This window comes from Pogona vitticeps, chromosome 5 (genome assembly GCF_051106095.1).
Source record: "Pogona vitticeps strain Pit_001003342236 chromosome 5, PviZW2.1, whole genome shotgun sequence".
NCBI classification, from domain to species: Eukaryota; Metazoa; Chordata; class Lepidosauria; order Squamata; family Agamidae; genus Pogona; species Pogona vitticeps.
This window is the reverse complement of record NC_135787.1, coordinates 124,496,383-124,640,561: the sequence shown is the minus strand read 5'-3', so window position 1 is coordinate 124,640,561 and position 144,179 is coordinate 124,496,383. Positions and strand designations below refer to the sequence as shown.

The window sequence follows — 144,179 nt, the reverse complement described above, 5'->3', positions numbered from 1 at the left end:
TAATTCCTCCTCACTTTCTGCCATCAGAGTGGTATCATCTGCATATCGGAGGTTGTTGATATTTCTTCCGGCAATCTTAATTCCGGCTTGGGTTTCTTCCAGTCCAGCCTTCCGCATGATGTATTCTGCATATAAGTTAAATAAGCTGGGGGACAATATACAGCCTTGCCGTACTCCTTTCCCAATTTTGAACCACTCAGTTGTTCCATGACCAGTTCTAACTGTTGCTTCCTGTCCCACATATAGGTTTCTCAGGAGACAGATAAAGTGGTCAGGCACTCCCATTTCTTTAAGAACTTGCCATAGTTTGCTGTGGTCCACACAGTCAAAGGCTTTCGCATAGTCAATGAAGCAGAAGTAGATATTTTTCTGGAACTCTCTGGCTTTCTCCATAATCCAGCGCAAGTTAGCAATTTGGTCTCGAGTTCCTCTGCCTCTTCGGAATCCAGCTTGTACTTCTGGGAGTTCTCGGTCCACATGCTGCTGAAGCCTACCTTGGAGGATTTTGAGCATAACCTTGCTAGCGTGCGAAATGAGTGCAATTGTACGGTAGTTGGAGCATTCTTTGGCACTGCCTTTCTTTGGGATTGGGATGTAGACTGATCTTTTCCAATCCTCTGGCCACTGTTGAGTTTTCCAAACTTGCTGGCATATTGAATGTAGCACCTTAACAGCATCATCTTTCAAGATTTTAAATAGTTCAACTGGAATGCCATCACCTCCACTGGCCTTGTTGTTAGCCAGGCTTTCTAAGGCCCACTTGACTTCGCTCTCCAGGATGTCTGGCTCAAGGTCAGCAACTACATTGTCTGGGTTGTCCAGGATATCCAAATCTTTCTGATATAATTCCTCTGTGTATTCTTGCCACCTCTTCTTGACGTCTTCTGCTTCTGTTAGGTCCCTCCCATTTTTGTCTTTTATCATGTTCATCTTTGCGCAAAATGTTCCTCTAATATGTCCAATTTTCCTGAACAGATCTCTGGTCTTTCCTTTTCTGTTATCTTCCTCTATTTCTTTGCATTGTTCATTTAAGAAGGCCCTCTTGTCTCTCCTTGCTATTCTTTGGAAGTCTGAATTCAAGTTTCTGTAACTTTCCCTATCTCCCTTGCATTTTGCTTCCCTTCTCCTCTCTGCTATTTCTAAGGCCTCGTTGGACAGCCACTTGGCTTTCTTGCATTTCCTTTTCTTTGGGATGGTTTTCGTTGCTGCCTCCTGGACAATGTTACGAGCCTCTATCCAAAGTTCTTCAGGCACTCTGTCCACCAAATCTAGTTCCTTAAATCTGTTCTTTACTTCCACTGTGTATTCATAAGGGATTTGGTTTAGATTATACCTGAGTGGCCCAGTGATTTTTCCTAATCTCTTCAGTCTAAGCTTGAATTTTGCTATGAGAAGCTGATGATCAGAACCGCAGTCAGCTCCAGGTCTTGTTTTTGCTGACTGTATAGAGCTTCTCCATCTTTGGCTGCAGAGAATATAATCAATCTGATTTCGATATTGCCCATCTGGTGATTTCCATGTATAGAGTCGCCTCTTGTGTTGTTGGAAAAGAGTGTTTGTGATGACCAGCTTATTCTCTTGACAAAACTCTATTAGCCTTTGTCCTGCTTCGTTCTGAACTCCAAGGCCAAACTTCCCTGTTGTTCCTTTTATCTCTTGGCTCCCTACTTTAGCATTCCAGTCCCCTAGAATGAGAAGAACATCTTTCTTTGGTGTCAGTTCTAGAAGGTGTTGTAAATCTTCATAGAATTGTTCAATTTCAGTCTCCTCAGCAATGCTGGTTGGTGCATAAACTTGGATTATTGTGATGTTGAATGGTCTGCCTTGGATTCGTATTGACATCATTCTATCATTTTTGAGATTGTATCCCATTACAGCTTTTCCCACTCTTTTGTTGACTATGAGGGCTACTCCATTCCTTCTACGGGATTCTTGCCCACAATAGTAGATATGATAATCATCTGAGCTGAATTCGCCCATTCCTGTCCATTTTAGTTCACTGATGCCCAGGATGTCGATGTTTATTCTTGCCATCTCCTGTTTGACCACCTCCAGCTTCCCAAGGTTCATAGATCTTACATTCCAGGTTCCTATGCAGTATTTTTCTTTGCAGCATTGGATTTTCCTTTCACTTCCAGGCACGTCCACAGCTGAGCGTCCTTTCGGCTTTGGCCCAACCACTTCATTAGCTCTGGAGCTACTTGTACTTGTCCTCCGCTCTTCCTCAGTAGCATGTTGGACGCCTTCCGACCTGAGGGGCCCATCTTCCAGCGTCATATCTTTTAGCCTTTTGTTTCTGATCATGGGGCGTTCTTGGCAAAGATACTGGAGTGGCTTGCCATTTCCTACTCCAGGTGGATTGCGTTTAGTCGGAACTCTCCACTATGTCCTGTCCGTCTTGGGTGTCCCTGCACGGCATAGCCCATAGTTTCTCTGAGTTACTCAAGCCCCTTCGCCACGACAAGGCAGCAATCCATGAAGGAGCAGCTTCCCACACTTCAGTAATAATCCAGGAAAAGACACCAAAATATAATTTCTTCCAGAGACTTTTTTAGATCAGGAAAAGTGGGCAGCTGGGTAAACTGCAGGGTGATGAAGATATATGTACTGTAATAAGAGGGGGTACAATGTACCCTCAGCCGCCTTGCAATAGTAAGCTCAAAAATATTGCTAACAGAAATTCTAAAGGGCCCTGAGAATGAGGGGAGAGGGAAGGAAGTCTTTTTCATTGGGGAAATAAAACACCTCAAGAAGTTTTGTCTGGTGATTGGCCATCAGGAGATATCCACAGGTGTAATATGTAAGTTGATTGTGTGGACATCAGAGCTTGGAAAGATTGTGCCCTCAGAAGGAAAATATGTTATCCCTTTCCAGTCACAAAGTTAACAGCTTGTCTAGTTCAGCCTACTGTGTTTATAAAGACTTTGGGTAGGAAAGGCTTCGATTCCAGGTTAAACTTACTTCTGTCCTCCAAATCTTTTGCAGGGAGTAGTCAGCAAATTTTTATGGAAGGTGTGACAAACCCAGACCTACTGGGATCTATCACACAGTTACTAAGCTGCCACCAACCATTCCCTATAATAAGTCACACAGACCAGGGATGGATTTTTAAACAACAAAAGAATAAGGTTTATTTTAAATACAAACAGGGTAAATAAAACAATCAGGTGAATAAAATAAAGTAACGTGGCTTATTCTCACACACACAAGCATACAGTTTGGTTCACCTAGAACCTTTAACTTAAAGCACAGACCCTGAACCCATCAGTTCTGGCTAACCAACAGACCCCTGAACCTTTCAGGCTGGTACTCTGACACACAGTAGTACCCTGTCAGACACCCAGACTCCCACAACAGCTTCTTCTTCCCCAGCTGCTGCTTCGTCCCAACCCAGTGTCTCACAGTCTGTCTCAGCATCTCCTCTTCACCACACAGGCATCACATATTTATACAGTACAGCCCCTCCTCCTGATGTCCCGCCTTCCACTCCCCATAGGATGGAACTTTCCCTCCAAACCCATGACAGACAGGTAACATCAGTGCTGTTATGTAACACCTCCCCTCTTTATAAGTTGTTTTGTAGGGGGAAAGCTAAGGTGCTTTTCACCAAAAAACAACCTGTATAAAACATACAACAACAGTTATACATACCCTATAATACTTACATATACTTACACTCCAAGTTAAACATAGCAAATAGGCATTTCAAACATTTACCATATGCATTACATCAATTTTACCTTTATTAATACAAACCAATTTAAAACCAGGTACATTTTAACTTTTTGTTTTCATTATATACATATAGTCCATGTTCTTTCGCCGTCTTCAGTCTTCAGGTCTTCTTGATAAGGCGTCAGCAACACAGTTCACTGACCCTCTGACCACCTTCACTTCAAAGTCATAGTCCTGTAAGTTCAAAGCCCACCTCATAAGTTTGCTATTGTGGGTTTTCATTGTCTTTAACCATTGCAATGGTGAATGGTCAGTACACAGAACAAAATGTCTTCCCCAGATGTAAGGCTTGGCCTTCTGGATCGCGTAGACTATGGCCAAACACTCCTTCTCCACGGTTGCCAAATGTCTCTCACCTTTTTGAAGTTTCCTACTCAGGTAGGACACCGGATGTTGGTCACCATTCTCATCCTCCTGGCACAGAACTGCTCCTACCCCGCTGTTAGACGCATCGGTGTAGATGATGAACTCCCGGTCGAAGTCTGGAGCACGCAGGACAGGATAGTTGATTAACGCCTTCTTCAACCTCTGGAACGCCGCCTCACAGTCGCTGGTCCACGGGATGCGGTCATCAGCCTTCTTCCTCGTCAGATCGGTCAGCGGAGCCGCAATCTCGCCAAACCTCGGGATGAACTTTCTGTAGTAGCCCACCAACCCAAGAAATGATTTGACTTTTTTCTTGGTGTTGGGTCTGGGCCAATCACGAACAGCTTCTATTTTGGCCTCCAGGGGTTTTATCACTCCTCCCCCTACCTTGTGACCCAAGTATTTTCTTTCTGGGATACCCAGCTGCAGTTTGCTCTCTCTGCAGAGCCTAGGCCAAAGCACTTCCTCCCCTGGGTTAAAGCGCCTCTCCCTGCCTTCCTGGTCATCCCAAGCTTTCTTTCTGACCTTTTGAGCTGGCAGGGTCTCTGCTGCTAGCTCTAGGTTTCTCCTTAGGTCATTCATCAAGGTGTCTATGTAAGTCACAACGTCTTGTGGGTCACCCTGGGCGATCTGCCCCCAACCCTGCTCGATCAAATCAAGGGGCCCCTTCACCCCTTTCCCAAATAAAAGTTCAAATGGACTGAACCCGGTACTGGCTTGTGGCACTGATCGATAAGCAACCAAAAGGGATTGCAGCTCCTGGTCCCAATTGTTTGGATTCTCTGCCAAGAAAGCCCTAATCATGCGCATTAGAGTCCCATTGAACTTCTCAGTTACCCCATCACTTTCAGGATGATAGGCAGTGGCTTCCCTGAGCTTAATTCCACAGATTTGCCATAAGCGTTTCATGAGCTTTGACGTGAACGATGTGCCCAAATCTGTGATTATCTCTGAGGCAAATCCCATCCTGGACATGTACCCCACCAAAGCATCGGCCACTGTGTTAGTTTCGATGTTTGTCAAGGGTATGGCTTCAGGATACCTTGTGGCATGGTCCACAATTGTTAGAATGAACCTATTCCCCCTCTTTGTGGCCTTGGGCAAAGGTCCCACAATATCCACCCCTATGCATTTGAACGGAGTGTCAACCACAGGCAAAGGGCACAACTTTGCTTTGGTCCTGTCGCGGTTATTCCCCTGCCTTTGACACACATCACATTGTTTACAGAACTCCCTGATCTGCTTCCCTATGTCAGGCCAGTAGAAATTCTGTGTGATTCTCTGCTGTGTTTTGTTCACTCCTAAGTGTGCAGCAAACATGTCAGAGTGACCTCTCTGTAAGATCATGGGGCGATACTTTTCAGGTACCACCAGCTGACTTCTGATCCCATCTCCCCCTTTTGAGGTATTCCTCAGGGTCTCTCTATATAAAATCCCCTTTTCCTCCAGAAATCTCACTGGGGTTTCAGGTGTTAGCTGGGCGTCAGTCACCTGTTCAAAACACTTTTGGAGAGTGGCGTCTGCCTTTTGCTCCTGTCCAAATCTGCTGTCTGTGGTTAAGGTTTCCACCACAGCTTCTGAACTTCCCCCACCTGCTTCCGTCTCTGGCTCATCATTACCCCCCTGAACTGTCCCTGTGGTGGCTTGTGAGCGTGTAATCACTAGCACCCGTTTCACATGTTCAGCCAGGTCATTTCCCACGAGCACGGCTGCTGGCAGAGTCGATGAAATCGCTATCCGCCAATCTCCCCTCCAGCCTTGAAAGTTGACAGGTACCTCTGCTACTGGCAGAGAGATTATCTGCCCCTCAATCCCTGCCACCTTCATGCTCTCATTTGGGATTATAAACTCCCTAGGAATAATATCTGGATGGCACAGGGTTACCTGGGAACAAGTGTCCCGCAGCCCCCTATACTGACGGTCAAGTATTCCTACGTCCACCCCTGCTGTCTCAAACAACTGAGAATCTGTTTTTATCAGCAAGCAGCGCTTTACCTCCAGAAGAGGACCATTTTCCTCAGCCTGATCAGCATAGGTAGCTGTTCCAGACTGAGTAGTCATGGCAACAGGCTCCCTCTGTGACAATGAGCTTTGCTCTTTCTGGACACAGAACACAGCTTTTGGCTTGGTCCCACTAGAATTCTGAGGCACCATTCCTTTTAGCTGCTTCAATTTCTCACACTCTGAGATCAGATGACCCTTTCCCTGACAGAAATAGCATTTTCTAGTGCATTTGGATTCCCTCTCCTCTTGTTTCGGTTTTCCCTCCAAATTCTGAGGGCTTGGTTTCATGCCTGAGGGCTTCCCTTCACCATGGGCCCCTCCCCCTTGCTGGCTTTTCCCTGGTCCCTGAGAGTACTTGCTGTAGGTTTCTTTGGGTTTACCTACAGATTTCCCCTCACCCAAGGGCTTTCTTATTTGGGAGATAAAATCTGCGATCTCTGCGGCTGCTGCCACAGATTTCGGTTTCCTTTCCCTCACCTGGAATTTCAATTCCCCCTGCAGGACTGAATAGAACTGTTCCAGGGCTAGGAGTATTTTTCTGAGTTCTGGGTCCTGCTCTCCTGTGCTGTCACCTTGCACTGAGCCAAATTCATCCTCAGAACCTTGGTCAATCTGGGGGTCTTTCACTTCACTCATGTCTGCCATCTGGCTTCGAGTCAAGGGCATAATCCCCCCTCAGAACAGGCTGCTTTAAAAAGTCAAGCCTCAAAATAAAACGACCACTTTTTTTCCTTCTTGCCTCAGAACCAGCTCTCCCTAGAGATTGCTGCTGTTCTTCAGCACTTAAATTGCAACAGTATCGAGTCAGAGCCTACCCCCCTCTGCTGGGCCTCTCAGCTGGCAAGCTAGCTCACTGTTGCTACGCAGTTTTGCCTCAGCGTTTTCCCGCCAAAATCAGGCTGCCTCAGAGCACCTTAATCTAAGTCTCCCCAGTTGGCACGTTCTTCTACTAGTGCACCTCCCCGTGAGGTACACCTAGAAGATTACCTACGCGCCTCAGACTGTCCCTGACTAGACCCCCCTTGCTCTGGGCACACTTGCCAAGGCTTTGCTGGACCGCTGGACAACTGGACCAGTCGTATCCCACACGCTGGACACCAATCAATGTGACAAACCCAGACCTACTGGGATCTATCACACAGTTACTAAGCTGCCACCAACCATTCCCTATAATAAGTCACACAGACCAGGGATGGATTTTTAAACAACAAAAGAATAAGGTTTATTTTAAATACAAACAGGGTAAATAAAACAATCAGGTGAATAAAATAAAGTAACGTGGCTTATTCTCACACACACAAGCATACAGTTTGGTTCACCTAGAACCTTTAACTTAAAGCACAGACCCTGAACCCATCAGTTCTGGCTAACCAACAGACCCCTGAACCTTTCAGGCTGGTACTCTGACACACAGTAGTACCCTGTCAGACACCCAGACTCCCACAACAGCTTCTTCTTCCCCAGCTGCTGCTTCGTCCCAACCCAGTGTCTCACAGTCTGTCTCAGCATCTCCTCTTCACCACACAGGCATCACATATTTATACAGTACAGCCCCTCCTCCTGATGTCCCGCCTTCCACTCCCCATAGGATGGAACTTTCCCTCCAAACCCATGACAGACAGGTAACATCAGTGCTGTTATGTAACAGAAGGAACGGAGACCAGACACTTCAGTGTGCACCCAAACATCAAAATGTTTCCACTATGAAGTTTTCCAGTGAATCTTGGATGAATATACTTTTGGTCAGCTATTATTTATCACAGCACCAACAACCATGTTGGTGAATCATTCCCTGTCTGAGTCACTCCTACTCCTCTGAAGCACTCTTTATGGGATCGAATGATAAGGATGCATATAAATACTGTCGTGTTGAATCAGACTAACAATTAAATGCTAACAAGCCATTGAACTAAATCTGCTTTTTATCCTACCTAGAATACACCCATTGAAATCAACAGTATTTTCAAGAACACTACAGACCACAAAAGGCCTGGAAATCAATCAGTCAATCCTTCCTTCCTTCCTATTTGAGAAGATACATCACAATCAGATAATGATTAGTTTTGATTGTCTAGACCTGGCAGTCTTCTTTTCCATTTAAGCCAAAAATTGCAGGGGAAACCATTTTTTAAATCCAAAAGGCTACCTTTTGGTACTGAGAGAGGACCATTGGTGTAACACCGAAGCCTGGGAGTGCAAAAGTAGTCTTGGGCCACTGTCATCTCTGAGAGGATAAAACTGTAGTGTTCACCCTTATTAAGTTAAGTAGTTATGAATATTCATGTTGTAGGCTAATATTGCTGAGAGGCAGAGCCGAGAGATATGTAATAAAGAGGCGGAGTCAGAGAGTGAGTCAGTTAGTAAGAGACGGTCAGAGTCAGAGTGAGAGAGTGGAGAAGGAGACAGGAGTGTGATATTTAGGAGATCTGAGGTGTGATTAGAGTGAAAAGTGAATAAGAACTGTAATAACAAATAGAAGATTGAGATTGATGATAATAGAAGTTACCTATGATTGATAATAACATCTGTAATCAATAAACAAGTTTTATTTAAAAGACAGTGAAGTTTGGACCTGCATCTTCATCCTTCCATAATTAATGTTGATTTAGTGATCAACTGGTGGCAGCGGGATAAAAAGGAGTATTGGTTTGCCTTCGTGTGCTCTGTGTTCGGAGGGTCAGGCAAGGGGCACGAGGGGCAAACGCCCAAAGACCCTATTTAAAATAGCTGAGGTGACACAGAATGAAAACAGCTGCATACAACAAATATATTATGCTGTATGTAGCGCAGGGCAAATGGGTTGATGTCTGGGTATTCTTTCATAATTCTGGTTATTGCAGATTAGGGGTACTTGCCTTCCTGCCACAGCCAAAGCACCTTATACAGACCTAGTGAGCAAGGGAGCCACGTAGCCAATCTGATGACTTTACACATGAGTAGGCACTAAATCCAATTGTGGTGTGACAGTCTGACCTTTGTAACATGCTCGGAGAGAACATATGATTGCCTTCTTTACTTCAGAGCCACTGGTCTATGCTAATGTGAAACCAACAAGCTCTTCTTCCCCCTCCAGCTTTCGTATCAAGTGCATAATTTCTAGCCTCTCAGAGGCAGTTTTACCATATGAACTGCTTATTCTCATGCCTGCTCACTAAGAGAAAATATGCAAGCTACTTGTTCAATGCACATTTTTACTCATTTTTTTCTGCCACTCACTTTTTAGAAAACCTTTTTCTCTTCCTTGATAGGGCAGCATTACTTTTGGGGAGAACGTTTTTTAGCAGCAGCCTCAGGCAAGGAGCTGGTTATTCAAAATTAAAGGAAGCCCATGATGTTGGTAAAACTATTAGACTTGGTCCTGTCAAACCCAATTTGCTATAATCTGTGATTCATTCCAGTGTCAGTCTTAAAGTAACAATGTTAGAAATAATGACTTCAATTACATTAGCCATATCCTTTTCAAATGTAACTGTACTTTCTTTCAAACTTTGACCTGGCAATGCAGTCTCTTCCTTTTGATTCTTATCATTAGTTCATTCAAGGATCTAAGAGCATTTTATGAAATAACTCAGGAAGAGTGTGAATGGAATAACCCATCTGAGAGCACCGGCCTGCTCTTTGGAGGCCCCACGCCACCCCAGAACATTTCTGAATGTTGTGCCATGATTCAAAAGGATGTGTCTTCTCCACAATGAATTATGGATTTTAAAGCTCATTAGCTGAATTACAACATTTTAGAATGCCATTAGAATAAGGCCTAAAACACGTGACCATTATTGATGCAGAGATCACTACAAAATGACTTGTACATACAGTTTTGTGAAATGAGGCAGTCATTTGAATGACCCCTCTAGAATCACTCTTGCCCCACTGATGTTTAATTCATTGCGGAAGATGTTTTGTTTAACGTTTTCCAAGATAAATTGCATCTTCATGCACTAATTGCACACAGACACACACAAACACATACGGAGAGATTTGTATTCCCAAACTGGATGCAAATGACAACCTCTGGTTCTTCTAAAAAGCCCCCCCCCCAAATTGTGTAAAGTGCAGGCCCAGCACTTTGAAACAACACAATGTTCAAATGTAGCTCTTATGGCTTGATACTCACACAATGGTATTTTTGTGGGATTTTTTTTCCTCCTGTTGATTAATTTTTATATAATAGTGGAATAAAAAGAACTCCAGAAGGAGTACAATCTGCCGACTAGGGAACATACTGCCGACTACTCTGTTCATTCATTTTTGTGTTCACATGCTGAATGAAGTATATAGCTCTGCCTTTCAATTTCCGAAATGAACAATAGGACTGGAAATAAAATATATTTTCTATCTTTCATCTATATATATAAATCAAAGGGCTTTATTTGTTTGGTTTAGTCTTCTGCCATAAATTGTAAGATTTGGCATGGATTTCAAATCTCCACTCTCATATTCCCTGAAAAAAAAAAAAAGGTGTTAAACATCACTTATCAGTTGTACAGAATAGCCTCCAGGAATGACCAGAAGGTCACCACCCCAAAATAGGGTTGCATCAGAAAAAAAGAATTTTTTTCAGAATATTGCCTATGTTGATTTATATATAGAAATGATCGTCATAATTTAAATAGAATGAGGTAACATTGTGCCCACATGAGAATGACTGTGTTCAGGTGACCTGTGTGCCTGCTGCATTGCCTCTCCAACTGTTAACTATAAATGGTAAAGTCTCTTCCAGACCCCAGATCTCCCTCCTTTTTGTTTCTGTTGCAGAGCTTTGAATTTTTGATTAAAATTCTCTTTTTGATACATAGCAGAAGTACAGAGACATACCAAGGAAAATAGCTTCAAATACCTCAGACAGTCCAACTCTTTTTTTTTTTTCATTAACTGGCACGTGCAGTCTCAATAACTCACTCTGAGACATTAGGAGAAAAAATAAAAACATTGTATTAATTACAATTGTGAACATATAAGAGCAAACTGACAACCGACTGCTTCCAACAGACAAAAGAGAGGGAAAGAAAACTCTCAGCAGAGAGTCAAGGCTCTCTTTGAGTTTTGAGGCAGGAGGGACTGATAGGTTAATTCTGGATAGACTGTCAGTCATCCTAATCCAGAAGAGTCTGTCCCAGTCAAACAAACTACAAGCAGCATGGAAGGTTGTAAAAACTCCATCGGTTTTTTTATCTTTAAACCAGATTGGCCTGGGTAGATTTTCTGCAAAAGGAGACGGATGGCTACCCTCTCCATGATCGTAACTTGACTGGCACTAAGTCTGTCTCTAGTCAGTATATAGATAGGCAACTGTGAGGATGTCTTGAGTTCCATCATAGAGAAAACTTTGAATATATATGAAATAAGTACACATAAAATTAGAATTATGCTATTGCTAAGCTTTACCTCTCTACCTCTCCTCTTCATTTTTTAAAAAAATACTCAGCATTCAGATGACACTGGAACAGTAATACTAGAAAACTTTCTCACAAAACCTGTAAACGTATCTGACCACCAGTTTCTCTGTGAAAGAACATTCTGTTTTGTCTGCTAGTGTCACTTTTCACACATCATATGCAACATTGCCTGGGAAGCATCCAGTCCCTGTATTTCCTGAAAATATGAGCCAATCTTTTCAAAGCCCTCTTTAAAACCAAAGCCAATGAATGACTTGAGTTGCATTGATGGTTTATTGGCAATTATCCTGCAGTAGAACACCTAAGTGATGGGCTTCTCATTGAATCTCACAAAAAGGAAGTAGTATAGTTCTGCATTTCATCATGAGAATTAGCCTTCAAAATTATCCCTTTCTTCATCAGCCCAAGAAGTTAAAACCCTAACAGGCAAACACACACCTCTTCCAAAGAACAACACTTCTTTGAAAAGAAAAGAACCTATAATAATGATGTCAAATACTTGAAAGGCTGTCAAATAGAGGAGGGGCAAGATCTGTTCTCAGTAATCCCAGACCACAGGACATGTAATAATAGGCTCAAGCTACAGGAAGCCGGATTTAGGATGAATATCATGAAAACTCTCTTAACTGTTAAAGCAGTACAATAATGGAACCAATTACCTTGGGAGGTGGTGAGCACTCCAGTGTTGGAATAAGGTCAAATGTATACAGGAAAATGCCAGATATGTGTTCTCAAAATTACCTGCCATGGGAGAACGGTGGGAAGAAATTCCAAATTCGTTGTGTGTTAAATATGTATCTGAATTTATAGCAGAAGCCCAGTATTCACCACTAATTTCACATCAGAACTAACAGCTTTGGTAAATTAGAAAATATTCCTTCCAAACAACTAGGGGCATATGTTTCTGTAGTATTCAACACTCTTGTTTATCCTGGTTGCTGCTGTTCTAGTTCTTGCACTATTATTGTCTTTGGCAGTTGATTCCTTCTCTTTTCCAGATCAGCCAAGTTCTTAATGATGAAGCCAACCTTATATGCAACGTACGACTTCCTTTTTGTCAAAGGTCACACGGTGAATGGGATACTATCACAACACTATATCTCATATGTTGGCATAACAAAGCTACTGCTCAAGCAGCAAGCAGCTGAAATTGAGGTATGTTGCCTTCCAACAGTAGAAGGGTAGCCATCATCACCAGTACTTTTGAGTCTTCTGTTTGTTGAAGTCATTCAGGCTGGTAGCCTTCACTATATCTTACGGTATTGATGGATTCTTTAAGAATGAGAGTTTAAATGTGCTTTGGGTGAAGGAATACTTTCTTCTGTCTATCCCAGATCTCCTGCCATCTCACAAGGCTCATAATAATTTTGACTGCCATTTTCCTGCCCCCTTTCCATTTCTATTATACTCTTTTTTTCAGGTGCACTGACCATAGCAATATACAGTAATTCCACTGCGGTTACATCATAGAGCTATATACAAAAGTCATTACAATATTGGCAGTTGCATTTTCAGTTTCTTTGTTAATGCTCTCAGGCATGGAATGTCTCTTTTCACCGCAGTAGAGCTCCAGGCCAACCTTTTCCTTGAACTATTCACCCAGTTCTCCCAGGTCTCTTCCATGGTCACTCACAAGTAGCTTAGACAGGTAGCTAGGATGTTTTGTCTTCATTACTTAACACTTCAGCGTCTACTCCCTCTGTTTCGATGTATCATTTTGAAGCTGTTCCATGTCCCTTTTTATTTTAAACATTGCAAATCATCTGGTATTATCCATGACCTTGGCTGACTCACTGGGTGTCCCCGCTCCTGGCCATATAGCAAATGTAAAAGCACCAGTCCCAACAAGAGCTATAACTACCTGTCCTTCACTGTCCTATTGGGTAGGTTTTGAACATCTGAGGCTGACATATCCTGGGAGCTGAGGGGAAATGGGAGGAATGTCTGGGTGGGAGTGCATGATGGCCATACTGGCTACATGCTGGTCCCATCTGCTTTCTGTTGTTCTTTTGCTCAGGGAGAAGCTACTGAAGGCAGTATAGACATTTGAGGCATGATCTTCTAGCACCAAATACCAACAGGTAGTTTCATCTCCTTCTGGAAGCACATTTTTGTGCCCTCTTGATTTTGGTCAAAATCCTAGTTGCCACCCTGCAGTTACAGAATTTCAGTGTCCCGCTGTTTATCTATGTCGCTGCATTGTGAGAAAAGTCCATTTATTTTTGCCTTTTGATTTCTGTTCCTAAGCCATAAGATGATCTCTCTTGTAATTCCAGTGCTGTTAATTTTACTCAGTAATCATGGCTTTGAGGATTTGTCATAGCCTTTTCAGAAGTTCAAGTTAGAAATGATTTACAAATCATCCCTTGTTAACAAAAAGTCTCTACTAACTTAACTGAGGCAAGCCAGAGTTATTTATTTTTCTTAGAAAACTTTCACTTCTAGATATGGGTTGGGAAACCTCTGTCTAGGAAAGGGCAAATATGTCATTGTTCCATGTTCAAATCTGTAGAATGCTGATAAAATCCAACCTCTACATGGGGCCCTCCAGATATTGCTTGGTTCCAACTTCTGTCAGCCCCGAACAATAAAGTAATTGGTCAGTTTTGAGCAAGCAATACTTGGAGGGTCACAGGTTCTCCATTCCTGTCATTTATGCTTAATAATTAACCTTTTCAACACTAGCTGTCATTTTAATAATGTTTTCCACCGATTTATCCAGAACACATGTGAATTTCACTCTCCTGAAAGATGTGACAATTTCGATTACTTTTTGTAACAAGTGTGCTGTGTCAGGAATGAGAAGATAACTTCTTAATGGATTGAGGCAAAGAAAGGGCAGAGTCAGGCAGTCCAATGTGCACACAAGCAATGTATGTTTTACAGAAATCACTTTCATTTTTACCCCCATTGGCACCTCACATTTTTGGAAAATTAGCTTATGATTATGTTCTTCAGCTTTATGGTGCTGGAGGAGACTCTTGAGAGTCCCCTGGACTGCAAATAGAACAAACCTATCCATTTTGAAGGAAATCAACCCTGAGTGCTCATTGGAAGGACAGATCCTGAAGCTGAGGCTCCAGTACTTTGGCCATCTCATGAGAAGAGAAGACTCCTTGGAAAAGCCCCTGATGTTGGGAAAGTGTGAAGGCAAGAGGAGAAGGGGCTGACAGAGGACGAGATGGTTGGACAGTGTCATTGAAGCTACCAACATGAATTTGACCAAACTCTGGGAGGCAGTGGAAGACAGGAGGGCCTGGCGTGCTCTTCTGGTCCATGGGGGTCATGAAGAGTCGGACACAACTTAATGACTAAACAACAAAAATGTTCTTCAACTTAGTGAACTTTAGTAAAAACTGTTAGCATCTTGTTAAAATAACCATCTTTCAAGCAGCTGTGGATAGGTCATGTTTTATGAGGAGTTTTCTGAGTAAAATGTTGTTGAATATGCAAAATTATAAATAACCACTGCCTTACAGCAGTACTTTGGCAATCTTAGAGGCTGAGGTCTGGCTGAGACACTAGCCCTATTCAGTTGTACTCTAACGCTTGCTCTTCAACACAGTTAGTGCCCTGCCTCCTCTGTTGTCACTTTGTTCACTCTTTCAGCATCCAGTCTGAAAAAGAGTAGTTCTTGTTCATGTAGACTCAGTATAGCCTTTACATTTGAGCAAGAAATCTGTAAAGTGACTTGTGTCTATATCCAATACATGAGCAGGAACATCTCCTCTTTAGAACAGTCCCCACTCCTGTGGAGAAAATGAGAAGGGCGAGAACCAAGACTAGTCATTCCTTGCTAACTGTGTTGATGACCCTTAATAAGGTAATGGCTAAATGTGGCTACTGATAGACCTGGAAACAGCTAAGGGGATTGGATGCATCTCCCAGCCTAAGGAATGTCTGTGTCTCTCATTGTGCTTAAGGTAAACATAGAACGAAATGTAAACAAAAATAGAGCTGTGCACCGGATTCACAGAAATGCTGAAACTCTAATTTAACTGGGGCTATTGTGGCAAGCCATGTTGGCTTCAGATAAAAGCAAAGAGCTTTGGGCTGTTCATGATACGGATCAGCACAGCAGCGTTCTGAATTGCTCAAGATAGGGTTTTTTTAAAATGGTGGTTTTTTTTTAATGTGACATGAAAAAGGGAGAAAGAGAAAGAAAAAAATAACAATACCTAATAATGAAGATCCAAAGTGGCTTGAGGTGACAACAATGGAGGAGACTGACAGCTTTGTCCCCAGTTATGCCCAAGGACCTCTCTTGCATACTCCAGTGAGGTCACTGGGCTGAATATTACCTTGCTTTTCATTGCCTTTGGCTTAGCTGCTAGGTGAGGGATGGCGCTGGTAGCATACTTCCTAGTTCCCTGTCTAATCTATTGCATTGTATAATTCTCTTTGTTTAGCTAGGATTGTATGCGCGCGTGTGCATGTGTGTCTATGGTGAGTGCATTCTTGTATGGGTTTTAAGGGGTTAATTTAAAATATCATTCTTAGCACATTTGGGTCTGTCTTTCTGCTTCTCTCAACCGTCAGTATCTTGCTGGTGCACTGATGCCACTATACCATTGCCAGACTTCCTGAAATATAACCAACTACGTCATATACTGATATACCTAGTGCAGTTATAATGGACAGAGTGACAGACTGGCACTCAGGAGGCCTGAGTTCAAATCCCTGCTCAGCCATGGAAATTCACTGGAGCAGCAGAACTGGTAAAACCACTCTTTAAATGTCCCACTTAGCTTGAAAGCCCTTTTAGAGTTGCTCTAAGTTGGTTCCAACTTGGAGGCATGGAACAACCACCACCTCATATACCACAGAACCTGACTATCATATTGGTATACAAGGAAGGAGATTTGTAGCTGAAGCAGCTGGATATAATATCATCCATCTTGCTCCTCAGTCTAACCTTCAGTACAAAGAACACCTGTTCCTGAACTAGCAGGATTGAGCTATCAGCAGTGAAGGAAGGAAGGGAGGGAAGGAAGGAGAAAGAGAGAGAGAGAGAGAGAGAGAATGTTGGTGGTAGCTAGTCCCTACAACTTGAAGAGATACAGGACTGCAATTTGGCATGTCGTATCTCTGCTTAAGCTCTACTGTAATTACAACTCATGTAAGGAATAAGGATGTGTTTCAGTTTGACGTACAGATTTTTCACAAGGACTGCAGTCCTAACTCACCATGATGGCTGAATACCAGCTGAGCTCTAGTGAAGCTAGCTGAAGCTAAGCTGAACCTAAACCCCTTCCCTGCCTCGGAATGTTGGATATTAGGACTGCCAAAATCTTGAACCTGAACTGGAGAAGGGTTGAATCTGGCATGGACTCAGCTCTAATCCCTCACTCTGCCTCTTCTCCCTGTCTTCTCTGGCTTCTTTGTCATCAGATCTTAGCCAGCAAAACAATTTTGCTAGCCGATCCATTTCCTGGCAGATCTTTGAGTCAGCAGGCAGATGGAACTTTTACTAAGATAAGGGTAATTTCTGCCACTGTATGAGATTCTGGCCCACACGAGAGGCTTCTGCCTATTCCAAAGCTCCTTCAGCCAGCACATCCTTGAATTATGATTGCACTGAAAAATTGATTTGCAGGTCAAGACACTTACAAGCAAACAAGCCACATGAAAATTGACTTACAGTTGCCACACCCCTGAGAAGACTGCACCGCCTCATTATAACATTTATTATGTACTTTCAAACATATACCTCCATCTCAAATTTAGATGTGTGGAAAGTATATTTCTAGTTTAATTGCAAATCTGAAGTTTTAAAAAAAAGCAAGAACAAAACAGGAAGAGGTTCTAATGGCTTCAAAGTTACTTTTAATTTGTTGCACATATTTATTTCCTCCCATTTTAAATGTTAAGCTACTAGCTGTGTGTCCTCATATGACTTTTGGCTCAGGCAAAATTAACTCCAGAAGTGAAGGGATATGCCTGCTGAGATCACTTCCTGCTCAAGTCTGTTTCTTGGCTGAGAAACTAGCTTCTCTTGTTCCTGCTGGAAAACATTTACAATGAAGAGGTTGTAGTGTACTGGCAATGTTACTCCAGGACATGTACACAAATATAAATAGCCATTTGAATAATGTTAGAGTTGTGGAATCAGATGTGCAATAGTATGGCCAAAGAAGAGGCCAAAGAAATCCAAATCACTTCATAATTTGTATATAGTTCCCCACTCCCTGCTTCCATGTTTATGTTAGGATTAATACAGTGCAACTCACAATAACTGGCAGCTGTCCATGTACCAAGAAGGGAAGACCACTATCTGAATCTTTTCTGTGAACCTTAGAAAAATGCTCACTTTGTTTTCTAAAGGCAGTGAATGGTCAGCTTTGTGAAGTATATAGGGACATCTTTATGAATCACAGCTGACCCTGAAGGAAACAGTTGTGTCTATACTTTTCCCCTTGATATATTTTAGATTCAGGTATTTTCTGGTTTGTCTGTTCATTGCCTGTCCACTGGAACATGGACACAGATTCAATCTACAACTGCCTTGGGAATTGAGAAAGTGGCTCGCAGCTTCCTTCAAGTCTATTGAAAATATTCAAGTCCTGTTGGAATTCTCTCTCTCTCTCTCTCTCTCTCTCTCTCTCTCTCTCTCTCTCTCACACACACACACACACACACACACACACACACACACACACACACACACACACACACACACACACACACACACACACACACACACACACACACACACACACACACACACACACACACACACACACACACACACACACACTGATGCAATGCAAACTGAAGGAGAATGTTTTGTGGGTGCACATTCAAAGCCTGAGGTCCAAAGGAAGAAACAAATCCGCACAGTAGGGAAAAAAAACAGTTCTTATGGTGGAGCACAGAGGACAGATGTTCAACTAACCTAGTTACTGGATAAAAAGTTAAGAAGATGCACAAGAATGATGTGGGTTCCCAAAATCAAGAAATAGGTCAAAAGACAGAGACTGACTATTTACTGTATCTCTCTGTATCTCTATCTCTCCAAATAACTATCTATCTAATCTCTTTTGGCCTGCTTTTTGATTTTGGGAATCCACTTCATTCTTGTGTGTTTTCTTAAATCCTTATCTAGAGGGCACAAAAATGAATGAAACAGATAAATGCCGTCAGCTATTTGTACACTAGAGAGTGGCCATTTGAGCCCAGTCTATACATCAGTTTCTCTTTTCCGGAACTCATGAGAACCACTCCATCAGAACCACTGTCCGTGTCCCCCATATCTGGTCCAATCAACTTCTTTAAAAATCTACGTATGTATGTATGTATGTATGTATGTATGTATGTATGTATGTATGTGTGCGTGCGTGCGTGCGTGCGTGCGTGCGTGTGTGTGTGTGTGTGTTTGTTTGTTTGTTTGTTTGTTTGTTTGTTTGATTGATTGATTGATTTAAAATATTTTACCCCATCTTTCTCCTTAAAAGAACCCAAGTCAGTTTACATTATTCAAAATGCATTCCTTGAACCATTGGTCTTTATATCTTGGCCAAACAGAAAACTTTGAATACAGTAATGGGTTGACTTAGCCTTCCTAACTGTTGAAGTAAAGTGACTGTGTGGATTTTTTTCCTTTACAAGGTGCTTCTGCTGTGATATCTTGTTAAGGCACAGAACTCTTGTGTGGGGGGGGGTAGTACCTGGCTTGGATATTTTTGTGTTCTTTTTATGTTACCTTTAAAGATAAAAATCCTTGTAAAATTCATCTTGTTAGCAATATCCATTCAGAATTATAGCCCCTTAGGAGTCTAGACAACACCTGAAATAAACTTTGCAGGCTTCTTTAATGATTCTTAATGGGTGAAATGTCTATTCTTTGCATGTTATGTTGTGTTGTGTTTCTGGACTGTCAAGTCAGAACAGAGTTACAGTGACTTTAATAGGGTTTTTCAACATGAGTGGAATATTTAAGAAATGGTTCTACCAGTGCCACCCCCTCTTATTTATTACCTCCATAAAAACGCCTACTGCGGCAAATTTCTGCCTATAGTACAACTCCTAAGCATTACGTATAAACACTACAGCATTTCTTCATCCTATAAGATTTCTACTGGGCTTAATTTATACACACCCCATGAGTACACAGATATATGGCAGGATACATAGACTTATGGAAAATACTAGAATTAGCTAATAAGCTCTCTGTTCTGTCCCATCAGCAGAATCATATCTCAACACCCCTCTTCAGGTGAGTTTCCATGGCCAAGCAAGGATGTGAGCCCAGATCTCCCAAGTTCCAGATGGTCACTCCACCCACTACACCACCAGGGTTATCCAGCATATTCTTTGTATACGGATGGATATATTCAATTAAGGAATGGACAACTCTATTTCACTTGTTACTTTTAAATTATTTTACTCATAATTCCATTCTGGAATTTGTATTATTTTATTCATAATTCCATTCTGTTCTGTTCTCCCCTTAATCTTTCTTTCTTAAAATATGAATCTTATATAAATGCTTATAGTATATGTGTATCTTCTTTCAAAATCAGACTTTTTTTAAGAGGGGAGATCTCTCTCTCTCTCTCTCTCTCTCTCTCTCTCTCTGTCTCTCTCTCTCTCTTCAACTCCCAGAATCCCCTAGCCTGGGCAAATCTTGTCATTGTAATCCAGAAAAGGACCTTTTTCCAAGTTGTGCATAAAACACATACCGTATTTTTCCATGTATAAGACTATACTTTTGTCTAAAAATTTTAGACTAAAATTGAGGGCCATCTTATACACGAAAGTAAGCTGAGGAGAGTACAAAAACAAGTGGAGGGGAAAGCAGGGATCAAATTGTTTCTGCAGAGCTTTGATCCCTGCTTTCCCCTCCACTTGATAATCCTTAGCAAAAGGTAAGCATGGGTCAAAGCGCTGCAGGATCACTTTGATCCCTGCTTTCCCCTCTGCTTGCTAAGTCGCATGGGGCTTAACAAAAGGAGGGGGGAAGAATCAAAGCAATCCTGTGGCTGTATAAGGGGGAAAGGGATCAAGATGATTGTGAAGTTGCAGGATTGCTAAGCCCCACGGGGCTTAGCACGAAGGAAGAAAACAGGGATCAAAGCGATGATCCCTTTCCCCCTACACTTGCAAAGCCCCACTTAGATTTCTTGATTTTGGGTTAGAAAAGTGGGCGGGGTCTTATAAATGGGAGCATCTCATACACGGAAAAATACAGTATTTGAGTCTGGTCTTTAGTACATTTCAGCAGCTGCATCAAGTTGTTTATATAAGAATTCACAAAGGTAACTGAATTCCTGAAATACCTGTAACTCATTTGGGAGATAAAAGCCAAACTCAACGGGAGATTTCCTTGACTCTCATCTACAATCTTCAGCCATAGAGGCATTGAGCTACATGCAACTGGAAGGTCATATTTACTTCAGGCAAAATGGCTGAAAATGTTAGTATCCAGAAGAACCCTGATTTGACCTGAGAAGCAGTGTGCAAGCTGATGTCAGGAGCGACATCATTCAAAAAAAAAAAGGGGGGCGGGGGATTATAGCCACAGGGCATGCTGAGTCCCTAACTCGGCTTGTCACATCTTATGAAGCTCTTGCTCTTAGTGTGATGTTGGACCACTTAATTTTTTTGTCAAGATAAAGAATAAGGCACACACACTGACCATTTCTCCCCATCTTTTAAAGGTATATATTAGTACTTTTGCCTTAGTGGCATAATTTTTCCCCTTCTTTTTTAATTCTCATATGAGTTTGCATGCTCAATATCGTGTTAACATTGGGAGCTCGTTTCAGTGCTGTCTTTGAATAAAGACAGGCATGCTTTTTACAGAAGAAAGAAAAAGAAAACATATTGCTAAATTTGCAGGAAAAGATCCTACCTATGGATTTTGCTTGCCCAATCCCAGAATAAAGTGGTGAGAAAGACGTGATGGGTTTAACTGGGCTGTACCTTTATTCAACAGTTCATTCAAACTTCCTTGCTTCCTGCAAAGGGGCCTAATGTAATGTAAAGGAAACTGAGACAGTAGTCAGTAGCCAATGTCCTCTCCTGACTCCAAAGGATGAGCCCTACCCCACCCCAGCCCTGTTATCTTAAGATAGCCTGACCCCGCCGGTAACAACTGGAAGACCTTCCAAAGAGCACCTCTTACCCAAGACTTGGGACCTTAGACAGAAGATGGGTGGACCTTTCCGTCCCACCACCACCCCATGCATCTTGTATGCTTATGTTGTAGTGGATGTGAACCTTATTGCTTGGAGTGAAAAACATACCTATCCCTTTTTTTAACAAGATAAAGAATATGCTGTGTTTTATGGAGCAAAGCAAAGACAACACCTGTTTTCCCCTTATTTTGCATTTGGCCTGGACAACCAGTAAACTTAAGAACATTACCTAAAATGATGGAGATGAAAGAAAAGAACAAGGAGACTTGTGGCATCTAAAGATTGATTTTTTTAAAAAAAAATTGGCATAAGCTTTTGTGGACTGTAGACTATGAAACAGGTAGTACAATATAACTGAAGAAGTGGGATACAGTCTAAAAAAGTTTGCCCAAAATCAAATTCATTAGTCTTTAAAGTGCAGTAGGTTTCTTTGCTGTTCTTGGGACAGAGTAACACAGTGGCTTCTGTGTATATTTAGAGATCCTTTGTTGGGGGGGGGATGCATGTAAAGAACAGGGGGGGAAATGACTGCATAGTACGATAAACAATGATTCATACAAATATTAAGTTGTAATTCTAAGCTGTGCTCTGCCAGAACCAGCTGTGCTGAATCCAAAGATTATTTTTAGTGAAGCAAACTGTGCAATCGCAACTCAAAGATCTGCTGGCTGTGTGTGTGTGTTCTCTGCCATCAAGTTGGAACTGACCTTAACAAGGTTTTCAGGGTAAGTAATATATTTAAGGAAGGGTTTTACCAGTTCCACTCCCCCAGTGAGCTTCCATGGCAGAATCTGGATTCAAACTCTGCCAGAGTCCTAGTCCATCACCCTGTTCACTACACCACAGTGGCTGTAGGGGACTAGAATATGCAAAAGCCCCTTCTGCCACCAGAAATGCCCTTGTGCTGGCCAACATTTTTGTGGTCAATTTCATAGATCAGCCAACAACTGCTTCCCTGGCTAAGATCTGGCATCAGAAAAGAGAGGCAGAGAAGGGGTAGAGAGAAGGAAGAGCTGAGCATACTAGATTCGAATTGCCTCCAGCCCAGGGACACTGCCGCAAATGCAAGCACAAAGGTAAGTGACATCCTAACTAATCTGCAGCTTACCTCATTAGGAGAGGTTTGGCTTCAGTCATCTTCAGCTGGCCTTGTGTCAGTTCAGTTGGCCTACATCCATTTTAACTAGTTAGGATTGTATTCTAAAAGCAGGTATTTGTCCCCAGCAAGAACAAACTTGCTGAATCAGTGGGGCTTCAATGCTGACTTCACAAGCCATATGTACCCATTCTGCTTGGAACTAGCAATTGGGATAAGTCTTGGGCTACAACTCCCAGGGAGCCCCAGCCAGCATAGCCACTGATCCTGGAAGTTGCTGTCCAAAAGGGTGACTTTTTCCAAGCCTTGGAACCTGGCCAAATATGCCTAGAGTGGGCTGTAATTATGACTTTGACCTCAGATAACTAACCACAACAATGGTAGTACAAGACATTTGTATTGGGTAAGTCTTAGGAAATTTAGCCTTCTTTTCTGACAACGGCCTATTAGGAAGCCATGAACAGGGTGTGACTACAAGAGCACCATCCCACTTGTGTTCCCCTGTGCTCTTCAAAGACATCCTGCCTCTGGTACTTGAGGCAATACATAACCATCAATCATTACCATAGGTATTAATATATTTTTTCCTTCCATGAAGTCTAGTCCTGTCCAATCTGGTAGAGCAGACATGTTGGTGATGGAGAATTCACTGAAGAGGATTTCAAGCTGTCTTTGTGTGGGGTAGTTAAGATACGATCAGCATATCATGGGTCAACTTGTCTTCAACAGATGTTGTTTTAAGATGAGAAAGTTCTATTTCTAACCACAAGTGTTCATACTTCCAGACAACCAAACAATCACATGAATTATGATAACTGAAAACAAGCAAATTTATCACCAGAACACCCAAACTCCAGGACGTTTTCCCCACCTCACATAAATATACTGTCTTGGCTTAGGTCAAGCTTACCTGAGTTCATACCCAATCCCCCCCCCCCGTTACTTCCACTAAATGCATCATTTCATCAATATTCTTTTTTGCACTGACTGTGACTTAACCAAGGTTCATGTCAGGTCAGCCACAGAGCAAGGTGGTCAGAACGACATTGGCTTCAGGCTGACTGGGAACCAACCCAAGCTTTCAGCACACAGCAAGCTGCTGTAGGGAGGACATTTTCATAGGAACAAACCCTAAGAAGTCAATATGTTAAACTTCAACCTAGGTCAACTTGACATGGATCATGATAGCATATTGGGAGGGGATCCTAAGCTGTATTTGCTTCAAGCATATGAATCACATTTTTCGTTAGAGGAGCTTCAGGTTACTATAATCACCTATTGTTTCTTTGGATTGGCCTTTCTGTAGACTTCAAAGAAAATGTGTGCCCACACTGACACTTGTGTGTGTGTGTATATGTGTGCCTGCATGTGTATAATGTCTTCCTGAACACTGTGCCAGCCAGAACGTTCTGTGATATTTTAACCTTTGAACCTCCTTAACTGGAACTATGTGCTAAATAATTTTAAACCCTATGTCCCCAAGTAATATATACTGTGCCAGAAAAAGCTTATTTCTTTTGCTGGCATAAATTATGAAAACTGAGCATACCTTTGTAACTGGGCACCATATTTTCTTGCTTAGTTTTATTTTCTTCCTTTTAGACTTTGAGAATTCCTAGCCACAAACATGCTCCAAGTGGATTACAATAAATCTGGTGTAATAATGCTATTTAAAGCCCTTAAGTTCCTCCCCTACTTCCAGACTCTAGGATATTATGGAACCACCAATTTGGTTTTTTATATTTCTATTGGAAAATTACAAGCCTGCATGCTTTTCTTTTAACACTGGGTCTCTGTGGGGAGCATGCTTGGTATCTGCTACTAAATTTTGAGGGTTTTTTCCTATCCCCCAGACTGCCCCTTCCTACTTGTCACTTTCTTTGTTGGCATCTTTCATTATTCCTCCCTTTTCTGCTGTTCAAAGATGGACAAATAGACTCAGATATAGCTACATACTACTGTATATATGTACATATGAAAGAACAAGCCCACAAACAGTGAACACACAAACATACACACACACCACACATACAGTATTTGTTTCCATTAGTAATGAAGTATCCAGACTCACAATTTTCCCTGTCTAGGCAAGGAGTAAGACTGGGCAGATTTCTCTACATTTTTCTCTGCATGTAAAACGGAATAACCAAATTTCAAGAGACAAATTATATTTGCAGAAGATATGGTCTTTGGGTCAAAGAGCAACGGGGGGGGGGGGGACAGAAGTGGTCCCAATCTAGATCAAGAACTTATTCCAGTTCAGTGCTGCATCTGCTTTTTCTTCAGAATAAATGTCACCGATTTAATGTTTAAAACAATGGCTGTAATTCCATTGCACCGCTCTGCATGCCAAATGATGATGGCAGCAGCAGCAGCAAATCACCCTCAATTAAAGGCTTCTTTGGGGGATTTTTAGGGTGCATGCAACCTCATTGTATTGTATACAAACTGCTTGCACCCCCAAATCAACTTTAATCAGTGATAATTTATCACTGGTCATGACATCATCCTTCCATGCCATTTTTCCTTTTCTTTCCTCCCTTTTATGTGTAATTGGACAGCATTTTAATATTGGATATCCCATATGGGTTATGGCAAACTGTTGTCCAAGTGTTGGGGGGGGACACTCATCCGTCCAGTGTGGGAGTGAGTGTGCCCCCTTGCTCTGATCACAAGCCATCAATACACATGTGTTGAAATATAATCCTAGGAAACTCTTTGATACCCTCTATATCTCAGAAAATTTCTTTCAGTATACTGAGTTATCTAAAACTAGAGATGTGAAGAATACTGGCTAATTCCCTTACTTTTGCCTTACATTGTTTTCCTTTTGAATATACAGTACTCCATAATTTCTAATAAAACATGATCCTAGTTACATTCCTTTGGTATGCCTTTGAAAAATGAAGTTATTTTTCTAACTTACTATCATATCAAATTTTCTTTTAATTGTTTTCAACCTAGTGGGAATATTTTCAAAGGTAAGCAATTTTTAATGGATTTTGTAACAGCATAGCAACAGCTCACCTGCATATCTTGCTGATTTCTCTGTTCTGTTGACAGAAACCTGCAAAAAGGTGGGGACTCTTTTATGAGCTCAGACACCAATTCATACATCAATTCCAAATAGAAATGTGAGTAATCTGATCCTTGAGACTTCTAGTATGGAATGACCTGTACCTCCTGGGCTGGTGTGTGGCCCATAATTTCGACACACACTGTCTTTTATACTTCCCAAAAGTTTTGGCACATTTCTCAGATTTAAAATAAAAATAAAAATGTATTTAAGAAACAAGAATTTTCAGAGGAAATATATAGAGAAACATGTAAATACGTATTCAAATTGCAATTTTCATGCAGATTTATGAAAAACAAAGATGAATTAAGGGTGATGTAGCAGATTTATGGCTGAACAAACACAAAAGGAGCACAGAGCAGAAACAGGCCAATTCACCCATATCTATTTTTTAAATATACATTGTAGAACCCTGGAGTCAGGTTAATGCAGAAGGCAGATGGTGTAATTATGCAAATAGGCTGGAGTTTTAAAAAAATTAAAAATAAAGTCCGCAATTCTAGGATGAGGAAAAGCACATGTCAAAGTGTGACAATTGGGACCAGGACAATGAGAGACAGAAGAAAAATTAAATGAGATGCAATAAGTGCTAGAGTTTCTAAAGCCAATGAATCGGATCCATATTAGCACTTCTCATAGCCCTGCTCATGCAAGAGGTAGAAGGAATAATTATGATCGCCTCACAGTGGCTTCCCTTTGTCTACCCTTAATGCAAGGAACAGCAGCAGTCTTCACAGTATTTCCTTCCTTCTGTTATCCAGGGTGAGATAACCAATACAGTTTAGTGGAAAGAGAGACAAAGAAGGACTCAGGAGACCTGGCTTCAAAATTTCCACATCACCTTCAAGAGTATCCCCATTCAAAATATACTACAAACACAGTTTTCACAGGAGAGGTTATAGTGGTTAAGCTATCTGTTCAGGGATGGATGAGAGCGGTATACCACCCATGCCACTGATGTCACCTGGGCTTCCATTACCAAAACTGAACCAAGGAGAACTCCTGGACAACATGTCTGTTCTTTCAGACAGCACCTTAGCCATCCAAGAACGGGCTGTCTAAACAGTTCTGAGACCCAAGAAGCATGCACTGAGATTACTTCTGTATTTTAAGGATTCAGGAATTTTTTTGGCTCTCTTCCACCCCATTATATATGCTCAGATCCCCCCAACTTGTTTTTTTCATTATGTGAAGACTAGAACTCTTAGGTTTTCTCCTTTCCTGTTTCCTCTGAGGTCACGTTCATTCCCCCCCCCCTTCTTCCTTTTCAAGATAGCAGCAGTAGCCCAAGTTGATACTCTCCATCATGTCTGCTTGAGCAGACTGACACAAATGGAGATGAGCTGTGAGGCCAAGCTTATACATTTTCTTGGTTTTAAAAAATTGTGTTCCATTCCTTGTTGTCTAATACCCTTTTCCGGAGTGGCAGTTCTTCTTCAAGTGCCACAAGCTCAGCATTGTGTCACCACCCTCTGCTAGTATAAATACCAAATAATTCTAATGGATGCAGCCTATGAAAGGTCCAGGGAGTTTAGTTCCCAGATACATAGAACTTGCCCAGCCTTGATAGAGAGGTTAAATAGCAAAATTATATAGAAGTTTAATAATAAGAAAAAATGGGGCCCTCCAGGATATCATAACACAGATAACACAGGGGCAAGGGGAAATTCTAGAGTGCCAGTTCATGGAACTAATCCTTTAGGTAAGAATAGAAATAAATAAATAATTGCTTATTCTCTGTACTTCCAGTTCCCAAGTTGTACATACAGTCTTGGCAACATACCATGTCCAGTGGCCTGCGTGCCTGCCGAGAGGTCTGGGAGAATTAAAAGCAACACACTCCCCCAAAGTACCTCGGCAGCAATACTCAAGGCCATCAAGATACCCAGGACCAGTTCAGCGTCAAATCCAGGCAGGAGGTCAGATTGAAATGGGCGCAGAGAAGGCATGCATACGGTTTCAGCTTAAACTCAGTACACCCTGGGTGCTAAAATCAGGATGCAAATGCATAAGTCTTTTTAGGCTATGGACAATTGTCTTAGCAATCCAGATGTCAGTGCTTATACAATCTAAAAGTTCCTAAAGAAGTTTAAGTGCTGGAGTATGTTTTTTTTTTTTAAATGAGGAATGAATACAAACCGTTTTAATGACCTTCCTTACAAAGAGAGAGAGAGAGATTGAGAGACAAAAGGATCTTGAAAATAAAGCTTATTTATGCCCCCCCCCCTTTCGTTGCACAATTTCTCAAACCACTAGACTGATGAGAAACTGCTAAGTAATCACAGGTGTATTGGTGTATTACTACATTTTTCCCAATGGCTTTTTCTCCAAGTAGTAATCTTTATTTAAGAAAAAGCTTTGAAGTTTCAAAATGCGGAATTGTTACACATAGTATATACATATCTACATTACAGTTATGGAGAGCAATGTGGGCTCGCTTTAAAGAATCCCAGATGACTGTTGGAAGAAAATTAGAGGAATGACAACTGCATGCGGTATGAAAGCATACTCGAAGGAGGAGGTCAGTCCTGCGTGCCTGAACTCTTTCCTTTCCATTTTTCTTTTTTAACTACATTTGTGCCCCCCCCTCTTGCACATGCTTTTACGCAGTGAATTAAAACATCTGCCTGGCCTTTCTGAAGGTCTGGAAAGCAAATGGAAATAAGATACAGTATTCCAGACTTTTGATCTTGTGTTTATTAATTGCAGATCAGAAAGCAAAGTAAAAACCCAGGTGGACAGACTTGCTGTGATTTTTTCCAGCAAAAATTTTTTTTGAGTTGCAGCATTGATACGCTATGGCGGGGAGCAGGGGCAGGTGGGAATCTGATATGAGAAACACATCTGTGCAGAAATGAGCGTGCAAGCCACATGTGGACTATTATGTCTGACAGCCGTTCCCAACTTGGTGTCCTTCAGCCACGCTGGACTGGTACAGCTTTCAACTTCCTCCAGCCACCTGGGGGATGAGATAATAGGTTAGGATGCTCAAGGCCTATGTTGTGAAGTTGTGCATATGTGTGCTGGAAAATTTTGGCTACAGCTTTATAGTTTAACATGGCTTTATGGTTGTTTTTTGATAATCTCACTTATTGTTTTGCTGTGCTCTGACTGGATGGCTTTGAGCAGAAATAAAATTTAATGGTAGAGAAATAATGAATGAATGTGTGCATATAAGGCCTGAGGACACGTGCAACATGGTGTGGTGTGGTAAATATGGAAGGATTGCCATGTTTGAAATTATCTTTAGGAGGAGTTCTAGCTGAAATCACTCCTATATTCTCCTGTAGGCTGGTTGATCTATTTGCAGTTGCCCAGACATTTATAAATAGATCTGTCGCTCTGGAGAGCATCTTAAGAACCTCTCTGTCCATGAAAAGCTTTTTGCTTAAAGCCAAAAGCTGGAGTTCTCACTAGTTATTTCAAGAACTTAGGAAAGTTGCTTTTTTTGGACTGTATCTTCCAGAATTCCCCCAGTCAATATGGTAATGGGTTGTGCTAGCTAAAGGATTTGTAGAGTTACAATTTTAAGAAGCATACTTTCACGATGTAATGTCTACACCTGGAGCAGATTCTTAACAGCCTGAGGGAAAGCTCAGAATGGTTGGCAATGTCTAAGGGAAATCTCAATTCCCTTTGCTCTGATAGACTGCTTTTGGTCAAAGATGGTTGCATAATACCACTTCCAGCAGTGTCACATGTCCCTGCCAGTAGCACTCAGTGGTTTAAGCTACTTAGCTATGCTATACTACATGCCCAGAGCCAATAAGAAATTGCACTGAAGACACTACCCTCCCCACCCCAGTTTGCTGTGTTCCTTAAGCCTTTCAGCACTACTACCATTTAACATGTGCTTTCCCATGAAATGTTTGGATTTTAATAATGCTATTAGTGGCTACACCTGTGTTAACCCAAGGACTTTTAAATGGCTTAAAGATTTCATTGTCTCAGTGTGTGGCAGATTTCCTATTTATTCTTTACCATTAGCCACCCCGAGTAGACGTCTAGAGGGGCGGGGTAAAAATCGAATAAATAAATAAATAAATAAAAATTACGTTTATTCTTTACCATTAAGCAGCATATGAAAATACAGTGGTACCTCGCAAGACGATTACCCCTCAAAACGACAAATCCGCATGATGACAATGTTTTGCGACCACCATTTTGCTTCGCAAAACAGTGATTTCTATGGGGGAATTTCGCTGAATGATAATTTGGTCCGTGCTTCGCGGACCATTTATTCGCAAGACAGCGATTTAAAACAGCTGATCAGCGCTCGCAAAATGGCTGCCCTATGGGTGATCTTCACAAAACGACGAGGTATTTCCCCCATTGGAACACATTAAATGGGTTTCAATGCATTCCAATGGGGAAGTGATTTTCGCATGACGATGATTTCGCTAAACAGCGATTTTCACGGAACGGATTATCATTGTCATGTGGGGCACCACTGTACACATTATAGCACCCTTCACCACCCCCACACCACCTGGTAAAGCTGCCTGGTGTGACCTGGTAAAGCTGCCTCTGGAAGCTTTCACTCTGAATGTTGTTGGGGTATCCAGTAGTACTGATGCTTGCCCCAAACTATGGATTTACCTGGTGGCAGCCATTTTAATATCTCACATTGTCTTCAATGAATTACCATTGCACCAAATCCTGGAAATTTTCCTTGTCCATCTACCAACTAAGTCTGTAACAGGGGGGCTAACTGATGAAGCAGGACATGTGTGTCATGGCACTTTTCCTAAGCTCCCCTTAAACCTGGAACCGGTTCTGCCTGACCCATTCCTGTTTAAGTCACAATTCTGTGTTGACTGAAATGCAGATAAATGGGAGATCAGGGTAGATTGAGCAGTACACAACCTCCATGACTTGAAAGGATTAAACTGACAGAAGGAATTTGTTTAGATCCTCAAAATCAGCACACAATGCTGTCTGTCACCTTTAGTACTGTTGCTTGATTAACGACAATACCACTGCAGTTACCCAAAATGCCATCTGTAGTCAATACTAGCTGTGGTTTCCTTAGTATTTAATATTATAGAAAGAAGAGGGAACAAATCGGATGTTACACCATGCGGTTCTGGGTCCACGACCTACTAAAGTCCACAGAGACATCACAGCAGGTAAGCGAAGAAGCTCAGAAGAACTGGTCTATCAGAAAGGATACAAGGCGAGGAAGCGATTGTAAAAAAGGAGATGTCAGGAAACAAGCAAAGAATTTTGTGGGAGAATGAAAATGCAGTCCATTGTACAGATGGGCACTTATCTGCTATTTCATAAAGCCCTTATTCATCTGGATTAAGGGAAGTTTTCACTGAAGGTTCCTCTGAATTTCTGCCAGGGCTCAGTGCAGCTGTATAAGGAGATCATTATCGGAGAAAACTCCACAAATTGGGTCACGCCATACCAAAGCTGAAGCTGGGATCTTAGGGGTCACATCAGGGCAATACATTCATGTCAGGAATTGATATGCTTGCCCTAAAGACGGGGGAGGGGTGCAGGATTTCAGCATGAAGCAACCTTGGCTTTGCCAACAAGCTTGCCACACCTCCAGATATTGGAGATAACCTTTCTTTGTCATAATAGCTGGTTGCCATACAGCACTGTGAACATTTGCAAACACCAGAAGCAATCTTAATCACCTGTGTCAACTTTTTGTTGTGCAGATCACACACCAGACTTATTTCAACACCTACAATTGATCTTTGATGAGACATCCCTATTTCCCTGCAAACAGGGAAACATTGATTTCATGAATCAGATATTGCAACGACCATAATTAGTGACTCTGGGATTAAGATTTCTTTGCCAAAGAGATTATGCCAAAAAGGACCCAAGGGAGGAGGGAAAGAAACAATAAATTGTAATTTAGGGGCCCTAAACTGCTCTTAGTACAGTAGCTAGCTCTCGGTAGCACTGGTATCTTAACAACTGGCAAAAATACTCAGTTTCACAAAGATTAAAAAGAAATGTCTTAATTCCCATCATGTTCCAGATCCATTTTGATTTCTCCCTTTTTGTTTTTTCCATTTGTACTCAACATCTCCTTCTCTTACCACATCTTCCCCACTCTTCACTTCGGTGCTCACTTAATCCCCTCCCCATCCCCACTGTTATGAATCAGGGCCTTACTTCCTTTCTTCTTATCTCTCTTCACTGTTGGGAAATGTGGTTGGGTGGAGGAAACCCCTGTGTGGAGATGCCTAGAGGCTCTGGAAACGTGAATATTCCAGGCCTAACTGCAGCGTTCTCCCTGCTGATTAGGGAAGTATATCATCTTGTAGCCAGTAGCAGAAGCCAACAAGGCACCATGGCAAGACCAGACAGGGCTCCACCTGGAAGCAAGTATTTGGGTTTAGTGAAGTCCAAAGCTCAGCTGAGGCCTTTTATTGCTCTTGCCCAATTCCACTTCTTTGAGGCTCCACTGCTTTCCACAGAGTGAAAAGCCTTAAGCAGATAGTTCTTTCATTCGATGACTCTGTTTAATAGCAGAATAGGACTTGAAGGTACCTAAAAGGAGTGTGCAACTTCACTCACCCTTTGTCTTTCCAAAACATCACTAGAGGTATGTAGCTGGCATTGGTGCACTAGTTGCAAGTATGATGACATTCTCAGACAACTGCCCATTTCTGGGGCTGGGCTCTGAGAAACCAATATTCGTCAGGTCTCAATGATTCTCAGATATGAAAATTTCAGGCTCAAGGGTTTCTGGTCTTTCAGAACCAGGGTCCTTAGTTCCTTAGTGATGTCTGTTCCTGTTGCCTCCTCTGTTGCCACTAGTGGTTCCTCAGCTTCTGAATCTTGCATCCAAGATTCAGAAGCTGGGACTCCTGGATCGTGACATAGTCACTAAAAATGATACTATAGGCTACAGATACATTTTAATTAATCTTCATACATTAGGAGTAAGCAAGCAAACAAACATTCAGTACTTCCTGATCTATTTTCTGATCCCATGGGAATTCCAGCGGATGGTTAGGGTTAGAGTTTCGGATGAACTGAGATTGCCTATATTTCCTGTACCTTTTGCAAACTCCAATACTTTCCAACCTCCTCAGTAGCTCAAAGAAAACCCAGCAATTTTCTTTGTATCCTTGCATATTCAGTCAGAAGATTTTGTCTGTTGTCCAGTGTCTACACAAGATGACATTTTGTTGGATTAGTTGCAGTTGCTGATCCAGAAGGGACTGGTAACATTTCATGAATATGGTTCCATTACCGACGAAAGTCTGCACAAAAGGTAAAGAACTGAGCAGAGCCAAAGAGGACCAACTTTTATTTTCAAATACAGTGGACCCTTGACTTACAGACGGCTTGACTTACAGACTTTTTGAGTTACAGACTTCTCTGGCCGCAAAATTTAGGTTTGACTTGCAGACTGAGATTTGAATTACAGACCAGAAAAAAACCAAAATGGAACAAAAACGGCCTGTTACGGGATTAATCGGTTTTCAATGCACTGTAGGTCAATGGAGACTTGACTTACAGACTTTTTGACTTGAGAACCGCCTTCCAATACGGATTAAGTTCTCAAGTCAAGACCCCACTGTAGACTGACCAGAGATTTCTTTCAAGTTTAGATGAGTGGCTGCTGGGAGAAGATATTCCAGTGTAGTGGCTGTCATTTTCTGGAATCTCTTTCCTAGGATATACTCAGTCATTGATCTAAGAATATAAAAAGCCACTTCTTAATGGTCAGACCATCTAAACCAGCATTGTTCTTTCTGGCAGCAGCTCTCTGTAGCTTCTGAGAGGCCTCTTTTCCAAAAACAAAAGAAACTGGAAACATCTGATAAAATCCAATGTAAACAAGAGACTTCAAAGCCACCAGATGTTAAAAGAAAATGGAAAGGGGAGAGAATGGAATTGTTGACTGAAGGAATCCCAGGTATTTGGGCCAATTATTCTGCAGCCTTCTTAGGAGCAAGAAACCATGCCTAGTATAGAGATATGTGACAGTCTTTTCCCAGATTTTACCAAATGACATTAAATAGCCAGGGTAGAAGAATTCTTTTTAGGTAAGTGATCACCAAATGTCCTGAAGCATGGGTGTTTCCTAGGGGAATAATGCTTATCTGAAGGTAACAACCAATCATGGAGAGGAAACAAAAGATAGATCTTATTAAAATTTGTTAGGCCTCCTAGGATATTCAGAAGAGACTGGAAGAATATAGCCTCTTGAGACACAGTTCTCAAAAAGATCTCTCTTTCCACATGAGAACAGCAGGGTTTTTTTGTGGGCTGCTTACCATACCAGTCAGACCATGTACCGGAAGATCTCCATGTTGGTGCAACCCATAGGCTCTACGCATGCTGTGCAAAATTATCAAGTCAGGTGAAGATCACATTTTCAGCCACTTTCTCCCAATCCCTGCAAAGCCTCTGCTATGCAGAAATGTTTTTTCAGTAACCTCTGTCATGCGCTTCATAGCATTTTAGAAAAATACTAAACAAAATAACCATCTTGTCTCATCCCACTGCTCGTTCTGGTTTGGATGGTTTCACAATAATAATATCATCTGAAAAAAATGCAACATGCATACAAAAAGTTGATGATTTCCCTTTGTCCCCTTTTCCTCGTGTAGAAACAAAAGGCCTGGCAGGAAAGCAAATGGCTCTTTGAAATCCAAAAAAGGATGGGGGCCAAAGAAAAACACAATGGCAACAAGCCATAGTAGCTTCCTTGTTTTGCATCTCCAGTACTCACAGAAAAGCTATCACATGCATACAAAAAAAATTTAATTTAGAATTGGCTCTAGGGTAATGGGTGAACTTGCAAATCATTCAGCTCGAACACACGATGCAATCGTGCAGCTCCGCACGCGCAAAGTTCAGCCTCACACTTTAATTAAAAGTTTCCTTCCCACTTAGGTTCCAAGGCTCCCTAAGGATTCCTTTTGACTTAAGCTTCCCCAAGACAAAATGAATCCCCAGGGTGCCTCAGAACTTGGAGGGTGGGGAGGAGAGCATGGGAAACTTTTAATGAAAGATTAAAATCTATGGCTGAGGACATAATCAGCCTTATGCACACTGAGCTCCATGAACAAGATTCCAGCCACTTCATTAATGATATTACATTAATTATATTCTATTACAAATTGTATTATATTTTATTGCTTCTACTATTTGTATCATGCTACATATATTATTGCATATAATAATTATATTACTTCTATATTAAATATGAATTATATTAATGAAAGAGAAGGGTAACACACAAGCTCAAGTTTTGCCATGACATATTTTCTAAACCATGTTTACTTATCAAATCTGAACTGGGCCATGATCTCGAAGCCAAACTATCTGCTATGCTTACTGTGCAGCATGTGCTGTGGTTGCATTTTCATAGACTCATAGAGTTGTAGAGCTGGAAGAGACCCTAAGAGCCATTGAGTCTGGCCCCTGGTGAAGCAGGGAACTGTAGGCCCAACAGGTAGTCATATGACCTCTGTTTAAAAACATCCAGTGAAGGAAAATGTGTGATCCTTTGAGGCAGTCCACTTCATTGTCAAACAGCTCTTGTTGTCATGACGTTCTTCCCAATATTTAGGCAAAATCTCCTGTCTGCTAATTTGAATCCACTACTTTGGGCCCTAGGCTAGCGCACTACATAGGAGCAGCTTTCTAACAATTTTATTAATTACATTTTCATTTTTTTGTTTATAAAATTATGCTTGCCTCTTCCTTCCCCAGACACGGTAAGAATGGAAATTGCCCCTCCTTCACGTCAAGTGCTATCACTGGCAAACCCCACCCTCAAAAACAAGTTAGCCATGCAGGAAGAATCATTTCTGTTCTGAGTGGGGCTGAGAAAGGAGGGGAACCAAATCTTCACTCCCTCCTCTCAACATTTGTGGCAGGAAGTGTATCCTCCCTCCCCAGCTCCAATTTAGTAAACAGGAATGACAGACATAGCTGGATGCTGCACAGTAAGCATAACACACTGTAGCACTGCTACTTGCATTTAGCGCTAGATCACCTTTGCGCAAACAAAACTGAAGAAGATTAAAATGGATATAAAATTCAAACAACAGCGATAAACGCAAGCAGACTACAATGTTTTCCATGGTATGTGTGTACATTTGTATGTTTGTATGTCTATGAAGAACTTTGGGAAACTGTCCCTTTTCCCCTACCACCATGCAACCTTTTAAACAGAACAAGCCGCTTGGCAGTAGACCATAAAAGGAAACCTGGGGGTCAGCAGGGAGATGGTATCAAAGGAATAAACTCAGTTGTAAAAGGGACTGTGAATCAAGCTGATGCAAAGTTGAATCCCTCTGATTCACCTTGCCAGTATAGTTGCCCCTTTAACAATTGGGTTTCTTCCAAACAGGTAAATAGCACAAAGTGCTGGGGAAAAAAATACAGCTTATTTTCAAAAGGATTCTATTCTATTTTCATACATAACAACTTTCAAGAGTAAGAACTACTCATCAGAGAAAACAGCTATTTTTTGCCTCATGAATGAAAAAATATCTTTGGAGAGAACATTCCTCATTGAAGAGACAAAAAAGTAACTAGCCTCTGAGAAAGTGCTTATACTTGAAAAGTGCTTGATATAACAATAGAAAACTAGAATGCTTTTAGAAAACAAAGCACACTGTTTTCTTCAGCATTGTGTAAAATTGACTTCCTGGTCTTTAATAAATAAATAAATAAATAAATAAATAGAATGGATTGGTTTCGATTTGGTAGTCATTCCTTTTTTCTGAGCAATATTATTGTCCTATTGAATGTGGGGCATAGTGTACTGGTGGCTTGCTTGTGATAATTTGGTGAAGTTCATGTTAGCTGGGAATAATGGGAGATATAATCTCCTATGTCTGGAGGTCACCAGACAATACTAGGGATTTTCAAGTAGGAACAGAAAAGAATCCTGCCAGAGACATTGGAGAGTCACTGCCAATGTGAGCTGGCAACACTGGAATTGAAGGATCAACAGGGTTCCTCAGTATAGGACATCATTTTCTCTCCTTTAATCTCTGTGTACACTCCTACTCCCTGCTAGCACAGACTGTCGTTTCCTCCTTTCAGCAAAGCCTCAGTGGCACCACTCAATCTGCTTGGCCCTTGACCCAAGGCCCACTATATCTGATACATGACCTTCAGTTCTTCCATGCTTCCAGTGTGCAGGAAACGGAGCAGTCACATTTTATGTGGGGATGAGCAAGTAAGATACTGCAGGCCAGGCCTTAGTGAACTTGCCATCTCTCTGGGATGAAGTTGTCAGAGAAACTGCATGTGGAACACAAAAGACAGGACATACTCCATACCTGAAGTAATTGTCATGGTAGTGGCTCTGAAGTAAATGGTGCTCTGATGGCTGCACCATAAGCTACAGTTAATGGAGAATGCCTGGCTTTTCCATAGAGGCTGGAAAACTCACTTTTCTGTGCCCACTGGGAGCTGCCATGTAAAATGGCGATTTTTTCCAACATTATCTCTCAGGGTGTGAAAGGAATTATTTTTTCTTGAACAAAAGTAAAGAAGATAGCACATTTAGTGAACTGCCCAAGCCAGAATGAAATGAATTGGGTCTCAAACGGTCACAGCCTGAACATCAGAGTCTTCTCTGTGCTTAAACCAAGACAGAGATGAAAAACTCTGTCTCAGCTTAAGCAGCCTTCAATTCAACAATGATGTTGTTGATGGCAAGTGAAGGAAAGGCAAACAAATGAATAGACATTTTGTGGGAAACCCCTGGAAAGCAACGAGTCCTGCTAGCTAGTTTCGAGGCTGTCAGACAAAGATGGTCTGTTGAGGGTGAGATGAAGCAAAAATATTGTGGTTGGTTTCTGTGTTGGATAATGACATGAATGGCACCAAGAAAGTTTTCAGAAGTAAAAAAAAACCCAAAAACTTGGACTGTGCGTTATAAAAGAAGTGCAAAAGTATTAGTTTTGCTCACATGGATCTTTCTGCAGTGGTCTTATATCAGCACAGGATCAGTTTTACACAGAGGAAGCCCTACTCTGGTTGCAATTATAAGCACTATACAGTATATACAAATTGCGCTGACAATCAAATGCTTATCTAGTAAGTATTGCAGTGTGATTAATTTAGTGTCCATTATCAAATGTGTAATTACAACAGGACTTTCTTGTCAGCCTTGTGTTCAGTCTCTGTAACACTTTATTTTTTTTCCTTTTCAGAAATACTATGTTTGTCTATTCCACTTAACTTTCAGCAATCCAATGAGAATATTCTTTGGCTTTTGATATATTATATGGAAAAAGGCGCTGATCTCCTGATGGATGTGCTCGAATTAATCAGTGAATTTTGCAAGATACATCAGTTCTATCAAGGACCTCCCTATCTCATTTTGAACTGCCTGGGCTGACAGAGGTAGTCTAGGACCTGGTGTTGAGGACTCCCAGGCTGTTGGTGCTGGGGGACCTCAACATCCTTGCCGAGGCTGCCTTGGCAGGGCGGCTCAGGACTTCATGGCCGCCATGACAACCATGGGGCTCTCTCAATGTGTCATCGGCCCGACACAGGAGAAGGGCCATACCTTGGACTTGCTTTTCTCAATGGGACTGGAAGATGGTGGTCTGGATGTGGAGGGGCTGGTTGTGACCCTATTGTCATGGTCAGACCACTTCCTAGTCAATTTTAGTCTATTAGCTTCTTCTTCCCTCTGCAAGGGTGGAGGATCTATTAAGATGATCTGCCCTCGGAGACTAATGGATCTGGATGGTTTCCTGAATGCTCTGGGGGATTATTTGTCTGATATGGTTGGCGCTCCTGTCAAAGCTCAGATCACCCTATGGAATAGGGAGATGACCTGGGTGGTTTACATGATCGTGCCTAAGTGCCCTCTCCCTACACACAGAGCCCAGATAGCTCCTTGGTATACTTCTAAACTGAGGGCGATGAAGCGAGAGGGGAGACGGCTGGAGCACAGGTGGAGGAAGTCCCACTGGGAGTCTGATCAAATATGACTTAGAGCCCATTGTCGGGCCTATATCATGGCAATACAGCTGGCGAAATGGCAATATTTCTCCAGCTGTATTGCTTCCTTAGAATGTCGTCCAACAGAACTGTTTCAGGTAGTCCAGGATCTTCTTCAACCGGGAAATCCAGTGGAGGTCCCCGACTGCTCATCAGCTCGCTGTGATGAATTTACCATTCATTTTGAGGGGGAAATTGATCAGATTCGCAGTGGGTTGGACTCCACCGTTACTGCAAAATCAGTATGTCCAGTGTGCCATGCTTAGATCAAATATTAATGGATGAGTTTCAATTGTTGAGACCTGAGGATGTGGACAGGGTGCTTGGATTTGTCCATTCTACCACCACTCTGCTCAACCCTTGCCCATCTTGCCTAATTGGAAGATCTGCCGGGGGGGTTACACTTGGGTCCAGGAGGCTGTGAGAGGGAGTGGTCGCTACCACTTTGAAAGAGGTAGTAATTCTACCACTCCTTAAAAAGCCTAACCTGGACCCAAGGCTGGTGGTTAACTACCGATCAGTGGCTAACCTCTCTTATTTGGGCAAAGTGTTGGAGTGGTTTGTGGCCAGGGAACTCCAGCCACTGCTGGATGAAATGGATTTTCTGGATCCATTTCAATCAGGTTTCAGGCCAGGTTTTCGTACTGAGACTGCCTTGGTCGCCTTGTACGATGACCTTTGCCGGGAAAGAGACAGAGGGAGTGTGACCCTGTTGATACTCCAGGACCTCTCACCGACTTTTGACACCATCGACCATGGTGTCCTTCTGGATAGGCTGGCTGGGTTGGGAGTTGGGGGCACTCCTTTACGGTGGTTCCACTCCTTCCTGGCTGACTGTGTCCAGAGGGTGGTGCTGGGGGACAGTTGCTCTGCCCCATGGCATTTATGTCATGGGGTTCCTCAGGGCTCATTACAGCCCCCCATGCTGTTTAACATCTACATGAAACTTCTGGTCATCAGGAGGTTTGGGCTGAGGAGTCGGCAATATGCTGACAATACTCAGCTCTACCTCTCATTTTCCACCAATCCAGGTGAGACGGTTTCTGTGCTGAACTCGTGTCTGAACCTGATAATGGACTGGATGAGGGTTAATAAATTGAAACTCAATCCAGACAAGACAGAAGTGCTGTTAGTGGGTGCTTTGTCGGACACGCTGTAGGGCCATTTTCCTGCCCTGAATGAGGTTACACTCCCCCTAAGGGACAGGGTCCGCAACCTGGGGGTGCTCCTGGACCCCAGTCTAGCTCTGGAAGCCCAGGTGGACTCGGTGGCCAGGGGCGCCTTCCTTCAGCTGCAGAAATTGTACCAGCTACAGCCCTACCTGGACAAGCATAATCTCATGACAGTTACACACACACTGGTAACATCTTGCATAGATTACTGCAATGCACTCTACATGGGGCTGCCTTTGAAGATGGTCCAGCGACTTGAACTGGTCCAGAATCAAGCTGCGTGGCTCGTGAGTGGTGGATCTGCTAGGGGACATTTTAAGCTGGTTCTGGTTAAATTACTTTGGTTACCAGTTGCTGCCTGGGCCCAATTTAAAGTGCTTGTTTTGACCTATAAAGCCCTAAACGGCTTGGGCCCTGGATACCTGAAGGAGCGCCTCCTTCCATATGAGATTACCCAGCAGTTAAGATCTAGCCAGGGGGCCCTTTTGAAAGAACCATCGCTCAAAGAGGTAAAAGGGATGGCTTGTAGACAAAGGGCATTTTCGGCAACTGCCCCCAGACTATGGAATGCTCTCCCAATTGAGATTCGTCTGGCGCCAACACTGATGACATTTAGGTGCCAGGTCAAAACCTTCCTGTTCCAGAAGGCTTTTAATTGAAAGAATATCAACTGTGGGTCCTGATGGCAATTTTAGAGTATCTATTTTAATTGTATTTTAATTGTTTTAACTTTTTATTTTATTTTAATTGTTGTAAGCCGCCCATAGACCTTTGGGTAGAGTGGGCGGCATATAAGTTAAATAAATAAATAAATAAATAAATAAATAAATAAATAAATAAATAAATAAATAAATAAATAAAAGATGATACCTGCTGCCTTTACAAATATATGGCCAGAATACTAGTGATTTACATTTCCTTAATAAAATGATGTAAGTTGCAATGGCAAACTGCCACTTATTAACAAGGTACTAGCTATGTTCCTCATCACACACAGGATTGTGTGATCGAGCACATGTCCAGGAACACAACTTACATCTCATTAATAAGCAACAATTTGCCACCAAAACCTACACTATTTCACTTATGTAAGCATAAATGTGGTCAGTGTTTCAGTTGTTAAAGGAAACATTTCGGGCTAAATGATTGTCATTCAGCCGTGGTTATCTTGTAGCATGTCCTCTCATGCATTGCCAAAGAAGAATTAATACATTCCAAAAATGCAAGACAAAAGATGACACAGATCTTCATGAGTAGTGCAAATATAGAAATAATTGCAGGCCAGAATCCAGTTGAATATTTATGCCTGCATAAGTGCAATGATGTGACTTGGAGCAGTGAATAGCTATTAATTAGTGAGTCCCTGACTGATTTGCTATTGGTATGCCAGTTGGGTGGCTAGACACACATCTAGCAATTTCTTAAGGAACTCATTTAGTAACAACTATGCACCACTCTGAGTTGTGTCATTGCATTTACACAGATACAACTATTCAGTATATTCTAGTGACAAAAAAATAAATAGAAATGTAAATATGTCACCATAATGCATAAATGGTGACCAAGTCAGCCCTGTACCTGCTCCGTTTGCTTCCCTGTGCTAGCTGTTGCTGGTTAACTCCAAGCCAGCCCTCAGCTCTATGTTTTTAAGATCTGTGAACTGGACACTCCTCTGAGGACTCCCTTGAGTGGATGCAAACTGAGTGTCATCCAAGTTAGCCCTATTTAGTTGCACAGAGGACCTGATGCATATATTGGTAGTTAGTACAACTGTGGGCTAACTTTAGAAAAGAGTTATAAAAGGAACGCATGTGGATTTATGTTGTTTAAACATCTGTCATTCAGTTTACATTACTCGCTTATTCCGATGACTTTACCTGAGCCAGTTACTTTGCTTGATTTCTTTTAAAGAGCCAAAGCATATCTATTATTAGACTGTATGTACTCTTAGGCAGCTAAAGAACTAACAAACTAAAGCTTTTAAAATGACTAGGGAAAAGGTGGCAAGATAGGTGACATTCTCCTGAGTGTCTTCATGCAACCATGACATGTAATCTGCAATTATCTATTGCCGGCAAATGGATGGTGCAATGATGCCTAAAAGTCTCATTGTAAAACAAAGGTTGCAACACACCTCTTCTACGTTGTTACATGTTGATACTTTGATTCGTTAAGGGTTCCCATCTTGGGATGAGCTTATAACAAGAAAGCCCTTTATCTTGGATCGAGGGTGTCCAGTCTTCATGCCTCTCTGATCTGCACACTAAGCTACAGGCAACAACAAAGCTAGGACTTGTAAATCTCAGAACAGTGGTCCCAAAACAATGTTTGTCCACATACCCACACACCCACAGCCCATTAAAAACACATACTAAGGACTGGCTACTTTTCGAAGAGGCTCATTTTTCTTGCATCAGGGATTCTCTTAGGCTAATTCTATAACAACAGTCAGAAGATATCTTCTCCAATGGATAGATATTATTTCTGGGAGGTCTGTCACCACGATGGCAAAGTGACATGCCTATAAATCTGATTGTACTTTTGCAAACAGCTTTTGAGAACCTTCCATATGAAAAGAGGTATACAGATAAACACATAAATGTATGGTGCCTAGTACCAATGCTACAAAAAGAATGATTAAAGGTTAAAAAGTGGTATATGGATAAACCTTTATGGTGCCCAGTATCAACGCTACAGAGAGATTAGTCACAGGTTAAAAGGCAGTCCTCTCATGCTTGACCTTCAAGAAGAGATGCAAGGATCATTTATTCAGATTTTCTTTTGCAACTGAGACAGATAAAGTATTCCAGTTTAATTGCATTCACCATTTTTCATACTGCTGTTGCCATCTTTAGTGATCTAATTTATTTTAATTTAATTTATTTTATTCTGAAGCTGATTGTTTATAGCCTTGAGTGTTATTTGCATTGCCCTTTTGTAAGCTGCCCTGTAGTGTTTTGGATTTTAAAAAAATCTAAGGAAAATATTTAAAATAAATAGGTAAATAAACAGATAAAAGGACTGGTAAACCACTTCTGAGTACTCTATAAGTAGAAAACCCTGAGAAGGTCACCATAAGATGGAGCTGGCTTAACAACACATCATTATTATTGAGACACTGTGAAAAGTTCCATTTGTAAGCAGACATTGTCCTTCTCTGTGGAATGTTTTATTTATGTATGAAATTGTCTACATACTTAACATGCCCATTTTAATATTGCCCTTCTTTTATAGTTTAACATTTGTGATCACAGCTATGCTGGAAGAGGTGGGGATGGAGGGATGGGATGTCATATTGAGAAGATGCATAGATAGATCCCTGAGATAACACTTAACTGAGCAGCAAGTGAATTGAGAGTGACAGCAGCAGCTCACTGGAGATAACAGGCCAAAAAAGGGAAAAGAAAAGAAAAAAGAAAAAAAAGGACAGGAAGCCAGTGAGACATGACAAAGAGCATAAATGAAATTAATCTTCTTCCTGCTGACAATAATTGTTTGGCCAGTCACAGTTATTCCTACTTCTGCACTGCACCAGCTACAATAATATTCTAAACATAATCTCCCAATTTACCAGGGCTGGCTGCAAGCTTCAGTACCCACAATTTATTATGACATATTGAACGGCAGCAGCAACAAGAGAAATGGGTAGGTGGCCCTGGTTAGGTAGTCTCTGCACTGTGTTTCTAATATCTACTACAGTTGAGTTGTATTAGATACAAGTGAAACCTGAAAAACACTGTACCTGCTTTCAGGATAGTTTATTGCCTTCCCATTGCCCTGTTGCTAGTGAGCATGTTCAGTTCTTTTTTAAAATGCATTTTATTAGTTTTTCACTCTATCTACATTCGATTTGTGCTTATCAAACAGTGTGTTACATGATTTGCTTACAATTATTTGTTTTTTACATCTCAGTGTCTTCCCAGTTGTCCCCCCCCAAATTCCACACATTTTCCAAACATTCAAATCCATGTAGTGCTTAAGGAAGAACCTGGGGCTAGTGGTAGGTCTGGTGCTGCTTGCATTTTTTCTTCTTCTTCTATAGCAGAGATGAGGAACATGCCACCTTCCAGATGTGGTTGGACTATGACTCCCTTCTGCCCCAACCAGTATAACTATTAGTGAGAGACAATGGGATTTATAATCCAAGAACATCTGGCCACATGTTTCCTAATCCTGGTTCCATTGAATATTCCAGCAAGCTTTATTTACTGATAATAATCTCTGCTTCAGCTAAGATTTGGATACTTCTCTGTTCTGTTTCATTGTCATTGCTTCTGCAGTCCAAATGAAACTACAGCAAAGGAACTGAAGCAGGAAACATAAACGGAGTTAGAAAGGCCTGGCTATAAACTGGGTTGACACTGATTGAATATAAGTTAGGAGGTGACTGGAAATGATATTGCTTGTTCTGATCAGAGTAATTGGATTATATCGGTGCTCTCTACTCCAGCCTTCTAATCACACTGCTAGAGTTGCAGGCCTATCAGACAAGTCTGACAGTCATAACAGAAATAGCCTAGAATGTGCCTAATATATTCTTGTATGTGTCATTTGTACCATCCAAAAGGTACACTAGCTCAAATGCTCTTGTGTAGTTACGCCAGCATAATGTTAGCAGTGCAACTTTTGGATAATTGCCTCAGTCACCATAGACATCACCTGTTGTGTATTGAGATGCAAAACAGATCTCTCTCTCTCCAGTCCAAACCTATGGAGATATTTTGTGTTGAGGCCATTTGCCTCCCAAAGTTACACTGTTCGCATTATGCTTGTCTAGCTATGCAAGATGACTTTTGTTGATTAAATAATTAGTGGCTTTGTCATGTTGATGACAGGGAGCTGGTGTGGTGCTGTGGTTAGAGTGCTGAACTAGATAGAGATCCAGGTCTAATCCCCACTCAAACATGACTTCACACTTAGATGATACCCTTATAGGCCAACCAGTTCTGGAGAACATTTTTGGGGGACGAATAAAGAAACCTCATGAGGAAGACTTGGGCTGCCTCCAGTTCCTCAGTCTAGCTCAGTGGTTCTTAACCTTGGGTAACCCAGGTGTTCTTGGACTGCAAGTCCCAGAAGCCCCAACCAGCATAGCTGGTGGTGAAGGCTTCTGGGAATTGCAATCCAAGAACACCTGGATTACCCAAGGTAAAGAACCACTGGTCTAGCTTACTTCACAGGGTCATTGTGAAGATAACCAGTGGAGGAAGACAGACATGTACATTGCCTTGACGTCACTGAAGGGAAAGCGAGTTAGATGTGCAAATAATAAACAAATGATAGGCCTTTCTAACAGGAGTCTCATCACAGAGAGATGGGTCACCTCCTCATGTGATTATCCAACCACTGGCTTTTCTAACATGCCGATGCACTCCCTACCAGTTTGCAATCATCATGTTCTTTGTTCATAATTTCTTGTGAAAACTAGCCATTGATTTTGTTGAAAGTGATGCCTTCTGACACACACACACACACACACACACACACACACACACACACACACACACACACACACACACACACACACACACACACACACACACACACACACACACACACACACACACACAGAGCTGTCTAGCACTGATCCCTGAACCTAGTAGCTGATTTGTTCATGTATGTGAATAAAAGCTTCTTCATTAAATGTCAGATTACGTCCAAAATTGGAGAGAAGGTAACCAGTTCTGACAGTTTTGTTCCTTCCTTTTTAGATAACAAGTCTAGAAAGCATAGTTGCTTTTTTAGTGGAAGGAAACCCTGATCTTACTTTCCCAAGCAAACCTACTTTGTCCAATATTTTTCATCCAGTTCTAACTGTTGCATGCAAGTACCAGAGGAGCAAAATCAATATTCATCATTAGTTTGGGAGGCTAGTAATAGCATCCAAGCAGTTGCATTTGTCTCACTAGACAAGGCAGGCATTATTCTGTATCAGATCACATCCCACTGCCTGACACAACACGTAATCGGAGAGCACAAAAACGTGCTGTCTCTTTTTCAAAATGCCATCCTTCAAAGGGAGGAGTGACTGGTGAATGGCAGGCTCTTCCTGCTTGTCTGTGAACAGAAAAGAAGAGAGCAAGAGAGAGAAGTGAAGCTTTCAGAAATGTAGCAAAGAAGTCAGCGGTTGTATAATCCTCTGCCTTTTTTTTGTTAAGGGTGGGTGAGGATTGGATTTGGTCTGCAAGCTTTTATAATACCTTGCCCGAATCTGCAAACTGCTTCACAAATATGACAGGAAGGACTTTACATTATTAAATAATCAAATGAGGAAAAAGCTAGGGAAACTGTCGGGTTCTGTGATTTAGACAGAGGGCTTTGAAGGCTGACTTTAGCTCTTAAAAGTCTGGAGGCAGACACAGATATTATAAGTAACCCATCATTAGAAGGTGAAAATCCTTAACAGCTGGGTTGTGTGTATCACAACAGGAGGTTCTTTTCATCTCCCAGAGTTTGATAATAAGCAGGGCCATGCCGCAATACTTTGCTGACCAAGGCAGAAAAGTAAATGCCAGCCCTGGCCAAATAAAGGTGCATAATAATATGGGGGCAAAAAAACCATTAACACCTTTTCCACTTATGGGCGGTACAACTACAGAAATAACAAATGTCCAAACATTTGCTGGTTTTCATGGCATCCGGGCTCTGCCTGACACAGCTGCCTCACTCTACCTCACGGTAGGGTCAGCCCTGCAAATTAACTTGCTTTGATCAGTCATTAAGGACAGGATTCCTCTAAACCTGATTTCCAAACAGAAAAGTCTGCTTCAGCAATGACAGTAGCAAAAACCAGTGTCGTGTCACCTTTACGATTAACACACTCATTTCTGAGACTAAATTGATCAGTCCCAAAGGTATCACAACAACTTTGTTCTTGTTTTCTTTTTGTTTCTGCCGGAATCATGTTCCTCTAATGTAGTAGCATTTATTTCAGAACATCCATGGAATTGCATGATAACCAAGGTGGACAACTGGTGGCCCTCCAGAGGTTATTGGTCCTCTAGAACAGTGGTTCTTAACCTTTGTTACTCGGATGTTTTTGAACTGCAACTCCCAGAAACCCCAGCCAGCACAGTTGGTGGTGAAGGCTTCTGGGAGTTGCAGTCCAAAACTCCTGAGTAACCCAAGGTTAAGAACCAGTGCTCTAGAAGCTGCCTTTGCCATTGAGGGATTATGGAGGTCTCTAGAGAGCCATTGCTTGCTCATTCTTGAGCTACAAAGAAAATTGGAGGTCCCTTCCCCCAGCAGGGTGACAGTATAAGGTTTAATTTCTTTTGAATAAGAGAACACTGAGGATTAGAGTGTCCTTGTACTGCATGTTTTGTTTACAAATATAAACACACAGAGCATACTGCAGGCAAATTGGCATTTTTATGATAATCTGCAGAACTGCTAACCTGGAATTAGGTCTCTAGCACTGGAATGCTTGAGAAAATAGATTTTTTTATGGTTTCTCATACAATCAGACCTGCAGGTAGGAAAAGTTAGTTTTGGGAGGCCACAGCTCCAAGTATCCCACAGCCAGTATGGCCATCAGACTGGAAGCTGGCAGATTTTTGAGAGCAGCAGTCCAAAAAAGTAGGTTTTTCAGACTCTGGATCTTTGCTTCTTGGACTAATTTTGTAGAGCAGAACATAATTGTGTACTGGCATTTTAATATTCCAAATATTGTGACAAGGCCATTGTCCCAGGAAAAGCATGGCATCACATTTTAAAATGTAATTCAAGAAAAAAATACTTTCAGAAATGGACATGTTGAAAGGAAGCCTATTTTAAGATAAGTATTTAAATGCAAAATTTCTTGCAGATTTTCAAAAATGTGTTTATTTAATATTAAATTATTTAAAATATTTTACCCCACCTTTCTCCTTAATAGATGCAGAAATTAAGTCCAAAAAGTGACATAGACCAAAACATCAGTCCATCCATTCATCTGTGCAAAGAAGAGTGAGGCAAACCAAAATATGTTGTGGCTTTCCTTAGTTTCTCTGTCACCTACCAGTAGCTAGAAACTGCCTTCTTACCGAACAGATTATTTCATTTCAAGTGAAAATTGTCCATCCACATTCCTTTGCAATACTCTGCTTCATCTTGTAGTCTCATTTGTATGCCATGAATACAAGTTGTTTCAAATAATGCAAATCAATGAAACATGAAAATACGCTTCTATTGCATAAGTGAGCTCAAATTGTATATGCTTTATTTATAACCTCAGCTGTGCCATTTCTTTCAGAAAGGAGTAGAAGTACAAATAGGCAAAGAGTGGGAAGTAGGGTTCCAATTCTCATGAATACATGCCCATTTATTTTGTAATGCACTTTATTATTTGCTTCCCAAGAGCCCTATGAGGGATGCTGCTACTACTCCTGTTTTAATAGGCCACCTAAGAGGTCCTGTTGTTATCCACGAATAATCCATGGAAGAGGTAGGTTTGGCTTGGCTGACCACACACAGGTAGAATAAGAAGCTTTATCTCCAAGGACAGAAGTTGATGAGTTCGCAAACATAACCTGCATTTTATGTACTGGTGGGAGAAAATAAGAGATGATTCACTTATGTAAGCACATCCTAAAGAAATCTGAAATATTCTCCTTTCATTAAAAAAAAGAAAAGGATATTAAACGTATCATTTTGTTGAATAGATTTCCATATGTATTAGGATGTTCCATGTATTCTTAGCATTCATTTAAGCAGCATGGACATGAGTAACACGATTTCCTTTATAACTGCGGGATAGTTCAGTGATATAGGCTTCTGGCTGCGGAGACAGAAGTTGAGAGTTTGATTCCCCACGGTGACTCCTTGACAGGAGTGGACTTGGTGATCCATAGGGTCCCTTCCAGCTCTGCAGTTCTGTAGTGGTGGTATTAGAAGTTTACATAACCATAGTATGCAATTTTTGGTTTTTTACTAAGCCCTGAACTGTAAGTTACCAAAAATCTGTTGTTGGAGTTGAAATTGTTTCAGTGTTCAGGAGCCATGATTGAGGCAGTCTGTGTCTGAGAAATCAGACATGCAAATGAAGAACATGCTAATGGTATGAAGACCAGTCACAAAACAAAGCAAGCAAATTTGAAAATTATGGGACATGAGAGAAGCTCCTGTAGCAACAACCACTCACAATCAGCCCTGAAGCACTCTCCCTTTTTTAAGGTTTAAGCTATAAAGATTACTCCAACATTGCAGCTGAAAAACTGCAGCTAAGAAAATGCTGTTAAGGCCTGAGAGACTTTGAGCAAAGGACTTCCTCCTTCAAGCTCATATCCTGTTTATTGTCATGTGTTGTCAAATTGCATCTGCCCCAGTAGAATTTTCATGGTTTGTGACATATTTATGGAGTAGTTTTTCCAGTGTCATCACCCTACTGGGGCTCAGCCAAGTGGGGATTTGAACCCAGGTCTCCTGATTTCTATTCTTTTGCTGTATCCTCTTCACCAAATTGGCTATCATGGCCCTAGCACCTAAATAAAATGCTCCTTCTGCCACCTTGTTTTCCTTTGTGTGTTGGTAATACATTACCAGACAGGAAAATACCAAAGAGGCACAAAAACTGTCAGACACGTTGGCTAATGATCAACCCTTCACATGGTTTACTTAACTGCTAATTAAAGAAGGTGTGTAGAGGCATGTCTACTACACACAATTACAGGGTGTCTCCAACCAAGGAGGGCATTAGCATTGCAAAAAAAAAAAAAAGAGAGAGAGAGAGAGAGACAGAGAGAGAGACAGAGATGAAGTTTTAGTTCAATTTCCAGGAGATGGGGGAGAATCTGGCTCTGGCAATGAGAGACTTAGTTGCGTGGGACAGTTGTGGGAATTTGAAAATGTAGCTTTTGAAACTATGCTGTGGGAATACTTATTATGCTGACAAGGAAAGACACAACATGATGCAATAGGATGTTCCCAACTTTAATGTAGCAGGGATTGTGATTAAGGAAAGAAGTTGGGAATTATTCAATAAGACAATTAACAGCCCTATCCTGGTTTCTAATGACAGAATATACTTAATCCAGATCTGTCAGAACTTCATGAATGAAACATGGCTCTTTCTTCACAGTATCAGTCATATGTATGAGTAGATGAAGGGTGTGTTGACACCTATACATTAATCCGTTTTCTTTCCTTGTTCTCTACACATAGAAAGTATAGAAGGAGGAGGAAGTGGGCCTAAACCACTGACCCCATCTCCATTGTTGTACATCCAGATGTGGGAAACATTTGGCCATACAGGTGTTCTGGACTGTAACTCCCAGAATGCCCTCCTCTTGGCCATGCTGCATGTGATTGGTGGGAACTGTAAATCCAAGCATCAGGAGACTGAAAAGTTCCCTGCCCCTGTTGAATACTATGCTGGCCCCTCCTACCACCCTAGTCACAGAAAGCTATGGCTATACCTATCCTGAGGCTGAGTGAAATGGCTACCTCAGATGGTGATGGTGGGGTGCTAAGAGTGATAAATTGTCCACTTCACTCTTCCCAGTCACCTGTACCCATTCACTCATCTCCTACCTTGGAACTATTCACTACCTCATCTTACATGTGAAGAGAAGAGAAGGTGAATGGAGGGCAGATTTTCCTAGATTTTTGTCACTAATTGCATGCTTGAAGGGAGCACATCAATAGGCAGATAGGAAGAAGAACAGGGATAGGTTAAGGATAGGAAACTCTGGGTTTGTGAGTCATGGCAGGTGCCCAATAGACAATGCATTCCCTGAACTTGCCTCAACTTACGAACTTAATCCATTCTGGAAGATGGGAATAAGTTGAAATGGTTGTAAGTTGAACCACCATTTCCCATTGAAATGCAATTCATCCATTCTGGCTGAAGGAAAAAAATCACCAAAAAAAAATCACTGCAAGACCCATCAGAAACGTGATTAATCCCTTCCAGCCGAGGGGGAGGGGAAGAAAAGCAAGCAGAGCATGCAAGACAGATGGAAATGGGGGGAAAGCAATGCAAAAAGCAAACTAAGCATGCAAGATAGATCGGCAATGAGGAAAAAACAAAGCACCAACAAACAAACTGCCAAGACCCATTGGAAATAAGGGGAAAACACTCCAAAAAGCAACCAAACCCCCTAAGACCCATTGGAAATGGGGGGGGGGAACACAAACAAACCCCCAAGACTCATCGGAAATGGGAAAAAACGCTCCAAAAAGCAACCAAACCCCCAAGACCCATCAGAAATGGGGGAAAAAACCAAAAACAAATGCCCCAAGACACAACACAGCACAGAAACATAACCCCCCCCAATCCCAAAACCATGCTGCAAAAACACCCCAAACAGTTTTTTAAAAGCAGAAAACAACACCTTACCTTACCAGGCAGTCCCAAGCCTTCCTGCAAATACACACGCACTCACTCAGAAACAGAAACCAGACAGTCCCAAGCCTCCTCCAATTGCACTCTCTGTAACTGCTGGGGTGAAACAGCTACAAAGAATCAGCCTCATCGCCACCTACAGTTAGAAATTTGAATTTCCCTCCTTTTTTCCCTGCCTTTTTCTGTTCATAAGTGGAAGCTCCGGTCGCAAGTAGAAGCAAAGTTTTGCGTCTGGAACTGGTCGTAACTCAAAATGGTCATAAGTAGGGACATTCATAAGTCAAGGCACCACTGTATACAGGAGCATAGGGCAGTGTAGCCCAATATGGTCAGCTCTGCATGGCAGCAAATGCTGACCAGGGTAGCAAGCAGAAGTACTTTTTGCTCTTTGAAATTCCTGTTTGTTTCCTGGTGGTCTCCCATCTAAGCACTAATCAGGCCCCTCTCCGCTTAGTTTCCAAACTTAAGTGAGATTGGTCATGTTCAGAGTGGCTTGGTGGTCAGGGACAGGCTGCAGCAAGACATGGGGTACTACCTAAGGCTGTGCAATGAATTTGTGGTTGAATTAATCCTATAAACAGGGACACTGAGTTCACAATGTAGATGTCAGATTGAGAGTTAGAGGAGGTCCTCATTCAGTTCCCCACTGAGTCATGAAATTCATTTGGTGACCTTGAGTGAGTCATTTTCTCTCACTTTGACCTCTGTCACAGGTTTGCTGTGGAGATAAAGTGGGAAGGTCATGCACTTTCCATTGTGTTCATGCCAGGATATAAATATAATTAACAAAGAATGACATTTCTAAATAACCTAGGATGATATGTCAGATCTGTTATACATGATTCTATTTCTTATTCATTACTGGAAACCAGGATTAACTGTGAGACTATTCCTATTCTGGATAGCTCAGTGGTTTAGGTCTCTGGTTGGGAGTTCAATTCCCCACCGTGCCTCCTTGTCAGGGGCTGGACATGATGAGCCATAGGGTCCCTTTCAACTCTGCAGTCCTATGACGATGATGCCATATTAGTACATTTCCCCCCAATTTCTTCTGCAGCACAACAAACACTGTTGACCATTGTGCATGGCAACAAATATTATTTTGCTAACTAGACTGAGACGACTTCATGGCAAATTAGTATCTGAATGGTGTTTCATGAATTTGATACCATAGGTATTTTTCTCCATTACTGTTCATATTTTGAGAAATTTGCAATCGTGTACCAAAATAATGAGCTTCTATTTGCTGCAAAATGATTTAGACAAACCATTTTCAGGCAAGGAAAAAAAAGCTCCCAGACACGGGAACATTTTTTGAAAAAACATCAGATGGTATTTGATGTCAGTATCTCACATTTGACTTCAATATTTGATTTTGGTACCTGACAGTTGACATTATTTGACAACTGACACTTGGCAGTGTTTTAGAGCTCAGCAAGTCGCAAGCGAGAAATGTAATGAGAAAGAAACTGCAGAAAGGTGCAATGTTGTAAAAAAAAATCTGGCTAAAATATTCCACCCCTCTGTCCATGTGGAACAGGGAAAATATCTTAAAACAAGCCTCAGATAAGCTTAGTCAACGAGCATGTGAGCTGAATAACAAGCAGCAGCTGTTTGCTACGCTGATATTTCTAAATCATATCTCTTCCATTCAAATCACCTTTACCAGATCAAGGAATCATACTTCTGTTGTATGTTTCAAACATTTCCAAACCATCCTTCATCCACATGGATTTTCTGGTTGTTCTACAAATGCCATAATTAAATCAGAGAAAATGCTAGAATAGGGGGACGTTCAACAGCTTGAGGGTAAGTTTCTTTACAACGTGCATATACTCTATGGGCACTATGTTCTCTCTCTCTCTCACACACACACACACACACGGAGGCAAGTAGGCACGTGAAGAATACTTACTACTAAACTCCTCATTCCCATAAAACCAGAGGAGCAGTCAATACCTCAAATGCTGTTTGAATTCCTTAAGGGATGGTGGAGATTGAACAAGCTAAAGTTAAGTCATGACAAGTTAAAGGTGCCATTGACAATAGAAAGGCAGGCTGAAGAAATAGGATTCACCCTGTTTTGGAAGGTACTGTGATCCTCTTCACAAGTCAAATTTGTACTCTGGGACTACTCTTTCACTATCCATTGGCCCTGAATTATCTATCAAAGGGCTGTCTTTGCACAACTCTGTTTAATTAATCAGCAACAACTTTTGAGTCGACCTAACATGGCAACAGTCATCCATGTTGTAGTTACTTGTCTTGACTACTGCATTGCACTCTATATGGGCTACCCTTGAAGATGTCATATCTAATTTTGTTATTTATTTCATGATGATTATAGGCTGCCTTAAGTGCTACCTAGTAGTGGAAAGGTGGGCAGAAATATTATAAATAAATAAATAAATAAATAAATAAATAAATAAATAAACAAACAAATAAATAAATAAATAAATAAATAAATAAACTATATGCATAATGACCAAGCATCATCCTGAAATACCGTTGTCTAATGTTTGGTGTGTCTGTAATGCTATTCCATGAGGCAGTTCTGAACAAGAGATCAGAAAGTATTTCTGATTTGTTTTGCTCCTTTTGGCTTTTAGTTATGTAACATTATGTTTTGTTTTCCCTTAAAAATGAACATCCCGAACCCCTGAATATTCTGTGTCAATTCGAAATGGTATCCGGAATGATGCAACTGGATTAGGATGTTATTTTTGCCTCCATTCATACCTGACAGCACAGAAATAGACCTTGACAAACAGTTATCAAATGTGAGGAGACAACTTTTTATCTGCTTGAAGAATCTCTTTCAAAAGGGAGCAAATCAGGTTAAGAACATCATGCTTTTTTCTTTCCTCAGTCACACCTGTTAACTACATAATTCCATTTGTTACACGTGGTTTTAAAAATACCTACTTCAAAACATGTCTAGTAAGCAGAATTTCCTCCTGCTATCCTGCAATGACCTTGCAAACACAGTGATTCAGTTTACACATGAATGGGAAATTCCTCCCTTCACCTGCAAGGAAGATTGTCTACTAGCAAGAATTGTAGAGGCACAATAAGAATCTTACCCAATGCTGGCACATCCATTAAGGCAAGTGGGGCACTTCCTCATCCTCAGCTACCCGCAGCCATGCCACTTCTGCCTGCCTTTTTACCAGAATCAGGAGACTTAGTATGTGTCTGCTTTTGAAAGTTTGCCTACTAGACTCTGTACGTGTATGTATGCTTGTATGTGTAGCCCTCTGGTTCCACACACACACACCCCATTGATTGCAGTGCCACACATTTCAACAACCACAAGCAACCACTGGTGATCTCATCCTATAGGTCAGCAGAGAGAACTGGAAGTTCAAATGCTGGCAGAGGTGGGGGAAGCAAAGAATATTGGCTATTTTTACTATCAGTATATCTGAATGAATTGCTATAGTGCACACATTAATAGTAAGGTTGGCTGCTCTGCCGGCGAGAGTTCTTCGCTGAGTGGAACCTCTTTGCCGCACCCTCCTGAGTAGCATGAGACTGCTGGGTATCACGAATGCTCCGTGTGGGTGGGGGCGGGAGAGGATTGCTTAAAAGATAGCTCAGCCCCCTTTTCAGCCTCATTCAAGGCTCTCAGCTCAGAAGTACGCTCGTCGCTCGGCAAACATTCTTTGAATTGATTTAATTATAATGTTATTCTGATGTCTTATATCTAAAAAGAAAATGACAAAACTGGGCATAGGGAAAGTGGTGGTGGTGTAAGCACGGTACCCTGTGGATATCAGGTGTTGAGTTGCCCCCACATGGTTCATACATTAATTAGTTAATAGTAGTATTAGATAATTAATTAGATTTTGGCATCTTTTGAAGAATAATAATAATAATTACGTATGTTAAGTTGTATTTCCATAAATTTGGGACTAATTATTTTGCTAATAGGGGAATAAAGTGCATAGGTGCATGAAGTGCATAAGTGCATGAATTAATAATTAAATAAATTAGTAAATAAATAAATACAGTGGTGCCTCGCTAGACAGTTACCCCGCATGATGATTTTTTCGCTGTATGATGGGTTTTTGCAATCGCTATAGCGATCGCAAAACAATGTTTACATAGGAAAAAACGCTTTACGATGATCAGTTCCCTGCTTCGGGAACCAATTTTTTGCTTAACGACGAACAAAACAGCTGATCATTGGGTCTTCAAAATGGCCGCCTGCTGTGCAAAATGGCTCCCTGCTGTGTCTTGGGACGGATTCCTCACTATATAGGGAGCAGAAAATGGCCACCCTATGTAGGATCTTCGCTGGATGCTGAGTTATTTCGCCCATTGGAACACACTGAATGGTTTTCAATCATTTCAATGGGCTTTTTTATTTCGCTTGATGAAGATTTCGCTCTACAGTGATTTCACTGGAACAGATTATTCTCATCAAGCGAGGCACCACTGTAAACTGGTTCAAGTGCACAGGGCTTAATTAGGTAATATTTCATTTGGTGGGTTGCAGTGGTTTAATCAAAAAGCCTTGCCTAATTTGGTCAAGTGGTGTTTTGGTCTCTTTGGCATAGTTTTTAATAATAATAATAATTGTAGTAGTAGTAGTAGTAGTAGTAGTAGTAGTAGTAGTAGTGATAATAATAATAATAATAATAATAATAATAATAATAATAATAATAATAATAATAATAATAATAATAATAATAATAATAATAATAATAATAATAATAATGAATTTATTAAACAAATATAAATAAGATGTAGGGGTGAGTTTTAGAGAGTATATAAGACTATGAACAAGCTAGCAACTGCAGAACCATGGGTCCAAAGAAAGGGCAGGGAAGGAGTAAAGGAAAACAGCCTTCTAAAAGGTGCCTTGCCTCGAAGGTTTATCCTGCAGCATCATTCTCAGCTGAAGAGACCTGGCCTATTTAGCAGGAGCTGCAAGATAAAATTACTGTGTTTGCTTCCACATGGGCCCGGCTGCAAGTGGGTCTCAGCCTTGCAGGTCTTCCAGAGACTTTAAGGGTCACAGAAGAGCTAAAATTAAGACTTTAGCTGATAATCTCTTATCTTGCCTTAATGTGCTAGATACTGAGCGATGTGCTGTTCAGAGACCATCCATAGGAGTTGACGTGCCACAAAGGGTATCTCAGAGCATACAGTCTGAAACTGCAAGCGGTACAGTGGGGTCTCGACTTACAAACGGCTCGACATACGAACGTTTCGACTTACGAACCGCTCTCATAGGAATATATGGACTCGACTTACGAACTTAGATTTGAGTTACGAACTCTTTTTTTCCTTTTTTTTAAAAACTAAGTCATCTTAGGTTAAAAGGAAAAAAAGAAAAAGATATCCCCCTCTAGTGGCAGAAGGCGGAATAGCAGCTTCCCATTAGTTTCTATGGACGAAAAGAGCAGATACGGATTAAATGGTTTGCAATGCATTCCTATGGGAAATGCAGATTCGACTTAAGAACTTTTCGACCTGAGAACTGCCTTCCAATATGGATTAAGTTCGTAAGTCGAGACCCCACTGTAGTTCTGAGCCAGAGTTGGCTGTAGTGGCTGCACAGGAGTCATCGACTATTGGAATCATGGGTGAGTTAACACCAGCATCTGACACCTTTAGGGATGCAGTATCCTGACCTTGGTTGGGCATAAGGCAGGTGGGTATGTCAACAATTGTTTCACACCAATTTACACAAGCCATTGAACCACAATCTCCTCAGGTACCACCAGGACCCCAAATGGGTTGGATTCCACCATACGCACAGGTATCATTCCTGGCTCCTTTGGGGGTTACACCCGGGGTAGGCATATAGCCATATCCTTCAGTACCAGATACTGGTTACAATTCTGTACCTTTGAAGGCATTACCCTTTGGTGATTATTCCATGCCATTGGGGGATAATTTAACTCCAGCGACTAAAGAAAAAGCTGGTGAGAATATTGCATTGATGTATTTGAGCTTCTAAATAGAGAAGCTGACAGCAAGGAATTGGAAAAAGAGGGTGGAAAAGGAGAGACTTAGGAGGTACAGGCCAGAGCACACCTGGGTTAAATGGCTGCCAAGTTTTTTGATTTATGAGGCAGTGATAGTGAAGGCTCAACCTTGGAGGGCTTAATCTATGATTCAATATTTGGACTTAGGGCATAGATTTAGGGCACATGTTGACTACCCGGGTCATGTGTGATTGCTCTATGATGAATCATTTCGTATGAGGGCCATGATACACCCAAATTTGTGCTGGGATAAGTCTCACTCTTGGCTCTGGCTTCAGTATATGACCCTGCTTGACCTAGTGTGGGCAACAGGTTTGATAGAGGCCATCTGATCCACAAGGCGAGCCATAATTTCCCTCCTTGGGTCCCCTCAGCTCAGCCTCCTCAACCACGTTTGCTTTTCTGGAGCTTGTGTCAGGAAGGCTTGTAGGTTCAGGCATGAGTGCACCTTGTGTGGAGGGCAGCATGCCAGTATCACTTGTTTTTGTGCCCATGCACAGAAGGGAGGAAAGGAAACCGGTGCAAATCAAAAGCAATATGGTGGCATTGCAGCCACTGCCAAAGGGGCCCAGCCCAATTAACTTAGATGTATTGGATAGTTGGTTGTTGGCATATCCTAAGGCTGAAGATGCTGAATATTTGTCGAATGGGTTTAGATTTGGTTTTAGAATTCATGTTGTTGGTGAGAAAAAAGGTAGTTTTGCACAAAATTTGAAGTCAGTAAAAGATATGGAGGCTACAGTGAGGGAGAAAATAGGTAAGGAAGTCAAAGAGGGCTGAGTTCTTGGCCCCTTTTGGGAGCCCCCATTGCCACACCTGTGGGTCTCCCTACTAGAAATAGTGCCCAGGAAACCTAAAGGTGAATGCAGGCTCATTCACCATCTGTTGTACCCAGAGGGTGACTCAGTTAAGGTTACTCAAAATGAGTACACTACACTCCTTTTGATAAGGTTACTCGAAAGAAGTATGCTACACTCCTTTCAACACTGTGGTGCATATGGTCAGGTCTTGTGGGTTCGGGGCGGAGATGGCAAAATATGACATTAAGTCGGCTTTCTGTCTTCTCCCTGTACACCTTAAGGATTTTGATGTGTTGGGTTTTCATTTCCAGGGGCCATTTTATATAGATAGGGCTTTGCCTATGGGCTGCTCTATATCCTGTGCTGCTTTTGAGCGTTTCAGCTCATTTTTGGAGTGGAACATTAGACAAAGGGTGGAGTGTTGTAGCACTGCTCATTATTTGGACGATTATCTTTTTTGTGGTGAGCGGGGGTCAGGGACATGTACATTTATTTTGGAAACATTTCAGGACATGGCAAAAGAATTAGGGTTCCCATTAGCTGAAGAAAAAAATGGAAGGTCCGTCCACTGTGTTGACCTTCTTGGGAATTGAATTAGATACACAACTACAAGCTTGCAGGCTACCCAATTCCAAACTGAAAGACATGCAACAAAGGTTTAGAGAATTAGCAAAGAAAAGAAAAGTCTCCCTTAAGGAGTTGCAGGACCTGGTAGGCTATTTGAATTTTGCCTGCTGTGTGATTGCTCCAGGCAGAACCTTCTTACAAAGGCTTCGTGATGCAATGAGTGGCCTCAGATGGCCATTTCATCAGATGAGACTGACACCCAGTAGTATTTATTTTTCTGATAAGCCTTAGCTTTATTATTTCACCTCAGCTATTCCTATGGACCTTGGCATCCACTTTGATGCTCTCAGTGTTCCCTTTTCCATAGCCTTGGGATCTAAAGCTAGCCCTCCTTTTTGGTCCTTTCACTCTCAGCGTGAGGTAAATTTTTAAGTACAGAAATCTCCTTAGAGTCTTTTACCTGTCTTTGTCTTAGTAAAAGTCTGTGATTTGGAGTCCCTTCCAAGCTATCTTGTCAGCTCTAGGGTTCCCACTCCTTCACCTTGACCATAGACAAACAAGTCTCCTAGACTCAGAGAATTTCTTTTACTTTTAGCTGCTACAGGCGTTATGTCCATGCTCTCTGTTTGGTTTAGGTTTGTTGCTGGCCTTGTTTCTTTAGCTGCAGGTTCTGAGGTTCCAAGGCAGAGACTGCACATCTTGATTGTTGGTCATAGCTATATCTTCTGGGCAGCACGTCATCCTGCGAAATCATTGTGGGGAACCAATTTAGCCCTGGGGGCCACAGCCCAACTGGAGTGGTTTGGCAAGAGGGGTATGCGGTGCAATGTGTTCCTACAAATGTTGCCTCATGGTCCGCATAGCTTTCCTTCCGATGTGTTGGTTGTGTATCTTGGTGGTAACAACTTAGCTAAGTGTAGTGGAAGGTCGTTAGCCATAGATATCATCCATGATTTGTGTTTGCTGAAATCTGAGCACCCCATGATGAACATTCTTTGGTCCACAATAATCCCTAGAGTGAATTGGCAGGCAAGCTGCCCACTGCAGTGTATTAATGTAGCCCATAGACAGGTTAACAAGGAGGTTTGTCGGGCAGTTTGCAAGGGTCTTGGTATAGTTATTGGGCACCATGACATTTGTTTGGATAGGTCTGAGTTTTACAGGCATGATGAAATGCATCTTTCAAACCAAGGAATTGAGTTATTTCTTCAGGATATTCAGAGGGGCCTGCGTGTGGTTATTGATAGTTTGGGTGGGCAAGGGACTTAGCCGTGCTAGTCCCTTTGCCATGGTGGGTAGTGCGGAAGGAAGTTGGATCGGTGAGTCCTAGTAAGAGCACAGTAAGGTTATAGCTCACCCGACCTCCCAGCACTGCAGATCATGAGATTACAGCGTGCGGGGGGGGGGTACACTGGGGCCTTGCACAGACCAAGGGCCACCAAAGGTAGGGAGGCTTGAGGCCCGAGTGAGGTCAGTGCAAAGCTGGCCGAGGTTGCGCTGTCTAGGGGATCGCACAGACTCAGGGCAAGGGACTCGTCCATATTGGCAAACTGGTGAGACCCAGTTATTCCATTCCACACTACAGCAGCCCCCCTCTGCTTTGTTCAGTTTAATAAAGCATGTCCCTGCTTTAACCCTAATCTTTTGTCTTGCATCTTTATTCTGGATGGGGTGGCAAGGAGATGGTGACTGAACTTCTGATAAACAGTGCAACAGGTATAATGTAAATGTAAGTAAGTGCAAGCACAAAGAAGTGTCCACATTTTGTAAAAAAAAATCCAACACTCAAATAAACTGAGACAAAGAAAGTAAGTAAAGTCTGTAAACACCTAATAATCATGATGCTGTATGCAACCAGGGTTGGCATAGGACATTTTGGTACCTGAAACTTCTTCAGGCCTGCAGAAAAGCCAACCAGCTGCATTTTACTTAAAGACTGGCAAAAGGACAACATCTTTCACTTGATTAAAAGGGAACAAAGAAACGTAGAGAACGCCAAAGAGTTTTCAAGGAGTAAACTAATCTGCCTTGTCCTATCTTTTAATATTTGCCACCTGAGATGGCTGCCTCAATCTGCTTTATGGTACGATTGGCCTTGCAGGTACCCTCCAGATTCAGAAGCATTAAGTCAGTAAATACTAGCTGCTGGGGAGCAATGACATAAGAGCAGACAAGGGGTACATACTCTGCTTGTGAGCTTCCTATGGGCTTCCACATGGCCAATGTGGAAAGCAGGATCCTCAGTTAATGGATGATTAGCCCACATATTATCCTTATAGACCTTCTATTTTCACTGATAATGCCATATAGTAGGACAAAGCCCCTATGTACAGAACTTCAATCTACACACAGAGAAACATGTAGATATATATTGCTCTAAACACACACACATGCACACATACACAAAATCTATAGATATATATATGAATTATCATGGCAGTTACCTAACTTTCCCCTCAGATCCTGTGCAATCATTTAGGGGAGAAATATTATTTCCATAGGACTACTGACATTTTATCCCAGCAATTCAATCCATTTTGCTGAGAAGCAGCAGAAAAACTCCCCAAATTGCAATTTTAAAAAATGAGTTATAATCTGTATCACAAGATGAGCAAATTTGAAAGGCTTTACGTTTCCCCTTCCTATTAATGGGTGGCTTTACAGCTCTTGATGCACATTAGGCACCGTAGGTAGAGGGAGATGAGTTTGATATAAGTGTACAGAATTGTGGAAATGGGAGTTCAGCAACTCCAAATTGAAGTCTGCATACCAAGTGATTTAGCAAAATACTTTGGTATAGCAAACCTCTGATAAATATGTGACCTCTCACATAAAGGGACCAGCCAAACGAGGAGAGATGTAACTTTATTTTTCATCAGTTTGCAACAGTGGCCCTGTAAAAGGGATCAGATCCTCACTCAGTACCTGCAGGCAGTTTTGGCTCTGAGACTAAACTGAAGAGTGCATTGGGCTTGGTTTTGTTTCCTTGTTTGTCATTTAAAGATGGAGGGGTAAGGAAAAAGAAGAAGGTTACAGTGGAAAACCAACAGACCAGAATAAAAGCCATCTAGTGACAGAATAGCTGAGCTGATCCATCTTTCTTTGCGTGCATCCCAGTCATTGACTTATTTGGTCAAGACATATGTGTCACTAGCTTGGTCGCAAACTATGAATGAGCTTTATAGCTGCTTGAGCAGTCAGAGTTCATGAGGCCACTAGGGCTTGCTCTTGACCTTGAGATGCCAATTCAGGCTGATCATAGCTGCTTCAAAACAATAAGAAATGAGCTGAGGCAATGGCTACTGAGCTCAAGCTAAGGGCATGGTTGGGAAATGTCACTTGCAGCAGGTCAGGATCTGCCTGTGAGGAAGACAAACATAGCCATGCTGCCTGGAAGATTCTGGGAGCTGTAGGCCAAGAAAGGAACTTCTCCAGGCTATGGGCACATGACTCAACTGAATGGAGGACAGGTTAGACCTGCATGACATGAGCTGCAGAATTTTTATTAGTCTCTTAACTGGAATGACAGATCCAGAATATACATACCTCGATGTTTAATGTGCTTAAACAGAACACACCTCCTCAAAACAGTTCTGTGGATATTGTCTTCACTGAACAGTTATGTGATCATGGCATTCATGTTGCTGTTGTTGTTTCAGCTTATATACCACCCCATACTGCTAAAGCACTCTTCGGGTGGTTTACAAAATAATTATGCAAACTTTGCCCCCAGACAGCTGGGTACTCATTTTACCTAACTCAGAAGGATGGAAGGCTGAATCAACCTTGAGCTGGCTACCTGAATCCATTGGGATCAAAATCAAGTCATGAACAGAGGCTTGATTGCAGTACTGCAGTTTAACCACTGTTCCACAGGGCTAATTGGATTCTATTGAATGAAATCCAGGAAAGCAGCCATGATTTTTGTTTGTGCTACAAGAGATGGAGTCTGAAGGCAACCTGAAGATTCACAATGAGATAGGAAGAGTTATCTTGAGTTCTTTCTATTATTTTGATACCACCCCTTTAGTAAACACTCTAGACTGGGCAATTTACAAATTAACACTCAAAAGCCCACACGCCCCATAAAACAACAAAATCAATATGGAGTTCAGGAATTCAGATCTAAAACCAATGAAAGAAGAAAAAGAAAATACAAGAAAGAAATAATAATTACTATTATTATACTGGGGTTAAGTTAGTAAAAGCAGCTTTATGTAATTCTGACTTCACCTAATTTCCTGAATATCAGGAGGGAAGGATTTTGATGAACTGAAGTGGAAGCTCATTCCAAGAGAGAATGAGAGAGAGAGAGCGAGCGAGCGAGCGAGCGAGAGAGAGAGAGAGAGAGAGAGAGAGAGAGAGATTCCTTGTTGTCTTTTTTGCTTCCCTTGGTGTTGCCACTTTTAGCATCAAGGATTGAAAAGAGTGGGTGAAACCGTTACCTGCTTTCTGAGAGAGAGATTCTGACAAGTATCAAGATCTTAAACAGTTAAGCAGCACCTTGAATTGAGCATGGAAACTGACAGAGAGCTAATGATAGCAAGTCAAGCATAGGCACCCTTCAGTCTCGAGAGACTATGGTAACATGCTCTGAATCGAGGAGTGTCCTCTCCAGAGCATGAAGCCTGGGTAAAGTTATATGGAGGATAGGCTGTTACCCAAGCAGCAGATCCCCCCCTCCATGTTGCTGAAATGGTCCAATGGAAAGGCAAGAGCCAATACAACTGGTTCCAGCAACGTCGCAGGAGTTGGCAGAACAACACAAACTGCCTCCGGGACTCCAGCTCCGGATTTTGCCTCGAGGTTAACTCCTGAAGCATTTTCCATGAGTGGATATAGCCACAAGGCAGTGGAGGTTTGAAATCAGAGTTTTCCTTCTCCTAGATGGGCTGCCTTCCATGGCTGACGAGCCCCACCTACCCGGCCTGCTCTTTAATAGTGCGGAAGTATGATCCAACCCTTAGAACTTTCCTGCCTCCCAGGTGTATGCAAATCTAATTGGCTTTCCTATTTACCATTTTAGGGCCAGAGAGAGAATCAGAGAATTTGAGAACTTCATGCGCCGTTAGGCATGTGGCCCCGGGACACGCTCATTTAAAGCAGAAAGCCCCACCCGTAGGCCCCACCTCCAGGCCATGCGGTGGGGGAGACAAAAAGAAAGCCCAGGAAAAAAACTCAGCAAAATGTCTGTGCAAACATACCTGGCCTTCAGCCTCAGCCTAGCTTCCTAGGTAAAAAGGAGCAAGTCAAGACTAGGGATATATTATCAAATTTACTAGTGCCAGAAATCAGTCTGGCCACTGGATTTTGCTGAAGTTTCCATAATGTTTTCAAGAGCAGTCCTGTGTAGGAGCTCTTCACCTATTCACTGACTACTCAGAGCAGAACAGGTGAACAACACCCTAGATCCAAGAGGGACAATTTTACGAGCCTAAGGCATACCAGGATCTTTGCATTATTCCATTGATGCTGAAAAGGAGCCATAGCTCGGTGGCACTCACAGAGCTCATGCCTTTCATATAGAAGATTCCATGTGTTGTCCTGGGTGGAAGCTGGCAACTGGAATCATCAACAAAAGACCAACAGGGACCTGCTACCATTGGCTACATGGTTAAAAGTGGAAAAGGTTATGGGAGGACACAGTGTTTACTTCTGCTATTGCAGTGTTTTCCCTCCAGCCATCAGACATGAAAATGAAGGCCATGTCTAGTTTGACCCTCAGTTTATACACAAGGAGACAACACAGAAAAGAAGGTACTCTTCAGACAATTCCAGCAATTGGAATCTTACCCTCTTGTAAAATACAATAATTTAAGCAAGCATGGTTGCACGGTTTCTCTACTTCCAGCTTCATATTCAAACCCTGTCAGCTGACAGAATAAACCACTTGGCTGACTAGAAAGGCCTCTCACTGGGACCCTGCATAGCTGTTCCCCAGTCAACATTAGAGCAGTTGGATAATAAGCCTGGAGTAAGGCTGAGTTCCAAACAGTACACAAACCATAAACTACAAAGATTGTAAAAATAAGCAAAGTGTGATTGTTCCGAAAAAGACAGCACTTCAATCCTCCTACACCTTAAACTGGAGTAGTTTTAAGGAATTTAAGTCTGTGATTTATAGAAAAGATACTGCTTTAAAAGCAATCAATGTTTGCTTCTAGTAACAGTTATGTAACAGCATAAAAATAATAATTCTCCAAAGGCATGCTTCCAAAGTCAGCTAAGGGAAGCGTGATTTGTATATATGTAAATTTTAATCCATCCTTTGTCACTAGCTATACATTTCAAGCTCCATCATTACATGAACAGGTGAGTAATATTTTCTGGCACACACAGAAACACTCTCTGTCTTTCACTCCCTTTTTTAAAAAATGTCCCCGGTGGAACTGCAATTCTGTGAATCCATTTATTTTCACTGTGATTAGACCAAGAAAGACAGAAAGAGAGATAAAGAAATGGATGGATAGAGCTATGTCTTCAGCTATAAAACTGCATAAAAAGTTGGGTACTGCTTCATCATTATCAGTTTTGCAAACTTCGCAACTCTTTCAAATCAATGGCTTCTCCTTTTGTGTGCTAGTTTCTCCATTGTGCCATGTATGCACTTGGACTGATGTGGGCAGATGGTTGTTGTGGGTTTTTTGGGCTCTTTGGCCGTGTTCTGAGGGTTGTTCTTCCTAACGTTTCGCCAGTCTCTGTGGCCGGCATCTTCAGAGGACATCACTCTGTGCTCAGAGGAGAGCAAAGAGTGCTGTCCTCTGAAGATGCCGGCCACAGAGACTGGCAAAACGTTAGGAAGAACAACCCTCAGAACATGGCCAAAGAGCCCGAAAAACCCACAACCATTAGATCCCAGCCGTGAAAGCCTTCATGAATACATTATGTGGGCAGGCTTCCTCTGGAAAACTGTCATGAGAACAAGGCTTGGTCAAAGACTTTTTGTCGTCAGCCAAAAATTACAAGATGGTGACCCTTTCCATTACACATGCTGATGCTGATAAAACTGGGAGTTGGATCTTCAGTGCTATGAGAGAGATAAGAGTTCTTGGCCATACCTGAAGGCAACAGTGCAAAGAGGTGTAGGACAGGCTATGTGGCACCTCTGACTTCTAAGATAGGGAAAAAGCTGGGAAATTGGAGGCTCAGGAGGAAGCCATTGCTGCCTCAGGCATTTGCTACTTGATGTAGTTGCCTCATTCTGCCCAACCTTTAGGCTGACCCTGGAAGTGCTCAAGAAAAGCCCTCCTCAGTCCAGTGTTCTATTTTATTTATTTATTTATTTATTTAATTTGCCGCCCACTCTACCCAAAGGTCTCTGGGCGGCTTACAACAATTAAAATTCAACACAATAAAATATAAAATGATTAAAATACGATTAAAATACAAATTAAAATTTAGATTGCCATCATCAAGACCCACAGTTAATGTTATTTCAATTAAAAGCCTTCTGGAACAGGAAGGTTTTGACCTGGCGCCGAAATATCATCAGTGTCGGCGCCAGGCGAATTTCAGTTGGGAGGGCGTTCCATAGTCTGGGGGCAGCTGCCGAGAAGGCCCTTTGTCTACAAGCCATCCCTCTTACCTCCTTGAGGGATGGCTCTTTCAAAAGGGCCCCCTGGCTAGATCTTAATAGCCGGGTAGGCTCATATGGAAGGAGGCGGTCCTTCAAGTATCCAGGGCCCAAGCCGTTTAGGGTTTTATATGTCAAAACAAGCACTTTGAATTGGGCCCGGACAGCAACTGGTAACCAGTGTAAATTGTACAGAATTGGCTTGATGTGCTCTCTGGCGGCCCCACCACTCACCAGTCGCGCAGCTCGATTCTGGACCAGTTGCAGTCGCCGGACCGTCTTCAAAGGCAGCCCCACGTAGAGCGCATTGCAGTAATCAATACGAGATGTTACCAGTGCGTGTTTAACTGTCATGAGACTCCGCTCATCCAGGTAGGGCCGTAGCTGGTATAATTTCCGCAGCTGAAGGAAGGCGCCCCTGGCCACCGAGTCCACCTGAGCTTCCAAAGTTAGACTGGGGTCCAGGAGCACCCCCAGGCTGCGGACCCTGTCCCTTAGGGGGAGTGTAACCCCATTCAGGGCAGGGATATGGCCCTCCAACCTGTCCGGCGAAGCACCCACTAACAGCACTTCCGTCTTGTCTGGATTGAGTTTCAATTTATTAACCCTCATCCAGTCCATTATCAGGTCCAGACACGAGTTCAGCACAGAAACCGCCTCACCTGGATTAGTGGAAAACGAGAGGTAGAGCTGACTCCTCAGCCCAAACCTCCTGATGACCTCTCCCAGCGGTTTCATGTAGATGTTGAACAGCATGGGGGACAGTATTGAGCCCTGAGGAACCCCATGACATAACTGCCATGGGGCAGAGCAACTGTCCCCCAGCACCACCCTCTGGACACGGTCAGCCAGGAAGGAGCGGAACCACCATAAAACGGTGCCCCCAACTCCCAACCCAGCCAGCCTATCCAGAAGGACACCATGGTCGATGGTGTCGAAAGCCGTTGAGAGGTCCAGGAGTATCAACAGGGTCACACTCCCCCTGTCTCTCTCCCGGCAAAGGTCATCATACAGGGCGACCAAGGCAGTCTCTGTACCAAAACCCGGCCTGAAACCCGATTGAAATGGATCCAGAAAATCCGTTTCATCCAGCAGCGCCTGGAGTTGCCCGCCACAACCCGCTCCAACACCTTGCCCAAATAAGGGAGGTTCGCCACTGGTCGGTAGTTAACCACCAGCCTTGGGTCCAGGTTAGGCTTTTTAAGGAGTGGTCGAATCACCGCCTCTTTCAAGGCGGTAGGGACCACTCCCTCTCTCAAAGAGGCGTTCACGGCCTCCTGGACCCAAGTGCGAACCCCCCTGGCAGATCTTCCGATTAGCCAAGATGGGCAAGGGTCGAGCGGCGTGGTGGTAGAACGGACAGATCCAAGCACCCTGTCCACATCCTCGGGTCTCAACAATTGAAACTCATCCATTTCTCAACCAGATGTTTCCAAGAAGCTCATGAGCAAGACAGGAAGGCATTAGCCTTCCACAGCTGTCATCCTACAGCAACTGATACCAAACTGAACACTATCTCACACCGTAAACACCCTGGCTTGTATATAGGCTTGATGCAGCACTAAACCAGTATTCTAAGAATTTATCTAATTGTTTTTTAAAGACCAAAACTAGTGCCACCGCTGCCACAGCACAACAGCGACTGAATTCCATAGATTACTTCCGTGCTGTGTGAAGGGACATTTCATTTTGTCTGTCTTTATTCTAATGCCCATACACGTCACTGAGTGGCCCTGAATTCCAGAACTGTAGGAGGGGAACAGGCTCCCAGATGGTCTGTAGCATCTCAGCCTGTGCTACTGCACACTGTGTTGCTTGGGCAGACAAGCAAGGATAGAGGCAATGATTATACCGGAGTACACAGAAGTATATTTATATTTCAGAACTATACCAATTTGATGTCACTTTAACTGCCATGGCTTCATCCTACAGAATCCTTGGCTGTTTAGTTTCTTGAGGTACTGAGAATCCTCTGTGTATTCTTTTAAAGCAGGAAGCGCTAGAGCTCTTTGATAGCAAATTCTAACCACTTTACCAAACTACAAACCCCAGGATTCTATAGGATGGAGCCATGATGCTTTTAAAGTTGAAAGTCCTGTAACAGTGTAGTGTAGATACCTTATTGGCTCCTCATATTACTTGAGCCTACTAGACTAAAAGTGGCAGTCATGCTTAGCAGCTGTATGATGATGTTGCAGAGCAGCAGAGATCAGGCTAGTTGCTCCTTCTGCCTGCAGATCTTTCCCACAAATGCTTGCCCTTCCTGTCATAGTTCCCAGTTCAAAGCCCCGTGACACCTCATGAAAAGAAGAAATCCTTTGGGTTTGGATCACCAAGGCAGACTGTGCAGCATCCAGTGCTTCAGGGCTAGGTTCCTACATAGTACCCTAAGTAATGTATGTACTGGATAATAAACAGTTCCTACAAGGAATGCTGGAAACCACTAGCTTCTGACAATAGCCGTACTCTGCAAAGAACTACAAATGCTTTGTGTTCCCTCTTGGTATGCTGAGGTTTCCTGCTAAACCTTTTTTCTTGAACGCTGACTCCCGACTTCCTCTCTCTTTTTACTTTCAACCTCAGTGTTTTCATTGCACCCTCACAAGGTTCCAGGTTTCACTTAGAAGCTGAAGGTGTGTCATGGTGTGTCCTTAAAGAAGGCAATGGGTATCAGCAACAGGATATGACATGCCAGTAATGATAACTAAAGCCAAATTTGTCACTCTTAATACATGGCTGGTTTCACTCTACATTTGCACTGAAGGCTCAAGAAGTTCTCTTTTGTGTCGAAGCCTGTTTGTGACAGTCATGCAGCTGTTCTAAACCAAGGGTAACCACATGCTGTGTAGCCTGCTAGAATAGGCCTGCCTAGAAAATAGCCCCTCTTTGGCCCTTAGTCACCATTGTGGAAAGTTTTGGCTGAGGAAATTGACAGGAAATTCATGAAGGATTTGTCTGATAAGATTCTGAAAGAAAAGAGAGATTAGGCTGTGTGTGTTATTTGTATTTGGGTGTGTGTGTTTGTGAAAGCAACCATACAAAGGAAAACCTCTGTGCCTACACAATGATACTCCAGCAGCATCCAGAGAGTGACTAAAACTGAGACGTACAGGAGCATAACTGGAGATAGATCTTCTTGACCATCTTGCTGCTGTCATTGGCATTATCAATATTCAGGCTGCGTCTTGCTATATGAAGCTTGATATCCTTTTTCTTGCTGGCAATGTGGGCATGACATTGTGCGCAATATCTGGCCATTTCCTAGTGTTTTAAATTGTTGATAAAGAAGCACAATATCCCACATTCAGAAACCAGAGCTTTGGGTTTTTTGTCTGTTTGTTTAAGACTTTAATGTGTTAAGAATAAGGAATAGAGTTCAGCGATTTGACCCAGTTTGGGGCTGCACCTACACAGCCGTTTCATGGATGTAGCACACTTCCCTCTCCTTCCTTCTCTGCTCACCTTTTCCCTGTGTAATGCATGCTTCCCTCGCTACCTCCTCAGAGCGACTGCCCATTCACAGATAGTGCATGCTTCCCTCTTGTGCCTCTCCTGGTGGCTACCCACTCAGATGGGAAGGTGGGGCAGGGACGCCTGTAGTGCCACCTTTGAATGGGCGGCTGCCAGAGGAGGCAGAGGAGGGAAATGTGTGCTGCAGTCTATCAGTGAACATTCATGCTGGAGAGGTAGGAGGGAAGCTTGCATCACCTGGAGAATGGGCAAGCACACAGACGAGGCACGAAAAGGGAGTGCACAGTACCCATGGAACAGTGGAGAGTAGGGCAAATTGTGGTTTGTGCCTATCTCTAATGAGGAGTATATATGAAAAACAAAGTAGCCACTAAAGTCAGCCCTACAATGGCTAAATACACAAAGAATACTTCTCAGAGCTAAGTACTTAAAACCTGAGGCCTGAGTGGATATATCAGTGTACATTTCTCCCATATTTCATATTTCTTAATTTAAAAAAAACAAACAGATTCTTTCTACAAAATATGAAGACATTTCTGGATGCTGTTCAATTTTTATAACAAAGAATTGTATATACATATACAAACTGAAAGTGAAACAAAAAAATTACACAGCCCTAAAAGAGATACAGTACTATAAACAGCATTTGAGTCTGACTCAGTATGAAGGAATTTCCTATGTTCCTAAGCTGCTATTAGTCTTGAAGGAAAAAGCATATTAATGGCTGTCCATTTTCCCCTTCCCTGAGTAATAACAGCCGGGGAGAAGAGTATAATGTTATTGTTCCCATTTGTCTGCATTTAACAAACTACTGTTTGCCATGCCACCTCACTGGCTACTATTGTTTAAAAAGGCTATTCATTGAGTAACATGAGGTGGTGGAAAAGTTCTGTCTGGTTGTACTTGTGATTCCATTGATACATTAATTGTAGTTATCAAACAATGTGTGTTTGTGACTGGATAACTTGGTGCATTGGGTACCTGGTTGCAGAGCCAGAGGTCAGGATTTTGATGGCCCACTGTGTCTCTTACGAGCAGAGCCTGCTTGTGTCCCTTTGGGCAAGTCACGTAGTTTCAGGGCAGTCCATTTGACCCCAGAAGAAAGGACTGGTTAATCACTTCTGAGTACTCTAGAAAATTCTGCAAAGGATTGCCATAAGTCAGAATAGACTTGAAGGCACGCTATTATTATTATATACATATACATATACATTTGATATGTATGCATTTGAGAAAGTGAGAGAGAAATGTGAAGATGTTACAGTTAATCAGATAGTTACATAGTTATCAAATATCAATTAGCTGTGATTAGTATCTTTTTCATACAGCCCATAGATGAAGTTACTTTATTGATATACCAAGTAATATTACTTTCAAGTATTACTTGCTAATGGAATTATTAGGGGCAGTTATTACAGTGTTTTCAATTATTTGTTTAATTACACCTCAAATTTCCTTTTCAAAAACTTAAGCAAATCAAATTGGTCCACATTTCAACAAGTAATGACAATGGGATGTATCCCAAATATGGCTAATGATAACCAGATTGAGTTACTTTTGGAAGTGAATGAGTGAAAGAAAGAGACTGCCAGGATGTTTGTGCATCTAAATATTAGAGACATACAGTACAGTACATTAGCTGAAATCCAATTGCCTAGTGTAGTAACTTGCAGTTAGACTCAGAGGCTCACTACATGGGTGTTTAGCTCACTGTTGGGCTGCTGCAGGGACAGACTGGTTTGCTTCTAAAGGCGGCAATGCAATGGTGTCTTTGCTGGAGCAAAGCAGGCAGGCCCCAGAGCAGCCCTATTTGTATCTTTATGGCCCCTATCAGGGGCTTCAACTGCTTTGGTTCAAGTAAGATCACTCCCTTATGGTCTGTTTCCAGCGTATGTGATTGCTGGGAATGAAGCAAAAGCCTTTTTCTGATTTGGCAATATTGTGAAGTGGCTTAATAGAGCCCCTTCAAGATATTAGCTAATTAAACACTTACTCTGTTCTTCAATGGAGGGGCAGAGGAAGTGAAAATTTTGTCACTTCTGTTAGAAAATGTGCTGGATCAGTTATATATATATCACATATATATATATAGTGACCCTATTTAGTGACCACTCCAGCTTGATCCAACCCAGCTGTGTAGGCAAACCCTAAGCCCACTAAATCAGTGGGGATTTGGTCAGTCAATTTTTCTGTCAGTTCCACTGATTCAACGGGCCTAATCTAGTTGCAATTTATTAGGCTAAGGAACAGGATTACAGCCATTATGTATTTAAAGTTATTGAAGCACTCCTTCACCTATAATCATAGATCATAGAATAGTGGATTTGGGAGGGGCCTTTAAGGACATCAAGTCCGACCCCCTGCTCAATTCAGGAATACAGATCAAAGGATATCTGCCAGGTGGTTGTGTAAGTTTCTCTTAAACGCCTCCATTGTTGGAGCCCTCACCACCTCTTGAGGAAATTACTTCCACTGATGTACTGCTCTAACAGTTAGGATGTTTTTTTCTGATATTCAATCAAAATCTGGCTTCCTGTAATTTGAGCCCATTGTTGCATGTCCTGAACTCTGGAATGATCAAGAAAAGATCCTGCCCATCCTCTGTAAGACAGCCTTTCAGGTATTTGAAAAATACCATTCACCCCTCTGTCTTCTTTTCTCAAGGCCAAACATGCCCAGTTCTTTCAGTCTTTCCTCACAGGGCTTGGTTTCCAGCCTCCTGATCATCCTTGTTGCCCACCTCTGAATTTGTTTCAGTTTGTCAGCATCCTCCCTGAAGTGTGGTGTCCAGGACTGCAATAATGTTGCAATGAAGCCAACACTATAGTTGTGTGAAGAAAACTATGTTCAAGATTCACAGAGACCATATTTAAGCTGTGTTCAAAGAACACAGGGTCAATTTTTGTTTTCTATCTTTGACTGTGGGGTGTTGGTGCAGAGCTCAGTCTTCTAAGCAAACAAAGAATAGTGCTTCAAATATTTTCCTTTTATCGCTTCATATTTAAGGAGGAAAGAATAGATTGTCATAACCTGACACATTTATCTTCTCAAGCCTGTGTGTGCTTATGACTTTTGGGAGTCATTTGTCACCATCATCACTACTTATGAAAATGTTGTGTAGCTCTGCCATAAATCATAAGGCAAAAGGGAATTGGATTAGTTCTGTTTAAAGAAGAACTCCTCAGCTGGGTTGAGATATGTGACTTGGGAGCTGCAGGAAAACACTCTGCCTACTGCATTCTGCTACAGAAACAAGTGTACATTTGCTTTCCCAGATATCTATTTGATCAAGAGCTTCCAGCTAGTGTTCACAGGTTGCAGGGTACCATCTGAAGTTTCCTTTGCTTCCTTTGGTCTCCAGGCAAGCAGGGGCAGGGACCTCCAGAACAGGAGCATTGGAGAAGAGAGAGATGGAGAGTTGGTTTTAGAGCCTGGGTACCCATCTCCACCTATTCTCAGCTGTCCCCTGAGCTCACTGGCTCAACATGAAGGTATTTATATATGTATTATGCTCTTGCAGTGTCAACACACCAAAAGCCAGAAGAGGAAAAGAGCAGAGAGAGAGAAGTGGTGGGGTACATACAAGTTGCCACTTGTGCCATTGGAAAGAAGATGAAGTGAGCACCATTGTCAAGACTCATGAGCTGTTTTGAGTCTCAGTATCTGGACAAAAAGGAGCACAATTAAGTCCATGTATGATCATCTGGACAACAGCTTGTGCCTTCCAAACTGGACAAAAGAATACAGTTCATTGTAGAAGCATTGTAGAAGTTCTGAGGGTGGGTGCCCCCGTGGTAGGTGGCTTGGGTGACTCTCTCACGTTTGGGGGGGCCACCTTGGCCACGAAGAGTGGAGTCCGCAGCCTGGGCATATATTTGGACCCGACGCTCACCATGGAAACCCAGGTGGCGTCGGTAGTCCGCACCGCATTTTTCCATCTTTGGCGGATTGCCCGGCTGCGACCCTATGTCGACACGGGGGCGCTCACTACCTTGGTGCATGCGCTCGTAATCTCAAGATTAGATCACTGTAATGCGCTCTACGTGGGGCTGCCTTTGAGGCTGACACGGAAACTTCAGATGGTGCAGAATGTGGCGGCCAGGCTCCTTACAGGAGTGAGGAAATCCCAACACATCTCTCCTATTCTGGCCAAGCTGCACTGGCTGCCCATCCGTTCCCGCGTCGACTTCAAAGTGTTAATGCTTACATACAAGGCCCTAAACGGTTTAGGACCTCGATATTTGGCGGAACGCCTGCTCCCACCTAGAACTACCCGGATCACCCGCATGAGCCAGGAGGTGAGGCTGGGGAGCCTAACGCCGAGGGAGGCCCGGAAGGAGTGAACACGAAATCGGGCCTTCTCGGCGGTGGCTCCTCACCTCTGGAACAACCTTCCTCCAGCAATTCGTGCGGCCCCTACACTGGGCACATTTAAGAACCAGCTAAAAACATGGTTATATGTTCAGGCCTTCCCTCCTGTCAATACTTAATTTCCTTTCTCTTTCTATCTATTTGTTTTATTATATGTGGTGTTGTTTACTTGTAATAATTTTTATGCTTTATTGTATATTTTTTATGGAAGCCGCTCAGAGTGGTCAATTTGACCAGATGAGCGGGATATAAATCAAATAAATAAATAAATAAGCTAATTTGGACATCAGGGCTCCCCCATTCATTCCATATACAGAAGTCAGCACAACAGATAGGCAAATCATACAATGGGATGGTGCCCTTTGCCACTTCTGAGAGCAGCAAATGAGGGCGCAGAACATATTAAGTGGCACTGTTTTGTCTTCCAACAGAACTGTCAGGAGAAACATGCAAAGATGCCATTCCTGCCTCCCCACATCCACCACCTGACATAGATGCCTCACTCTACGTAATGCAGTGGTTCCCAATCTTGGGTTCCCAGAGGTTCTTGAACTAAAACTCCAAGAAGACTTCACCACTAGCTGTGCTGACCAAGATTTCTGGGAGTTGTAGCCCAAGGGCATCTGGACCCAAGGTTGGGAACCACTGGCCAAAGGGAAGGAACAGCCAATGAAACAAGTCCAGCCATTCCCAAGTGTACGTTGAGGTGATCATTTCTCAGCAAACGTGTACCTGGGCTCTGCTATATTTGTAAGAACAAGTACCAAAGAAGCAGGTTGTCATATCAGTCAGTGACTCTGCCATAAATAGCTTATGCATGATCTGGATTGTTGTCTTCAGTATACAAAGATACAACAGGGCCTTAAGGCAGCAGGTCTAGACTGTCAGCACAGCAAGGCTGGGTGGCGGTTGTTGTTTGATAGCCATAATGCTTCATTTTGTCTGACACATCGGAGCTCAGCTATGACAATTATGCCCAGGTTCCTAATTACATATACAGTATAAAGAGGCGTGTGACTGAAAGTCACACGACAACTAAATTCCTGTGCATATAAAAGCACACATGCATACCACTTGTTTACTTCTGTGTTTGTGTTCTGTTTCCCTGACACCTGAGTGTGAACACTCCCCTGAAGTGAAGTGAGAAATATTGTTAGGTGTGTCCCATTGGTAATTTTCAGTATTGACAAAGGCACACTAATATCCCTGCTCAAGATGCTGGCGGTGAGGCTTCATACAGGCTGCTGTATCCAGTTCGACCCCCGTGATATCACACAACACAGTCCTAAGGCTCTTCCAGTCTCCACAAAACATATTGTGGTCCTCAGGATGCCCTTGTAGGGAAGATAAGATTGCAACACTGATGAATGAGGAGTTCCAAATATTTAATTTAGACAAGTGCTTTTACCATTTGCGTACTTTTATATTCTCTATCATCATTTCAGACTTTATACTGTATTTCTTCACAGGATGCTTCTTCTCTTTTTCTTTTTTATGTGGTTGTAAAACATATGTCCACTTCATATGTAGGGCTACTGTTTCCTTCAAGATAAACATACCCTAAGTGTCTGTTTATTGCCGAGTGCTGTGAGGCCCTTCCCCAAGTTGGGAGCCTCTTGGCAGCAGGAGAACACACATAAAGATTTTATTGACACAAGTTAAGGTTTGCCTCTTTACATACTGCAGCCCATCATTCTTACTTACACCCATTTTAATATTCACGAGGAGTGTCCTGCTAACTAATGTTTTGTAATGCATCAGATATGCCAAAGAGTAACTTCTGGAAAGCAGCATACATTTCATGAGAGACTTTGGATCCTAGGAAGAAGCCATTCCAAATGAGGAGAACTGAAGGATTTTTAATAGGCCCCTGTTACTAAGAAGGGAGTTTGGTGGCATGAGGTCTACAAAATAAAGGAATGGCCCAAAGGCAACCATTAACCACCATTTGCTGCATCTCTTACTTGTGTGGATTAAATTTTCTTTTTTTCCCCCCAAGCCCCCCCCCAATTGTCTCCAGAACAGAGCTTGCAAATGTCACTTTTCTGGATATCTCTCAGAACCCCATATCCACCATAACCAGATTGGCTAGGAGATTCTGAAAATTGTAGGCACTCAAAATGAACTCTTTCAAGGTCTTCCCCAGCACCGGTTTCGACGTTCCTAGCATTAGTAAAGGAAATGAGAGTTAAAATCGAGTGGTCATCCACCTACTAGGTTGCCAGATCAGCAGATGACCATCTCCAAAGCTTTCCGGGTCAAAACGTGAGGGGGGGGGTTGTGATGTCACAGAGGCAAGGCAAGAAATGGTTAGGAGAGGGATAGTAAGTATCTTTCAGTTAGCTGATAGTAGAAATGGGTATGGAGGGATTCTGGGTAAATGGGCACAGGATCAGAGTAGATGATAGCTAATTTAATATGACAACAGGCATCCAGGGGAAAATACCCCTCCCCTTTTTTTAATGGTCAGGCAGGTGGCAAAAAATCTCAACCTAGCTAGCCACCATTCCTGCCAGCAGCTGTAGTGGCAGTTGCCATTCCTGATAGGTCTTATATTGCACATGACACCAGGGCTGGTTCTGCCATGACCATTCTTTGTAAAAAAAACTGGGTTCATACATTGATGATGAGGTTTCACCCCTTTCCTTGCTTCAAATGGCATGATGGAGCAAGCACATACACCTTTTGCCTCCATCAACCATCCTGTCCCTTCATTACATACATAAAACACATATTTTTTTCCTTTACCTTCAGCATCCCTTGCTATGAGATCTGTCTCCCTGCCTGAAGAACTGGAGAGACACAGGGAAGGGGGCAGAGGGCAGACTGTGGGGGTGAGGGAAAGAAAATGGGGAAAATTGAACCCCCGAATCAAGAATCACTTTAAAAGTTAATTGGTTCAGTTTGTTGGTGTCGCGTCCACCCAGTGTCCTTTGTTTATTTTACCTTAACACAAGTCCACCCTCTGGATGCGTTTCCTCTCTTCACGCTGCCACCAATCAATCAGTGGATCTTATCCACTCTATACCAAATAGATGTGTCTGAGACACGTGCTGTGAATACAACAGATTTATTGATCTTATAGTTGTTATGCAAATCACAGATGTAAATCATAGATGTTTAGGATCATTCATTCAATAGCGTTTGATTTCATGTTGGGTTGTATGTGTTTTTATTCACTTTAGCAATATTCTTGGATTATCTATTTCTTCTCTATACTTTTTAACTCATTCCTATTCTCTCTAGCATTCCAACTTTCCAATCTCTGTCTTAACTTTCTGAATTCAATCTCCTAACCCTCTCTCTTCAATTCCCTATCTCAAAACTTCTTTTCTGTGGGAACAAGTGGCAATTGTGCCTCTGAGAGCTGAGTTACCTCTAGAGATAACTCGTCACTGGAATTCAAGAAGTGCTGAAAGCATCTGTTTTTCACATAATCTTTTCTCAAATCCCAACATTTAAAAATTAAATTTTGTTTGCGAGGGGCCTTCAGGAGTTAAATCTGGGAAGTCTGATTTAACACAAACAAAAGTCTGCCTAAATCATGTCTCTGAATATTTCATTTGATTTCTGCTCTAATGGATAATCTGTAACATATCATTTGACCCCAAAAGACAACATTCACCAGATAGAAGTGTTCCTGAGTAGAGTCTCTATTTCTAATAAGACAAGCTCCATTTTCTGAGGTATATGAGAAGGCTGACACTGTCCACCTGTCTGCCTCTCACAGAGTTCCCTTGACCTCAGGGAAATGGCATGATGCTCCTTTCAAATAGGCAGAATAATGTGCTGGTTCCCCCCCCTCCCAAATTGCTTGTTTCTGGTACTCACGAATTTTTGAAGTTTGTCATGTATGAGGCCTCCTCTTTCTTCACCAGCTGCAACCTGTGGCTTACATACAATAAGGCCTACACTGCAGTTCCTTACAGAGTCAGACCTTCTACATACAGTATGTGTTCCAAGCCTCCATAGTCCACTTGGCAGATCAGGAATGGACCTCCAGATGTTATTGGACTACAATTTACATCAGGCATAACCTGAATACAGGATAGTAAGGGATGATGATGGGAGTTGCAATCCACCAAAATGCAAAAAACTACAAATTTGCCATGCCTTTGCTTGAAAATATTTTGGTCTTATGGTGTACATTCTCCAATACACTCACTTTTTTTTAATAGCCTTTCATTTCAACATTTTTAAAAATCAGTCTCCCTTCCATGGTAGCACAGTCTCTCATCTTTTCAATACCACCCCCACATGCCAACTGTCATTAAAAGGATATTTTGAAAGAACTCCATGCCTTATTATTTTCTACTTATTTTCTACCTAAGAAACCAAAGAAATCAGTACGCTTCAAATCCAAGGACGGCTGGCAACGTGATCACTTAACTTAATTGATCTCCATTGCATTGAACTACCTCTTCACCATCTGTTCTCCTCTATAATTATGAATGTAAAAAAGGAACATCATTCACAAATTTTATTACTCAAATGTACAATATAAAGTGACTTTAATGCAATGTGTGGCATTAGTCTGTGATTTTTGCCTCAAGATTTAGGCGTGCTTTGACTGGAGGGAATCATATACCTTATGTTCAGTCCTTACCTTACTATATCACGCTTTGCTTGTACAGTTCAGGACTTAATTGTAAAAATGTATTTTGGGGTTCATTTCATTTTTAGGAAAGATAAACATACATGCAGATAAAATGGGAATGCCACAAGTCCAGTCATTTTGTATTATAAATCTCTTTATGGAAAAAAAACAACACTAACACACACCCCTCAAAACCTATCTATACTTTTTCCTTAACCATGTTTCCTGTGATTTAATGGGCAGCAGTGGAGTATTACTTTGATCTCCTCGGATTTATCTGAATGGAGAGACTGCACTAATAATTTCTATAGTGTTAGTCAGGTCAAAGGCGGCCATAATGCAGCCCAATGCAGCTAATGTAAGATATCAAAAAATGTGCTTGTGAAATGTGCACTGTTGTTCTTGTGACAGAGAACAGAATTCCAAAAGGTCCCAACCATGTAAATGTAAATTTTTATCTACAATGACCACATTATTTCCAATTTTAGTTTTGCACTTGTTCTTCTTGGAGCAGACTAAACATAGCTAATGGTGTGAAAATCATTCCTAACAGTTTTTGTTTTCACCAGGAGCTGGTCTTTTGTGACGTCAATTGTTCTTCTTTGCCCATTTAAGACCACACCACCTCAAACACTTTGAACTGCAAAAGGGGTTGCTCAAGGCAAGATATTGGTGCTGGGGAAAATCCAGCACACCCATTCCGCCTGCTATTGTGAAAACTGCAGCTGAGCTTAGAAGGGGCAAAGAAGAGAGGGTGGCAGATGAACTCATCATCCTTGCTAACCAATATATCCTAGCTCACAAATCCTGTGAGCTCCAGCACCACTATGTCACAATTTGGCACTGCTCAAAGAAGGTAGAAACTGATTAAATGTATAACCAGAGGAAAATGATATCCCTTAACTTTACTTTATTCTTTGTGTCAATTAAAGTTTGCGGAAGATATTCCAGGCTGCTGCAGTCTTCCACTACAGAAGAATGGAAACAGCAAGCAATGTTGCATCTTATTGTTAACACTTTCCACAGTCACTTCACAGCCAGTTCCTTGACAACAGAGCACAAGTGCTTCATTGATGGTAGGAAGGAGGTAGGGCTTACTGGAGTATATAAGCCACTCCCCACATTTGGACAAGTAATACCATCCATAACTATATGGAAGTTGCTATGGGGGGCATCAAAAAGTGAATGAAAGAAATCACTCTCTCTGCATGTCATCCTCCCACTGGCATTGCAACATAGTCCAGCACAGAGTGAACTTCAGTACAGGAGACAGTTGTCACTTGATCTTTTGCTAACAAGACCAAAGAACAGAACAATTCTTCTGTAACAAGCCCTCTCTTCTGATCTGGCAATGTATTTATTCAGTCTATCTCATTTCCAATTCAACTGTCCAAACTTCTGCAGATCTATCTTGAACTTTTCATACTGTGGTACAAGTATCCATCGTTTGCAAAGACATCCATACGTGGTTTTGCAAAAACCGTAGACTCATAGAATAATAGAGTTGGAAGGGGCCTATAAGGCCATTGAGCCCAACAGGATCAGTGCAGGAATCCAAATCAAAGCGGATCTGACAGATGGTTGTCCAATTTTCTCTTGAATGCCTCCAGTGTTGGAGTGCTCACCACCTCCTGAGATAATCAGTTCCTTTGTTCTACTGCTCTAGCAGTTAGGAAGTTTTTTTTTCTGATAACTGAAATCTGGCTTGCTGTAACTTGAGTCCATTATTATGTGCCCTGCACTCTAGGATAAATAAGAACAGATACTGTCCCTCCTCTGTGTTATAGCACTTTCAAGTATTTGCAAAGTGCTATCATATCTCCTTCAACCTTCTTTTCTGAAGGCTAAACATGCCCAGTTCTTTCACTCTTCCTCACAGAGCTCGGTTTCCAGGCCGCTGATCATCCTTTCTGCCATCCTTTGAGCTTGTTTCAGTTTATTTGCATCCTTCTTAAAATATGATTTCCAGAACTGGACACAGTACTCAAGATGAGGCCTAATCAGTGCTGAATAGAGGAGAACTAGTACCTCATGGGATCTGGAGACTATACTTCTATTAGTGCAGCCTAAAATAGCATTTGCTTTTTTTGTAGCCACATCACACTTCTGGCTCATATTCAGCTTGTGACCTACAGCACTGTGAAGTATTACGAGCAAAGGGGAACTATTCAGCAGGCACTCAATTGGAAGTGATATTTCTGGGTCGTCAGGGGACTGACGAACAGACGTTTGTCGTGTTGTATATTTCCCCATGGTGGACTGAACATGGGCAAAGCCAAAACTAGGGCTTTGATCCAGAGTACTGAAATTTAGAGGGGGCAAAAATCCTTGACCAGGCACTTGCTTATTTCTTGTGATGGGTCATCCTGCATCTATAAGCCCCAAGGCATCACTACTTTTCAGGGGACCGTGTGGCTGGGTATTGTCAGTCTATTTCTCTGGCTCTGCAAGCCCCAAGGTCACAGTTCCTGTATTTCTTTCTTCTTTGCCTTCTTCTATCCTGGTTCAGGCAGGGCTGCTGTGGGCATGCCCACGATGTCACACTAGAGCAGTGGCCGTGCCCAGAAATTTGGCAGTGGAGCAGGGAAGATTGTGCAGCCCTGGCACATTACCAGTAAGAGAAGAAGGATGCTTGCCTATGTGCTCACCTGCCCGCTCTGCTTGCCCCCTAGGGACTGTACTGGCTGGAGTGGGTGCCTGCTGAAGTTGGGCAGGGTACTACCAGGGCTGGAGACAGAGCAGTACACACTATACATGTTGCACCTTGCTTGTTTTGAATGCCAACATTGCAACTCCCAGCTCTATTGGATCTTGCACTGTGGAAATCAATGTGAATACTTCACTTGGCAGAATCAGAATGGAAGCTAGCTACTGGTCATGCTATTGGTATGCCTTCTAGCTGCTTGTGTCCTGGATTAGAAAAATGTGACAGCAGGTACAATGAAAAGAATTGCACTGGCAGAGAGAACCAGAATGCCCATGTGGCTCTTCGAAAAAAGAAAAGAAATCCACATAAGCTTTGGCAGACTGAAGCATCAAAGAGCATCATTTCAACACTGTTCAAAGAACAGTACAATCTCTGGTAGCAGCTACATTTAGCTTAGAACAAACTGCTACCATTGTGGCACGGTCATATTGTTCTCACTTTCATTTTCAACAACATTTTGATTAGAGCTGGTCTGCAATTTGTCACCAGCATTAAAACAACGACATCAGATAGATGGAAACTTTCATTCTGGAACACTCTGTTTTCAGAGATCTCTCATGTCTGTAGTGAAAAGAAAAGAAAAGACAGAGACACAAGCAACCCCACGGAAAGAAAGACAAGGTTGGGCTGGAGGTAAATTGGGTTCTACAGCAGAGAATTTGCACTAGATTGCAAGGCTTTCTGACTTAACCATACGCCACACTTTAAAATCTGGAACAACTCATTCATTTCCCAAAATCAAGTTGTTGAAAAATAATGCATGTGGAGGGGAGGCACGATGGATTTTGATGTGGAAATATTTAGTACCAGCTTGATTCTGTTTCTGATAGCTGGGCCCATCACAAGGCGTTTTGCAGCTGAAGGCAAAGTACCAAATCACAGACTGCCTTCCAAGTACCCAAGGCCACACAAGTTATTTTGGCACAAAAACACCAACTTTAACACCACATATACAACATCTATTCAATCTCTGTCTTACCTTTCTCCCATGGTGGGGACCAAAGGCTGATTATGGTTTTATCTATTCTTAAAATCTTATGATTTTAAGAACAGATAAAACTAAAACTGCAGTGCTAAAATCATAGAATCACAGAACAATTTAGTCGTAAGGGGCTTAGAAGGCTATCGAGTCCAACCCCTTGCTCAATGCAGGAATGCAAGTCAAAACAAATCTGACACATGGTTTTTCAATTTTCTCTCAAACACCTTCAGCATTACAGCATTCACCACTTCCCAAGGTAATTGGTTCCATTGACATTGTCATACTGCTCTAACAGTTATGAAGTTTCTTTCTTTCTTTCTTTCTTTCTTTCTTTCTTTCTTTCTTTCTTTCTTTCTTTCTTTCTTTCTTTCTTTCTTTCTTTCTTTCTTTCTTTCTTTCTTTCTTTCTTTCTTTCTTTCTTTCTAAGTGCTCAGTAGGGATAGGAAACTTCAAAGCCCCTGGTTCCTATTCTTCAAGTTGTTTACATCACATGAATACTGGACTGAAGACACTTTCAAAAAGCTAACTGTCCTCTAATTCTCCTTTTGCAAAAGAGAATGCATGGTCATCCTAATATTTCTGCACAATCCAGTACACACAGAATCTGAGAAATTTTGAAAGATCTGAAAATGGGGCATTGGTTACATCTGTCTCCCTCAAAAGGGGACATGATACACATTCAAAAATAGTTATGCTGTCCCCATTTTTCCCAGAAGGCTGCCATGAGGTACAGGCTAGGCAACTCTGAGGAGTGGAAATGTCTTTTTAAAAATGAGATTTTTAACTCTATCCCTCCATACTCAGAATGTAAAATCTGCCTCATACTGCAGGCATGTCAACACAGAGCAAACCAAGGCACAGATGGAGTGGAACACTGGCCTATAGAATTAGTGGCAGAGGAGTACATTTGCGGTGACAGCCAGGACCAAAAATTTGACACACACCCCCCCACAAAAACCATACTCTGTGATGACTGCAATGCAGGCTGGAGATGGGGGAATCCTGACTGTAGATGGGGAGGTGTTTATGCCTGCAGAAAGCTTTCTCAAACCTCTGAAAGGTTATGTTTTGGACTAAACCCTCCCCCACCCCACAAATCCTCCCATTCAGCAGAGCTAAGGAATTCTGGGATGGGGAGTCCTCAAAAACAATCTTTCCAAACTCTGCATGTGCTGCATTTCAACAGTTTTGAAACAAACATGTTTAGAATTGCAGAACCGGAAAATGACAGATCAGATGTCAAGGCACATGTGTTATTTCTGCTTCCTACATTATCCCTGTCATCCAGATGCTACTTTAGGGTCTGCTCAGACTCTGATTATTTATCTAGAAATAAGGCATCCTTAAGTGAAACAGAATGTCAACTTATTCTAGATCAGTCATTGCTTCAAGCTGCATTTGAAAGACTACCTTGCTTGCATTTTGCAATTATAAGTCTAATGTGTGTTAGAATAAATAGTCTTTTCCTTGTAAGGATGCAGAATCAGAGTCTTGTCCTGTGAGGTGTTCAGCTCAGATACTGGGGGATATTCTGAGTTTTGTCAAAGTCCATCTATTTGACAGAAGGTTCATTAAGAACAAATTCTCTGGATGCCTTTGCAATTACACACTATTAATTGCAGTTTTGAGATGTTCAAATCCAAGAGATATGTAGCTATATAGACACACACAAACACTACTGACAGAGGGACAGATAAAAGAAAACTATTTAAATTGAGAGAAGGCTAATGTTCGGCTCAGCGTTTTAATAGGTAGTTCTGATTAATTGATGGTTCAGTTACAAAGCAGGTGATTGATCTCCAGTAAATTATTTAATTAAGGAAGAGCTCTAATAAATTCGTATTAGGGCTATCATCAACTCTTCTATTTTGAATGACTTATTAACTATTGTGCCAAATACATTCCTTAGGGTTGAACAACAGTGAAAGTCACTTGCACCATGTCTCTGGGCAGACATGGGAGAAAAATACTCTAGGAATTGATTCACATTGTAAGACACTGAGACTTCATATTCAAACCTGATCTTCCCAGTAATCCAGCAGCGCCCCTCGCTGAGATTAATAGAATTTACCACTCGGGGCAGGAAGGGGGGGTATCATAAGCAAAAGAGGGACAAGTTAGGCCAATTCAACACCCTGTCGGGACCCTTCTCACAATATGTTGATCTGCGTGAACAGAAGGATCACTCACATGAGAGATAAAATACATCAGACTAAAGAAAAGCAGAAATCAAACTGTTCTGTCTTCCCCCATCTGGACATGCCCTTATTAACATACAACAGCAATGTCTGACATACTTTATTTTGCTTAATTTCCTCCTGCTGTCCGAAAAGAGCAAGTTAAAGATCCCAAAGTGACACACAATTTAGAAAGATGAGATTAGTCTCACTCAGACTGTAAGAGGCACACATTACTTCATTTTGGTCTCGTTGACATGGGGGGGGGTAGCTCATCGTTATAGGAAAGGGAAGCCCTTATTCCGAAATTTCAGAATGAGGCAAACCTCTCCTCTGCCCACTCAAACCATAGGCCACTTATGCTTGTTTGTATTATTGCTTTAACCCTGAATAGCAGAACCTAGGCAGACGCTGAAGACAAAGGGGGGGGGGGAGAGAATAGGAAGAAAGGAATCTATCATATGAACTCTGTGCAGGCTTATGGACACTTCAATTAAGTACACAAGTATGTGAGGGTATAGGATTTCATACTAAAAGTGTGCAGTATGGCATTTTCACAGGAATGCTGCCTAAAGCAGCTTGTCTTTAGTAAAGCATCCCTGCCCTGGCAAAAACCATCATCCTTGGGTTGGATAGGTCAGTGAGTAAATTCACTTCATCACCATGCATCTCAGGAGAAGACCCAGAGTTTGTGGCCTTGGCCAAGCTGCACAGTCCCTGAGTGTCCCCAGAAAAAAGGGAATGGGAAACAACTTCTGAGTATACCTATAAAATTCTGAAGGGTCACCATGGATCAGAGTTGACTTGATGCCCCATGATTATTTATTATTATTATTTACCATCAGGGTGAGGTTCACCACCATGCATGGCGATACATCAGGGTGATTTACAATGTGATGCCTCAACTGGGTAGCATATTTGTATATATTATAGTTGTAGTAGGGTGTTTCAACATAGAGAAATTTCTTTCTCTGGCATTATCCCATGAGAATTAACTCTTTTCCCTTGCTATAAGCACACAGAGAGAGAGAGAGAGACAGAGATTAGGTGCTGGACAACTGCAGATATAAATTTAATGACCATTTCACAGGTTGATTTGTCTCAGGTTCACTTGCAATTCTTTCATCTAACTGGTCTAGGGATCATAAGTTTTGCTCATAATGGCATACTTTTTATAGTCCTGATTCTGAGCTTGCACAAATACTAAAGGCTTGTTTAGAAAATTCTGTGGACTGTTCTTTGCAGATATAACTTTAAAAGGTTTCCTGTTCTCTTGACCAACATGCTGTGGAATCTATCTAGCAGCTTCATGAACAAGTCACTGAAGAAAAGAATGTGCTAGGGCTTTGATAATTAGTAGCATTGCTCACACTTCACCCAGCCATAAAATTATGGCTTGCACATGAGAACAATAAAAGCAAAGATTCACATTTGAAGTTCTGAAATCTTTGCAGCCAAAATGTTCACTTGATCATGCATCAGTTTATTGTAGTGAAGAACTGTGAGATAACAGCTCTTAGATTAAACAATAGGCATGAATGAATATTTGACCCACACAAGTGCAAGATCTTCTGCACATGATGTAGTGTAATGTGTTATGCCAGTTCATTGTTTGCAAGGAAACCTGATGCACGCCCTTCTCCATTCATAAATCTGATGTCATTAAAGAACAAAGCTTTGCAGAGGTGGTGCAACCACAACAGACTCTTTGAATCTTTCAGCACTAGGGCTTTGACCATTAGTAGCATTGCTCACACTCCACCCATCCAGAAAATGCTTACAGATCTTCCCAGTACCTTAAATATATATTTATATTTAGGCTTCTCTAATTAAGTAATTACTGGAATGTAAGACTAGTCTACAAAGACAAAATGAAATCTGTGTGAAGTATCACAACTATGAACATAATGTTAGTCTTTTCTTTTTAATTTGTTTGATCTAATAGACCTTACTCTCCATCAATCATCATTATAGATCCACGGGTTGCATTCTGAATCACAGGGGTGCAGATTTAGATTTATGCCTTCTGTACTAATGGACAGAGACTAGGACTGCCCTGGCAGAGATCAGATCACAATCTGACTCCAAGGGTTGTGTAACACCCTTAGTTTCAGTATGAAATAGTTTGTAAACCAGTAAAACTACGAGTCAAAACTTGCTGTGTTGGCTTGCCTTCAGAAGAGCTGTTTGTGGGAAACACTGCAGGAAAGAGCAAACTGACAATCTCTCCTTTTACCCACAGTAAACAACAGCTCTCCTGGTGGCCCTAGTACAGCAGTATGTTTTGTTACAATAACACAAATGAGAAAGTCTGTCAGGGCACTGAAAGATGCAGTCCAATGTCCTTAAAACTTCCAGTATTCACAATCTTCTAGGCTAAAAGGTTAAGGTTTCTGCTGCCTGACTTGATGTCTTAGGGAAACCACTATTCTCCATTGAGAAATCCTTTCACACCCAGAAATCCATTAATGCATATTTTGCATACTTAATTTATGATGATAATTGCACCAAAGGCTTTGGAGAGGATTCTTTTCTAAATCTTGGAAATGTACAGTAAGACTTTGAATTCTTTTACAATTCCACTTTAGGCAATATTGACGTTCCTTCATGTGTTCAAGTCAACATAAAGATATTACAGGCATTCCAAACTGCAGGCACTATCCTTTGATGGGGAGGAGGGGCATTGCATATCATAGGAGATTAATTGTTTTGTTTTTACCCTTCTAGTGTAGGCTTAAGATGTCTGATAACAAACTTCAAAAGAGATCTGTCCACTGAAGTAAGGACAAATTTATCCAACCTTCCCTCCATTCCTTTCTTCCCAAACTACAAGCAGTGATATTTTATACAAAAATTCATTAAAATCAATGTTGAGGAATTAAAGCAGTTCAATATAGACGCAGTTCTGAATCCCTCCCCGCTTCCTAAATGCCAGCAAGTACAGCTCACTGGAAAGCCTTATGCTCAGCTATTGAACACAATGCTCAGTGAGTCTCAACGGATGTGTGTGGCCAATCCTTGGTCCCAGGGCCATATATGAGTTCTGATTTTACAACGGCCAAATGTGGTCCTTACCCTAATTTTCAAAGCCCTTTGAAAATGATTCATTCAGGTTCTACAAGATAATCTGTCACTCCTATAGCAAGCTGCTAGGAGGGGAAAGAGAGAGAATTGGTACAAGCTTAACTTTTCTGACCCCCCCTTAGTTCATGCCCCCCCCAGCAGCTTATCCCCAAGGAAATGCAAGCCTTGACATAAAATGGATCTCCCACCACCTCTAGGGAATAGTTCCCAGTTTTATGGGAAGAGTTCTGTGGGCTTCTTTATAGCACATACTGTCCTCAACTTGCTGAGCACATGTAAGCCTTGATCCAGAACCCTGTGAACACATCAATGTTTGCAAAGAGCACCTGCCTGAGTGAACCTCCCTCTTTAACAGAAGCAACAGCTTCACGTGCACATTGCTTGGTGCATTAAGTTCTTCAGGAGAGAATTGGAAACTGTGTGCACATCAGAGCCTCTGTGTCCTGAAGAGAGCATGGTATCCGGGACATATTGTTAAGGAGACACTCATGCTGATCAGAGAGATTGCAACCGGATACAAGAGAGGGGAAAAAAATGTGTATTAGAGCAATGCCACTGACTGCCAAACAGCAGCATACAAAACACACTGAACAGGTGTGGGATTACTTCAAACTTGCAAAACCAGTTAACTTTTTTAACTCCCCCCCCAACTTCCACAACTGATTTTAGTTTGTTTTTACAGAGGCAGAGTAAGAAGCCATGTTCCACCAGGAACATGTCCCACGAGATGGCACTGCCATAGGTCAGTGTTACACCCTAAGCATAATTTGCCTTCTGAACAGCTGCTGCCTCCTGTTGCAGTGTCTCAAATTGAACAGATACAGCAATGATCTGGCGAATTATTTAAAGAAGTAGAAATAAATAGGCAAACAATGCAAAATGCTTATTTATAAACTACAGCTGTTCAGGTAATAGTTCATTAAATAAAACTTACTTGCTACAAATCTATTACTGTGTGAACCATGCTCCATACCTAGAACTAATGACTGCATTCTAAATATAAGTACGCATTAAATAATAGAACACAGGGCAAATTGCCCTACTTTACAGAAGCGATGTACCTCATATCAAGCTACTTTTACAGTGAAAAACAAATTGAGTAAATTTATTTCCATGGAATTAAGTACCTCTAGTAATGACTGGCTGTTACCTGCCTGAAACAGTGTGAGAGAAATATCAGCTGTTCTAAGTCAGTGTCTCTACTGTACATTGAGGCTGCTCAGCTTTGCCTGTTCAACTTGTCCTGCACATGGAACAGATAACATTTAAGAAGAGCGTACCTTTATGATCCTTGCTGTCAACCTCCTTCCGAGGAACCAAAACTTGGTTTCCACAACTTCACAACATTACTTCACATCATTATTGCCAATGTGTCCCTGCCTTCCACTTGCTTTCCACCACAGCACTAATTAATTATCAAGCTATCAAGACAGCATGCAATCTCCCCAAACATCACATCAAGCAGGCATGCGGTTTACCGATCTGTCATCAATCTAGACAAGGGGTCTCTAAACTTTTCGGCATTAGGGTGACATCATATATTTTACATATTTTTGAGTGCCAAAAGAACACACACACGCTAGCGCATACACATAGGCTGAAGGGAATGGACCTCAGCCTGCCGACCTCAGTCTGCGTCTTTCACTGGGCCAGATAAAAAGGCAAGGCAGGCCGTAGTTTGGAGACCCCTGATCAAGACCAATGGAGGCTAGTGACTCTAATGTGAGTAGGCAATGAATCCACTTTGAGCTTTAGTCTGAACTTTAAAGGAATTATCCAAGATACAGAAATTATTTTGGGAATACATGTAAAATTCAGACTAAAGCCCAGAATGGATTCACTGCCCCACTGACTTTGGAGTCACCAGCCTGCACTGGTCCAGCAAAGAAGCCTCCCAATACCATAAACCTTCCCCAGACATATTTTCAGTGAAAAAGTATATCTCTATGTTGGTCCATTCAAAGTGATTATTTCTTTTTATCAGAATGATAGCTTCCTTCTCAAAGATCCTCCTTTCCCATGACTGCAAAAGAGCCCTCATCTTTGGACTTCAAGACCGCTATCATATCCCGGATGGTCTTGGACACCAACTCTCTACTACATGGAACCACTAGGGAAAGGTTGTCCAGAATTTGGGGGTTCAGTGCCATCAGTATACTGATAACACCTTACTCTATCTCTCCTTCTCATGTGATTCGAAGGAACCTGTTCTGTGCCTAGACCAGTGTCTGTAGTCAGTGATGGGCTGGATGAAGGCTAATAAACTCAAAGTGAACCCAGACAAGACAGAGGCGCCCCTGCTGAAAAGGCAATTCATGAGAAAGGGATTCAGCTTGTACTGGATGGGGTTGTACCCCCCTAAGAAGTCAGGTCCGCAGTTGAGTGTACTTCCGGACTCAATCCTGAATGCAGTCCTGAGCTCAATCCAGTGGTGGCTCAGCATGCCTTTGCACAGTCAAAGTGGTGCACCAGCTTAAACCTGTTCCTTGATATGTCCAATCTGGCTATGGTGACACTTGGCTTATTTACATATTGTCTAGATTACTGCAATGTGTTGTACATGGGGCTGCCTTTGAAGAGTGTCTGGAAGTTTTAGCCGGTTCAAACCTGTGGCAGTCAGATTGCTGGCTTGTGCTGGTTAAAGGAAGCATATTATTCCTTTAGTACCACAGCTTCACCAGCTTCCGGTCTGTTTCAGGCTCAATTCAAAGTACTGATTATCAGCCATAAAGCTCTATACAATTTGGGTCCAAGCTATTTGAAAGATCATATCAACCATGCATGGCTTTTAAGATCTTTAAGATCTTCTACTCAAGACGCTGCATGACTTTTAAGAGGCCCTTCTACTGGTTCAACCACCTTCCTGAGCTTCTTCGGTGAGGACACGAGAAGGGGCCTTCCAGGTGACTGCTTCCAGGCTTTGGAATGAACTGCCCTGAGAAGCCAGATTGGCCCCCTCCATCTTGTCCTTTCATCATCAAGCACAGACCTTCCTTTTCAGCAAGACTTTGGGGGGGGGGGATTAAGGGAACACTCTATTCTTGGAATTTAGATATTTTTTAATATCTAAATTTAATATTTTTTAATATTTTAAAAACTGTTTTTGAAATTGTTTCTGATCTTTACCAATGTTTAATTGTTGTTTAATATATAGTTTTGGGTGGTATGTTAAACTTTTTGTTATTATATAATTCTGATTATTGTGAACCACCTTGGGTCCCCTATGGTGGCATACAAACAAATAACTGAAGTAAAGAGGCAAAGGGTATCTTGCAGACCAGCAAAGAATGTGATATTCACTTGTACAGCTAAATAAACAAAGGTGTGTGAAAGGAACTACCTGTATGACATAGAACAGGGGTTCCCAACCTTTTTCACCCTGTGGACTGGCTGGGGAAGGTGGGGCACCCCCCCGCACTTGTGCGCATGTGCATGCGCGAATGACTGCACTCTCGTGCACAAACGGCAGTGCGCCATTGGCACGGGCACGCTGGAGCACGTGCATGCGCATATCAGCTGTGCGGGGGTGAGGCAGGAGGTCTGTCTCCGCGGCCCGGTCTGGCTCAGTCCACACACTGGCACAGGGCCACGGACCGGGGGTTGGTGACCTCTGGTAGGATGTTTCTCCTGAGAATCTGACATGATGAGCCAATAAACTACATGTTACAAAAAGCCCATAAGAAGGCTATTAAGTATCAAAAATGTCTGATAATCACAGCATGAGTTTTCCCCATCTCCTGTAGTTTGCAAATTAGCTTGTTTTGTTTTGTAACTGGTCATCAGGAAGTAAGCAGACTTTGTAAGTATGATTGCTCAGTCATGAAGGTCTGCAGGCAGGAAACATGTTTCTGGAACACCAGTGGGTTTCAGCTCCTAATGATGAGGTAATTGTAACATATAGTTTGGCCCTTGATTTTTATTTTTTTTAAAGTGGATTTTTTTAAGTGGATCTCTTTGGGGTACAGTGAAATAACCTGCTTTCCTCCCTAACCCATTGTAAGCAAAGGAAAAATAGGTGCTCAGGAGGATTCCAGAAATGTAATAGCTCTCAGCTGTTCCCTGTCTGTGCTGCTGACTACACACAGAACAAAACAATGCAATATTGGCTCAGAAACTCACACCAGACTTTGGGGACCAAAACTTTGCACATCCTCACAAAGTATGTATATGTTATGCCAATCTGTGCAAATTTCAGAGCATATCTGACAGTGTTACTTGGCAATGGGGTGTTATTTGTTGTCATTGTTCTTGTTTCGGCTTATAAACCACTCTATAGTGCTAGAGCATAATTATAACATAATTATACAAATAATGCTTCGCCCCCATACTCCTGCAAGCTGGGTAGTCATTTTACCAACCTTGGAAAGTTGGAAGGCTGTGTCAACCTTGAACCAGCTACCTGAGTCCATCAAGAGAGAACTAACGTCATGAGCAGAAGCTTGACTGCAGTACCGCAGTTTAACCACTGTGCCATGGGGCTCTATATGACAATAATAGCAAAGATTTTTCTTTAGGTTAAAAAAGAAAATGTGAAAATGTAATTATGGTGGGTGGGAGGGAGGAATAGCAGATCCACTTGCGTTTTGCATAGCCTGCAAAATAAATGAGTAAATAAACCTGTACTACTACTTTCACACTAGAAACCTCCAAAAGTGCAAGTTTTGCCCAACCCTTGTTATTTACTGTGAGTCATACAGAGAATGTTTCTCCCTGACCTTGCTGATAAATTCATTACCACGACTCAGTGTTCTTTCCCCCCGCTTTCTGAGGAATAGTGTATTTGTTTCTCAGAAGCTACATCATATACAGAGGGCATAGGTCATTGGGCTAAACTAGAAAGAGCAGCAGGTTGAGTCGACAAGTCCTTGAAGCATTTTGCAATCAGCATTAAAAGGCAGATGAAGAAGGCAAACTCTACAAACAGCACCAGCTTAGAAACAGCAGAGCTGTAAGGGACCCTAAAGATCATCAAGTCAAGCCCTTCTTAAAAAGGCACAATGGGGAATTGAACTGCCAACCTCTGGCTCTTTGCCAGTCCTGGCAAAGCTTCCATACAGGTGCCTCCTTACAAGACTGAGACATTAATAAACAAACAAACCAAAACGTATCTCTGCTAAGTGTGACTCTACTTTTAAGATTATTTTTAAAATGTGGGAGGGGGGAATGTCCATTTTAGGACCAGCAAGATTTCCACAATTTGGGCAAAAATATGTCTAAAAATTTAAAATAAAACTAGGCAAAATCCAAAAACTCTTCACAGAACATTGAAATAGGTGTAGGCTGATGATGAATTCTAGAAACGATGAAAACTTGCACACTTTTGTAGCATTTTGGTTGTTCTTAATAAAGAAACTGTCTGTATGTGGACCTTGATTTGTTTTTCTTTTCATTAATGGCCCATTTTTGAATAGAATAGAATAGAATAATGGTGCCAAAATCTGACCTCAAAGGGTGTCAGTGGTAAAGATTCCAAGACAAAATTCAGCTTTGTGAGTTTCTGGCAACCTCCGACACATGGACTCATTAACACTTCTTCACAATGTGTTGTTTATACAAGCATTATGAAAAAGACAGAGAACTGATACCAAACTTATTTGTTCTCCCTTGTAAGAAACTATTTTGAAGAAGTTAATGCCCTTGATGAGTAAGGTAAGGGAAAGGGTGAGGCTATACATTATTATTTGAACAATAGTTAAGCCAAAAGCTACAGCAAAGAGATGCCTGGTAGAAAACGCCCTCCTGTTGTCATCCTTATCTGATCCAAGGAACTAAATTCAAGTTTCGCCCGTATGTACACATTCTCGCTTTCTCTCCCATACAGAGTGTTTGTATTAATTAGAGAATGAGATAAAAGCCTAAATAGGCTATCTTAGTGAAGCATCTTGAGAAGATCACACATGTAAACAAGATCTCTCCACACCCTGGAAAAGGATTTTTGGAATGTAACCTATTTCACTATTATTCCGCTCCATACTCCATATAACTTGCCTGAGGTTTCCCTAAACATTTTGAAAACATTAACACTACAGAATCTGATATTCTCCCTCCCCACCCCCCACCCCGTAATGTGCATCACTTGATAAATTAACTCACAGTGGATCTCATTTACTACTTGATATGCAGAATGTAAACATTCACAGAAACAGTGTTCTAGACTGGGCGATACCTTTGTTGAAACACTAAAATGTGAAGAAGAAAAAAGAAGGCAAGCTTTCAGGTTCTCCAGAACTGTTCATCAGACAAAGAGTTATGGACAGCCTGAAAGCACTGCCACTTTGTTCCCAATTTATGGTACAATCCTGACTCAAAGATGTGTAGAGGGTTTGTAAAAAGCAGATCCTCTCCTGCAGGCACAGATCCCCTTAGAAATGCCCTCATGCGGGTAAATCTGATATCTGCCAGTTATTTTTTAAGGATCTGCTGGCAGAATATTTCTGATCAATGGAACAACTTTAAAAAGGGATGGGACAGGGATGGGGAACAGAGCAATGAAATCATGTCAGATCCAAACCCCTTCCAGGCAAGAGACATACTCATTAGGTCAGCACAAAGTTAGGCCAAGGTGGATGTAGTTCAAAGTCATTTCCAACAACTTATGCTGGAAAGGGGTTGGATTCAGCATGATTTCAGCTGCCTAGTGTTGGTTCAGCTGGCCCTCCACCATCTTGGCTAGTTAGGATGGTCCTCTTAATTTAAGAACCACTCCCTTCTTCCCAGAAAATAGTCTACAATTTAAAAAGCAAATTATCCTCCCTCCAACAACAACAACTGCTACCTTGAAACTAGGAAGAAAGCCAAGAAGTACTGATATACAATTCTCGGTCACCCCACTAAAATACAATTCCTAGTATTCGTTCAAATGAACAATGGCAGCTAACCTGGGATAAAACTAATTCACAGTTTGTAGAACAAAAATGCCCTCTTTGTCAAGAACTTGTCTTTTTGCCTTCAGTAAATTTATCTTTCTGAGCTGGTCTCTCCAACCCCACCTCATTTTACATATCACCCTAAGCCTTTCGTAATCTCCCCCCTTATGGTAAAGGTAAAAGTTCCCCTTGACAATTTTTGTCCAGTCGTGTTCGACTCTAGGGGGCGGTGCTCATCCCCGTTTCCAAGCCATAGAGCCAGCGTTTTGTCCGAAGACAATCTTCCGTGGTCACATGACCAGTGCGACTTAGACACGGAACGCTGTTACCTTCCCACCAAGGTGGTCCCTATTTATCTACTTGCATTTGCATGCTTTTGAACCGCTAGGTTGGCGGGAGCTGGGACAGAGCAACGGGCGCTCACTCCGTCACGTGGATTCGATCTTACGACTGCTTGGTCTTCTGACCCTGCAGCACAGGCTTCTGCGGTTTAGCCCACAGCGCCACCCACTCCCCCTTATGGTGCCCTTTATATTCTCCAAGTATGTTGGCAAGTATTTGGGTTGGAGTTCCAAGTCCAGGTCCTTATTAAAAACAAGGGTTTTTTTTCCCAGAAAAAAAGGAGAGACTTGGATAGGTTCCGAGTCACATGTTGAGTTGGAGTCATTGGGGGGAAAAGAACGAGTCGAGTCCAAGTCAAGTCACCAGTGCAACTTAAGTCTGACTTGACAGTAAGTCCCACGACTTGAGTTCCCCTCCCTGATACCTTCCCTGGCATTTCAGATTTTCTTTTATTTGCCCCATTTGTAGATTTTCCAACCATCAACAGCTAGGTTCTCTATTCCTCGGCTTAAATATTTCCAGCTGTCTTCCTCCTTCACTCCCCAATTTTTCTTGGCTTGTTGTTTCCTGTCTTTATTGTCTTATAAATTCCTATGTGTCACAGCTGTAATTACTGATACATACTAATGTTTGACTTAAAACATGTCTCTAATTGATTTCTTCATAAATCTCACGTGGATTTCTTTGGGGAGATTATTTCTTCTTGCATATGCTGAATTCACCCTGTAAATTGCCTCCACATATTGTTGCAAGTCAGCTGCTCCCACCTCTATTTCTGCAGCCAAAGCCTTACTCATTAATATCTCTAGATCCTCCCCTTCATTTTCTGCCACATTTTGAAATCAAAGCATCTTTCATGCTCTCTCCATCTCTGGCATTATTAACCTGTAATCATTTTGTTTTCTATTCTTCTTCACTGCCTCTAATGTTTCTTCAGTTTGATTCACTCTAGCATGTTCCTCTCACTTTTTCCTCAATATCTTGTGTCTGCGTTTTGTTTTCAGCTATCTGTTGTTTGGCATCTGAAATCTCTAGTGTCATCTCTTTCATCTGATCTGCTATTTGGCTGAGACATTCATTTACCTGTTGAAATCCTACTGTTAGTAAATTTTGCATGGTTTGACTTATTTTTAACTAAATTTTTTAGCTATTTTTTTAAAATATATCAATAAATCAACAAATCAAGTTTCTCTTTGGTTGTTCTTTCCCTGCTGTTTTTCTTTTCTCTCCAAAAAAAGGTTGTATTCCACTATAACACTCCATGCAGGAAGAACTTTATAAGTGCAGTTTATACAAGGCTCACTCAGTTCGGTGGGGCTTTTTCCTTAATAAATAGGTAGAGTACTACCTTGAAGAAAACAATGTCTTGTGCTGGGCCTCAAAATAACTAAAATAGCTTATGTGTTAATTTTTTTTGTCACCTCTAACAAGCAGAAATATTGCTGGCTTGTAAGAAGTGAAGAGGTGACAGATCACTACCAAACCAACCAACCAATGTTTTATTGTGACTTATACTTTAGCCAGTAGAAACTATGGAAAATGAAGCACGATGCTTCCATACTCATCAAATATCTCTGCTGAGCATCGATTTAGAAAAATGCCATTCGTCCACCTTCACCTAAGGTAAGTAAGTCCATTTGGCAGCCTGACCACAGCAGAATCTCTGGGACTTTGGTAACCTGAGGGAGGGTTTCTGTTTGATTTTGTTGGAGCAGTGGGTCATGGTCTCACTGAGTTCTTCTTGGTGAAGGGAGCTTCCTGAGGCACCTTGGATGAAGGAACACTAACCTATCCGGTTTGAGAGCGTGGAAAGTTAAGCTGCCTCTATGGCCCAGGATAAAGGATCTTGCTCAGCAAATGCTGGGCCCTTGTGTTCACCTTTCAGGGGAACAGGCAATGATAGTCCTGGGCAACAAGGTTTTGAGCAAGAAAGGGTAGGGCCCTGAGACAGGGCTATGAGAGGGGGCTATATGCAATATTCCTAAAGCTTCACAGAATGAAAGGGCCACCAGCCCTCTGTTAGGATTCTGTCTCATTATAAATTACTGCCTCCTTTGCACTTAAACCTTGGCCCTTATTACTCTCATATTGTAGTCTAATAATGCCTTCCTTCTGGTGGGTGAGCAAACACATAAATTCCACAGAATCACATGTAACTGGAGCAGCTGAAGCTAATGTTTGAGTTGGGAGAACTGAGAATAGTACTTTAAATGACAAGTTGAACAGGTCCGGCACCAAATACCTGGCACTCTTAGGCAGTTGCCAGGACCCAACTGCTACCAAAAAGAAAGGCCCACTGTCCCTAACATTCAGGCCAGCTTAGCCCCATTACCCCTGACTGCCCATATTCTAGGTTATGGGCTTTTATTACAACAACAGCTGGAACAAAGAGGTCATCCATTATGACCAGTTTCCCACAGTGCCCAATGGATCATTGTGTGACATGATGGAAATCCACCTGGAGTACCCACAGTTGCCAATTAAGCGTAAGCTTTAAAGCGGAGCACCAACAGGGGTCACCAGGTTTCACTTGGTGGTAATGGGAAACTCATGCTTGGAAAAGCCCAGAACTGACTTCTTCATTCACCCCCCAAAATCTTGGGAATTGTAGTTTGTTAACAATGTAGATAATTCTGTACAGGCTTTTTCCAAGAATTATAGGCTGCAGAGGACTCTGGCGCTTGCCATGCCTATTAACCCAGTTCAATAGAACAATTATATGCATGTCTACTCAAAAGGAAGTTACTCAAACAAGTGTGTAGAGGATTCCAGCCTTAATCTGTGGTGCAGCCTATGGTTCAAGGAGCTGACTAATTTTTACCAAATGTTCTGTGTGCTTTGATTCTCAGTCATTCGTTCACCCTTTTAGCTAGTAATTGGTACTCTTGAGAAACACACTATAAATAACAGTTATAACAATGGTTGTGAAACAAATGCAGAAGTTGGGACAGTAAAATGAATATACATGTCAGAAGCACCAGATAAATCACCCTGAGAAGTTACCTTTCACCATAGGTCATGCAGTGCTTGGGCATCAAGGCAACATACCATAGTTATCTGTGGATAAAATATTAATCTTGAAGTGGTCATAGGATCCAGCAATAAGGCATGAGGAGAAAATGCAGCCAGGTGATCTTCAACCTGAGTTTAATGAGGAAAGAAAGACATTTGTGTTCATACACTTTCCTTGCCAGGGGGGCGGGGGGGGGGGGGAAGAGAACAATCCACAATCATATTTACCAAACACATCAGTCCTCTGTTGTTGTGCATAGAGCAGGGCGTCTCAAACTCTTTTTACCTCTGGCACTTTTCCTGAATGTGCTTTATCATCTCCCCCCTGCCACTGTCAACCTTCCATTTGCAGAACAGCAGTTTGCTGTTCATATACAACATTACCATCTTTCTTCTTAAAAAGGATCCAAGGTGGCTTACATCATTAAAAGACAACATTGCTTTTAATGCAGAAACCTTGTGTTTTGTGCAATAAAATGTTTTTCATGCACCATGTGAAGTACAAAAATATAAGTTTTTGTACAAAACCTACAGGTGTGTGTGTGTGTGTGTAATTTAATAGTATGTGTTTTAACAGTATGCATCAAGATACCCTTTTGTTGTTCCTGTTGAAGATGTCAAAACCTGTATTTCCCACATATTTACAAATGTGTGAAAAGTTAAAGACATGGTGAGGACTAGAGGTGGGCATGAACCTGAAAATGGTGGAGCATTATGGTTCATGGTTAGCCACAAACCATGAACCACGAACCACCACAAACCAACCAGACAACTGAACTGGTTCACAGTTCATTTTTTGGTTTGTGCCTGGTGGGGACTACCTGCTGCTACTGGGCCACCGCCACTGGACTGAAAAAAGTTTGGCACTTCAATTTCATTTTGGCAATATGGGTTGCACAAATCAAACCATAAACCAGCCAGTTTGTGCTTTTTTCCAGTTCACAGTTCAGCTCCTGCCCATCTGTAGTGAAGACACTAAGCTCCACCCAGTCCCTCAATATATTCAGAAAATTAGGCCTCTGAGTAGTAAATGCAGATTCTGGAGAGGACTTTTGTAAGTATGTTCAGCTAAATGTATTTACTTTGTGTTTTGTTGTACCCAACTGGGAAAACTGATAGATATGTACAAACATTTTTTTTGGGGGGGGGGAGGAGGTAGGTCTTATGTAAAAATGCGAGTAGATAAATAGGTACCACCACCATGGGAAAGTAACAACGTTCCATGTCTACTCGTGCTGGCCACGTGACCACGGAAACTGTCTACCGACAAAACGCTGGCTCTACGGCTTGGAAATGGGGATGAGCACTGTCCTCTAGAGTTGGACATGACTGGACATTTTTCAAGGGGAATCTTTACCTTTACCTTAGGTCTTATACCCTTGACCTCATTTGCTACTACAGACTCAATGTTTCACACATTCAGGAAAACCTCTGAATAAGACTTTAAAATAATAGATTTCTACTGTAAAGCTGGCTCATAAACCTTTATACACATTCTTTAGTAAATATGATAACACCTCTTATATAAGGCATTATCAGAGTATATTATAGATACAAACTTGACATCACTGATTATCAGTAATGGAATTAGTATTATGTGATCAGGGATGAATACTGTAGTGGCCTTTGCTCCACTGGCAAAGTCCACACTAGAGCAAGTGCCACTTTAAATCGGTTAATAATTTATGCTCCATAACCAGCCAGAAACAAGTAAGTGATCTTTCAGTCACAGCAACCTGGGTTCACAGTTCAAGATGATTTTGTTGCTCTTTTCCTTAGTTGGCTCACCATTTAGTATTTAAAAAGAGAAACGTAACTCCATTTGCTCTTCCTTAAGATGATACAAGTTCAAGTCTTTCCTCAATTTGCTCTGTGCCCTTCATAAATCTAATGATGCAGTAAGATAATTTTGGACCTTGGACAGAACAAGCTTTGTGGACGAGCTTGCCCTTTTCCACTTTCGATGGCAATATACTGTACGTTGCTTCACTTACTTTGAAACAAGACGTGCAGTCCTGCAGCGTTGAGGGGCTCTTCCCACTCTATTGAGTAGAGCCCTGAACATCTAGCCCAAAGCTCTGCCCCAAGGGATATGCTGAAGAGAGCAACACTTAGGGCCAATCCAGATACAAAGCTACACCTATCTCTGTTGTTGTTTTTTTTTTAAACAGTACTTGGGTGAGCGATTTTCACCACATGCAGGAAAAGGAGCTGTAGCTCTCTTTCTTTGTATACAACAGTCCTAATAAAAACCATTCATGGGCCTGGACCATTATTATTATTTTTAACTACAGCGATGTGCTTTATAATTTGGCGGATATTTGGCGGAACGCCTCCTCCCACCAAGGTCTACCCGGATCACCCGCGCGAGTCAGGAGGCGAGGCTGAGGAGCCTGACGCCGAGAGAGGCCCGGAAGGAGAAGACACGAAACCAGGCCTTCTCAGCGGTCGCTCCTCGCCTCTGGAACAATCTCCCTCCGGCGATTCGCGCGGCCCCCACGCTGGGCACCTTTAAAACCCAATTAAAAACATGGCTGTTTATTCAGGCCTTCCCTCCAGCCAACTCTTGATTTTTTCTTACTTTTCCTTTTTATTTTTACTGCTGTTCTTGTTTGATTATTATGTATTTGTCTATGTTTTATTATTTGATTTTATATTTGGAAGCCGCCTAGAGTGGTCCGGTGGGCCAGATAGGCGGGGTATAAATTAAATTAAATAAATAAATAAATAAATATAATGATACACTGTCATGTCCAGTTTGGTCCTCAATCAAGTTAGAATATTGTCAGAGTAAATATATGCAGTACTGACTGCCCTTTGTTTCTGCTTATTACCTTCAGCCTTCCAAATGAAATCAACAAATGTAGAAAACCATAACATCTTTTTACTAGTCCACCTGCCCGTGCAGAAAAAAGTAAGTCACGTTTGGTAATACTACAGTTTGGGAGCGGAAAAAAAAAATCCAGTTTACAGAAATGTTCTTTTTGCCTTCCTGGAGGCAACTCTGCAATGACTATATGAAGGACTGGTTTATGTCAATCCGGTTCATGGTATTTCAGCATTTACCTTTTATCAAAATCGGATTCTAAAAGGCCCACGTTACATGCACATTTCAAAATTTAGTTATCTGAAAAGATGTTGGTACCAGAAATGTCCTTTGGGGTGACTGCATGGTTTGCTTGTTATCATTCCTTACACTGATGTTGTGCCTCATTCTTCATCAAGAATTGTACAGCACTAGTGAACATGTGATAGATTCCACCATAAATAGAAAAAAAGAGTTACTGCTCTTATTAGTGTTTGAATCATTACATACATTTGTGAACACATGCTGCTGTGCAATAAATGAACAAGAGGAGATATGCCACATGCAAGAAATATCTGGGTAAGGACATAATCTTTTATACCAACTGTAACTTATACAGAGTCATGGGTACACAGTGTGATGGAGTGGATAGAGTAGAGAACTTTGACTCCACCGAACTGGGCTCAACTCACTGCTTAGCCATAAAAACTCAGAGTGTGGGGTGACTGCGGAACTCAAATATCTCACTGACCCTGAAAGCCCTACTGAGGTCATTACTGAGGTTCTGACTTGATGGCACATAAGAAACACACACACACACACACACACACACACACACACACACACACACACACACACACACACACACACACACACACACACACACACACACACACACACACACACACACACACACACACACACACACACACACACACACACCAGACATTTGTTGCACTGCAAACGGACATATCAAACCAAGTGCAGCAGGCTCAGTTTGAACCTATGTTTAGTACAAGTATACCTTCTTTTGCAGCAGCTACATTATAGAGAAACCAATTTTTCAGGTTATTTCACCTGAATGTTGAATCAGGCACAGTTTCACTCAACTCAAGTGTTTGTCAACCACCCAAGAGATGTTTCCAGACTAAAGAAAAATCCCTAGGTTCTCCTGGACATTAAAGATCGAGAGGTATCCAAAGTATGCCTGTAATTAATTTGGAATTACCTGTGACATTCCACACCACACAGGAAGATACACAGACCATATTCTGAGCCAACTGAGGGGCACGGAGATATCCATTAGTCTCTACTACCCTCCCCAATCTCCAAAAGCCCTTCACTCTAATCTCTTGCCCCTCTAAAACCAAGTTCCCCTTACTTTTTCTTACTCTTAAAGGGTAACAGCAGCAACAGCAGGAATAAGATGAGATTCCCCACACCCTCACTTGAGTCCTGATCAGTCATACTAGCCCGACAGGCTTAGGCATGTGGGACCATAAGAACATAAGACAAGCTTAGTAAGACTAAAAGCCGATCAAATCTTGTTTTCACACAGTGATGCCTAAGGAAAGTCCACAAGAGAGGCATAGACGGGATAGGGCTCTTCCACACATGTTCCTCCACAACCAGTATTTGCAAACACAATACAGTACCACAGATCCTATACAGCTGTCAAGACTAGCCATTTGGATGACCTCATCCTCCACTGGTTTGTCTAAATCATCTTTTAAGAACTGGAGCAGACTAGACCTCCAATATTGCAAACCAGATTATGTTTTCCATAGTGGCCAACCATAGTTGGATAGGAAAACAAAGGCAACAGTTTTCTTACTCTGTTGGTCCCCAGCAGCTGGTACCAAGGGCCATACTTTTACTTTTCATTCTGGAAGTTCCAAAAACCATCACAAATAGCCAATCACCTTTCAAAATAGATGGGTTACGGCATTTGGTGGCTGTTACCATAGACACAGTAGCCATCATATCCCATAAAGTAATAAAACAGTATGTGAAGAAGCACTTTTTGACATGTCCAAAACCTACTCTTATTAGGTAAAGGTAAAGGTTCCCCTTGACATTTAGTCCAGTCGTGTCCAACTCTACGGCACGGTGCTCATCTCCGTTTCCAAGCCATAGAGTGAGCTTTTTTGTCCAAAGACAGTTTCCGTGGTCATGTGGCCAGCACAACTAGACACGGAACGACGTTACCTTCCCACCGAGGTGGTATCTATTTATCTACCCGCATTTTTACATGCTTTCGAACTGCTATGTCGGCAGGAGATGGGACAAGCGACGGGCGTTCACTCTGTCGTGTGGATTCAATCTTGCGACTGCTTGGTCTTCTGACCTTGCAGCAGAAAAACTTTTCAGTATCCACCTTCACTTCATGATGGATTTCACACAATATATTTGTCACCTGTTCTAAGCCACATACAGATTTTACTGCCCTTTTTTTCCCATTAAAGAGCCCTATTTGTTTACACTGTCCTTCTAGGTATGTGCTCCCATCTCTCTCTCTCTCTCTCTCTCACACACACACACACACAAAAATCATTTCAGTTGAACTTTTGTGTAATATTTAATTGGCTAAAGGCAATGTACATTGGAATGTAAGTCCCAGTTGCTTGTCTGCCTCTGGAGAGCTGACATGAAGGACTGCCGCTTTGCCCCTACATGCTATCTAGTATGAGTGTGTGTTACACATGAACGCAGCGTCCCCACTGCTATTTCATTCAAAGAGTACTGAACCCAGTAGTACTAGAGCTCATCCTAGAAAGATTTAAAAGAATTTCACTGGCAAGAATGGAAGGGGGGGATGTAGCAAGATTCAGGGCCATGAAAGGAATTGAGAGCGGTGTTTTGAGTCCCAATTTGTGTTCCTGAAGGCCTGAATTTTGGAACAGGGCTCAGAAAACATCAGTTAATCAATAAATGTAGAATAAAGTCTGCCACTTTTTGGTTTGCTTTGTTGTTGTTTTTTAAAAATTCATATTGCCAAGTCAATGTCTAAATCAAAGCGGAAGGGTATTCCTCTGGCCTGCAAATTTGTATTAGTATAGTATGAATGGGGCTTGCACAAAGTTGTTGCACATGGAGTGTTACTCTTCAGGACTCACAGCCCATTATCCATGCCCATCCAAGATACCCTGTTCCCCCACAACCAGACCAGTTTCCCATTCTCTCTCCCTCAACGGTTACCCAACATTTTGTGCCACCAAACATGCTCTGCCCTTATTAGGCTATTTGGGAGATTTCCTCCCATCCCTTTAGGATTTTTTTTTCAATTAGAGATCCTGTGTGTCTGGGCAAACCCATTTTGGATACAAAATGATTTAGACACAGGGTGAGTTTGCTAGTTTGTAGGACACCCATATGTCTCAATGGGCGCGAGTTGGGCATTGTTCAAAAACAAATTTGGTTTCCCACTGGGTGTGCAATTATCCCACACATTCTACAGTAATCACTGCTCTGCATTAGATGTGGTCTTGGTGTGGGCCCGTCTCATGCTACATTGTTTCTCCTTCAGCAAGTGCATTCTATTAGAAAACTATTCATGCCACAGCTATGAGGACAGAGCAGCAGAGTTCAAAGCCAGCCCTGTAATTTGCCACTTACCTTCTCACCTAGGGCAAGCAACAATTGCTACTGGTAAGCATACAAATTACATGACACACTTGTTTTGTTCTAAGTAGGAGAAACCACGCCATGTGTCATACATAACAAAGTGCTACTGAGCTTGGATGTGTGGCTCCTTCCCTTCCTACTTCCTTACGTTCTTTTAAAACAACATGTTGGCCAATAATCAAAAACACCGCCTAACACAGTAAAAATATGGTAACTCCACTTTGCCGCTTGGAAGATGAGAACAGGGATTCAAAGCCAAACGGGATGTGACTTAATCAAGTGATTGATCCTTGTATACTTCTTCTTTGAATAAACAGCAGCCAACCCCACATCCTCAGATTGAAACCATGCCATGTAAAAAGTCTCTCTAACCCAGGAGCGGGCACAGTACAACTGCAGATAACCTGTTTCCCCAAAAATAAGACCTAACCTGAAAATAAGCCCTAGTTAAGTTCAAGATGCTTGTAATATAAGCCCCACCCCAAAAATATGCCCTAGTTAAGTGAAAGCCTGCCCTCCACCATTGTGCAGCAACCAGAAGATGATATGACTGTATTTGAATAAATGTAGATTGTTGTACATGCAAAAAATAAAGCATCCTCTGAAAACAAGCCCTAATGAGTTTTTTGGAGCAAAAATTAATATAACACAATATATTGCCTGCCCAGTCTGCTTTTGTAGCCCACAGACACATCAAAGTCCTCTGCTCTCCAAATGCTTTCCATGGAGGAATGTCACTCCTGAGAGTCACCAAGAGCAGTGAGTTGCCTTCTTAATAGGTTGCAACCTCCCTCACCAAACAAAGATGAATTCCAAATGTTCAATACCACCAACACCACCCAATTTCCCCCCCTCAAAACTGAAAATGAGTTTCTGGCCTTTGTTTGCATTTCTGGTGGTCCATCTGGCCTCTGCAAGATCCTGGGGACATAAAATTGCCCTGTGGACCAACAAAATTAGCCCATCCTTGTTTTAATTCTGTGATCCCAACAATAAGTGCCACAAGGGGGAAAATATCAATACAAATAGAAGCTTCTGTAATGATGCAAGCACTAGGAGCAAAAACCTAGATCAGATTAATGAAGGGGGCAAATTAGATTAGATTAGGCATCCTTCAGTCTCGAGAGACTATGGTAACATGCTCTGTATGTATGGAGGACTTGGAACAGCGTCTAGTGTGGCTGAGAAGACCAATTCGAGAGTGACAATCCCTTCCACACTGAAGACAAATACAATCTGTACCCCGTACAGCTCCCTGATTTTGCTGCTGTCGTGACTGCCTCTTTGCCTCGGCCGGCTGGACAAGGCTCTCTTCAAATTGGGTGAGGCCATGATGCACTGCCTGCCTCCAGGCTGGATGCTTAGATGTCAGGGTTTCCCATCTGTTGAGGTCCATTCCCAAGGCCTTCAGATCCCGCTTGCAGATATCCTTGTAGTGCAGTGGTGGTCTGGGGCGATTTTCCTGCACTAATTCTCCATACAGGAGATCTTTTGGAATCCGAACATCAGCCATTCTCACAACATGCCCGAGCCAACCTTAGATGTCGCTGTTTCAGTAATGTATACATGCTAAAACTTCCAGCGCAGTCTAGGACTACTCTATTTGCAACTTTGTCCTGCCAGGTGATACCAAAAATGCATCTGAGACAATGCATATGGAACGTGTTCAGCTTCCTCTCCTGCCATGCACAAAGGGTCCAGGACTCACTGCAGTACACGAATGTGCTCAGGACACAGGCTCTATAGACCTGGATCTTGGTATATGCCGTCAGCTTCTTATTGAGCTATACTCTTTTTGTGAGTCTTGAGAACATGATAGCTGCTTTGCCAATGCGTTTATCCAGCTCCATATTTAGGGAGAGAGAGTGTCCAGAGATCATTGAGCCAAGGTACACAAAGTCATGAACAACCTCCAATTATTGCATGGAAATGGTAATAGAGGGAGGTGAGTCCACACCCTGCCCCATGATTTGTATTTTCTTCAGGCTGATTGTTAGTCCAAAGTATTGGCAGGCCTTGCTAAAACGATTCATGAGTTGTTGGAGGTCTTCAGCAGAGTGAGCAACAATAGTTGCATCATCGGCGAAGAGAAGTCCTGTATGCATTTCAGTTGGACTTTGGTTCTCGCTCTCAATCTAGAGACATAAAAGAGCTTTCCATCTGATTTAGTTTGGAGATAGAAACCTTCTGCTGCAGTTCCAAAGGTGTGCTTCAGCATGACAGCAAAAAAGATCCCAAACAGGGTCGGCGCGAGGACACAGCCTTTTTTACTCCGTTTTGGATGTCAAAGGGATCTGATGTTGAGCCATCAAAAACTACAGTGCCCTTCATTCCCTCATGAAAAGACCTGATGATGTTAAGGAGTCGAGGTGGACATCCAATCTTGGGAAGTATTTTTAAAAAGCCATCCCTGCTAGCCAAATCAAAGGCCTTTGTGAGATCTATGAAGGCCACAAAGAGTGGCGATTCTGGATAGACTCTGTTTGGAAGCACCTGGAGGCTCTTCAGTACAACACGGGCAAGCAGCTTCCGTACAACACTGAGAACAGAGATGCCACGGTAGTTACTGCAGTCGCCCCGGTCTCCTTTGTTCTTATACAATGTGATGATGTTTGCATCCTTCATGTCCTATGGCACTCCACCTTCCCTCCAGCAAAGACGAAAGACCTCTTACAGTTCAGTGGTGATGATCTCTCTACAGCACTTCAACAAGGATGTTATCCTTTCCAGGTGCCTTGCCAAAGGTGAGGGAATCCAAGGCCGCTTTTATTTCTGCTAAAGTTGGTTCGCTGTCCAACTCTTCCAAGACAGGCAGGCGCTCAATGTTATTTAATGCTTCTTTGGTTACTACAGTCCCTCTGGAATATAGGACTCTTTCTAATTCAGAGGGTGATTTTTAAATTCAAGGTAGAACATGTGATGGGATGGAGGTGATATGTTTGCAAAAATCACTATTTTTCTTTTTTAAATTTCAGTGATCAAATTAGCAGCATGTTTTAAGATGGTAGTCAAAGATTTCTGAACAAATTTTGTTGAAATTAATCTCAAAAAGGGGATAACCCGATCTTACTTCCACATTCTTTTAATTTCTTACCTTAATGTTTTGTACTTCACAATTGTTGTACTTTCGGTACTTTTGAGATTGCTTATTGATGAGATTACATCATCACCATCTTCATCACTACCATTTCAGCACACACAGAATTGAAAGTTTCTAAACATAGCACGTCTTATTTGAAGCAAGAGATAGAATTAGAAGAACCAACAGAACCATTTCCATAATACGGGCCAAAGTAGAACAACTTTCATACAGACTGAACATCTTTCTAAAGGTGTTTCCAGATGGATGGACTCTAGAAGTTTCAATCAATAAACCCCTGAGCTACTGTACTAATATATCTTCCTTAATGGATTTAAAATGGGAACAGAAGAAATGGGGGGAATGGTAGGAAAACACAGGAGGGTTACAAATGGAAGATCTCTTTGTCTGAGTTCTCCATAAAATTCTGTGAATGAAACAGTGCAATTGTTCAATAAAAGCACAATCAAGAAATATCCCGGGTCAAATAAAAGATGAGCAGTGAAGTGAAAAGAAGCAAAGGAGTCAGGTGAGGCAAAGGGAAAAGGCAAATGAAAAGTATGCACATCTTCAACTGGCAATAACATTTCCCCCTCCAATTGGAGAGGAAAGGGTTCAAAGAACTCTTCTCAAACTTAGGAGCTTCCCTCTTTTTACGAGTCCAGGGGTTTTCCCTTTTAGCCTTTAGTAGAGGTGTGGATTCTTGCGGCAACAGCACCAGCAGAGAAGGTAATGATGACTCTTGCCTTCACCATTCCTCATCATCTTGGACAGACACACACACGCACACACGCACACACACACACACACAGAGAGAGAGAGAGAGAGAGAGAGAGAGAGAGAGAGAGAGAGAGAGAGAGAGAGTTCTCCCAGGCCTTCCTGTCTGACTTGCAACTGGTCTTTTGTGGAGGGGATATTTCCTCTCATTGCTTCTGCCTGGGCTGTGGCTTGTTCATTCCTCTCTCTCTTTCTCTCTCTCCCCCCCCCCGCCGCTGCCCCCCCCCCCGTGGCACTTTCTTCCTCCTCCTCCTCTCTGCTTCTTCCTGGGGCACCACCAGTTTCTCCCATTCTCCAGTCCATGGGTTTTCTAACCCAATCCATTCCCAACCCTCCTGCAAGGCTCTCCATTTTTTTTTACTTTACACCCATCCAGACTCCTCTGCCTCCCTTCCTTACACCACACCTTTAAATCCTTCCTCCTAAGTCTTCTCTTCCCCATCTTTCGTCTCCTCTTCTTTTCCCACCTTTTCTTTCAAACCCACATGGTCCCTTTCTCCCAGGATGCCCTCCTTTCCCCTGCATGTATGTCCCACATCTTGTTTCTCTGTATTGCCCTCCCTTTTCCAGGGTAGGGAGGACCGTGCATGGGCAGGAGGCAGCTTCCTCTTCTTCCTTCCCTACCCTGAAGTAAAATGGATCTTCAATGCTCAACGATGCTGATGGATAATGGAAGGGCAATAGCATCTGCATACCTGACTAGTCTTCATATGTTGAAATTCTATCCCTATTATAGTCCCAAACTGATCCATGCAATTAAACAAAGTGTTGACAGAGGATTTTTCGGGGAAAAACATTCTAGCAAAACCTAGCATGTGCTGAGCTGGTGGCCATGATAAAATGTGCCATAAGCTTCACTATACTTAACTGTGCTACCCAAGAAAACCAACCTGTTATACAAGGGGCAACTAAAATGACCAAGGGCTTGAACAAATATTTTATTTGATGAGGAAAGCTTACCATATTTGATATAAATATTTTTGATTGGACAAAAGACAAGTAAGGCGGCTAGGGGATAAAGATGTCTAACATTATGCATAACTAAATTCCAGGTTCTCCAATGAAGCTGAATGATGACAGACTAAAGACAGGTAAAAAAACTTTATCACATCATACAAGACACACAGATGGAACGATGTAAATCACTTCTATAAAATATAGCAATGGCCATGAGCCCAGATAGTTTGAAAGAAGCACTGGAAATATCTATGGAAAACAAGGCTATCAGTTAGGGTGTTCATATGTTCTCCTTTGGGGGGGCAGTCCTCCATTTGAATTGTCCTCCATTTTAGTGATGCATGTCTTCTTTTTTTGCGATATGTAAGTGGCTATCCACACCCTGTGAGTTTTCTTGAGTGGGCAGAAAAAGCTGACTGCCGCTTTGCCCCTACATGCTATCTAGTATGAGTGTGTGTTACACATGAACGCAGCGTCCCCACTGCTATTTCATTCAAAGAGTACTGAACCCAGTAGTACTAGAGCTCATCCTAGAAAGATTTAAAAGAATTTCACTGGCAAGAATGGAAGGGGGGGATGTAGCAAGATTCAGGGCCATGAAAGGAATTGAGAGTGGTGTTTTGAGTCCCAATTTGTGTTCCTGAAGGCCTGAATTTTGGAACAGGGCTCAGAAAACATCAGTTAATCAATAAATGTAGAATAAAGTCTGCCACTTTTTGGTTTGCTTTGTTGTTGTTTTTTAAAAATTCATACCTGTTTGCCAAGTCAATGTCCAAATCAAAGCGGAAGGGTATTACTCTGGCCTGCAAATTTGTATTAGTATAGTATGAATGGGGCTTGCACAAAGTTGTTGCACATGGAGTGTTACTCTTCAGGACTCACAGCCCATTATCCATGCCCATCCAAGATACCCTGTTCCCCCACAACCAGACCAGTTTCCCATTCTCTCTCCCTCAATGGTTACCCAACATTTTGTGCCACCAAACATGCTCTGCCCTTATTAGGCTATTTGGGAGATTTCCTCCCATCCCTTTAGGATTTTTTTTTCAATTAGAGATCCTGTGTGTCTGGGCAAACCCATTTTTGATACAAAATGATTTAGACACAGGGTGAGTTTGCTAGTTTGTAGGACACCCATATGTCTCAATGGGCGCGAGTTGGGCATTGTTCAAAAACAAATTTGGTTTCCCACTGGGTGTGCAATTATCCCACACATTCTACTTTATCTAATTAGCCCCCTCTCATTTTTTTAAGCAAGTGTTGGCAATGGGGTCATTTTGTAAAAAAAGATGTAAACCATACACACTAGTAAAACTTGACAAGCACCAGGAAGGATATGGCACAACTTGTCAATTCTGTTTGAACTTCAGATGTGAAGTCAGTCCCAGGAGTGGGCATTCTGAAAGCATGGTTCAGATCATTCTTGTAAAATAACTGATTGTTGCCTAGCTAGATATTTTAACAAAGCTACAGTGACCTTTGTTCATTTTCTACAGACACACACTCACACAGCACATCAGTAAGCTGCAGAAACTGCATGACATAGGGTATTTCTGAGATTTGTTAAAGAGAATGTCTTATTTGTTTTAAACACTATCTTTATCCTGATGCTGTGTCCAAGGTCACAGGTTACATGACAATCTCGTGATATGGTGGTGAGCAGTAATGTATTTTGACTGAAGAACGTCTAACAGTGATATCTGCATATATTTATTCTTATGATTAATGTAATATTTACATATATTAATTTGAATTAGCATGTGCAAATTTAAAGCAAAAATGTCTATTTTTGTGAAGAATTTCTTCCTTTTTGATGTTTCTTCTTCTCCATGTCCTCCGTTTTGGTGACCCTGCAGCAGCTACTCTATCAGTGCTTACCTGTCATGTTCGATATGTGTTCCAGACTACAACTCCAATCTGTCCCTGAATGACCACTGGGGACCACCAGCCCTGCTGTGCTCACTTCCTATGTGTGGCCTTCCCACCAGCACCAGACTGGCTCACTGGTGCATCAGGAACCATGGAAGAGGTGGGCTATCAGTCTGATAGGGCAGTTCTCAGGAGATAAGGCTGAATATTCAGAACAGCCTTGCAAAAGAGCCACACCCAGTTTCCAGACTGAAGCCCAAACCGAGCAAACTGCAGTTTAGGGCAAGTGTGGTTTCCAAGTTTTACAACGCTCTTAGAATTATACACATGCGTTGTAATCCCGCGGGGGCCTTTTAAACCTGACATAGTTTTTCGCCTCAACACGTTTTAATCCTTGGTCTCTCCAGCAACCGATCCTTCATAACTAGGACTCCAAATCTAAGCCTTCCCCTCCTCGATGTTGCATCCGTGGGGTTTGCTAAGCCAGGCTCGCAACGCCTCACTGAAGCAGGCTTGCAAAATTTATTCCTTGCAAGGCCGAGGATCTTTTTTATTCGTGCTTTCAAGAAAGTAATAATAATCCAGAATCAGCGTAAAACTGCTTTCCCAACAGAGCGAGGCTTGGCAGGGTTGAGAGATGACGCGGCCATGTGGCTTTCCTTCGGCGGCCGAGGAAGGAGGCGGAGGATGTTCTTTTTTCCTTGTAGACTTGGCGCCCCCTGTGGAAAAGGAGAGGCGCTACAGCGGCTGGGCTCCAGACGACCGGGAGCCCGTCGCCTTTTAAGTACAAGCAAGAATTCAAACGTGAGACAGCGCGGCGCGTGCATGTCTCTGAGCTTCTTTGTGGGTGGGTGGCTGTTGCTGCTGCTGCTGCTGCTGCTGGGTGGATTTCCACCGCCAGCCAGCGCTTCTAGACAAAATAAGACCGTGTGTGTGTGTGCGTGTCTGCCTGTGGAGCGACGGCGGGGAGGGGGGGTCACTTTGCTCGCTCTTGTTATGAATCTCTCTTTAGGGAGAAAGGAAATCTTACACTCCTCCAAGATATTGCAGATATAATCTGAAGAATTTAATATGCTCCTGGTAATAAGAGACGTTCAGTGGCAGGCATTAAAGGTGGATTTCATATCCACGTACATTTGACTCTTGGGAGCTGCCGTTTCTCCCCGAAGGCGGCAGCCCCGATTTTTCTGGGGAGCTGGTCTGCAGTGTTAAGCAGCTGTGACAAGAGATTACACCACATAGACGATACAAGTTACACACCGTTTACAGGTGAAACGGGGAAGATCCCCTGCCTATAAATTCCCTCCTCCTCCACCACCATTAATACTAAAGAATTAGCAGTTTACACCACCCATATGGATGTGAAAGGGAACACGCACTCTGGTGTAGGATTTTATCTTTTTACGCCTTGGGTTCCCACATTATCAGGGGGGATGGGGTGTCGCCTCGGGTTTTTAATATTAGCCTTCTCTTATTATTGGGTCTCTGCGGCCACGACGAGATACCAAGAGCAACCTGAAGGGTTTCTCTCCCACATTCCCATGCGTTTTTGAGTTTGTTTGGATTTTTGGGGGGGGTTTTAAAATGCTGCAGCGCGAGGCTTGCAGTCTGTGGAAGAACCCTCCTCAATGACGCGGATTTCTGTTTCGTTTAGCTGAGGTGCGGAACGTGTGTTTTAGTGTGTGTGGTTTTTTTTTTCAAGGAAAAAGAAAACCCCTCCCTGTGCAGGTATCCCCAGTATGGAGATCATGGCGGGGCTCACGGGATCCCTCTCTGCCTCCTACCCACCCACCCAATCTCTTCCCTCCCCCCTTCAGTGACTCCCCCGAAATTTCCCGCTTCAGAGACGCAAGGTCTCAACTCCACTGAGAATGACCTTCCCCAACACCGCCAGGGAGAGAAAGGCGCGCCTAGGAATTCCCGCCCTGCCGCTCGTAACCGCCCCCCCCTCCTCCTCTTATGCATATACAAATCCGCCTTTCCTTGACTGGCCGGAGCTAGAGATTCATTTTGAAAAGCCGCCCCTCTCATTGGGCAGAGACTCCAGCGCATGCAAATGAGAGAACCTTCCCCCTTTTTTCCCCCCCTCTGGTCTCGAGCTCGCTCGCTCGCCCTCCCTCGGCAGTATAATACCGAGAAGAGAATTTTTCAGACAGTAACTTTGCGCGTCTCTTACTATAAGCAAATAGTTCCAAGCCCTCATATACCCTTCCCTTCTCCCCCGCCCCACGGGCGCCCCGCCCGGGCGCCCCGCCCCTTGTATTTTATCGCACGGGGCGAGGTTCCGCAGTCCGAGCGTTTGAGGTAGCGGGAAAGAGCGCGCGCGCGAAATCCTCTGCTGAGCGGAGGGAGGGAGGGAGGGCGCGAGAGCGAGCAAGCAAGCAAGCAAGGAAGAAGGGACGTGTCCCCACTGCCACCTCTTTCCCCCCGCGGAGGGATATTGGTGTGTTCGTGCGTGTCTGCGCTTTCTCTCTCTCCCTCCCCCCCCCACCAAAATATTGAGAGTTAAGAGGCAGCTCCTCCGTGTAATTGAGCCCAGAAGAGAGCAGTATCGGTCGGAGGCGGAGGTGCTGCTGCTGCTGCTGCTGCTCCTGCTGCTCGGTAGGGCGAGCGGTCTCACTGCGGTGCTGGATTGAATTCAGAGTCACCACACGGGCAGTTTCTAAGAGGGGAAAAAAAAGACCAGAGGAGTGGATTTTTTATATACCTTCGTCGCCAGGCTCCAGCTTGGATGGGTTCCTTTTAAACCACGAGAACAACAACAATAATAAAAGAGAAGGAAAAATTAGGACTCGTTGTCTGCGGCTGAACCGAGCAAAGGAGATCGTGGTGTTTCTTCATTTTATTATATTCCCCCACTCCTTGCAAGCGCGTGTGGGATTTTGGTGTTTCGAAAGGACGCAGTTCAGTTTTCACCTGGATTCTGCTGTATTATTATTATTATTTATATTATTATTATTACTCCTTCTCGCCGGAAATCCCGATTTCTGCTTTTTGAGAGAGGAACAGATATCATCCTCAGAGGAACTATTCTGAACTATTTGGAGGGGGAAAGGAAAGAGGGAGAAGGGAGATCCACAGACAGTTGCTGCTTACAAGTCTTCTTTTTTTTCCCCCTCCTTCCCAATCTTGGGAAGGAGGCTGCTTCTCCCCCTGGCTCTTCTCAATTGCGGGCATCAGCAGATACTTTTGTGAGAAGGGCTTCTTCATTATTATTATCATTTTAATTCTCCGGTTGCATTGAATCTCCAAACCGAAAAGAGCACTCGGATCTCGATTCCTAGCGGGTTTTTCGTGTTTTTTTTTCCTCACCCCCCCTCCTTTGGTGGTCGCTTCGGAAGATGTTACTCTCCAAGTTTGGCTCACTTGCTCACCTTTGCAACCCAACCAGCATGGATCACTTGCCGGTGAAGATCCTCCAGCCAGGTAAACAAATCCCTGGTTATTTTCCCTGGCTTAGTTTTAGAGGCGCGGGGGGGGGCGGTGGTGGTAGTGCGGGCGGAGTGGATGATCGCGTGTTTTTAGGGCATTATCTGCGTGTAGACAGAGCCGCGATTGGCGGGAGACGCGGGGTGGGGGGGGAGAGAGACGCGTGAATGTTATCCGAGCAAAGACCTTGCGTGGCACCGAGAACACCTTTTCCGACGACGGTCTCAGCCATTGAGGTGGATTCTCTCTCTCTCTCTCTTTTTAAATCTCCGCTCCTAGTCCGGTTCCTGTGAATTGTCTGTTGTTATAACACCGCTTAGTTGGGAGTGGCGTTGGGGGGGGGGAGAGCGATGATGTGACGTTTCAGATAATTTCGCTTAAGGATGGAGCGGTTGTGTTTTTTGGGGGGGGGGGTAGGTAGGAGGAAGCGGAGAGCTGAGCAGGTCCCCTTGCCATCGGCTTGGGAGTTGTGGTGTTTCCCTCTTTGCCGCCCATCATCCCACGAATCGATCGTTGTGTTTGTGTGTGTCCCCGCACATGCATTTCTGGCTGGGGAGAGGGAGGCAAAGCCAGCCCAGCCACACACAATTACCATGTTCTTTCCCGCCCTAGGGTGAAATTGCTTCCTGTTCCCCCTAATCCTACGTCAAAACATGGGTTGCAATCTCTTCTCTCTTTTCCTTTTTCCCCCCCTTCCTTTCGTTCCCCGCCTCTCCCTGCCTCCCCTTCTGTACTGACGCCGGCTCTCTTCTCCCCCTTTATATATTAATTTTTTTTCTTTTTTTGCTTTCCGCCTCCAGTGAAAGTGGAGAAGGAGCCGTTCGATAAAATCTATCAAGTGGGCTCCGTGCTGGGCAGCGGGGGATTTGGTACAGTCTATGCCGGGAACAGGATCGCAGATGGCTTGCCGGTAAGAGGAGGCTCCTCAGTTCACCCTTCCCCGCCCCCAGCCACGAGGCTTTTGTTGTGGGTGGGGGGGTTCCCCACTCCCACCCGAGGCGCCTGACGATTCTTCTTTTTCGGGGGGGGGGGAGGAGCAGAGGGAGGCTGGAAATCCCAACCCCGGGGTGGGGGGAGGACGACACCTGGAGGCATCTACATCTGGGGTGATCCTGAAACCCCCTTCTTCCCACAAGCAACAGGCTCAATATCTACCCTTGGTCTCCCCAAGCCCGCTCAGCCTCTTAATCTCTTATTTTTCTTCCTTGCATCCAGGTTGCCGTGAAGCATGTGGTGAAGGAGAGAGTGACCGAGTGGGGCACAATAGTAAGTACCCATTAGGTGTTGTTGGAGGGGGGGGGAGGTGGTTGCACCACTACATGTTCCCCAGATTCATATGGAGAATCAGCTATTGTTGGTATGCCTTCCCCCCCCCCCCCCTTCCCGGCCGTCCATGTTGCCGCCTGGCTCTCAGGCTTCTGTTATTGTTTACGTTTGGGGAGAATTTGGCGGGGTTTTGCTGCCCTCCTGCTCCCCTCCCTGCCCTCCCCCTTTTGACTGCGGCAACAGAGACACCCAGCGACACCCAGCGGAGCGGCTGTGGATTTCCCCAGCCCCCTCCCACTCCCCGCATTGCTGCTGGAGTTTCCATTCAGGCAGTGTGATTTGTTTTCAAATGGCCAAGAGAGGGGATTTTCCCTTCTCCTCCCCCTCCCATCTTCTTACATGGCGTTCCAAGCCTTAATAATGTTGTCCTTTCCCCCCCCCTCCTCTCGCTCTCCCTCCTCCTAGGGTGGAGTAATGGTGCCCCTGGAGATTGTTCTCTTGAAGAAAGTGGGTTCAGGCTTCCGTGGGGTGATCAAGCTGCTCGATTGGTACGAGAGACCAGACGGCTACTTGATCATCATGGAACGGCCAGACCTGGTGAAAGACCTCTTTGATTTCATCACTGAGAAGGGAGCCCTGGATGAGGAGACAGCAAGGGGCTTTTTCCGGCAAGTGCTAGAGGCGGTGCGCCATTGCTACAACTGTGGTGTGGTGCACAGGGACATCAAGGACGAGAACCTCTTGGTGGATCTCCGGACAGGGGAACTGAAGCTGATCGATTTTGGGTCTGGAGCCATCCTCAAGGACACTGTGTACACTGATTTTGATGGTAGGTGCCCCTCCCATCCACAGTGTGTGTGCATGTGTGAGTCTGAAAACATTTCGCCATGCCAGTGCTTCTACTGATGCATCTCCCTGTATCTTAGTCACATTTGTACCACCCATTAGTTATAAAAGATATTTCTGCTGCAGCAGCTAGTAACAGTGCCAGTGGTAATTAAATCAGTTTCATGGGAGGTGGTTTTGTGGAGGGAGGTTAAGATGTGAGGGAAAAAAAGGTGATTCCAGGTAGTGACGCAGCAGTTTATATTTTCCTTGCCTTAAAAAAAAATAAGCATTTTCCTAGAAGGCCATGTGTTCATGGTTGATTCAAACCTTATTCGTGCCAGTGTGCCTATCTGGGCTTCTTGCCCCCACACCATCCCCAATTCTCTGCCCAATCCCTTTTTCCTATATGACAGTTTAGAAATCCCGCATTGCAGATTGAGGGTGTAGAAGAAATGCACCACTCCTTTGCAACTTCCTAAATTTAAACACATACTGCTTTCTTTGTATTGAAACAAAGATCAAGCCTTTTCCTTTCATCTACTGGTGAAAGATACTTTTTTTCCTTTCAAGGTGAATGAGAGAGAGAGAGAGAAATGAGGGACTTTCACTCCTCCTTCCTTAGTCAGCTGCAGCATTTAACATCTGTTTGTTGTGAAACTGGAGCCTCATGGCCATGTGACCTTCAGCATCACAAATTCCAGTTTTTATTTGGTATCCAAGTAACAGCTCAGTGCAGAGGGAGGGCAGTTGCTAACCGTTTCTTTATGCGGGAGGCAGATTTCGCTGCTCGTTTTTATTATTACTACTACTATTCTGAATGTGTTTGTTTTTTAAAAAAGGAAATGGCTCTGTTTTAACATGCTTTGGGAACTGATTATAGCCGATTAGCTGTGTATATGTATATATAGCAACTGAGACCTGAGTTTCACCTTTTTCTTCTCATTCCTGCCTCTCGCTCGCTCGCTCTCCCTTCTCCTTTCGTCCTCTCCCTTTGTCCTTTTGTGTCTATTTTTGGTGCGGTGCTGCAGACGCCACGTGGTCGGGGCAAGGGAGCTTTATGTTAGTAAACAGTCAGCTGATGGGAAGCTGCGTTATCCACTGTAACAAAACAGCATGACCAAAGGTTCCAGATTAAAACATGATATAATACTAGGAATGATTCCAGTTCTAGAATTTTCAAATGTGTTTGTATATATTGTGGATTTTTTAAAAGAAAATACAGGCTTCGGAGAAATGTCCGCTTAACACTCCTCTAATAAAGGAACAGTTTTTTTGGATAATATTGAGGGTAGTCTTATTTTCCATTGCAGGAACACGAGTGTATAGTCCCCCAGAGTGGATCCGCTACCACAGATACCATGGAAGGTCAGCCACAGTGTGGTCATTGGGTGTCCTGCTGTACGACATGGTCTGTGGAGACATTCCTTTTGAGCAAGACGAAGAGATCTTGAGGGGGCGGCTATACTTCCGAAGAAGAATTTCACCTGGTAAGCTTAGATTCCCCAGCCCTGTAACAACTCTTCGCTTGCCCACCCGCTTCCTTTCAATCCTTTTTTTTACCTCCCATCTCCTAATCTGTTTCCCAAATGTGTTTCAGAATGCCAGCAGCTGATCAAATGGTGCCTTTCACTGAGGCCTTCTGACAGACCCACCCTTGAGCAAATCTTTGACCACCCGTGGATGCACAAATCAGAAGTTGTGAAGTCAGAAGATTGCGACATAAGGCTACGGACCATTGACACTGATGTGTCCAGCACAAGTTCGAGCAACGAGAGCCTGTGAAATACTGAGGACCTTGCAAGGGGAGGGGAGCTACAAGCAGGAGGAAAGGAAAAGCAAAATAAACCAGAAAACAAACAAACAAACAAAAAAGACCAGAGTGCTGCTGTTGCTGCTGCTGCCAATATGTAGGAGGGGCTAGGAAAAACAAATGCATTAATTATCCTGTAGTTTGAATCTTTTTTCAGAGGGAATTGATTTTTATTTTCCCCCCCTTTTTTGCTGGTTTCTGCTTTGGAATGAACGATTTCCTTTGGAAACACGGACGTTTGGGAGTTTGCAGGCCAGTGCTTAGTCACGAGACTGACCTTTTTCTTAAGAAAAGCAGTGACCTCTTTCAATAACATGGTAACCTTTTTGCTCTCATAGAGCCTGGACTAGATTTTATTTGCTTTTTTGAGTGCCTTTTTGAAAGCTGCTTCAGTGGGACTTTCTTTTTTGAGCTGTGTATGTCCAAAGAAGATCCAGTACATTATAGGATTTGATGCCCTTGAGTCCCTCCAAGTGCTGGAGGAAGGGGGAGAGCAGTTCCTATAATGCACTGGAAAAGATGTTCAGTGATTGAATGAAGTAGTCCCATCCACTGGCGATGGAATACTTGAACACAGACATTTCACTCCTCCCCAGTTCTCTCCCAGCCCTCCTCGACCCCCACCCCACCCTAAGAGACAACCTCTGCTGCTCCACACTGTATTTCCAATAGGCTGCACAGGTTTTCAGCTGTTTTAATCAGGAACACTCTCATATTTCATTTCATCATCTCTACCACTGGGCACAAACAAAGCAAACAAAAAAGAGGCCCCTTATCAACTCCCTCAACCTGCAAGTCTTAAAGTATGTATGGGCATGTTAAATGCACAATCAATGCAATATTCAAGGACTTTGTGTGTGTTTTTTCCATACCTGTATAATGCGTTTATGTACATTTTGGGTTGTTCCCCACCCCTCCATGTATTATACAGTTTTATTTATTGTCTGGAGTTTTAGATGACCTTTCACAGTCTTATTTGTGGCTATTTATTTTAGCTAATTTATTTGTTTAGAACTATTCAACACTGTGCTTCTCTCTCCTGCCATGGAAATTCTTACAGTTGGTCCACAACTTGGTTTTGCATTCCTGTTTCTCTCTTTTTCATTTCTTTTCCTTTTCTCCTTTTCCTTTTTTTCTTGTGTGTGTATGTGTGTGTGTGTGGTTTCAAGAGAAGAACTGAAGTCTGACCATACCTGGGTTTTTTTTCTTTGTTTTTGGTTGGAAGATGGAAAATTGTTGTACAAAGTCTAATTTAAGGGAACTAGAATGACTTTAAAAGTTAGTATGCCTTTTTTGTCTGGTATTATTTACATACCAGAACTGTAAAGTAATGCTGTTTGGAAGGGTTTTAAATTATTGACATTGTACAGTCTTTGTGCATTGGCTCTGGAAGGAAGCGTGGCAGAGTCATAAACATTAATTTATTTTAATAGCTGTGTGTTTTGTGATCTGGTTGCATTTATGCAGCTTGGATTTGGATTTTCTTTTCTTCTGTTTAACAGTGTGAAATGTATGGAGATCATATTTTTTTATACAGGTATTTCAATTAAACTTTTTTGTAGATAAATCATGTCATGTATTCCTTTGGCTTCAAAAATATTCCACCACATCATCTGTTTCAACACAGCCTTGTAGGTGTCTCCTCCATGTTAAGTCCCACTGAGCACAATGGGGCTTCATTTCATATATATTTTTGACATTTATGCTATTGGCAATAGGAACTGGGCATTAGAAAGGCTACAGTGGCCCCAGTAAGTGGCATGGTTCTGATGTTTACAGTGGACCCTTGACTTACAGATGGCTCGACTTATAGACTTTTTGAGTTACAGACTTCTCTGGCCACAAAATTTAGGTTCGACTTGCAGCCGGAGAATCGACCTGCAGACCAGAAAAAAAAAACCAAAATGGAACAAAAATGGACGGTTACGGCATTAATTGGTTTTCCATGCATTGTAGGTCAATGGAGACTCGACCTACAGATCTTTCAACCTGCAGCTACCTTTCCAATACAGATTAATTCCGTAAGTAGAGGGTCCACTGTAATTGGTTTACAGTTGTGCTGGTTACTAGGACCACTGCAAGAAGGGCCTTTTTGCTCTCCTCTCAATCTACAGTACATGTGGCTTCTAGCAACTAAGTGAGGATAGCTTTGCTCCTTTGCATTACAATGTGTGTCCTGCCTACTGAAATACATAAACATGTCCTTCATTTATGCTAGCACATAAATACTTCCCAAATTTAACTGCTTATCAGCAAATTACATTTCTTATATTTGGGCAGATGAATAAAGTGATGCTTAAATCTGACTGTCTCTCTGCCACTAAACATTAAAAGAAAAAAAATGGTACTATTTCTCATGACTGCTGATCAACATTCCCTCTAATTCTCCAGAGTTCTAGACAGAGGCTCTGCCTCCTGCACGTGGAGTTCCAGCCAAAAACGGAAGCAAATGGGTAGATGCAGTCGCTTGGCTATGTGTGCCCGATGGAGCTGTGCACTCCTGCAGCTTAGAGGGACTGTTACTGCTGATCAAGAACAGACCCCCCCCCCCCCAAAAAAACCTATTTAAAAGCTTGTCCAAGGCCACACAGGCTGGGTCTACTTGCAGGAGGCACAATGGGGAATCAAACACAGATATAGCCTCGGTCCTTGTGTTCTAGTTCCATTAAGTGGAAAACCAACTTCTCTTTAGGAGCATCATGCTTTTCTGGGTTAGTGTCAAATTACACAACCAGGGCTAGGTAGACACCTGCCATTGTCCTACAAGCATGCGCCATGTGGCAGAAGCATTTCTTCCAATTTTTGAAGAAACAATCGTGCCTTTTACAAAACTAATCGCTTCTGATCCCTAGTGGGTTAGGATAAGAATATCCATATGTGCATGTTTCACTGCATGGTAAATTCCAATGAATGCATAGCAAGGGTGTCAGTTGTTACAAAAAAAAAGCCCCCACTTTTACCCCCAGTCTTACCTGCATCCCTTTCAATCTTGCCTACTGTAGCTCAACTTGACTTTGACCCAAATGGCAGCAGCTTTCCATTTCATGGGTGTGCAAAGTGTATATCCCTCCAAAATAAATCTTATCTCCTTTGATGCCATCAGAAGATGGTTTTCCCTAATCCCTCCACCCCACAAATAACATCCACTTCTCCCAATCCAGAAAGCCTCCAGAAGGAACAATTCATGTTCAGGCCCGACAGTATTTAACACACAAGTACCTGTTTTTCAAAACCAGAAATGGGCTTCTGGCCCTTTCCAGTTTTTTCTTGTTTCTTTCATTGTTTTCTGGGTCCTTTCCCCCCTTCCCCTGTCTTTCAGCTATTTTTTAATAATGCAGTTTTAGAATTCTCTAGCGAGCATGGTCTAGGGCAGCAATGGTGAACCTATGCTGGCATGCAGCGAACCACATGTGGCGAACCACAGCTGGCATGCGGAGCCCTTTCTGCAGGCAGGCAAGCCATAAGTCGCCAGATTGCTACTCTCCTCCCCCCGTGTAGCCAAACCTGAGAAGGCGGCTGCAGCCGCAGTGCTGGCACTTTAGCAGGCAGATCCGGAGTGGAGTCTCGAGGCACCTCTGCGCCTGGGATTCCCCCTTCCACTGCCACTTCTGGTTCCACCACTACCACGGCACACCGCTCACTGGGGTTTTTTTTCAGTTTGGACACAAGAACCCAAAAAGGTTCGCCACCACTGGTCTAGGGGATTCTGGAGTTTGTAGTACCAAAAAAGAGTAATTTTCTTCAAGAAAAATACTCTTCTTCAGCGGATCAGAATTCTAACATGCACATACCTACCTCATAGTATGTCGCCACCTCTACCAAGACTCCAACCTATGCATTAAGAGAAGAACAGCATTATTAGGTTATCAGCAACTGATGGTTAGAAGTAGAGGGAACAGGCTAGAAGTCGTGATGCAAAACATTAGGGTGGCTGAGATGTGGGCTTCCAGCTGTGACAAGATTACAACTGTTTTCATTCCTGACTATTGGCTACATCACTGGCTAGAGCTGATGGGAGTTGTAGTCCAATCATGTTTAGGGGGCCATAATTGCCCACCCCCAGACATTAATACAGGCCCAGTAATCTAAAAATTGAATTACATGTTTTTTAAAAAGGATTTTTTTCCAGAGTGTTTATAGGATTTTAAACTCAGATTTTCTAAAACATATACTTCATGGTCTTATTTTATAGCTGATGAGATGACATAACCCTCCAGTCAGTGAATCAATAACGGAGAATTCTTAAAACTAACGCCATGGCTCCTATTAATCTCATTTCTTTTTATAGCTTCTCCACATTTAACTGTATGCCCATATAAACCCCCTGCTAACCAGACACTCCTCCCCACCCACAGCTATTCACATCAGCAGTGTCAACAGTAGATGCAGCAACAAAAAACCTCATTATTTTCTTTCCATGTCAGGAAAACTTTACCAACAATGAGTGTGGGTATCTATTGACCTTCTTTGGAGAACTATTGATTTTAATCAGACTCATTTTCAAGGATGCTGTGTCGTGAAGACCTGTGTGTCTGCCTGATGGAAATTTGACAGTGGAAGCCTATTCCAGTATGGTCTTCCTGATCACTTTGCTAACTGTTCATGATCTACAGACCGGATCAAGAGTCAAAGGACATACCACTGGGCTCTCAGATATAGTTTTCCCTTCCCTGTCCCGACCTTTAACCACTTTCCCAAAACCACACAGAGCATTCGTTAAGAAACACTATGGGAACAGTTTAGGTTGTGGGACAGAGAAAAGGAGGATGCCCCAATTTGGGGGCAAGCACCCCAGATGTTCTCCCCTAGAAGCTGTGGTCTCAAACCCTTCAAGTGGTGCTGTTTGGGAGATTCTGGGGACTGTAGTATGGAAAGAAAATGACTGATCCCCCTCCCCTTTCCCTATGCCACAACTTAGCACATCTGGCACAACCTCTTGATCTTCCAAGGAGCATTTGCAGAGAACTGGAGGGGACCCTATGAGAAGAAGGCGACAGAGAAGCCCACATTTGCCAGTCCCCATCCCACGAGGCTAAATGTCTGAATCTAGTGCCATTACTTCATTTTCTCCAAAATGTGAATTGAAAGGAATCCTTCTGTCCCCTCCCTTTCTGAGGAACATGCACACTCTGTGTGGCCAGCTTTTTGTAAGGGATTTCTCTGGCACCTTTCGTGGGAGCTTGACACACCACAATTAAGCAGCTGGAACTTTTATCACTGTTATCACCTTACCAAGAAAATCTTCACATAAAATATCGGATTGCTGCGAAAGGCACGAAAGCATTGGGGGAGGGAGGGCAAGAAGAGGAGTGAGCATAATAGCTCTGAACAGTAAGTCAGCCCATTTGCCACGATTTCGTTACTGATTCAGCATTCAGCCACCCTCACCCACCCACCAGTGTCTTCTGTGACTGTTCATTCTAATAGTGGGGTTGCTTTTAACAGTTTGAACATACAGAACACCCATTTTAATCCTCTGCATTTTAGAAAAAGAAAAACAGCAATTCCTGAAGACTTTGACACTGATTTCTATTCTCATGCATTCTTTTGTTTCTGCGATTAAATACAGTCATGTCATGATGACAGTGCAATCTTTTCTGCAAGGAATAATCTCCAAAGTTACACCCGGTATTCTTCTTTTTTCCTCAGGTTCTGCCTCTCTGCAACACCGCCTTCCACAAAATAATGCCACAGGAGGTGAAGGAGAGGCCTCTGACAGCCATGAGACCTCAGTGGCTGCCTTTAGGCAAAACTCTGATGGCGCGACTTGCGTGTGGTGGTTTAGCGACCTCTGTCGGTACAACTTGAGCACAGTGCCTTACCAATCTATGGCTGAAGTGCTTCACACAGGCATTGGGCACAGGTGTCTTTAAGAATAGAAAAGTGGGGGAGAATAGGAAAGGAAAGGGGGGGGGAGAGAAGAAAGAAAAGTGACACAGATAGGCATCTGAAATGTTCTACCAAGTAGCAAGAATTCCATTATGAATAAATCATGGCCCACAGCACTGTGTGTTTTGCTTCTAGTATCTCACCAGGCAAGACAGAAGCTGAGTACATACATTTACTTGTTACAGTTCAGTCCTGAAGTTAAGATGAGAAATAAAAACACAGTTGGCGCATTGCAAGTGGGACCAGCAATAAAATGTTGCAGCACAAAGTGTTCTTGTTCAGGGTTCCAGCAAGAAAATCGTGCTCTCTTTCAGAATGCTGTATTCCATCCTCCTTGGTTTGAATTTACTCCTGAATAGCCACTTAATATTCCAGGGCCACTGGAATCAGTCCCCGCTGATCTGTTTTCTGTTCTCCAGAAAAAAAGGTTTTGTATTTCTTGAAACCTTAGGGTGTGGTGGATGCCATTTTGAGAGCTCTTTGGGAGCTCAGTGGGAGCAAAGAAAGACATTACAGATAACCCATGATTAGAAACGTTGAAAAACATAACTGCGGAACACATCTGAGCATACAAAAAGAGCTTTTCTCCTCTCATGCAGTTTGCTAATTGGGTTGCTCTCCTTTTTTGTGATTGGTCTTCACAACTTACCCATGTGATTCCTTTGATGTTTGTTCCTCAGACTGGGAAATCTGCTTGAATTATGTCTCTGTTACACTGACATGCTTTCAACGTTAATCACAAGCTATCCTAACAACTCTTTCGTCTGCCAAAATTGCTATTACCACCTATGTTTGTGAAAGAATTTTGAAGAATACATTAACTTCACATTATACATTATTGCTACAGCGATGGGTGCAATCTTTCCCAGATTTTCCCCATCCTGGAAATCTAAACATTTAACCTAGGCACTCAGCTATGCTGTAAAGCTGCTTTAAAGCATATTTTATGGCCATTGGAATTCAGTGAGATTTAGAAATGTTTACATGTTTTAACATTCGACCTTAAATTTAATGCAGTTTAAATATGCTTAATTTATCTGAATTTTGCTCATTACTACTATCAGGTTTATACCAAAATTTATCACCACTAGGAATAGAAATATTGCATAGACCCTGAAGGAAATGCCAGCACAAACCTCATAGCTACAGTTGCCAGCTTTTTGATGGCCCTTCTCCAATACTTTTTAAAGGAGCCTGGCAGGTAATATATAGCTGTGAAACTTGCTGGCTTAGAGGTAAAATAACTGGGCAACGCTGCACTGCTTAAATGTGATGTAGTGTTCTCTGAGCATCCAGCTGTTGTTTTGGTCTAACCATCTGTATTTGAGGAGATGACAATGGAGTATAGCACAGCAGTTGGGGGAATTGTGCCGACTATTAAATGACCACTCAGTTTCAGCATTTCTCAGTTTCCAAAGTTTATAGGCTACATAATTGGAGATCAATGCATGCAATTGATAACAGATTACTAATTCCCAATCAAAGTAAACATACCATCCATAGATCCTTACTCAGCACTTGTCTGGGTTAAAATTATGCAGATTAAATATAACCAATTGATTGTAGAATGGATTTAGTTTAATTAGGGTCAAAGGGATTATGTCTTTTGATTTAACCAAGACTCAAATCGATGACTTTTCAGATGTGTGAGACCTATTAGACATCAAGTTAAAGGCATTTGACCAGTTGTCTCTATTAACAGAGAAAAAGTATATATTACAAGCTTCAAGGAGTCAGCTGCATGACTTCAAATAAAAAGCCATCTTGTTTATATGCAGGTTTTTACCTGAAGAACATCATCAGTTAAGACTATGATTAATGCCTCCTTGAGATACTTTTAAAATTAACTTGATTAACATCTTACAAAGGAGGCGGTCCCATTCCATCTTAAAGAAGAAGTGATTAGTTTGCTCCTAAAGCCATCCTCATACATAACTAATATCCTGTTCTGTAGCCCAAGTGGTTGGTTAATTTCTGCCTAAATAGAGCTGTGGGTGGCATTCTCTGAGGTGGCAACACTGTGACATATTCATTGAGCTAACACATTAAAAAGGGGATAGAGAAACCTCCTCCTTTATTTTTATCTTGAGATAGATAGATAGATAGATAGATAGATAGATAGATAGATAGATAGATAGATAGATAGATAGATAGATAGATAGATAGATAGATAGATAGATAGATAGATAGATAGATAGATAGATAGATAGATGATAGATAGATAGATAGATAGATAGATAGATATCTCCCTGTCACAGCACAATTCTAATACATTGGATGTCTTTTGATTCAATGTGTATACCATTCTAGAGTGTTGCATTGCTATAGTGCTATGTTACTTACTTTATTCAACAGAAAAGGGGAAAACGTGCAGCAACCTGTGGAATGACAACTGCGAAAAAAGGCAGGGGCCAGGATGGAGGCATCAAAAATCAAAAGGGGGACAAATTGGAACAATCCAAAGAGCTGTCTAGGTCCTTCTCATGGAAGAAGAAACATGTCCTGGGCAATGAATGGAAAGATATTTCAAGTGTGAGATAAACTAGACCACACCAAAGATAACAACCTTTTAAGTGCAGACTGGATCACTTCAACTTCCCCTGTCTAGTCATTCCCTTAGCTACCCAGTGCAAAGAGAAGTTGTAACGTGATCCTGCTGGTTCTTGATCTCTCAAGTGCTTTCAGTAAGATCTATCCAGATATTCTTTAGGAAAGACTGTACACTTTGGGTGTGGAAGTGTTGTACTGGTTCAGCTCTTACTTGGATGGTCAGTACCAAATAATGGTGCTCAGCAAGGATGAGAACAAACCTCTTTGATTTTGCAGTCTTAAGGAAAATCGCATTTTCATACCTCTCAGGATTCATTGTAAGTAGAAATACATCTTACTTTCAGAATTTGTCCATTTGTGAAGGTGCTTCAGTGAAATATAACATGCACAAAACCACACACTTTAATAGAGAAATAGCTAAAATACACAGAAAAAAAGCATGTCTTAGTATTAACAAAGAGAAGCAGATTAGACAATAAAAAGGCTTAAGAACTGATGAAATGTATCTTTCAAACTTAGTTACATCCTAGCTGGATTACTGCAGCACACTCAATGTGGGGCTGCTTTTGGAGAATGTTTGTAAACTTCAGCTGCTCCTAAAGAGTGCTGCCAGACTGGAATGTGGGCAAATCTTTGCATCTGAGTCCCAAGTTTTTGGTACCAAGTCCCCAGTTCCAAGTCCCGAGTCCCTTTTAAAAACAAGCTATTGTCCCCAGAACAAAAAGGAAGGGTGGGTGGATTCTGAATCAGAAATCTGAGTTATTAAGGGGGAAAAGTTTGAATCAAGTAACCAATGCAACATAAGTTCCTCTTGACAGTGAGTCCCATAACTTGAGTCTCCATCCCTAGTAACTCTCTTCCTTCAACAGCTTCACTGGCTATGGACTATCTTGGAGCATATAGTGATTCATATTTTAAATTAGTGTTTACCACTATTTTTCCCAAAAAAAAAAAAAAACTATGAGGGGATTTCCAGTGTTTTTGGTTTAATCTCTCCATCTTGTTCTCTCTTTGTGTGTTTCTCTTTTGACAGTTTATATAGCCTGTAAGGGATTCTGGAACCAAAAAAATAAAAAAAAGCTTCCTCAACTTACTCCCCTACCATACATCTTACCCTCCCCCTGTGATTGAGCTATGTATAATTATATACATTGCATAGAAGTGGACAGAAAGTCACGTTTAGCAACAATACAATCTGGACTCATCCATTGAAGGAAAAATTTTGGGAGCTCAGAGACAGGATAGCCACATGGAAGTTAGTGTCTTCATACAGTAAATGTGCAACATCTTTTCTGGACAGAATTTTGAAACAAAAACCTGGAATGCTTCTCTCATTTAGAAAGCTAGAGAACCACAAAAGCTCCTGGAAACTGCAAAGCTATCAGCTCCTTCTTAATTTAGGCCCAGGAAGACGGCCCCAAACTCTGATTTGCACAACATTCAAAGACTTCTTGACTGATTCATAAGCATAACCTTTAAGAGGCTGGAGATGGGTTCTTCCTTATGTTGCCATGCCCTTTATCCTGAATTAGGGTAAATGATAGCCTGACAAAGGCACTGTACTTTCCAAAGACATAAGCAGAACATCAAGCAGCTGAGCCTCATAATTAGAAACCTGAAACCAGAAAAAATTACAAATGATTATATGTTGTTAATGTAAAAACTGCAGACACGTACAATCCTGGCAGAGATTTCATTAGAAAATTAAATTAGTTCCTCACATATGTCACACATGCATGCAGGTTACATTCTTTCATGTTTAATTATGTTGAATCTATAACATATTGTGCTGCCTGTGTGGAAGCCTTTGACACTGACTGGCTAAGCTAGTGCGAGGGTGCAGAGGACTCTTCGGAAACATTCCAACTTTTGAGGGAACAAACTTTCAGGATGTTTATTATTCAGGTTCTTTAAAGAAAGGGAAATTGTCCACCTGGCTGGGATTAAAATCTCACCCAAGCCCTCTGGGACAGGAGTTGGGAAAGCAAGGAACTGAGAGGTAGAAACACTAGAAGAAACTAATCTACTGAATGAAGGACACAACAAACTAATGAAAATGGAGCTGGATGAAAGTATGTCAGGAAGTGTGAGGAAACATGGAAGAGTAAGAGGTGAGAAATATTGTAAGCTTTAAAGAAAAAAGTGAGTATGCAGGAGAAAACAGAGACAAGAGCTTCAGGGACGACAGCTAAGCCAAAATGGGATAATGTAGGAAGTAGGCCAATGAATAAGGACTTGTCAATGAATCAATTGTATTGGTGGTAAAATTGTATATGGAAAAATTAAAGGAAACCAATCTTTTGGCAGGTCTGTCACTTAAACCTGAGAAAAATCCCCAAAGGACCTCAGACCACCACACAGAGTATCAGTAAATCATTGTACAGTGGTGCCTCAACTTACGAACGTCCCTACATACGACCATTTCAAGTTACGACCAGCTCCGCCCGCAAAATTTTGCTTCGACTTGCGGCCGGAGCTTCCAGTTACAGAAAAAGGCAGGGAAAAAAAGGCGGAGAATTCAAATTGCTAATCATTGGTGGGGAAGAGTTTGCTTCTTTTTAATTCTTTCTCCCCAACGATTAGAGTGAGTGCGATCCATGGAGGCTTCGGACTGCCTGGTACGGTAAGGTGCTGCTTTCCACTTTTAAAAGACTGTTCTGGGTGGGATTTGCACCGTGGCTTTGGGCTGGGTGGTGGGATTATGTTTCTATGCTGTGATGGGTCTTGCAGGGTTTGTTTGCTTTTTGGGTTTTTTTCCCATTTCTGATGGGTCTTGCAGGGTTTGTTTGCTTTTCTCCCCCCCCCCGGCCGGAATGGATTAATCACATTTCCGATGGGTCTTGCAATGGTTTTTTGTTTTATTTTGTTTTGTTTTTTTGGTGATTTTGTTCTTCGCCTGGAACAGATTAATTGCATTTCAATGCGTTCCTATGGGAAATGGTGCTTCAATTTACAACCATTTTGAGTTATGACCGGAGTTCCGGAACCAATTAAGTTCATAAGTCGAGGCACCACTGTATCATGTCCAGGACCTCTGCATGAGGCTCAGACCTGATCTGGTAATAGTCTTTCCATGCCCACACAACTTGCCCATCTACAGGCCATTATCTCTTAATCCAATATAGAAAATTAAATCTAAAGTGTATCCTGCTGCATATGTTGGGCTAGATATGATGAAGTGATACCGGGTGACATGTTGGGCAAATCTGAGTGGTCTCTGTTGTGGCAGCCTTGGCATGAAGGTTAAGACCATCAGTCCAAGGATCCCTAGTACCATGCTCAAGACCATCTCTATCAGCTCATGCTGAGATTACAGTGGGGTCTTGACTTGAGAACTTAATCTGTATTGGAAGGCGGTTCTCAAGTCAAAAAGTTCTCAGGTCAAATCTGCATTTCCCATAGGAATACATTGAAAACCATTTGATCCGTATCTGCTCTTTTCCGTCCATAGAAACTAATGGGAAGCTGCTATTCTGCCTTCGACCACTAGAGGGGGATATTTTGTTTCTTTTTTTCTTAGGTCAAGAAAGGTTCAGGGAAGGCAGGGAAAAGACAGTCCAGGCAGTACCAGGCAGTCTGAAGACTCCCAATCCACTCTCTAAATGCTGGGAGGAGTAAGGAAGCAGACAGGCACCCTTTTCACTGGCCAACAGTTAACTGAAAGTTCAAATTTTGCACTTTCCCTGCCTCTCACGTGGTTTTTTTCAGTTCTTAACTCAAATCTAAGTACTTAAGTCAAGTCAATATTTTCCTATGAGAGCGGTTCTTAAGTCAAAATGTTCTTAACTCAAGTCGTTCTTAAGTCAAGACCCCACTGTATCAGTACACCAAGGGTGGGCAATTTTGTTTTTTTCTGGAAGTTTGGGGGCCTGCCTCCCAAACTGCTTAAAACAAAAATAGCAGTTCCTAGAAGCTTTCAGGAGTGAGGGAGAGAAAGCATTTCTCCCACATAATTTTATATTTCTAATTAAGCATGTTCAGTCAACTTGATTCCAACTTGTGGTGACCCTCCCACAGGTTCCTAGGTGAAAAGTACTCCAACATGGTTTTTTACCAGTATCTCCTTTCTGGGACTGTGAAGCTTGCCCAGGGCCACACAGGTGCCAGGGCAGCCCACAAACTGGATTTTTTTTCATGCAAATATTGCAAATGGCTCCAAACAGCATCCCCTTCTTGTCCGCCATTTTGCCCATCCCCACTCACAGCCCTCTGTCTTCTTTGGTGGCCCGTTGCAGCTTCCAGAAGCAGCAACCATCTTGCCATGTCTTCTGGCATTTTAAAGTTAACATAATATGCTCCTTCTAGTCAAGTGGTGGGAAGTGCTCTGCGATCAACAGAGAGCCTCAGAAGCACTCAGAAAGCATCAGAGGCATTCAGCGATTGCTGCCAATACTTGGGAAGCTTCAGAGGTGTTCAGCAATCATCACCGCCTTTTTCAAAACATCGGAAGGGACTTGGCAATCACTGCCAGCACTCGGCAAGCTCAGCATCCAGCTCTTTGCCCAAATGGGAAATCTGGTGCTTGAGCACAGAAGCCAAGAAGAAAATGGTGTGTGTGTTTGTGTGTCTGTGTCTGTGCCTGTGTCTGTCTGTGTCTGTGTCTCTCTTTGTGTGTGTGTGTGTGTGTGTGTGTGTGTGTGTGTGTGTGTGTGTGTGTGTGTGTGTGTATGAGAGAGAGATAGAGATAGAGTTTATTTTGAATTTATAGGACTAGAAAGTGAGTCCTAGAGGAGAAGTGTGGTTGGTTCAGTAGGTGATGGGATGCTTATTTAAAAAAAAAAACAACCATGAAAAGATGAGAAGAGAGTGCAGGGGTGGGGGATGGCTATGCATAACATAATGTTACTCATTATGTTATGCATAACTAACATAATGAGTAAACAAGTAATAGTAATAGTCATGTACAGCATCCTCCAAAAATTCTCAATTTATTCAACATTTTTTGTTCTAGTTGGTGAGCAATGATTGCAAACACCAGTTTTCTTTAGGCTAACAGAGGATCAAGTCAGACCCAGGACCCAGGCTTTAGGCAGGGGTGGGCAACCTCAAGAGGTCCAGGGGATGCCCTTCCCCATCTCTGGATCTTCAAAGGTCACATCTGCTTTAATCCCTCACACCTTTTGCTTCCAAATATATATAGGAGGCACATTGGGGAATCAAACTCCCAATCTCTAGCTCAGCAGCCAGATACCTAAATTTAAAACTTAAGAGGAACAGAAAGTCCCAAGGACACTGGGGCTTTGTATATACTCACAGTATGCAAAATGTCTCACATCTCTGAGAGGGCACAACGATACTTTTTTTGGGCAGGGATTCTAAGATGTTGGGGTGTCACATATATTCCTTCTCTAATTTAGTAGAATCTTGGCCGTTGCCCTTTTCTCACCCAAATCATTCTTACACAGATGAAACCTGTGGCTCTCAGTACACAAAACATGAGTTGTACTCCTGCTATTTAAAAGCCAGAAGAAAAAACACTGTCCCTATCACAATGCCTCTACAGGAATGTTGTTACAGGAAAGCTCTGCAAAATGTCAGATCATAACCCTGTTCAGAAGATTGGCAAACTGGAACCACGCCTCTTGCAGACAGGGATGGGACCTACATGTTCATGCCCTGATTTCACTTTGAAGCCACCCCTGAGGAAAAGAAACGGCATTTCCATTTTCTCCTAATACTTCTGAAATTTGGCATGCAGAGAAAATATACTCCCCTGAAATTTAAATCAATAGTTCTATATTATTTAGAGGGATGCTTTCCCCACAGGGGTAATTGAGTTAGGAAAACTACTGTGACTGCTTTTCTCTCCCTCCCTCCCTCCCTCCCTCCCTGCTTCTCTCCTTTCCTCAGAGAATCAACATGGCCCATTGTGTGATCTTTGCAAATTTGATGATGCATAGTGTCTAGACACAGCCCAGCACAACATTGCTACAGCGAGTGCTGTATCCTCGGGATCATTTATATTCTAAAGACATTGTCAGGCAGACCTCACTGAAGCTAGACCATCCTCAAGCAAGAAATTAAAGTCTATTGTGTCAAGAAAAGACGGGAATGTTTGTTTCTCTATTAGCAATTGCAAAACCTGCTCTTTGTAGCTCAGCTTTTGGCATCTTCTCTCGACTTGACACCTTCAATGCATCACCAGGGAGGAATAACTATTTTGGAGCACCATCATCAGACAGTATTGATTACAAAAGGCCGTTTCTCATAAACTCACACCCTTCAACAGGTGGGAGAGAGAATAAATTACCTTCTTGGGAAAATATAATTGTAATGATTGGATTGTTGAGTGGGGAGACCAGGTGCTTTCCACTTAAACTCCCTCCTGCTCCAGAAAGAAGAAGAATTTCCAGTGTCTGTTCACTTTTCTGGCAAAATACTGGAAGGACACAGGGTTGATTGGTGTTCTTTCAGAGCTTTTCCAGTCCATCTGCTGGTTACTAAATTAATGAGAAATAACCTGTTTTCTCTTATTCTGCCACCTTCCTGCATTTTACTCATCCTGGACTCTAATATACCTAGGGTTATTTTTAAAACATAATTCTACAGTCAGAATACAAGTGGTTTGAAGTGGTTTTTTAGTTCCACCAGTGCCTTTGCAGTTTTACTGTCAGTGTTACAGAAGCACATCTAGACACTGAAGAAACATCACATGAACAAAACATTGGTGCATGCGTACTTATGTCTGCAACAAAATTTCACTGGTGTGGTGTTTCATGGATGAGCCTATGAACTCCTATACACTGGACACCCACAGAGAGATGAATCTTGTACTCAGAAATGCAATTTTATTGGTTGTACTGAAGAGGACCCTGAGGAAAACAAATTACCTGTCAAATTTGTCCTAACAACTCTGAAATAACGCCCCTGATGTCATCTGTTCTCTAGACAAGGTGGCACTTCAACTGCAACGTTTCCTTAGCCAGGAAAAAGAGCCACATGTGACAAAGCCACCTTGACTGACCTCCAGTCAGAACTTCTGGGGAACAGCCTTTGCTGATGCATGGTTTTCCAGCCTGAGAAGTCCCATATGCAGTCCAGATAAATCCCTCAACTGGGAATTTTCCACCATTGAGTTGCAATAACAAAGATGGCTCCTCTCGGTTCTGGGGAAAGAATTTTGAGAAACGAAAAGACTGAGATGCAGCCACTGCAGGTTGGATGAGGAATCTTTGAAAACTAGGCCTGCAGGCCGGAGGTTCCTCTTCTGTACTAACAGGCGTGCCTGTTTGATTGCCTGCTAATTCCTAGGTACTTACATGTGATTATTAAGCAAAATGGGTAAAATGGTTGGTTGTTTCCATCTTTCCTCTCTCCCACATAAGCAAATTAGAAAAACACTTGCTCATGATCACATATCAATAGACTATTGCCCAGAGCTAAATAGTTTATTACAAATGTATATCCTTGCAAGCATTTGATGTCTAAAATGTATGCTTGGTGAAACTGAGATAAGAAGTAAATAAACAATAATAGGAAAGAAATGTGGCAATACTTCTAGTTACAGCTTGAATATGGACAGAAGATTAGTTAGGCATCCTTCAGTCTCGAAAGACTATGGTAGCGTGCTCTGTATGGAGGGCTTGGAACAGCGCCTAGTGTGGCTGAGAAGGCCGATTCGAGAGTGACAGTCCCTTCCACACTGAAGACAAACCCAGTCTGTCCCCTGTCCGGCTCCCAGGTTTTGCTGCTTATGTAACTTCCTCTGCCTCGGCCTGCTGGGCAAGAGTCTCTTCAAATTGGGAGAGGCCGTGATGCACTGCCTGCCTCCAGGCTGAACGGTCAGATGTCAGGGTTTCCCATCTGTTGAGGTCTATTCCTAAGGCCTTCAGATCTCGCTTGCAGATGTCCTTGTATCGCAGTTGTGGTCTCCCTCTGGGGCGCTTTCCCTGCACTAATTCTCCATAGAGGAGATCCTTTGGAATCCGACCATCAGCCATTTTCACGATGTGCCCAAGCCAACGTAGACGTCGCTGTTTCAGTAATGTATTCATGCTGAAAATTCCAGCTTGTTCTAGGACTGCTCTGTTTGGAACTTTGTCCTGCCAGGTGATGCCAAAAATCCGTCGGAGGCAACGCATATGGAAGGTGTTCAGCTTCCTCTCCTGCCGTGCACAAAGGGTCCAGGACTCACTGCAGTACAAGAATGTGCTTAGAACACAGGCTCTATAAACCTGAATCTTCGTATGTGTCGTCAGCTTCTTATTGAGCCATACTCTCTTTGTGAGTCTAGAGAACATGGTGGCTGCTTTCTCAATGCGTTTATCCAGCTCGACATCTAGAGAGAGGGTGTCAGAGATGGTTGAGCCGAGGTACACAAAGTCATGAACAACCTCCAATTCTTGTGTGGAGATGGTAATAGAGGGAGGTGAGTCCACGCCCTGGCCCATGACTTGTGTTTTCTTCAGGCTGATTGTTAGTCCAAAGTCTTGGCAGGCCTTGCTGAAATGATTCATGAGTTGTTGGAGGTCTTCAGCAGAGTGGGCAACAATGGCTGCATCATCTGCGAAGAGGAAGTCCCGCATACATTTCAGTTGGACTTTGGTCTTCGCTCTCAATCTAGAGAGATTAAAGAGCTTTCCATCTGATCTAGTCCAGAGATAGACGCCCTCGGTTGCAGCTCCAAAGGCATGCTTCAGCATGACAGCAAAAAAGATCCCAAAAAGTGTTGGTGCGAGGACACAGCCCTGTTTCACTCCGCTTTGGATGTCAAAGGGGTCTGATGTTGAGCCGTCAAAAACTACAGTGCCTTTCATTCCCTCATGGAAAGATCTGATGATGTTAAGGAGACGCGGTGGACATCCAATCTTGGGAAGTATTTTGAAAAGGCCATCCCTGCTAACCAGATCGAATGCTTTTGTAAGGTCTATGAAGGCCACTAAGAGTGGCTGTTGTTGTTCCCTACATTTCTCCTGCAGCTGTCGGAGGGAGAATACCATGTCAGTGGTGGATCTATTAGCTCGAAATCCGCACTGTGATTCTGGATAGACTCTATCTGCAAGCACCTGGAGCCTTTTCAGCACAACACGGGCAAGCAGCTTCCCTACCACACTAAGAAGAGAGATGCCACGGTAGTTATTGCAGTCACCCCTGTCTCCTTTGTTCTTGTACAATGTGACGATGTTTGCATCCTTCATGTCCTGTGGTACTCCACCTTTCCTCCAGCAGAGACAAGAGACTTCATACAGTTCGGTGGTGATGATCTCCTTATCGCATTTCAGCACTTCAGCAGGGATGTTATCCTTTCCAGGTGCCTTGCCGGAGGCGAGGGAGTCCAAGATAAGTCCTAATTATATACTACTTTGTCACTGAAATAAAGCTTCTTCAAACTTGTATCATTGGTGGGGACCAAACACTTACTAGATATAACAGTGGCACAAGGTACTGTTGAAGTTCTACAAGTATCAATTTCCTTCACATGTGAGGGAATGACAACAAAGGGGAAATATTTTGGGAAAGTATTGTTGGAGTAAATAACAACCCTACATGCAACCTAACAATGGGTTTCCGTGGGAAGGGGGCTTCACAACCCAACATAATTATGCCTTGCCACTAACTTATTAGCAAAGTCCTTTTTCCTGGGATTGAAGTAAGTTCCTGCTCTCTCTTCCTGTTTGTTTGCTTATGTTGTTTTTGTTCACTCTCTTCTCTGACTTTCAACCTGGGCAGACATGTAAACTCTGCTTCTGATTTCTGATCATGCAGATTTTAGTCTCCCAGCATAGTTGTGACTGTGATTTCTTTCTTTATCCATTTTTACTCTTCTGATTATAGCTGAAGTTATACAACTGTAAGTAAAGATTTTTTTCTATTTAAGCTACTTGTAGAGTGATTTTTATATACAAAGAACATTTTGTGAGAACAAAGGAACTGGGTGGAAGCTGGGACTTTCAGCTATTCTCCTTCACATTTCCCCTGAGCTACATTTGGCTTTTGTACTTTATACTCTGCTAACTAAATGGAATCAACTAAAATTTCCTCCAGTACATATTTCCAGAATGATTAGAGAATAATTGGATATGATATCTCAATAAACCCATCAGTAGTTTTGTTGAGTTATATAAGAGGAACACAGTCAAGAAAACATCATGTATTAATTGGAATCATGTTATTGACAGCTGGAGTATTATTGGCAAAATATTGGAAGAACAGCTTGCTTCCTAGTTCAGAGGAATAGCTGATCAAAATGTGACAGATGGTCTTAATGAATAAGTTTAATTCATTTTATGGGATAGGAAAATATATTCATTTAATTATACTTTGCAACTTAGTCTCCTTATATTAATTAGAACAAGGTTAAATTTTATGGAGATATCTACTGTAAGTTGCAGTGCCATGTGTCTCTGTACGTGTATTTGTGTTGTATGTATTTGTGTTCCTGTGGAAGAAGTCAAAAGAGAAAATGAATGGATTATGGATGAATAAAAATAAATGATGTGTGTCTGCGTGTCTGTCTGGGAGAGAGAGTGTGTGTGGGAGATTATTATGGCCATGCCCACTTTGGGCTTTGCCCACCATTGCTGGCATGTTAACCACAACATACGATTAACGCCAAGGAATATGGTTCTTCAGAGTGGGGCAAGATTACAGGTCCTTCTTCTACAGTGTTGGAGTATGAGAATTCTCACATACTTTGCACCTGAATTTGACATTTCAAGAGCTGAGAGATGAACAGGGAAGAAGAAATTTTCAGCAGCACTCAGTTCCAAGCTGATATCTTTAAATCTTGATGTACATTTCAAATCTTTGTGGTGGTTTTTTTTTCAGTTAACACAGAATTAATCTTACAGTGAGGTTTTATGGCAGTTTTCTTTTAGTAACTTTAGGATAAAATAAAGAGAAGATGGAAGCAATACAGTGAAGAACTGTACCAAAGAGATGCAAGAATGGCTGATTCCTCTGAAGAGTCCTTTGAAAAAGAATAAAAAATATGAGAAACCAGAGTAAAAACTCCTGTCAGTGCAAATGAAAAAAAATAACTCACTAGGAATGCATGAGATACCAATAGAGTTATTTCAAGCTACAGAGAGTAAATCTATTGAAATACTAAGAAGAATATGCAAGCCACTGATGAAAACAAAACAGGGACCATCATAGGGAATGTTTAATGAAGATTTGAATGCCAAACAAACAAGACACCAAAGATTGCTGTAACTATAGCACTGTTATATTAATTACTCGTGCAAGCAAAGACACATTCCAACTTTTACAACAAAGACTTTTACCATATATGAAATGATGAATGCCAAATATTTAAGCTAGATTTTTTTTTAAAAAAATAAGGGGGATTAGCTATCACACTACAAGTATACATTGGCTTCCAGAGTGTACAAAAAAATCAGATGAAAATCAGTGTGTGCTTCATAGAGTACACTAAAGACTTTGACTGCATGGATCATGAAATGCTGTGGATTGCTTGAAAATAAATGGGTGTGCCACAACATTTTATTGTCTTCATCCATACTCTGGACAAGGGACTACTATTAGGCCAGAATATGCAGAGACAGAACAGTTTCCAATAGACACAATTGAATTTTATTTCCCTTTTATGTTCAATCCATATGAATAATGCATTGTACAAAAAGCTGAACTGGATTCAGATGAAGGAGGTATGAAAGTTGGTGGAGGAAACATCAATAATTTAAGACATGCAGATGATACTGTAATATTTCTAGGAGGCAGCAATTAGCTGAAACAATTACTGAAGAAAGTTAAAGAAGAAAATAGAAAAGCAGGATTACAATTTAACGCGAAGAGATCCAAGAATATGACTACAAAAGAATTACTTAAGAACAATTATATGTCATCAGAATTTATACTCATTTTCCTATGGTTTACTGAGTACAAAATATAGTACTCAGATGTATAAAGTGAAAGAATTTTGATAGCTTTGATGAATCATAAATAGAAATGGAGATTGTAGCCAAAAATATTAGAAGGCATGGAAGGGCAGCTATCAAGGAACTATAAAAGAGCCTTAAGTGTAGAGATGTGTTGCAGGAGACTGAGGCCCACATCATTCATATTGCACTGTTGCTGGGGGAAAAATCAGCTCATTTGACTTGTTGTTTTGGAAGAGAGCTTTACAGATACCATGGGACCCCAAAAAAGAAAAATAAATGGGTTCTAGAGCAATTGAAGCCTGAGTTCTAGAAGGGAAAATGACTAAGCTGAGGCTGAGTAGATATTTCATGCAAAGACAAGATTCAGGGAAAAGACTAATGTTAACAGCAATGGAAGTCTTTAGGAAAAAAGGAAGATCTAACATGACGTGGAGTTTAAAAAGGAAGCCACAGCCTTTAGCTTGCAAGACCTGACCAGGACTATTAATGACAAGACCTTTTGGAAAACTTTAATTCATATGACTACACTAAGCTGGAAATAGATTGACATCCCATAACAAAACCACAGCATTTTGATCTGTGGCATTGATGAATATGTTATAAAATAAATGCTCATCTTAAACATAAAATCCATGAAACCCGTAGCATTGTGTCATATTATTAGCACTGGTTGGTGCCAGTTGGAACTAGCAAAGACATGCCTGTTTATGTGAATGAATAGACTAATTCTCCATTTGACCACTTGTTCCTAACACATAGTTTCCACTCCCCCCCAGAGCAATGTCTAAACTAGATGTCCTGAGCAAAAGTCTCCATAGATATGATGAGAACGTGAGCATACGTTAAAACCATCATGATCCACTTCTAACTGTAACTATCTTTTCATTATGTTGAGCAGAACACAGCAAGACTGTCATCTTTCTCTACCACATCACCATTCTGAGCTCATATTTTTGTTTTTTAAAAAAACCACACCCTTCCACAAGGCTTGTTCAAATCAGGAGGTATAGACGGCCAAGGAAGTTGTAAAATAGAAATGCAATGTGGGGGGGGGGGGGACAGGATTCTTTGGCCAGCTTGCAACATTACATTAAGGTCAAATATAATGAAAGAAAATTTGAAGAAACTTGCTGTAGGCCTTAAAGTGAAAGAGTTGTTTTATAAACCTCTGCAGTACAGATAAAATATTTCTATAGTGCCCTCTCCAAAATATAACACTAAGGGAATTTTTTCAGGGAAACTTTTGGACATTTTTCTTTTTCTTTTTCTTTTTACAACCCTAGAAATAGAAGGCCATTTGCTCATATTATTTCCAGAACAGAACAGAATTGGGCAATTTCTGTACAAAGCAATGGGTGAGAAATCAACAAACAAAGTAATGGGGGAAAGAAGACCAGAGACTCATTTTCTCATGGAGGTGGGAAATGGTTAAATACAGGGAAAAGCCTTGGCAGGAAGTCCTGACATGGTAGAACTTAGAAATTCACTGAGGAGAATTTTTACAAGTATTCATCATACCCCTAATTGACCATCAGAAACTGAAATCTACTCGATAGCAATGATACTTGGGAAGCAGAAATATTCAGACATCAGTAGCAATTATTTCCAAGTAAATAAGCTAAATTCTTGACACACATTTCAAAGCTTTGTCATCTGATTCTTCCAATTAACACAGAATTAACCTTACAGTGAAGCTTTATAGCAACTCTCTGTTTTAGTAGCTTTCTTCACCAGCCATAAGAAAGTGCATCTAAACCAATAAAACTGATTTCAGAGCTGATGGGTACATTTGCATCATGGCCAAAACATCAATCAATAGCTTTCATTTTGTTTAAAGGCCAAGGGCCAAATTAGAGTTTGAAAAGTCCTTGTAAAATCTTTGGGTAATTTTGAGATTGAAGCTAATGAAAGATTAATGAATATAGGCATCCATTTCTAGCCCGTCTGTTTGCATGTGACTTTCAACTTCAGTCCTGTGGAGTCACCTGATTGACAATGAAAGCAAAACCATCTCTACGTTCAGGCAGTGCCACCCAGTTAAAGGCAGGCTTAGTTAAGGATATCCATCTTCACAGCCTGGATCTATCCAGGGAAGCTTGTTGGGGTTTAGTTTGAACTAAGTACAGTACATTGTATTGCAGCTTTATTCTTCTCAGCTTGCCCTTTGACATTAGAAAGCCATCTGGGACTGTCACCTATCGCCCTGGACAGCAAGCAGAGTGTGTATACCTCCAGCCAAGAAAGAGGAAGGTCAGCCATATATTTTGCCTCCAGAGGTAAAAGACAAACTGGTGCTGACTCCCTGTCCAGAAACTAACCAGACTGACAGTTGAATATTAGCAGTAATGAACGGAGAGAAATCTCCACTATCTCCAGTCAGGAAATAGGCCTTTTTAGGGGGCTCAAGGCAACTGTGTGAGATATATGGATCTCAACAGAGGGAAATGCTTGAGGGGGGGGGAGGACATTGCTCCTTTGCTAGGATTTTTGGCAGAGGCAATTATCTTGGTCTGCCTAATGGGTGGGATGGCCCTAGCAGACATCCCTGCAACTTCTTAGCCGTCTTCTTTGTGGTTCTGATATTTACTGAAAACAGATCAGGAAGTAGGATGGATAGATTCAGGACCACAGAAAGAAGGTGATCTGCAGCTTTGAATTCTGGTGCTCCTTAGTGGTAATTCTACATCCTAGCACAATAAATTATTGGACACACAGAGGCCAATGGATACACAATAGGCCAGATATTTGAACATTTTGTGTTTTCTCCCACCCTTCAGTTTTTAAAATAGCATGCCTGATGTTCTGGGGAACTCAGAAACCTGTGCCACCATTGCTGCACCAGCTGAGTTATTTAATCTAACTAAGCTATTTATCCAGTTAGATTAGGCATTCTTCAGTCTCGAGAGACTATGGTAATGTGTTCTGTATGGAGGACTTGGAACAGCATCTAGTGTGGCTGAGAAGGCCAATTCGAGTGACAATCCCTTCCACACTGAAGACAAATACAATCTGTCCTCTGTCCAGCTCTTTGATGTTGCTGCTTTCGTGACTACCTCTTTGCCTCGGCCTGCTGAGCAAGGGTCTCTTCAAAATGGGAGAGGCCCTGATGCACTACCTGCCTCCAGACTGAACACTCAGATGTCAGGGTTTCTCATCTGTTGAGGTCCATTCCTAAGGCCTTCAGATCCCGCTTGCAAATAGCCTCGGAGGATATCTGCAAGCAGGATCTGAAGGAGGAGGAAGGATTTATCCAGTACAGGAGATTGATTTGGGTAAAAGGAATCATTGCCAAAATTAATTGTACTTCATGTAGATTTAGGGCAATACATTAGCTCTCTGTGCTTCTTTTCATATTCTTCAAAAAACCTTCTCAGGCTTTTCAGTGGGCCAAATTTTCTGCAGGTGAAGGAATGAACAGAAAAAAATCTTCCTCAAGTTAACATACCTTGACATTCAAATTTATGGCTCTCCATTATCTTATGGATCTGAGATGTTCTCTGAGGAAATGAGAAGGAAACTGTAGAAATTTGTATGGCTGCAAGTAAATGTGGATGACTATCTGATTTCTGTTAGTAACCAAAAGCAAGAAAGCCAATGTTCAGTGAGAGTATGTAGAGAATTGTAGGTCCATAAGCATAATCTTTGGAAGGGACAACATGAGCAGGCTTACTTGAGGTATACTGAGAGCTGCAGTGAGAAATGTTGCTTTCGTTAACTGTTATGAGCTTGGTAGATTGGAGGAATGTTGTGGATGTAGTTTATATTGTTGACAAAATGGTAAAATGTTGGCTAAACAATGCTACTGTTGGATGGATTTGCAGATGGTTGAGGGACAACATCCACATACATGCTCATAAATCCTTCTTTGTCATCCTGGAGAGAAGTGGCAAGCTCTGTCCTGGGCCAGTGTTGTCATCATCTTTACAAATAGCTTGAATGAATAAAAGGAGGACTAATCAAATTCGTGGGTGACACCAATTGGCAGGGAGACCTAACACATCAGGAGACAGAATAAGGCTTTTGGATGACCTTAACAAATTAGAGAACTGCTCCGCTCCCCCACAATTGCAACAAAGGTACATGTAAAATTAGGCAGGAAAAAAAGTCAGATGTAGGCATATAGTGTGAGTGACAGATGGCTCGTCAAGAATACATGTTAAAAAATTAATCATGACTATCATCTGAACAACCAGGGAGCTGGATGTGGCTGGCCTTCATGACTTGAGCTTGGTGGCAGAAGAGGGTTAGAAAATGAAGGGTTAATTCACAGCTGCAGAAAATGGCACTGGCTTTCTTTGTCAGCTGAATTCATGCAGAAAAGAAGTTCATTAAAATACAATATCAAAAGTGATTTGCAGCACGGATGCAATCTCCAACCATGGAACTGATCACTGTTCATTTTAAAAAGTCTTTAACACCATAACCCTGGTGCGTACTTTAATACCCCTCTCCAGACATTGACCAGATATCCCTGAGAGGTTCCTTGTGGTTTTGGAAGTGCTAAATGAGAACACTTTTTATATTTAATAATATGAGTCTCTTGAACTCTCACATCAGAAGAGATGATCTTATTATTTCACAAGTGAAGTCCATTTTCCTGCTGTCTTGAAAAAGATCAGGTTCAACAAATTCCACAGAAATGTATCCTTACACTTAGATTTTGGCATTAAAAACACTGACAAGTGATCTGAGGTGTAGGAATGCTTGTTCTCTCCCTTTGTATCTTAGGCTGCTTTCACATGAAGGAAAGCAAACAGCACTAAGTGGCCCTATATGGACAGTTTAAGTTTTATGTTTTATTAAAACACACTGTGTATACAAATATATTACCCACCTTTTCCCTATACAATACACAATTTTTTAAATGAACTAATCAGGTGAATTATTTCATAGACTCACAATTTTAGACAGCATAAATGAGACATGCCTGCCATCTTCTCCTCCCCCCCCCCATATTTTAATTCTTGTGTCCAAGTTCTTCAAGAGCACATGCATCACATAGCTCTGTTGAGCCTAGTATTCAAAACAGATTCTAGCCCTTTTCATACAAGGGGGGGGTGCGGAGGGGAGTTGTGACTGCTGCTTCCCCACAAGAAAGCAATTCCAGCACTCAGAACTGCTTCCTTCCCCCTCTTGCCTTCCCCCATTTTTTTCTCCCTCCACTCCTACAGGGCCTCATCTCAGACAAACTTAGGCAAAATTACAGTGGTATTTGGCAGGATACCATCCAAGCATTCATTTGTTCCTTGAATGTGAAGTTGAGCCATGATATCCTATATGGCCCCTTCATGGATTGCTGCCTTGTCATGGTGAAGGGGCTTGACTAATTCAGAGAAGCTATGAGCTATGCCGTACAGGGACACCCAAGATGGACAGGTCATAGTGGAGAGTTCTGAGTAAATGGGATCCACCTGGAGCAGGAACTGGCAAGCCACTCCAGTATCTTTGCCAAGAAAATTTCATGAACAGAAACAAAAGGCAAAAAGATATGATGCTGGAAGATGAGTCCCTCAGGTCGGAAGGCATCCAACATGCTACTGAGGAAGAGGAGAGGACAAATATAAGTAGCTCCAAAGCTAATGAAGAGGTTGGGCCAAAGCTGAAAGGATTCTCAGCTGTGGACGTGCCTAGAAGTGA

At 42.3% G+C, this 144,179-nt stretch overlaps 1 protein-coding gene and 1 long non-coding RNA gene across 2 annotated transcripts; one reads left to right on the top strand and one right to left on the bottom strand.

Moving 5' to 3' along the window:
• Positions 1–24,343: 24,343 nt before the first annotated feature.
• Positions 24,344–97,914, bottom strand: LOC144589556 (uncharacterized). The gene is made up of 2 exons (XR_013545726.1): positions 97,852–97,914; positions 24,344–28,771 (listed from the first exon to the last, which is right to left on the bottom strand). It is a non-coding gene; the product is annotated as an uncharacterized LOC144589556 (long non-coding RNA).
• A 15,299-nt stretch (positions 97,915–113,213) lies between these two features.
• PIM3 (Pim-3 proto-oncogene, serine/threonine kinase) lies at positions 113,214–119,827 on the top strand. Its single transcript, XM_020788207.3, has 6 exons — positions 113,214–114,353; positions 115,157–115,266; positions 115,572–115,622; positions 116,088–116,451; positions 117,761–117,937; positions 118,048–119,827. Exons 1-6 carry the CDS (start codon positions 114,269–114,271, stop codon positions 118,230–118,232), a joined length of 972 nt encoding a protein of 323 aa, XP_020643866.2. The 5' UTR covers positions 113,214–114,268; the 3' UTR covers positions 118,233–119,827.
• Positions 119,828–144,179: the final 24,352 nt, after the last annotated feature.

Coding starts and splice junctions, on each gene's coding strand:
- PIM3 (XM_020788207.3), top strand. CDS start 114,269: ATGTTACTCTCCAAGTTTGGCTCACTTGCTCACCTTTGCAACCCAACC. Junction 114,354..115,156: donor GGTGAAGATCCTCCAGCCAG/GTAAACAAATCC, acceptor TTCCGCCTCCAG/TGAAAGTGGAGAAGGAGCCG. Junction 116,452..117,760: donor TGTGTACACTGATTTTGATG/GTAGGTGCCCCT, acceptor TTTCCATTGCAG/GAACACGAGTGTATAGTCCC.